The sequence below is a fragment of the Aquila chrysaetos genome, chromosome 7 (genome assembly GCF_900496995.4).
Source record: "Aquila chrysaetos chrysaetos chromosome 7, bAquChr1.4, whole genome shotgun sequence".
NCBI classification, from domain to species: Eukaryota; Metazoa; Chordata; class Aves; order Accipitriformes; family Accipitridae; genus Aquila; species Aquila chrysaetos.
In genome coordinates, this window is record NC_044010.1 from 44,695,234 (window position 1) to 44,817,129 (window position 121,896).

The 121,896-nt window shown below is 41.3% G+C and overlaps 3 protein-coding genes and 1 long non-coding RNA gene across 10 annotated transcripts in view; 1 reads left to right on the forward strand and 3 right to left on the reverse strand.

Annotated features, from left to right (window-relative positions):
* The window catches only part of POLA1 (DNA polymerase alpha 1, catalytic subunit), a 204,317-nt gene extending 196,279 nt beyond the window's left edge, over positions 1 to 8,038 (reverse strand). For both annotated transcript variants that reach the window (XM_030020516.2, XM_030020515.2), the window contains exons 1-8: positions 7,933 to 8,038; positions 6,439 to 6,563; positions 5,356 to 5,452; positions 4,793 to 4,873; positions 3,901 to 4,016; positions 3,570 to 3,632; positions 1,980 to 2,078; positions 1 to 61 (exon numbers count right to left, since the gene is read on the reverse strand). The exon at positions 1 to 61 is cut by the window's left edge and continues 135 nt beyond it. In XM_030020516.2, the coding sequence (XP_029876376.1) occupies positions 1 to 61; positions 1,980 to 2,078; positions 3,570 to 3,632; positions 3,901 to 4,016; positions 4,793 to 4,873; positions 5,356 to 5,452; positions 6,439 to 6,563; positions 7,933 to 7,963 (673 nt within the window). In that variant the 5' untranslated portion in view covers positions 7,964 to 8,038. The remainder of the gene's footprint in view (positions 62 to 1,979; positions 2,079 to 3,569; positions 3,633 to 3,900; positions 4,017 to 4,792; positions 4,874 to 5,355; positions 5,453 to 6,438; positions 6,564 to 7,932) is intronic.
* Positions 8,039 to 10,637: 2,599 nt separating this feature from the next.
* PCYT1B (phosphate cytidylyltransferase 1B, choline) lies at positions 10,638 to 54,837 on the forward strand. 5 transcript variants are annotated; one of them, XM_030019532.1, is made up of 8 exons: positions 10,638 to 10,843; positions 33,588 to 33,687; positions 35,109 to 35,225; positions 38,434 to 38,585; positions 39,534 to 39,612; positions 43,878 to 44,086; positions 46,290 to 46,478; positions 52,142 to 54,837. In XM_030019532.1, exons 1-8 carry the CDS (start codon positions 10,778 to 10,780, stop codon positions 52,346 to 52,348), a joined length of 1,119 nt encoding a protein of 372 aa, XP_029875392.1. In that variant the 5' UTR covers positions 10,638 to 10,777; the 3' UTR covers positions 52,349 to 54,837. The 5 variants fall into 5 exon arrangements, with proteins under 5 accessions (XP_029875392.1, XP_029875391.1, XP_029875394.1 ...); XM_030019531.2 differs by lacking the exons at positions 10,638 to 10,843; positions 52,142 to 54,837 and adding exons at positions 20,850 to 21,225; positions 51,232 to 51,553; XM_030019534.2 differs by lacking the exons at positions 10,638 to 10,843; positions 52,142 to 54,837 and adding exons at positions 20,858 to 21,225; positions 51,232 to 51,553 and having other exon boundaries at positions 43,944 to 44,086.
* On the reverse strand, positions 27,456 to 35,087 carry LOC121233414. The gene is made up of 2 exons (XR_005932761.1): positions 34,288 to 35,087; positions 27,456 to 33,863 (listed from the first exon to the last, which is right to left on the reverse strand). It is a non-coding gene; the product is annotated as an uncharacterized LOC121233414 (long non-coding RNA).
* Positions 54,838 to 62,604: 7,767 nt separating the features above from the next.
* PDK3 (pyruvate dehydrogenase kinase 3) lies at positions 62,605 to 121,627 on the reverse strand. Of its 2 annotated transcripts, XM_041124706.1 has the most exons (12): positions 121,299 to 121,627; positions 100,921 to 100,957; positions 99,238 to 99,379; positions 92,826 to 92,897; positions 84,269 to 84,453; positions 82,054 to 82,143; positions 78,342 to 78,419; positions 76,157 to 76,233; positions 74,836 to 74,937; positions 74,113 to 74,223; positions 69,109 to 69,222; positions 62,605 to 68,005 (listed from the first exon to the last, which is right to left on the reverse strand). In XM_041124706.1, the coding sequence occupies exons 3-12, from the start codon at positions 99,345 to 99,347 to the stop codon at positions 67,862 to 67,864; spliced, it is 1,083 nt and encodes a 360-aa protein (XP_040980640.1). In that variant the 5' UTR covers positions 99,348 to 99,379; positions 100,921 to 100,957; positions 121,299 to 121,627; the 3' UTR covers positions 62,605 to 67,861. The 2 variants fall into 2 exon arrangements, with proteins under 2 accessions (XP_040980640.1, XP_029875389.1); XM_030019529.2 differs by lacking the exon at positions 100,921 to 100,957.
* Positions 121,628 to 121,896: the final 269 nt, after the last annotated feature.

Sequence of the window (121,896 nt, forward strand, 5' to 3'; positions counted from 1 at the left end):
CTGGAGGAAAAGCTTCCTTTCTGAGATGAGCAGGAGCTTTCTTTGATATAGGGGTGATTACCTGAAAGACATTTTAGCCATGAGTTTAAAAAAATTCTCTTAAGAGCAAAAAAGGAAAAAAAAAAAAAATCTAGCACTTGCTATTTGCAGAACTAGTAACCTGGGATAGAGGAAAAGCTCCACATATTTTGCATGATAGCTAAAACTCCTTAAAAGTAAACTTTAAATTCTTATGTTTTTCTACTATAATTTTAAAAAGCAGTTTACAACAGGCCATGGTTGTCATTTAATTAAGTTTGTGGTTACTTTCACTATTTTCCCCACATAGCACTACTCCATTCCTAAATTAAAACCTCTGTGTCACCTGCGTATGTGACAATATACGTCAGGCAGGGACAGAGCCTGGAACAACCGCAGAAGGCCAATCTGGCAGTTTACACCTGTTCATATCAGCAATGAGTTCAGGACATCTAGAAGACACCATGGATCTAGAAAACAGAGTGCTTCTCCATTGGATTTCTTCATGCTACAGACATGGCAGGGAGAGTGAAGAAAACAAAGAAACCGCATTTCAGCATGCTCTGCAAGTCTAAAATCTGAAGCAATAAGCACATAGTTTGTTTTTCAGACAAGATACCGCTACGGCAGCAGCTACAGAACCTCTTTTTATGGAAGATGTGTATGAAGTACCCTCCGCCATGACCAACAACAGGTCTCTCCATCTACTGGCCCTTGACCTGCGGCAAGGTCCAAAACTTCTATCTTGGGGAAAGCTGTTATCTACCGACATAGAATTTAGAGTGGCACACAATCGTCTCTAGGGTTCTAATCTCAGTACAGCTACTTCTACTGTGGCAAACGCCAAACTCAGCCCTTCACTCACCTTAAACAGAAAGCAAACATTACTTAATCTACCTTCACCAACAATTTTTTGCCAGCTCAGCCAAATGCATTTATTCATACTTATATTCCTGCTCATCTCCTGAAGTAGAAAGCATCACTGCCATCTTGCTTTTTATGCCCATTTATTTTCTAAGGCTGGACTCTTCATCCTCTTCATCTGTTTCATTGTCTAAAATCTCCTAGGATCACAGAAGCTATCATCTGAACAGACTGTCTGGGAATTAATTCCCTTCTCAATGTTTCCTACTAAAAGTGACCACTGTTTTGCACTGAAAGACAAAGATCCTCCTTACTGTATCTCCCCCTTTTTTTCTTTTTCAATTACTTCTAGGCTCCAACACAACTGCTGAAATGAGTGCCACTCGCAATTATTATCTGCATAAGAGCTGATGTCACTAATACACAAGGTTTCACAAATCGGATTTATCTACTCTACTCCATTTGCCCTCTACAGACTCTTACCAAATATCTCATTGTATTTCCAGCTATAACAACCTTCTCATTTACCAGAACTCTTAACAAAATGCTAGCCTTCCACCCTTGGCAGCCCATCCCTCCTTTCACTCCAAAATCTTCCACTAGGGTCAACTTCTATCCATAGCTTCAATTTTCCATTTGCTTTTCATTTCTGCAGAAGAGGAGTTTCTTATCCTTTTCCACACCCACAAATAGAGTTTCTTAGCCTTTTCCACACCCACAAATAGAGTCTCTTATGCTTATTTCACTTCCCATCATCCTTTCCTTGCCACAAGGGTCTTTGTCTCTTTTTTCCTAAGAGTAGAAAAGCAGAAGCTCACCTTCATGTGATGCACTGGACATTATAAAGACAGTTTCACCTGTCAAATGTAACAGCTATATACTACTACTATACTAAAGATACAGATGAAGTTGTATTCTGTTTAAGTATTAACATGGAAAGGGAAGACAAAAAAATGCATGAAGTTACACAGTAACATTGCTAAGGAAGCTAATGAGAAAGGTAATCTAGAAGCAGAAATAAAAGACAACAGCATTCAAATCAACCAAAATACAGATTAATACTTATTAATGAGAACTTTTTTGATTTTTTCCATTACCTTAGGAGTTTGGGACTGCACAGAGAAAGGATTCAGTGGTACTCCAGCAGATCTTTTCCTTTTCAGCATTATAATTGGTTGTGGGCTTATTTGAACAGTCTGAATATTAAAAGAAAAGAGAAAGTGACAAAATGAAGGTGTTGTTCAGTGTTTTCTTTTGCCTTGGTTAGTAACATTTTCCACCAAAAGACAAAGAAAGCCACCAGTATTTCTCATTTGCCAAGAAAACACACCTCCTGATATACAGCTCAGCCACGTAAAAAGAAAAAGTTATCTGAGCAATCAGCCCATGAAGACCGACGCTAGATTTTTTTGGTAAACAGTTTGAGAGAAAAACTGTCATCAATAAGTGAAACACTTTTCAAACAGCAGGCATTTCAATAGCTAACTGTGCCTTTAATGCACAAATATCAGAATAACTGGTGGGATGTTCCTCATGTCTGCTGAAACAGTAGTATTGAGCACACATGCCTTAAGAAAGGCAGAAGTGCTCTTTCAGCGCTGTCACACTAGAGGAAAACCCGTTTTAATTTATTTACATGCACAGATATTTTATACTCATCAACAGCTAGTAACAAAAGAAAATTTTAGAGAACAAACAACAAAGCCAAAAAAACAATAGCTAACTACTAGTTAAGTAAATAGAAGCCATAGTGTAATTATTAGCATTATTTCCCCTAATCAACGCTCCACAAAATTTGACAGCATTACAACGTATTTGCTTAATGATTTGAGAGTTTTTGATAGCCTAAGGTATTATAACTCTCAATCAGATATCACAGGGAGAAGTAAAATAATAAGCATACAAAACCAAGACAACAACTTTACATTGGAACATCTATACCCCTCTTACTGCTCTGTAAAAACACATTATGCTTATTATGATACAACATATTTCAATTCAGTATCTCACCACTACAGCAGTTTCACGGTTTACATGTAAGCAATCCTTTCCATTTTACGGAATCCTGCTAAGGGGCATTAACTCATTGAAAAGTCATTAATGACAAGAACAGCCTCACTTGAGACAGTCCAAGCCTGCTACAGCAGCCATCCTGCACTCCTAACTCAGAGAAGTGTTAATCTGGTTCTCTCTAGCAAACTGTGGAAAGCAGGAGGAGGCAGACAGAAGTTCAGGCTACATCATCTGCTGAAACAGTCCTCCTTCAGGTCCCCTCATGAACCCAAACACACCAGATGGAAATATGCTACAGTATACTGGCTGGAGCATGGTGATACACATACATGGTATATGCGATTCAGATGCAGGTTAAGTCCCGTTTCACTCCAAGCTGACTAAAACCTAGAAGGGTGCATTAGCACAGGCTCTACATCACATTAATATAAACCACATCTAATCAGGACATAGTAGTTTTGGCTTATCAAACCAATACAGTCACGCAACTTCTGCATGGTGGAGATGACAGGTAGGCTGCATGCATACATGGAATATACCAAGCAGATGTGCTATGGAAGAAATCAATCTTATATCGTCTAGTTTTAGGAAGAACTGTATTTTCTTGAGATGTTCCACGGCAAAAAAAAAGAATGCATTAAGGTGTTTCAAACAGATTTTATTAACATACTTACTTCAGCATTAAGATCTTGAAGAATATCCCCTAGTAAATCATCCTTTGACAGGTCCACAGTTTTCTGCAAAATAACAGATTAGCCAAACAGTTCTTAGTTATATGTGCAAACCCAACCAGGAGACCAGCAGGAAACGACTAAAGGGTTTCCACAAAACACACATGTTTTCAGGAATGCTCCATATCTAAGAGATTGTAACAGGAGTTTATGTCTTGCTAGACATGAGAAACTGAAATGAGCCCTTGCTTTATTCCACTCCCACTAAACCACTGCAAACAAGTTAGAAATCTTTCAATTCAAAAACAAAAACAAACAAACAAAAAAAACTTACATCTGTGTTTTTCTTCCCAGCACTGGCTATAAACATAGACTTAATTGTGTTTGGCTTTGACACCACCGATTTTTTCAGGTTCTTTTTATCAACCGTAGATGTTTTGCCACCTTTTCCTACAGAAAAATATAAAATGTGAATTCTGCATCAGCAAAGCTCAGTGTTTAAGGGTCCAGGAATAGATAGCTGAAGTAGTATATTTTTTTCCACCTTCGCACTGCTGGCTGAGATGAGGCTTAATCATCTTTCATTTGCTGTCAGCTTTGTAATGGCTGTCATGCACACACAAAAAAGCGCAAAACCTTATCAGCACCCTATCTTTCCTAGTCACATCAGAGATGATCTCTGCATACCCAAGTTCATACTCCAGAAAAAGGACCAAGATACTTTACATGGAAACATCTCCTGAAAAAAACACAAGCATCCAGGAGTTTGGCACTAGGTTTGGATTCTCAACACCAGACTCAATTTCTCAGTTTGCCAGCAACTTCATAAAAGTTGGCAAAATCATTTGATCCCAGATGCTTAAAAGCATGCAGGTATTTTAGTGGCAAAAGAGACCAAGTATCCTTTAGACACTGGCTTTGGAAACCAAGATCATTCCTAGATGCATTTGTTCTAGAAGTGAATATATATCCCACAGAGGACCGTAAGCAAAATTGCCCCAGTAGTGCTGAAGTAGTTAGCAGTGATTTGACCTCAATTTGTGGACCTCTACCTTCCGTATCACAGGGGCTAAACAAAATCCACAGTCACAGGTATAGAACTATAGTGCTTCAAGTAACATGTTATTTGGCCACATTCACCACATACTGATGCCAAGAAGCTGCCCGTTTTAGGTACCTTTTAAAAGCCACTGGAAGCCATTCTACAGCGGTCATGTTCAACCTACCTTTCTTATTGGAACCAAGAGCGTCATCATCCAGATCTTCATCAAAGATTTCCCTTCCATCTTCTACATAACCTATCCCATCTGCAGAAAAACAAATTGTTAAAGATTTACATTTTAAATTCTAAATAAATTCTAAATGATATTTCTAAATAAATTCATAATCAAAAGTTTTACATATTTAAACTTTTCTCCTTTAATATAGAGCAAAAGTTATAAATGCAGAAGTATTAAAAACTACAGCACTCCCAGTTGTACCTTCTATTAGACTAAATACACTTATTATGTGTTTAATTAGAAATTATCAATTACAGTACTTCTTTTTAAAGTTATGTCACTGATAACTGGAAATAAAATTTCAAAAACTTCTTAATGGAAAAATATTTTCATTACCATCCCAATACACTACTATGAGAACAATGCAAAAGATTCATTTCCATATAAAAGCTTATCTCTTTCTTGCCTCCTAAAACAATTTGTAATAACATACTAACTATAACATTATGAAGCCTAATTGAGTTATAACACTATAATCAAAATAATTCTCCAAATGAATCTTAACTTACCATCATCAACAATCCAGTCATCATCCTGACGTTCTCTGACCATCTTGGAGTATTCTTCCTCATCTATTTCATCATAAACACCTGTGAACTCCTCAACCTACAGTTAAAAGTATACTAAGGATTAATAATTCCCATCCCATTACTTGTTAATATAGGTCATCAGTATGAACGTAAAAGTTCCCAAGAAATGCATGGTTCCCTACACTGCTACATTGTTCACAACTAGTAAGCACACATTCAGTTTAAGCTTCTTTTTTGGCAGTGACGAATTTTTTAAATTATCACAGTATGCTGAAAATCAAAATCTACTGAAGTACTGGTAGAGATTTCATTTCAGACTGACTTGCTTTATTGCTCGTTTCACACTACAAAAAAACCCCACCAAAACCCCAAAAAATCCTAGCAATGGAGACTTCTGACCTTTGGCTCTATTTCAAACACCAAGATGACCTCAATGAAAAGGAAGGTGATTTGATGTGCCCAAGCGTAATGCTGAAAACGCTCTTTTGTGCCTCAGAGTAAAATTGCACGTTAATGATCTACGCACGCCAGGCTTCTTCAGATTTATCCACCTCAACGTGCAAATCACTTCCTATTGGCATTACAATTAATTGGCCGGTATCAAAGTTACACTGCCAGATTTCAGTTCTATCAGTTAAATACTTAAATTTTGGGGTTTTTGTGGAAACATAGCATATCAATATTAATGGATTTCGGTCACATAAAGCTTTGAAATTCATTTAAAGTTTAAAATCATTTGAAGTTTAAAAAAAAAAAGTACTTCCTATCATAACATTAATGACACAAATTTTAAAATTTATCCCTGTGGGATAGTTATCAAGCAGTAACAAGCATGTCTGACTTGCAGTTAATAAAACGGGTTTAGTTTTGAAAACAGAAAGCAGCAAATAAATGATACCAGAAAGCAGCAAAACAATTACATTCTGAAAAACATACACCGTTAAAGAAAAAAAGCTGATCCAAAGGCAGATTTTGTTTCCTGTAACTTTTAGATACGTATTAAAGGGTAGTTAAGCATCTCAGCTCCCATTCACTTTCTAATAAAAGAGAAGGAATTTTCACCTCATATTTTATTTTTTCACCGGCTTTGGCTTTTTTCAGACGTTCCAGTGCTTCTTGCTGGCCTCTTCTAGACTTATTCTCACGTCTAGAACGTGATGCTGCAAAACTTCCAGACTCATGCATAGCTGCAATTAATTAAATACAAGAGAAATAAGTTTAGTAATGAGCTGCTGTTACCTTTGGTACTTAGTGTTCAGTGATGTATTAATAGATGGCTGCAGTTTTGCTTAAAATGAACATAGAGACCTACTTGGCTAAAGGCACACAGACGGCTCCTGATGAGCCAATTCTGGAATTATACCGGAGGCATGGTCTCAGACAGACACAGAGATCAAACAGAGTTCGTGCCAGTTCATATTCAGCAATACGCTATCACCTAGATTTCCAAAGCATCTCTCAAATCTCATCAACCCTTATCTGAAAAGGATCCCCCCACTCTTTCTTTGGGAATTTCCAGCTCCTTTTATTTTGCATGTCTCCATGACAACTCGGGAACAGACAGACTTAGAAAAGGCCTATATTGCTACAAAGCAGTAATGGTTTTTTGGGTGGTTTCACAACGTTTAAGAGTGCAGCTAGATTGAGACGAACGAGTAATCTGTTGGCAGCAGAAAACTGCTGCCCCCCTTCCTCTTACACCTTCTTCCCTTCACAGTGCTCTCCCCAGCAAGGTGCTCTCCGCTTCTCTTGACCTTCCCCTCCCTCTTGATTTTGATGGGGGGACACACATTTATCTGACCACAGAGAATGAATGGTCCCAATCCAACGTATGAAAGCTGACAACCAGCCCAGGAACAAGCCTATAGGTTTTGTGTGAGGAGCTGAACCCCCCAGCTGCAGGCAGAGGAGACCCAGGGCTAGCGCAAGCGGCCAGGCCAGGCAGCCAGAGAAGAAGGCCAGTCCCTTCCTGGTGACAGCAGGAGGCCAAACGGTTAATGGAGCTGCACCTAGGCAGTGTGGCCGAGACGAGTAAGTAAGGATTTGTATCGCCAAGGGGCACTTACGCTGCCTGGCACCAGACGTGGAAGAACTGCAAAGATGCAAACACTTGGGGTGTATTTCTACCGAGATTTTTCTGTCAATTCTTTGCGCTCACCGTAAGCAAGCGCCTAAGGCAACGTGCTCCTGAGGAAAACGTTACTTTCAATCCCACCTGAGACCACCCACTGCCCAGCAGCGAAATGCCGGCGCGTCCCCAGCCTGGCAGCCCGTGAGGGGCCGGAGGGGGAAGGTAACCCTCCGGCCTTCCCGCCCGGGATAACCCGGCCTCACCGCTGTGAGGAAACCGACCCTCTCAGAGCTGCAGCCCGCCCGCCCGCCGCGCACGCGCGCTCTCCTCCTCCCCCCCCCTCAGCGCCGCTGCCCCGTTGCTCCCCCCCCCCCCGGGCCTAAACCCGAGAACGATGGCAGCCACCTCCCCGCCGCGGAGAAGGAGGCTGCCACCCCGGACTCGCCCCGGTTCCCCTCCCAGCGAGCTCCCCGCCGGTCTCTCACCGTCCCGGCTCCGAACGCCGCTCTCGGCCATGGCGCCCGCGGCCCCCCCTCCGCTGGCGCCAAGGCTCCCGAAAGTGGCGCGAGACGGGAGCCCCGCGAGGCGCCGCCGGGGGAGGACAGAAGCAGCCAGGCGGAGGATTCGGGCCGCACGCGAGAGCGGGGCGGGGGGCGGAGCGGGGCTGTGGGAGAGCGCGACTCACAGGCGGGCGCGGGGCTGAGGGAGCCGCCGCCCGCCTCTCTCCTCACGGCCGAACGCGGGAGGGAGGCCCCCGGCGAGGCGGAGCCGCTTCTTCGGGCGAGGCCCGGGCTCCGGCCGAGGCCTGGGCTGGCGCTGGAGGCTGCAGCCGCCGGTTTGCAGTCGCTGGTTCACCCCGAGAGGGGTGTGAGGGGCGGCAGCAAACGGATCGGGGCCGTCCCGCCAGTTGCGCCTGAGGAGCGTCCGGCGGGGCTCCCGCTGCTGCGAGGATGTGGGGGCCCATAAACCCTAGTGGTGCGGTGCCTTAATTGGGGCAGAATAACGTAAATGCACGCACCTGAATTGGGAGAGGGGGGTGGTTGATGTCGGTCGCCTACAAGCTGCAGCGTGAGGGTCAAGGACAGCCTGCAACAACGTTGTCGGCAGTGGATCGGTTCCCTGCCGGGAGAAACGCGCATTTACCACACGGTTTTAAACAAATATAACCACTGAAGCTAGAAGAGTGATCGTGACAGGCTATGGCTAACATCTGTAGGAGCCATGGCTTGCTTTATGCATGTTTAAAGCAGGCGTTCTGCTCTGTCACAAGTTTTAGGAACTCCTTCAGTAAATCACTCCCTAGCCTCTTCAAAGGCAGGTAGTGGCTGGCCAGTTTAGTGACAATATAGCTAACATGACGGATGCCCTCCCATTTCCCAAATGCCTTTACCTTTTTTTTTTTTTAAAAAACTTCCTTGCTAGACACACACAAAAAAAAGGATTCAGACTGGATTTCTTCAGAGGCCAAGTGCATGGAGGGCTCAGAGAAAAGACCGGTTAGAGCTTTTTCCTTGCATACACCTGACTTTGGCAGGGTGGGGAGGTGAAGTATGTTCTGCTCATCTTGATGCTAGAGAGATACCTTCACTCGCATGGGTCAGGAGTATTACACACCAGCCTTCAGCTGAGGAGCAAGAACTGTGTCTGGAAAAGGATATATTTCAGTTTCAAACATAGTTGGAAGTGTTTTTAAAAGCCTCAGTTATGACAACTAAAGCTTTACAAGTCCTCTCTAAAACGTCTGAGATCTATTTGCCTGTGCCTTCATTAAGAAACCCAGGGAAACTGGTGGGGTTTGTGCTGTTTCACCACAGACTAACCTTGACCTTTTTTCCAAAAACATCGGTGTTGGCTAGTCACTGCCCAAAGAACTTTCCACCTTCATTTGCAGAAAATTCCGGAGGACCATTTGCTGCTCGTGAAAATACGTAAGCACTGACTACAGCTTCTTAGAGAGGCAAGTAGCACCAACACTTCAGAGCCATTTGAGAGCAAATAGGACTCTGTCCTTACAGCCGATACGCTGCTGCAGGAGCATTAACTAGTATTATTTGGCCTGGATATACTGACTATTTTCAACTATCTAGAAGAGAGAATTTTTATGGTTCTGAAACTGAAAATTATTTTCCTTCTCCACATGGACTCCTTTGCATTGGTAAGAGAGAATTAAAAAAAAACCTACCACACTTTGATCCTTCTAACTTACCTACCCAGTTCCTAGTACAACACTACCTCTCACTGCTGGACCTAGTCTTAGATGGAAGCAGAGGAACCACCCTAACCACCTGTAGCAGCTCCCTGGTGCCAAAAAAGACTAGCCACCCCAACAGCCAGAATGCCCATTCCCAGGCACTGGAGAGAATGAGACCACCCCTCTCGGCGGTAGCTAGTTATTAGATCAGCTTAGCTGTAGCAAACCCGCATCCTTGGAAACACAGACAGCTATAGGAAGAATGCCTGTCTGATCTGCAGACGGCCTTTCATCTGGTGCAGTGTATCCACCGTTTGGCTTATTTCTGTTTTTAAACGCATGCACAAAACAAGATCACATCACCAAATGTGGGGTTTAAACTCAGAAGTTACTCAAGTTTTTAATCTATGGTAGAGAAACATTTATGAAATAACAATGTCAAGAAATTCTTCAGTTTGAGTAAAAACAGAGTGATGCTGCATTTCATATATATATCTAGCTTTCACATGCTTTGGAATTTTGAATTGATTGGATTTAAATGCTTTTGATTAAAATAAAACAATACTCTTTGTCAGCTGTCATACAAACAGTGGCATGTTTGTCATTCAGGTGATGCCATGATTTGAGCCGGTACACAGTGATACAGTTAATTTACCAAACCAAAGTTGTTGCCATAGCTCCACTGTGGGACAGCACGGATCAAACAAAAGACTTTTTCATGAACACTAGTTCAATCCTGACATTCATCTCTGACCATAACAAGAATGCATCTGTTTCCTGCAGCACAGCACAACAAGCATATTTAAATGCTGCAGGGGGAAAAAAAAAAAAAAAAAAAAAAAAAAAAAAAAAAAGAAAGGGGGGGTGAGCAGGCATGCACTTTGCTTTGGAAAAGAAAAATAACCCAGCAGGATTTGGGACTTTCTCTGCTAAATGGCTTTATCACAGCAGATTACTCTGAGCTGATCTTTAACCTCCCTTGGGACAGTCATACAAGAGCAACTTGGCATGACCTTCGCTCAATTTCTTTTAAATACAAGAAGTGGGAATTCTGCTGTGCAGTTCAGAGCCACCCAACGTTCTCTCAAGGAAAGTGTGATAGCTGCAGAGAAAAGTGAAAGAGAAGCACAGCAACGAAAATGGTAGGCAGCCAAAAACGTGGTGCAGAAGAGGAAGCTCAGGAAACTCCCAGATTTCAACAAAAGGTGACAAAGATGTATTTTCCATATTGTTTTCTTAGAGCTTTAATTTAAATACAGAAGTTATGAAGAGAAAATATTGTAAACTCGTTGCAAGAGCTCCAAGATAATATAAACTAGTATATATTAACATATGAAAGTACACATAGAGTATAGTATCAAACCTATGTTAAATGGACAAAATAATTACTGTATTGAGGATTATTCTCATCTTTCTTTTTATGTCTAGGGCATGCTTGATCTGTCTCAAAGCCAGTAGGACAAAAAAGTTAAAACTCTCAGATTCAGACTTACACATTAAGCTTACAGTTGGTAATTTTTTTGATGATAGAAAAAATATCTTGAAAATAAGAGGGGTGGTATAAAAAACAGAATGCGAGTAAACCCTGGATTATAGCAAGGTAGCAAATTCACCTGTACTATGTCTAAGTCAAAATGCCTAAACATTGTTATGTCGTTGTTAAGTATGGACTGTCTTTGTGGAGAATTGTGTGTGTGTGCATGCTAGTGCTCAGGATATGAGTGTATATGTGTACATTTCCTACAAACATGGAGTATTTTACTCTCTTTTAATCCTTACATTGGTCTGAATTAATTCATGTTATCACTCAGTTAACTTAAAGTTTTTACATCTGTTATGATCCAGCTCTACTTCATTTCAGCAGCTGCTTACTAAACTATGCTATTCACATGACATTTCAACATGAATTACTCAACTGTATGGGGGACTAAACTCCCAAAGGAGCACAGGTTATGTAAATTAAAAATTCATAATCTCAGATTATTAATTACCAAGAGGTCTTTGTTTTCAAAACTCTTCATGGGTAGTTAACTGATAGAAATGTGAAGAAATAGATGCTTCTCCATTTGTTTATCAATAAGGATAATGCAGACATCTATGTTCAAAGGGTAGGTTCCTTGCTTACTGGGCCTGTAAATGCTCTTTCTCCTACCCAAGTTACCTGCTAACATGAGGATGAAGAGGATAAAGTTGCTATTAGGATGTAAAGGCTCTGAAATACAAACATGAAATAGAAACTAGAACACCACATTAATTTCCATTCTGACAGAAAAAAAGGTCTATGGAATGAACATCCAGAGATACTTTTTTTTTTTTTTTTTTTTTTAAAACAAACACATTAAATTCTGATTGCAGTTAAATTACAGCAAATCCTAGTAACTCAACCAGAATTGGTGGAATTATGCTAACCGGAACAAACAGAGAGCAGAATCTCATCACCTGCTTGCCTAATAGAATATTCCTATTCAAGCCTAGAAGAAAAGTACAAAATATTATAGTGTGAATTAAATAAGGAAGACAAGCGAGAGCAAACTCACAGAGAATGAGTCCTCACATAATTATAATGTCTAAGAATTAAGTCTGATGCCAATGGTATTCAAGAGCGTACAGTTATTGCCACAGCATGAAAGTCTCTGTTTTAACCACTTTCAGTGCTCTCTCTTTACAACTGCACAAAAATGAACAATTTGTGTATAAGCAGAACATTATTGCAGAGAGGCTGTTACATTTCAAGACCTGGCTGAAGATCAAAAGCGCTGCCACGGGTGAATAGTCTCGGCGTTCACCGTTTCACCTCTCTTCTGCAGAAGGGAGGACAGCATCACGAGATGCTGCAAAGTCTACTTGTAATCCTGACAGCTCTCTGTTGCTGGACTGGTGCTGGCAAAGGCTGTGCTCACAGTGTGGAGAAGCAGCAAGGGACAACTTCTGCTCCCTGGGGGCAGGGAGCCCAGCACGGCAAGGCTGGCAGGACAGTTGGGGCCTCGTCCCCCAGCCCCTGAGGACCGTGAGCAGGACAGCCCCAGGGACGGGAGCCAGAGTCAGCCCAGAACCCAGAGCAGACAAGTCTGTGGTGATCAGGCAGGTTTGAGGTCAAATGAGAAACGTGACTCGGGGTCAGGTCCAGTGATGGTAACCTGGGTCAGACACAGCCCGGTGATCACCAAATGAGTCCATAATGACAAGGCAGGTCCAACGTCGGGCTGGGAAGCCAGAGGCATGTGTCCAGAGACAAACAGCTCAAGATAACAATTCAGTCTCTCACAGCATGGCTGTGGCTGAGCCGGAGACCAGCACTCCTACAGCCCAGCTCTGGCATGGACTGATGGCAGGCCAGAACTCAAACAGAGCGCCCAAGCAGAGAGCAGGGGACCCAGGTGAGGCTGGCTGGGGCTGTCAGTGCCCTGGCAGCAGCTCCCCCCCAACCCCGACCCCGCACAAGGTGTGTCCTCACACCTTAGAGATCTGGCTTCAGAAGAGGTTTGCCGTGGAGTGGGCAGGGGGCCAGCACGGTGGGGACACCAAAGCCCAGGGTCAGGCTGATGACTCAGGAGGAATCACCAGAGAAGACCCCACACAGCCATGGGCCAGGCCCCACCGTGCTCGATTCCAGGCTTAGGAAGGCCTGAGCCCACTGTCAGGGTGCAGCGAAGGTCAGCTGCTCCCTAAGGACCAGGAGACGATGACAACATGATAGAGCTGGTGGGGTAGGGACCTTGCCACCCAGGGTCTCCTCCCACAGCCCCGAGCAAGGAGAGCTGGGCAGGCCCAGCCGAGAGTCCAGGTCATCCTTATGCCTTCTATCTTGGGAGGAGTTGGTGCTTCTTTATTTAAAAACCTTATCACTATAGTGTACAAATGCCTCAGAAACAGTGTGACAGTTACCATGATAAAGGTGGGCTTGAGATTATCTTTTCTGACAGGGAAATGAGAATAGAAAGTTTTTAGAAGTGGTAGCTGACAAATTTGGGTTGTCTGTGTCTGATCTACCAAATAGTTAGCATTCTGTGGTGCTTCTCAGGTGTCTCCCTGTGTGTCCCTGTTCCACTGGCATCTGATCCTGCTTTCCAACATTATTAAGTCATAAGTTTTTCCTTCCTTTCAAATCCAACTAAGATGCTTTTGGTTCTTCCTTGTGGACACTAGCAGGAAAGTAACTGTGAACCTGAGAGAAAAAGTCCTTCCAATCAGTTTTGGTACCTTGATCTGCCTTAGTTTAGGCAAAAATAGAAGAAGCTGTTACAGGAAGAGGCCTGCAGAGTCTCCAAGTCCCAAGACTGAACATAGGCCATTGTTCTGCAAAACTAAACAAGTTTGTGGGATTGTGGTCTCCACCCACCCCACCCCAGTAACAAATGGGATTTCCCAATACTTTGGTAGCTAAAACCAAGAAAATGCTCAGCATAGCAATACCATATGCACTGCCAGGGAGCTGCTCCTTAAGGAAAAGCAAACCAAGACCCAAGGAGGAAATCACACAGCCAGCAGGTCAGAATCCTCCCCAGCCAGGACCCAGTTCCACAGTACCTGAGCCAGGCGAGTAGGACAGGACAGGAGAGGGTGTCCCAGTCCAACCATGAGTCCAGATCATAAGGCAATATCATGGCAATGAAGCAGGTCCAAGACCAAGCCATTTAGTCAATCCACAGGTCAGGGTTAGGATCAGATCCAGGAATCACCAGGCAGGTCCACAGAAATGAGGCAGGGCTGAGGTCAAGGCAGGAAACCAGTCTACAACATAGATCCAGGGAAGAGGCCTTCAGGAAGAAGGTATAGGCATGTGAAGCTTAAATAGGCCCCCTAAGCCCATGGGCAGAGGGTGTGGGGTGGAGGCCCCAGGTGAGGCTTGTCAGGGCCATCAAGGTCTTTTAGTGCCCTCAGGGTCCTGACACACATGAAGTGACTTATATCCAAGACCAAATGTGCCCAATTTTCATTAAAATAGAAAACGGCACACCACCATCACGAGTGCCAAACCTCCAAACAAATATCAAATCTCTCCTCCCAAACATGGAAGCTCTTGAATATTTCAGAGGAAAAGCCCCCAAAATATCTGCAGGGTATTCTCAATCTCTTTTCCAGAAACAGCTGCATTATACTGGTAGAAGTCATCCATAACTGCTCAGTGGGCAGAAGATGCCCAGCCAGTAACATGTCAGATCAAAAGTTTCAAAGGTGGCAAAGTTATAAGCAACTGAAATAAGATCTTAGGGTCAAACACTCTTAATAACTAGTAAAAGCTAAACTAGCTAGCAGGTGATCATTTTAGAGTGCATAAGTACATGTTTTGTCTTAAATAATGTGGGTATCTCTACCCAGATTATGAAAACCGCCAGTTATTACATTTTTGGTACCCAAAATATTAAACGTGACACCTCAACAATCACTTGAATACAGTTTACAGCATGATTGTTTGATCTTTTACTTGGCAGGTTTGCATTTGAAATGGTATGGGAGAAGACCTGTGAAGGCATTTGCATGAAAAATTGACAAATGGGAAGATAAAGGTTGACAAGAACAGTGGAGGGTAAAAAAAGTATTGGAGACTTGGAATACTGGAAAAGATAGTGTGACAGAATACTGACGGTCAGTCCGAGAATTTTGAAATTGAGCTGGGGGAGAAGGAAGGCACCAGATAGATTGAAAATGGGTAGAAGTGAGTGCAATACAAATATGTGCAGGAAAGGCAGTCTTAGCTTTATGTGGATTTAAGGGGATCGCAGTGAGTATCTAGAAAGCCAGAAGAGGGAAAAAAGAGAAAGGAGAGATAACAACATAGTTTAAATGTAAATAGGAAAGAGATTTTTCTTAAATTGTATTTTATCTGTAACAATAAGAAGCAGAACAGAGAATATGAATAATTTAGGCAAAGTTTACACTGAGATATATAAAGTAGAGAGATCTGTAATATCCAGCATTATATGTCTTGATAGCAGTAAAGTTGCAGCTGAAGTACTGTGCTTGCACCACTCTGCAAGAAATCTATAGAGAACCCAAAATAGAACAGGGAGGATAATGAGAAGATCTGTAAAATATGACCTATGAGAAACTACTGCAACAACTGGGGCAGTTTAGTCAAGTCATGAGAGACGTGACAAAAATACCAACCTACTGCTGAATGTCAGCTCTCTACTCCCAATCCTCAAACTATTGTTTCAAAATCTTAACCATATGAGTCATACAAAAAGCTAAAGAGAATAAATCTGGTCTCTGTGTCCAGTAGAAAAAATGAGCGAGGGCAACAGATTGCAGCGATGGAGGTCCAGGTTAGACCTGAAGAAAAACTTTCTAATAAGAATGAACAAACAGTGCTTCCCAACCTCTGTGCATCCCACAGGATTGTCCCACTGCCAGAAATCCCTCATCCTCCCCTGACAACCCAATAATTAAAAGCTTGATTGTTAAAATTGGCAAGGACAACAGAACAATCTAATAACAGGACAGACAGACCTAACATTTCCCACACTAAGTGACCGTCTCTCTGACAGCAGAAAAATAAAATGAAGACAGATATCCTCTTGGTCAAAAAACAACCATAATTTCTCACCATTTTCTTCAAAAGTGCTTGTAAAAGCAGTTCATGAAGGAGCAAGAACACAAAGAACCTGCCCCAAAGTGGGTAGCCTCACTTATTCAAAGCAGTGCCGTAAAGCATGGACGAATGGCATTATCAAAAGCCACTATTTTCAAGAATTTATGGATTTCAGATGATTTATATATGAACTGCAATTAACATGGCATTTTTACTTAAACTCTTATGTGAAGACTGACTGATTTGATTCTGTACAAGTATCCTGAGAATATAGCATTTATTAAAAATCACATCTCCACTATGGAACTATGGCAAGAACCGGGTTTAAGATTATGTTATACTAAATCCTATGGTTTTACTCTTCATAATTTACGGACTGTCATTGCATATAAAAAAACCCTTATGGATTTAATCCCTATACAATCCTATAAGACTCTTTCATAAACAGGAAATATTTTGGATTTATTCTAACAAAAAGGTGGTAGTTTGTAAGCATTGTGTGTTCTACTGGAATGATGAACTACAACTTAAAAAGGAATTAAAGCTACAGTATCAGACAACATGACATGGAAGCAGCAAAGTAATGGTGTTGGAGGCAGTGAAAACCAGTGGGGTGTATTTTAATTCATACCTTTCATTCTCTCCCTTTTTTTCCCCATCTATGCAGGTGCGAAAAAAACCCCTACCGTTGTGGGGTTTTAATCTCAGTCTAAAAATATGTGATTTAGCTAACTGATCACCTCAGCAATAAGGTATCTTTTTCTGCTGTTTTTTGACTACTAATTGTAGCATGTCTAGAACTAGTATGACATAGATAGATAGATAGATACATATGTAGAAACATAGTATTTTAACTAATCTGCTCCAGACATAAGCCATTCCTCCATCTTACAAAGTCTCGCAGTTAACAGTCATTAAAACCTTCAAGATCCAAAATATATACATTGAAGTAAAATTCAGCTCATCTGTTAAATATTCAATAATTTATTCTATGATGTTTTCTGTAGATGTTTGGCATTGAAGTCAAACACTATTTAACCATACCAGTCCCTGGTTTTCTGTAGTTTCCTGCTGGTATTTGAACAGAAATTACTTCAGGGTCTATTTCTCTTCATTACGATTCAGTTTTAAGTCAGAAGACTCTTGCAGCCTCTCTCATGTGAAGACCATTTTAAATACAACTTCTGCTGTGCTAACTGGTGCTTGAGGTTCACCGAGGCACTTCAGACACTTGGTGATGTTCTCCAAGGACTGCAATGCATTCCAGTGCCCACTTTTACAAAGGACATCAGAATAACGGTTTTATTTCAGCAAATGTCACAGTCCTTAGCCTGGAGAGTTTGCTGAGTATTTACAGACTTCTCTGTAGTAGTAAGATCTCTGGACAACTGTGAGGAACTAAGCCAAAATACTGTGTTAGCAAGTGGCTTGTGTGTAAGTTGTTATACTCTGCTGCAGATAGCAGGCTATAGCACTGCCTTACCGTTGGAAGGAGCAGAAAGCACTCCTTGGTACGTAGTTGTGAAATGCCTATCATTTCCCTGCTCAAGCAGTTTGAGGCCTTTAATGGGTTTATTCACAATTTCCAAGTACAGGTTGCTCCTTCTAGGGATTTTGCCTTAAGATAAGGATGCAGTTAGTGTACACTAAACAGCATAGCTATGAACCCGGATGTACTACGTTTGACGAAGTAAGCCTCTTGCTTATCCTAATCCATCAAGTATAGAGAAAAGAACCCCTCTGAGGGAAGTGGACACATTAATTCATGTTCAGATTTCAGCCATGTTGGCCTACCAGTGCTAGTCTGCTAGAATCAGTTTAACACGTGTAATATGGTAAAAAGCATGGCAGAAGTTTTATAGGTGCTGGTGCCTACGAGGAATAGAAGTTTGTTTCGTTACGGCTGTGAGCACTGATCAATGCTCCACTAAAAGATTTAAAAAATATGAATGGCTAAATAGAAACAAACAAACAAAAAAAAGCAAGGAGATATTTAAAAATTAGGGCTTGAAGATATAGAAGAATCTACTCAGAATATTTGTCTCTATAATCTTCAGCTGCCCATGAAGCTTAGAGAGGGATAATACTTTCAGTCTCAGAAAGGAGAGGATTTAAATGTAACACCTAAACCTATTTTTTTTTAATTTTTTGTACTTTGAGAATTAATTGTTCCAGTTTGCAAGCTGAAATTCCATATAGAAAAAGCCACACCACATATCAGACAGAACCTTCCTAACGGCTAAGATTTTTCCCTGTTTGCTGTCTATTCAATTCAGACCTTGGAATTAACATTAAGAGGATTGGGATCATGGTTTCCCAGCTTGTTTGCGTGTAACGTTAATTTATGCACCCTGGGACAGGATTTTTATGCATCAGATGTCTATTCAAGCCCAAGCAGCTGTTGCCAAGAGCTCAGTCCTTAACGGCAGTGGCTATACGTCCCTGTTATTTCTGAAGGAATGGCAGGAGGGTGCCCAAGAGACTGTACTCAGCCTGATGCAGGATATTTGGTTACATAAAAGCAATTAGATGCATGAACCTTCCCACCCGTCACTCTTGCTCCACTGTTCTTTTAAAAGTTGGCTGACTTGTAAGGATTTACAGAAGGCCATCTGCTGAGCTTCTCCAGTCAAACCTAATTTTTATTTATTTACTTTAGAGAGTAAAGAAGACACACTCCAGCCTTTTGAAAGCCCATTTTGCCCCCACAGCTAGAAGAAGATGCAATTTAGGATATCTTATTCAAGGTATCCAATGCATTGACTAAGATCATCAGAGCCAAGATGGCCTGTGAGAAATTCCATTTGGATAGACGTGACAGACCCCACAACCTTCCCTCTGCCATTATTTCAACTCTCTCTCCCTCTCTTAATGAGGTACACAACACTTCTTAATCATGCTGTTCAAACAGGAGGAAAAAAAAGAATTATAAAGTATTTCCCAGAGGTGGAAATTAAATAAGCAGCAAGAAAAGTATTCCACTTCCACTTTGAAATTCTGGCACAACTTGGATAGGTGGTAACACTACTGCAAGAGACACATCGTTCTTTAATGCTACATGTATATGGAAAAACTTATTTCTATAAACATCGAATTAAAATTCAGCCGAAGTCAATACCAAACTCTCAGCATGAAAGCAAAGATGAAATTCCCCCTTTCATGGTCACAATAAATAAAAGGCAAGGGATTTTACATTTCCAGTTTATAGGCAATCATCCAGCTGCAAGAAGGTCCGTTTCCCTCTCACCTCTTTTCCCACACAGCCTCGTGGTCAGGGAGGGCTGGACACTGACCCCGGACACGTCCCCCAGACACCCGGTGCTACTCCTTCAGCACACCGGCACCGGTCCCTGGGGAGCTGGCCTGTGCGGTTGGGTTTATCAAAGGGCTGCCTGCTACCTCTGGCTGCTCTAGTCCTAACACTGCTTAGCCATGCTGTCCAAATGTTGTTCTGATGCTGTAACACTCCTGCAAATATTTTTCCTAAGAAAATGAGCTACACAGTTCAGGCAGAGTGCTGTATTAATCATGGTTTAATCATTTCTCTTGAGTATGCTTTCCGTAATGTGTGAGCAGTCCTCACAGAATAACTGATAAAGGAACTCAGTTATGCGAAAGGGATTCAGCTGTGAGGTTTAGTTAGTCTGGCTACCTGTTTTCCTTGCTCAGTCACCTCTTTTGGCATGTATTTTCCTTTTTTCTCCACTGCTGTCTCATTCTTTCTTTCCACATTCTCTTTTCTTTCTACTTTCTTTCTCATCTCCTCTTCTTCACATACCTACCCCTTTCCCTTTCATGTAGCTCATATATTTTTTTGTATTGCACTTGGCCTCCTTTGAAGATGTGTAAAAGATAAGACATTTGAAATTAAGCTCTCGAGTCCTAGAGAGTGACCCTGAGGCACAAGTCTCTTGTAACTCCTCACGGCTTTGGATGGCCTTAAATGTTTGTGTCCCTTGATGAAGTCTGGTTTTTAAGAAACAACGCTCACGGCGCCCACCGCAGCTAAGTACTGCTGGAATCCACTGTAACGAATCTATCGAGGTTAACAATAGCCAATGGAATCTCTGTGTTCTAAAGTGCGTTGGCTTTATATTACCTTGATCGTATTCTCATGCTATTGAAGAGCATGGAGGCCGGGTGTTTGGCTTCGGCAGCGTAGCAGCCACAGCTGCCTGCGGTGAAGCAGCCGCCCGGTGCGACCGCAGATGTAGTTGTGACTCCTGGGCAGGCATTAGCCAGGTTCCTCGCTAAGGGCCTGGGAACTCTGTCACGTATTTGGCTGTGACGGAAAGGTTTCGCTGCGTTTAGACAGAGCCGCTACCGTTATGATGATGTCCTGTTACCCATCTCTTGCCAGAAGAGAATGGCGTTTTTACCGAACCTGTTTTGTATTATCGTTCCTTTCGCTGAGAAGCAACTCGGTTTCTTCCGCGCCACGAATTTGCAAAAGCATTGCTGAGCAACTCAACCCAAGTCGACGTGACGATGTATTTCTGAAAGAAACGCACCCCCTTCCCCCTCCGAACTCCTTTGACGTCACTAACAGAACCCCCCCCTCTAACCACTCGACGACACCCAGACGTGCCAGCCCTACTCCCAACCGGCGCTCCCAGCACCTTTTCCCTCCCCAGGGAGGAGAAGCGGGCGGCCGTTCCCCTTTCTTCCCCTTCCCCTTCCCGCCCCGGGAGCCGGCCCCGGGGACCCCACGCTGGCGCTGTCCGTTCAGCACCGCGCCGCTGAGGGAAGCGGGGCGGGGGGGGGGGGGGTAACCCCGGTTGCCGCGGCAACCAACGGCGGCCGTGCCGGGGAGACACCCCCCCCCCCCCCCCTTTTCCCCTCACGGTGGGGCGGGCCCACGCGTGACGGCGAAGCCCCGCGCCGGGCGGGCTCGGGCGGCGGCGGCGGCGGCGGCGGGCGAGGCTGCCGCCGGCCATGCCAGTGCTGGCGCCCGATGCTGAGTCAGAAAGAGGTATCCCGAGATCCCCCTCTGAGGCGCGGCGCTCGGAGGAGGCCATGGAGGAGCTGGAGCACACCTGCCCTCAGCCTCGCCTGGTGAGTCGGGTCCGGCCCCACCTCGGACCTCCCGCCCGAGCCTTCCCCGGGCGCTGCGGGGCCGGTGAGGGGATGGGGGGGCGGGGGGGACACAGGGCCGTGCCGCCCGCCGGCGGGTCCCTTTGTGTGGCGCGGCGACTCCGCGGGGAGAGGGTAAAGCGAAGGCTGCTGCGGGGGTGCGGGACCCCTCCCGCCCGCCCTTGTCGGCTGGGGACTCCGGGGAGTACGGTGAGAGCCGGGCAGAACTGCTGCTCCCTTCTTCAAAAAAAAACCAAACCAAACCAAAAACCCCAAAACCCGCCGAATAAGGGCGCCTCGGGGCAATGATGTGGCAAGGTCCGCCGCGTTTGGTTAAGGGGCTGGCGTGGGAGAGCCGCGGTTTCGGCTGAGGGAGCGGGCGGCGTGTGAGTCGGTACAGCCGCACCGCGGTGAGAGAAGCCGCGCGGCTTGGGGAGCGACCGCCCAGCACGGAACCGGGGCGGGCGGGCGAGGGCCGCTCCCGGCCTCTCCGCGAGCCGCGGCCCCGGCAGCCTCCTCCTCCTCGGTGGGCCCGGCAGGCCAGCCCCTCGGCCGGGAGCGGGAAAGGCGGCTTCGCTCAACTTCAGAGCCCGGGGAAGAGGTTCTAGTTCCATACGTGAGGAAGGGAGGCTTGGAGAGCTGCGGGGTTTTTGCGGGCTGGATGAGGGAGAGCCGGGAGAGCGGCGGTAAAAATAAACTCCTTCGGTGGCCTTCGGTTAAAGGTGAGGGAAGGCTCCCTCAGACAACTTCACGAGGCCCATGTACCCTGAGAGTCAAGGTTCCGAGAGCTGCCCTTTTCTGATGGGCTCATTGAAAATAACTGGAATGCTTCCTTGCTGCTTATTTAAACCTTTTACTATTCCCATCAGGAACAACCACTCCTTTCCCCGCCATGGTGTGCACCATTGGCAAGGCGTTAGAAAAAAGAATAACAACAATACCTATACGCACACATACAGAAATGCAGAGACAGCATCAAGGTGTGAAAGTGCACGAAGGGTGCAACAGTTTAGTACCGGAAATTAGATCTTTCAACACCAGAATTCAGTCACAGTCCTAATTGAAAACATATTTAAACATCCAACTTCAGTAATTAAATTCAACACTATAGTTGAGACGTTCCGATATGACAAGAAATAGCAACAGTCGTTGGAGCTGACCTAAATTAATGTTTTCTGCTTGCTAGTGTTATAATTAGAATCAACTTTAAAGAAGACTCTTAATTTGTTCGTGGAAGGTTTTTGGAGCTGTTTTAATGGGGAAAGTTAGCTCACGTGTTGTTACTGCAGTGTGTTCGTACAGGCTGTCTAAGATTTCTCTGTCAAAAGCTCAGATATAACAACCCGTTTGAATATATTACTCCATGTAGTCTGACATTTTAAAAGATTTTAAAGAAAGAAGTGACAACATGATGCCAGTATTTACAGTATCATGCATTCCAGTATAATTTCTGTGGAAATTAAGGTGACAGCTAGAGTACACGAATAAAACAGGAATTCATTATGATGTTTTAGATCTTCCCAAGTACCAATAATGGACAATGGAGACATCTTGAATAAAGATTTATGGAAAGTGTGTTGTTATAAAGTGATATTTTGTCAGTCAGCAGATCTACGTTACCTTCAGGCAAAAAAAAAAAAATAAAAAAAAAAATTGCCTGGAGAAGTATAATGCAAGACACCGTACTTGTTAGGGCATAAGGAGTGATGCAAGCAAGTGTAGTCAAGTTATGGCTTAAGTGAGAAGAATTCAGAGCCGGTGTCCTGAAGAGTTAAAGTGAATCACCCCTTGACAGATGATCTAATAACATGGATATCAAGTTCCTATCAGGTTTTTTTTAAGATCTTCAGTACTTTCTCTGATCCCACTCCTTTGAAGGCAGCACGTACAGTGGTGGGCCAGTAGTAACCAAGTCACTTACTTCATTAACGTAAATGAAAGAGGGTGTCTCAGTTAACATTTTAGTATGGTTTTATTATCCTGGACCTCAGGATGGTACCTCAGGATGGCCTTGGTACTTCAGAATGGCTTTGGTACCTCAGAATGATATAACTGGTGGCTGTAAAAGTAAAGTCTGTGATATTTACAGATGACTTTTTAATGCTGTTCATTGGTTATAACGCATCTCTAAAATTAATTGTCTTTTGGGCTTTCAAGTTCTTAATATAGGCTCATTTTTAGGAAGCAATTTTTGTTAAGAAATATAACTTCAGAATTGGCTCAAATTTTAGAAGATGAAAAGGGGGTTAGTTCTTCTCTGAAACAGTTGTCGTCCTTTTCATTAAAACAGGAATTACTTATTTAAAGCCTTAAAACTGCGAATATTTTTAATGGATGTCTGCCACCAGGTCCTCTGATTTTAGGCTATGGAGTCTGCTAGCTTGGCAGGAAGTGTCACAGTAGGACTAAAGAAAACCCCTGTATCCTTCAAAGAGCAGGAAAACAGGGGACATTGAAGGCAATTCTCAGGTAAGTTTCAATGTGTATTGAAACCTGATGTTTTCCAGTGCCTAGTACTGTTGTGATATAAATTGCCATTAATTTTTTCCCAAGACACTCTTTGGGTTTTCTTAACCAACTAGAGCATTAATGAGCATTCGTGCTTCAGTCAATTCCCCTGGTCCATCTCTCACTTAATCTTTGCCTTCTTTACGTTCTCAAATTCCACGTGTCTGAATGCCAGGAAAATCTCTCCCTGAGTGATATGCGTACCTTAGTCTCAATGCACAATGGAGAAACAAACCAATTAGAGTCGCAGGCTTGTTCCGCAGCTGTGATTTTAGCAGTTCTGTAGTCAAGAAAAAAAATCCCACAAACAGCGTTTCTCCAACCCTGGTTTGTATAGTTTTGCATTTATCTGTTTGTTGTCTGGACCAAACTGCTGGGTTAGGCCACTTTCTCATCTACCACTGTCCCGTCCATTTTTTTTAAGTGAGCATTGCTTCTCCTACTTAAACCCTAGGATACCTGTGGTTTGGTTATGGGGGCATTCATTGTTTTAAATGGGATAAACATCGCTGCCAGTCACATCATGCCGCACATTCCAGGTATGGCAGTTGTCCCCAGATAACTTTAGACAAGCTGCAGAGCACTGCAGGGCTGTGGATCTCAGCCTGGGAATCCCAGCGTTAGGGTGTGCCTGTGTGCGTCTGTACTAAAAAGGGCCATAAGTGAGGCAAGCTCTTAGTTTAACTAGGTGGCAGAGATACCGTAGGAGGAAATACCAAAGAGTAAGTACGGAGCCTTGTGAAATGATTTGCTTATTTTTTTATAGTTCATTTATGTCTCTTGGGACCAAGAGTTTGACTTTGGTCCCACATGTGGGCAGCTCCTTGAAGGATTGGTGTGCACCTCGAGAATTACCAATCCTCACCCTGCAAGAAACAAACAGGCATTTCAACACACCTTGTTCAGGAAGACAATTCCAGATAGTGTCTTTCATAAAAGGAAACAATGGCAATTTATAAGGACAGTGCTGCAGATAAAGCAAAACCGAATACACATCGAAGCTTACTTGATAACAAATTTCAAAACCTCCTGCTTGGTCTCACCTTTCCTTCCCTTGAACATGCCGAGAGCTTCTTGTCCTCGTATGGAAAAGACGTTGGATGACGTCTCTGTCATCCAACACAGGCCTCAGTGGGAACATCTGGGAGAGTACTCTTGGGACCTGGGAACCGATGTCTTATTTTCAAAACTGGCTGAAGTCCTTAGGGTTAGGTCAGCTAAGGGAATGCAGGGCAATGAAACGTACGTTTCCATCACAGTACCTACCTCATTGTGCTTTGAGTCTAATGTGAGTTTGAGCCCGAATCAGGAATACAGGCTCTTCTGCAACACACAGGGAAAGTCAGGCACAACTTAAGGAACCTTAAGAAACCAGATGAGCAGAAAACCACCTGAATTAGCCAAGGTGAACTACAGGGGAGGAGAGGGAGTAGACCAGTAGGCGGTTGGTTTGGCCTGTGCTTGCGGGGACGTTGGTGGGTAGAGGGCCAGGCAGGAATTAAGCAGCAGTTTTCATGAATTTAAAGTGAATCTATCTTCAAGATGATGTAAAGAAGCAGATAGGTCCTTTCGCTGTGTCTGCTCTGTCCTTGGCAATGCGATTCCAGGAATACCAGGCTGTTCCCGAGATCATGGTTACGTTACATCCGTGCTACCGTCAGACACCTGTTCTCAGGCAGTTTGAGCTGTGGCTAGATCCCATTTGCCTGTGCAGGAGATGGCATCGGGGCCTTGTGTGGAAGTATCCAACTAGTTTTTTCTGCTTAGTGTCACCACTGCAAGGACAGACTAGCTGGAGACTTAGGGCCTATCCATATGGCAGATAAAACATGTTCTGCCAAGGCACTGTAAGGATCAGGGCCATTTGAGGTTCACTCTGGCAATCCCAGTGCCTGCTCCCAAGGCCAGATTTACTTCTACTGCCACGTCTTCAGATTCAGAGGCTATGGACTTTTACAGTTCAATAGGAATTAGGTATCAAATATCTTGGGGCCGCTGAATCTACAATACTTTGCAGAATGAGACTCGGGTACAATTGAAGATCACAGCTCTCACATCATTTTAGGTATCAGCTGCTTTAGCTATTTTGCTTATTTCATTGATTTTTTAGAAGACATGAGTACATGAATTCATTTTTTCAAATTATTCAAGTACATTTGGAAAACACTGTTTTTCTTTTTTATTTTATTGAAGGGTAGAAGAGAACGTTTTAGTACTTTCACTCGAGCTGTATAATGGTTTAAAGGGGCACTAGACTCCTTTAGACAATTTCGTTGTTGCTGCTGTTAAGCAATGAAACGTTAAGTGCAAAATTTGAAATAATTGCAAGAAAAGCATGCATGCCTTGGATTCCTATATTTGCATCCCTAGATGCCTCACTCCCTTCATATTTGCAAACAGTGTTTTGAGAGGGTCTGATGCAACCTCTAGAATTATTTCAGATATTTTCTTTCCATGAGCTTCCATAGATCTTCATCTTTATGTTTCCTGTATCGCTGAAAGGTATATGCAATTTTAATCAGGGGAGCTAATGATGAATTTAGGGGGTTTCATTGTGGTTAAAAAGTGTCCCACGCATCTGTTTCTCTCTCACGTGATGTTATGACTGTAGGGGGTCTGCCATCTGTTTACTTCAATGTGGAACTAAGCATAAATATATATGGAAATAGCCTTACATTTAAGGAACCCAAAATTACTTTATTTGACCAAATATGGTTTTGGTCCTTTACAAGTTTGGGTTTTGCTCTGGATTAATTTTTCATTTTCATAAATGTTGACTACTACATAAAAGCACAAACCCATAAAAACATGCCAAATGTGGTTTGCGCTTGAGGGCATGTAGCAATCTCTGCTGCACTTAAAAAAAAAAAACCAAACAAAAACTGCCTGTAGACACCAAAAATCTGCTGTGATTTCCCTTTACCACATCAAAGGACATGCAATTGGTATAGGTTCTGGAATGCCATAGTCTCTGCAAAAGCATGTTGTAATACGTGTTCATCAGACATACAGAACTACAAGTGTTTTTGCGGGATTCACAAACGACACACAAAGACAGGGAGAAAACATTACATTCTATGTATTGCATTCTTTGCTTGCGAATGCATATATGCAATGCTACTTTAGAAGCAGCTTTTATTAGGAGAATATTACTGATTCCTTAAACTGTGCTGTTGTCGTTACTATGAAGGTTTGTATCATATCTTTAAAAAGGAGTAGAAAAGCATTGTAAATAGATTCTCTCTGCTTCCTCCTCAAAAACATAAACAACATTATAACATAACATGTAAAATGTAAAAAGAAACCCAACACACATACGTGGATGTGGAGCAGAAGAAATACAGAATTAGGAGCCAAATACTAACTACATGGGCAAGAAGTACGTGTAGTGTATAACCACACTCCCAGGATCGTGCACAGACACTCAATGCAGCCAGAACTGTCTATCCCAATATGTGCTTACACCTTTGTTTCCACATAATCTGCTTTCCTTTCCTATACACACGCAGACAGACGGCATAAGGTGAAAAGCTCTTGTGAAAGGCACTGGATGAACTGGGGATCTGGTAGAGAAGCCCAGTGCACTCCCTATGGGAAAACAGCTCTTCCCAGGGTGCTTCTGCCTGCCGGCTGTGGAACCGCAGAGAGTACGTGCCTCCCGTGCGGGAGGAAAAATGGGGTTTGTTGGTTTTTTTCTTCTTTTGCTTCAACGTGGCTCTACTTTGAGTAACAGTTTATGCAGAATGCTGTCCTACATCTGACATGAAATAATTGATAGACGTTAAGTATCTCTATGTAGAAGCACAAGGAGAGTTTGAATACTGGGCCAAATTCACCCAATAGCTTAGCTATAACTCAGTTGATTTCAGTAGATTAACCCTTGCCTACGTTAAAGCTGAAGTTTGGTCCTTTTAGCCATAAATCGGTGTGTACAGTAATGTAGAAGTAAAAAGAAACGTGTATTAGAAATCCAAAACATACAAACTGACCTTATCTCCAGTTTCTGGATTGATCAATAAAAGACAGAGTGGCATTAGAACAGTGGTTACACATTTTTGGTCTGTTGACCATGGCCAACCCTCAGCGTTACTCGTGGGCCAGCAAGCACCTGGTATTCAGCTTTGGATCGCAAATGCACCATGGCCAGTTTGGTTCTGCAGTCCCGTTGCAACGTCCTCATTTTGCGACGGTGTCTGCAGGCTGCCGCTTGGTAACCAGCGCCCTGTTGAAGGAGCCGCATACTTCTTTATCCTGAAATACCGCATATCCCTCCTCAGTGCCAGGACATCTGACAGCTTGGCTATGTCTCCAGCCATGAGGACAGGAGGACAGCTAGGCTCACAGGCTGCACAGTTTGTTCTTTCAATGGGTCCCACCTGGGTCGCTTGTACACAGCGCACTCCTTCCAGCTGTGCCAGCGGAGGGGGCTCAGGTGGGGAAGCTGCCCAAGGTCGCATTTCTTTTCCAGCTGGTGTTCATGGAGATTGAGGTGCTTCATCGGCAGTTCTTTTGCTTGAGCTCTGCTTGACTTGGGGCCTGTGCTACCTCTAAGATGGATCTTATCTTCTAAATAATGTGTTCCAGTTCAGTCAAAAGTCATGGCTGTCACGCAGGAATCTTGTCACGAAATTCTTTGGCTTTTTGCAAATATTAGACTAGATTATGTAATAGTTGTTCTACTTTCAGAATCTACGAATCTGTACGTATATACATCATTGTGCTTCTTGAGAAGGCGGTGGAAGCTGCTTTTCTTCTATTATATCTTCAGTTTGTACTTGCATCTTGCATTAATTGTTACTGACTTAATACTAATGACAAGCAAAGTATATTTGATTGAAGATAAAGCCCAGAAAAAGCAACTGAGAATAAGGCAATTTGGAATGCTTGCACACAGATTATTATTTTTTTTAAGTTATTGTTCTTATTGGGTTAGTTTGCTCCTTTTTTAGTTTACATCTACCTCCCCGAGTCAGCAGAACTGTGGAAGAACAGGCTAGATTTTCTTCTGGTACAGGCATTAATATTGGAACTGTTTGTGAAAAGTTTACCTGGAGGCACCCACCAGTAACGTTCAATTACAACTTAATTGCTCATAAATTTTCCTGTATGGGTAAAGGTTACTAAAAGCAATACATGAGACAACGTGCTTTTCATTTTTCACAATGTTCACTCCCTGAACCTCTGAGAGACAACCTTGGTAGTCCTTAACGTGGTCTTTCCACTTGCAAAGGGTATTCATACTTTTAGAAACTCAGCACGTATTTTTAGTTTCTTCTCAAGAGTTTTGATAGTGTTTTTCTCTTAAATGTTCCTTAAAACTGATGTCAGTGTTTCCTGCTCTGTAATTATTGTTTGCCAACATCAGGAGCAGGTTCCCAAAATAATCTTTCCTCACATGAGTAGATCTTACCCACATGATTTGTTCCAGTGAAATCAGTTATCTGTTTTAAATACTGCCTCTGAGATTACAGCATCAGACCTCCCACAGAATTTGCCTGCCAGCTTAATTGTTTTATAAGCACGGGCGCAGCCTGCTCTACCAAGTTTTGCCTGTGTAGCTGTACTAGTTCAAGAGCTGAAATTTTCTTAGGCCTTTGTTGATGGCAAAATCTTAGATGACAATACAACTGTTCTCTCTACCAAGAGGACAACATTTTTGTCTCTGTCATGTGGTAAGGGAGGTAGTGTAGCTGTGCAAATCAAAAAAAAAAGAAAAAAGAAAAAGAAAAGAGTAGCTCCTTCCATTAGCACATGTTGCATGCAGTCACCCTGCAGGCAGAATTATAATGGCAGATGCACTATGGCATAGATGGATCTACATTTGCCCATTTAAAAAAATACTTCTATCTTCCTTGCTGCTGTGTAAAAAAACCAACCTAACAACCAAACATATGGAAAACAAGCAAACAATAACACAGTTAATTACTTCCTATTACGGGCTATAAACAAAAGAGAGGGTGTGGAGGTGCTCATGCTTTTGACCTGTTATTTCAGTGGTACGACTGCTGTTCCTCTGCAAATCACTGACTACTTTCCTTTTAATCCATTGGAAACATAAGCTATGAATGTTTATCTGCTGACTAGCAGCTAAGTTAAATGGCTACAGTAGCCTAAGAGACTATGAAGAGAGATAGTAAAAAGGCAGCATCAAGATACACCTGAAAATAAGCTGCTTTTAGCTGTCAGGCAGGGTTTCTTCATAAACCAGCTCAGGGCTGCCTACCACCCTGTACTCTCCTCTCTGGGCTACTGTCTCGTTAAATATAGTTGGGAGCTGCAGAGACATTACTGGGTGCAAATGGAGCTGTGAGGCATTTGCCAGGAAGCTCTCTTTACCTACCTTCCATCTCTTAATGTCCCAAAGTTTATTGAGCATCATTCAGTTATTCTGCAAATTTGTGAGAATGCAAGTAAGACGCTATTTAAACTTGTCATAGAATGAATGGCTTCTGATATGCAAGGGTTATTGGATATGATGTTTTCACATACGTTCATTTTTAGGAAGTGAATTTAATTATAATTGAATGCAGTGTCTTCATTCCCAGGAAATAGGACTTGCAGTGCAAGAGCTTTTTAACATCTTCTGAAGTAAATATCACTAACGAGTCCTAATATTACAATGACTTCTCCATTTATGGCATGCAATAGGCTTTCTCTAGACACCATGTATTAATAACACAGTAACGACGTGGCATTTGGACTGCTTAAATGAAAGTAAGGTCTCCCTGCTGACACGAGGTGTAAGGTGCTTACGTCATCAAAGGTAACCGCAAAGCGTGAGCACCATGTAAATAATTTTCTATTCCTATCTATTAAAGCTCTAGAAACTGGAAGAGTTATCAGTTTGAACACTGTGTAAACCACCTTGCGGTTAACAGAGAAGGGCAACAAAAATAATCGAAAGTTGTGGACCAGCTTCCATACAAGGAACAAATAAATGAGGTAAAGCTCTTCAGCCTGGAAAACGTGACTGAGGGGAGAAAAGAGAGAGAGGCAGGGAAGAGGTGACTACAGATAAATTTACTGAAGCTTCCAGTACAAGAATATCAAATAATACAAGGAGGAGGCAGGTGCTGAACAAACAAAATGAGGTAATTCATCACCGAACTCACACAGGCTATAGAGCACCCTGCTACAGGATGATGCAGATCTCAGAAGCTTACCTTGGTCCAAAATACAAGGCTAATTTGACTTGCTTGACTAATTGCAAAATGTAAATGCCTAGAAAATAATGAAGGCACAGATGAAGAGAAAAATCTGTCAGAGAAAGACAGACATACTTTTCCATAAGTCTTTGCCTAACCATCTGATTACTGGCAAAACTAGAGCAAACTTCTAAAAGTACTTTAACAAATTAACCAAAATGAAAAAGCTGCTATATAAATTACTTGCTGTCTTCTCCCAATTCTAGTTATTACTGACAAGAAACTGGATAGAATACCAGTAATTATATACAAACTGAAAGAGGTTTGATAAATTATTTCTGGTTTTTAATAATTTCTTGAAATATTTTATCTTATGCTCTTATATGCAAACTAAATGGTCTCATCTTATAAGATGTTTTTGTTAAGCTCAGTGACATTTTTTCTAGGCCAAACAAAATAGTATTGGATACTCATTGGGAAGCTATTGCTGTATTTCCCTTGATCTGTCAGCACATGGTATTGATGCATTTCTCTATGTGGCTTTGATAGAATATTGCTGATTTTAATCTATTGTATTTAATGTATTTGCATACCCAGTGACTGAGAGGTCACAGAGTAATGGGAATATTGACAGGTCTGGTTCTTAGCCCTCGGTCGTAAGGTGAGCTTTAATGATGAGCATTTGCAAAAGCTGGACTGATGGGAAGCTAATAGAGGTTGTTCTCCATTGAGCAGAGACCGAAAGAAAAATCTTGGCATTGCAAAGGCGTTTACATGGATAAAAAGCACCACTGTGCTTGCTGGGGCGGGGTGGGGGGGGAGATATCTTCCTGCAAACCAGGCCTATTTTCTTCAAGTAATCTCCAAGGAAACAGCCTCTGCCAAGCTAGGATCTGATTACCAGTTGCAGGCCTCAGACCATAGCCATTATTGTTTTAACATTTCTGCCTTCCTCTTTATCCCAGCGGGAACCAGGCCGTATGGGCTGCCATGTAACTTGACCTTGCTTGGAGATAAAAAGACAGGTTAGCACACAGCAATCACAAAGCCAGAAGCAAAAAGACAGTATTTAGAAAGTAAAGGAAGGAGCTGGCACGGTATGATTATGTGTAATGTTCTACACTGTGCGGCATGGGTGGCCCGATGAACAGTTCCCGTCTACGAAACCCAGGCAGAAACTTGCGACTTGGCCATAGTTTCTTCATTTTTAACTTTGTCTGTGCAAAGATGATGTGATTTTCATCACTAAGATACTAATGATGATGATTTCCTGCAACATTTGAGATTATGAAAAAAGGAAGGAAAAAAAAAGAAATCTACATAAAATTTTAGTGCTTTCAGTAAACAAAATGAATAGTAAATCAGCAGAAAGAGCTGCATATGAATCTTTAAATCTTTGTTGCTGTTTTACTGCTGTCCTCTGAGCTTCCCAGGCAACAAGCCAGTGAGCCCAGAGGTCAGCAGCAATTAGGCATGACATGTCTTAAAGTGTCTCAGGGATGCTAAGGAAAATAAATGCTTGGTGATTAAGCATTCAGCATCTAAAAGCTGAAAAAAAGTATAAAGGGGAAGAGAGATTCTGTTATGATCAACCATGGGTGCTCAAACTGGTATGACAACTGTACATCACGCAAGCGGTCACTGTCAAAACCCAACCAAGCCACAGCTGCAAGGCCACAAGGTCCCAGCTAAATCATGGTGCAGGCAAAGTAAGCGACAGATTTCCTTCGGCTTGTCTCAACCACCACCTCATCTCACAGAAACAAAGCAAACCAAAACTCAGCTATGATTTCGTAAAGATTTCAAGCCAAGAGCAGTAGAAGTGCGTTTTTTCATATCAGACCATATGGCAGATAATAAATTTCTGCAGTTCTGATCGCTGATAACTTCCTACATAGGCATGGGCAGAAAATACAATTTCTATAATCAAGTTTCCTGACAGATAATGCCACATCATTCTTCATGCGTCCTCACTCTCTCTCTTATATCTTTAGGTTATAAGCTCTTCAGAGCAAGTGCCCTTGTGGTGCTCAGATCACAGTTAGAGCATTTTAGTGCTATTACAGTATGTGTCAGACCGGAGAAAGGAGCTGCAGTTCAGTTAGCTGTAGTTAGGTGGGACTTCTGGTTGCATTCTTGCCTTTATTTTGAATGGCTCCTCAAAATTATACAAGATTCTGATTAAAACCACAACAAAACAATCTGTAGTCCCAGTTACCTGTACTGATATCAGTGGAAGGAACTGGTGCTTGTGAAGAGGTGGCTCATTTGCAGCTTTCTGAATCCCAATTAGTTTTTCCAGCTATTACTTGCAGGTAGCAGAATACATTTTGCATCTTGGACCTTTGGCGTCGTTGAGACCAAACCAAGGATTAAGCTGCTTGGGCCATCAAACCCGACTTTGTTCTGCAAACAGAAAAATTATGTACCTGTAGCCACCTCAAAAATGCTTAAGCTTCTCAACAGAAACAAAGAATTAGGGTGCATGATGTGTTTGGAAAGCTTTATTTTCCTCATCATTTTACCTTGTGCGAATTGTGTGTGCTCAGGGGTGACCAAAAAGCAAAAATCCCCAGAGAACAAACCAGCATTAGGCCTGGTTACAGCATCCTGCCACAGTTAAGTGGTTCTTTTTTAACTGCTTGATGGAGAAAATAAATTTACTTCCTTTGTGTTTTTTCCTCCTTCCAGACTCTGACGGCACCTGCTCCATTTGCAGACGAAACAAGCTGTCAGTGCCAAGCCCCCCATGAGAAGCTAACCATTGCACAAGCCCGCCTGGGAACACCAGGTATGTGTAGAGAGCTACATCAGCAGGACCACGGGTGCTCCCAAAGCACAGGCTCTCCCTTGCAAACATCTGTCAATGCTCACTTGTGCCTTCCACTTGGAACCAGAAGGGTCACCCTGGTATCTGGTGCTAGCGGGTAGTGGGGAAGAAACCAGCAACTACAGGACTGTTATCTTCTGTTAGAGAAACAACAAGAGAAAACATTTCAAGTTAGAGTTTGATGTTTACGTGGATGTCTGCATGTTGGTCGGAAGGAAGGCTTGCCAGCCTACTCCAGCCAGCCTGAAAATTGTGTTGTGTAGTGGCTACCTCCTGGATTCTCTTCCTGTACCGCCTCTGTATGCTGGAAAAACTCTTCTTTCACTGATGGTCTTGTCGATCACATCAGACTTTAAGCAGCCTTAAAGGCCATTTGCCCTTTGCAAACAAACTATGCCCAATTTCTTTATCTGGACATTTGTAATTGGGCTGGGGAAACGGGATGATTTCACATAAAGTCTGAAAGACATACCTCAGCCCCCCTAAATTCCAAGAGATTATTTTTAAAAAGCCTTTGTTTACTTATTTTACTAATTTAAAATAAGCTTTTGAAGTACGTACACTGTATAGGGGTAAGCCGCAGCTTTCCAGTCAGCTCTGCAAGGAACAATGTTTTCCCATGGAGCCTTGGATGTCCTGACAGCAGAGACATCTCTCTGTAGCCCTGAAGCACAGTCCATGGAGGCTGGAGCTCTGTTGCGCTCATCTCCACTGTCCTTTTGCTCCGGGGTGGCACAGCTGTCAGGCATGTCATTTGGTAAAGCAAGTCCTTTTTCTATCCAGAGGCTGCTGCTGCAGATATCGTACAGAAAGCAAGAGTTACAAGGGTGGTAGCAGGAGGATGGTGAGAAAAAGAAACGCTAGGCTCGTTAGAGAGAAGAGAAGAGTTTGGGGGAAGTATGAAAAAAGGGAAATGAAAGGTTTTTGTGGAAGAGGTAAGCAGTACATTTTTACAGTGGTAAGCTATGGAAAAAAGAAAGTCACAGAAAAGAGGGGAGGAAAAGGGAGATGATGGGAAAAAATAAGGAAAAAAACCCCCAAAAATCCAGAAGGCAGAACTGACTAGTAATGCAGAGAGAAAAGAACAAGACATATGGTGGAACTCCGAATGAGGCAGGGAGATGACATTTTTGCTAAATTAGAATACGGGGATGATGGATGATAATAAATAGGCTAAGTCTGAGAGAAAACAGCAGAGAGTACAGAGAAGAACAAGTAACAAACAGGATAAAACACTGCAAGTTAACCCATGGTGCTTTTGAACATCAGAACTGGGGTAAATTACCACAACCATCTGATCTGGGAACAAAAACCTGTCCAGTAGAATTAAGTGCAACTTGTTTTGGGTCTGAAAAATCACTGTTGTGTTTCTTTCTCCACAGTTGACAGACCTGTCAGAGTGTATGCAGATGGGATATTCGACCTCTTCCACTCTGGCCATGCTAGAGCTCTTATGCAAGCCAAAACTCTATTCCCAAATAGCTACTTACTAGTAGGAGGTAAGATCAGTTATTTATTGCGCTGGATTTTTGCTTCGGTGCTTCAGTATCAGAGAGTTATTGCTGTGCTTGCACCCCCAGCTGTTTATACGCTATGACTTTGAATGCTACTTTCACTCTGGAGGCTTTCTATAGGCGATTTGCCTTGAATTACATCTTACAATTGCATCAATTAAAGTAAAAGTCACATTCTGCCCTCGGCAGCACAGGCACAATTCCCATTCTAGTTAAAGCAGGTGCCTGCATGACTCTGAGCTTAGAATAGCTCCATATGAATAATTTACCTTTTTGAGTTATTCGCTCAAAATTGTTCAGAGATGGAGATGAGTGAATGAGATCAACCGCTCATTTATTTCTGGCTCCTCGGTCCCTCTGCCAGCCAGGCACAGCCCACGGCCCCTGGCTGCCAGGTTTGTACTGTGTGTGCAGACCCAGCCTTCAACATCAGCAGAGAAGCTAAATCCGGCCCGTTATCAATGAAGACCCAAATGTAGGTCATGATTTGAACGTAGTTTTCAGCTCACAAGCGTCCCCGGGCAGGTTACTTTCTTATCAGTTTTTTTGCTGTGAATATCTTCTGGTTTTTGCTGTGTGGCTGGCTAACAGCTGTTCAGCAGTTGGTACGTGCCGGAGGAGTCACCGGAGGGTGGATCTTTCCTGCCTAGCTGGATGTGCCAGCCCTGCTCTCGTGAGGCCTCATAAAACATGCATTTCAGTTCCAGTTTCCCTGCCCCTTTGGGGCTGAGATATACCTCGCATAAACATTTCACAGCGACATTCAGCCGCTCAAATGTTTACAGCAGTGGTGATAAAGCAAATGCGAATGCAGCCTTTGGACACTTTGTAAGATGCATTATTTTGCCTCTTTGTCCCAAATCAGTTGAAAGGGGGGGGGGAAAGACCAAACAAGAAAGAAAAGCAAAATCGCCTTATAAACACACTTTTTGGTTTTACTCTTATCAATTGTGGCAATTCCCATGGAGCTTCCTAGGAGGGAAAGGAGACATCCCTTTGTTATGAAGGAAACATTTAGGACTCTCTTGTCTTCCTGCTGAGCCAGATAGCTTGCAGAAGAAGCAAGTGGAGGTGCAAGACTGTGAGGTTTTAAAAAAAAATGCAAGTTACATAGGTTTCGTTGTTGCTTTTAAAGGAGTAGGGGGTGTCCCAGATCAGGAAAGGAGCTCTGGGGCTCCTTTGAAATTCATGGCATAGCTTCACTTTGCCCTTATATTTAGAGTGAAGGACAAAGCAGCCAGCACTCATCAGCACCTTTTCCCAGCAAGGCACTGTGTCTTAGCATGTTTAAAAAATGGGCACTTTTCCACACCCACATACAATTTGTGCTGCAAAAGCACTGGTGTCATGTGTCTTTGTGGGCACCACAACCAACCCCTTTTATTTCTCATTATGAAGACAATTATTTGGAGCTAAGATTTTTTTTTTTTTAAAAAGGCCATTTACACCTTCCCAAATCAGTCATTAAAGCAGAATGATGGAATCAAAAGAAAATACAGAGATATTGTGTCTGTACTGTACACGAACAAACAGTAATCAAAAAATAAAATCAAACCTTTCTACAGAATTCAAGCAAAAATTACTGTTTTCCAATAATTTTAGTAGACCCTTTCTTCCAGGAGAGGGTAGCTTTAAGATGACATAAAGGCTGTAAAAAAAAAAATATAACTACAATCTCAGAAGGGATCTTTCTACTGAAAATGCTTTGATCTCCATTAAATTTCTTGTCAGCAGGCATCAAAAATGACATAATAAGATAGAGCACCATTTTGCTAGCTGAAATTCATATGTATATTATTATCTGGCTTTGAATTTTGCATGAACTCCAAGGCTATCTAAGCCTTCCTACATTTTTCCTACTTTAAAGGTCCTTAACGACCATCACAGCAAGACCATCCATTTTAGATCTCAAAAAAAGACTGCATCTTTGCCAGCACCTTGCCTGATAGGTTGATGTTTTCAAATTAGAAAGCAGCAGCAGCTGTAGGCCTGCTCTCACACTTCCCTGCAGCACTAATAATGTTGCATTTATCATTTGTCAAGTACATTTACTATTTGTCCTGGTGTCACTGACAAGTGAGAACCAAAGGCACAGGTTTGACCTGTGCTGAGGGACAACCACTGTCAACCCAGCTGTAAATGGGTATCAAATTATTCCACGTGGGATGTCAAATGACTATCATAGCTATAATATTGGACAGAGTTACAGTTGTGGGGACAGGTCACAGGGTTTTACACAATGTTACATGGCTAGAAAGATAATACCTAACTTTTATAGTCCTCTGGTAACATGGGTGTTGCTTCCCCTCATTTTAAAAGCAATGTGACAAAGTATCGGCACATCCAGAGTTAAAGATGCAGGATTTCTGGACTTTTAACTCTGCTCATTCCACTAGAGCATACGGCTTCTCCCAGTCCTTTCCACAGGGCTTCCTTCTGCAATTTCCCATTTCAACATGGCACAAGCCTTACTTCTCTTTCTATGAAATCTGCTGAACTCAAAGCTAAACTCAGAGACAGATTCCTATAAAATCTGCCGTGACTTGTTTGCCATCAGTGTTTAGTTAGTGAGAAACTGTTCTGCTGTGATTGAGAGCTTTGTTGGCAAATTCATCATTTAAAGCGTTGTTTACATAAGACCAAAAAGCAGGAACAGGAGGCCCAGAGAGGCTGAGGGATCTCCATCTTTGGAAATTCAACTGGACATGGCCCTGAGCAACCTGCTGTAGTTGAGCCTGCTGTGAGGAGGGGGACTGGATTAGGTGATGTCCAGTGGTGCCTTCCGTCCCGCCTTGACCATTTTGTGATACATGAAGTTTGCGAGCGCTCTGTGATTGTCGACACTGCACTTTTTGATTGTTTATAAAGCATTGGCCATCGACCCCGAAATTTCACAGCCTGTGAAATCCCCACTTATTGTGGGATTGAGTTGCCTCAACATGTGCATACTGTACAACCTGAGATGTCCTACAGTATCTCACTTGGGCTCTGGCTGCAGGTTCAGAAAGGGAAGGATCTCTCAGAAGTCTATGGTTCTACTGGCCAGCCCTGAGCAGAACTCTAAGATGCCCTGAAGCACCCCAAAATTAGCTAGTAACTAAGTGCTTAATGGAATTATCAGGAAATAATCAACTGCTGGTCATGCTAATGCTACTAATTGTGGAGCCATTTTGTTGATACTTCCATATTTTAGTTTGCAGTGATGATTTAACTCATAAATTCAAAGGCTTCACTGTGATGAATGAAACTGAGCGATATGAAGCCCTCAGACACTGTCGTTATGTGGATGAGGTCATCAGAGATGCACCCTGGACACTGACACCCGAGTTCCTTGAAAAACATAAGGTACGTTTCTTCCCTTATCCCTCCCTTCCCCTTTGTAGACTGACAGTTGAGAATAAACAGCAAGTCTGTGAAATTCTATTAGCTGGAGCAAATTATTTAATTCAGTTAATTCCAGTCACTGAAATTAGGTACGTGGCATTGCTTGCCTCCATCTTTGTCAGAAAATGTTGTATTTGTCTTGCCTTTTTTTCTCAATATGCTGGGATGATTTCTGTAGTGGGATTTTTGAATGACAAAATAACACTGAAGAATTCTTCACAAATTAACTTTCAGGAAAGGAGATCATGAACCAGGAAAGTTATCACACAGTGACTAAAGTCCTGTTAAAGTCCTGAATTAAAGGCATGTTTCTTATTAACATCAACAGGTGCAATAATTGGCCAGAAATACATAAAAATGTCATGCGTGCTCTAAAAGGCAGGACAGAATTTCTTACATGCTATTGACTTGCAATCTGTATGAATCTTAACAAAAGCATAATTAACTAGGATGTATTTTAGTGTCCACATCACTGGGTGATGAAAGGAGAGCTTGACAGTACTAGGTATGCAGGTATATATATGCACAGCCCCAAGGAGGCAGAATCAGTAATCTTGCCTCCATGGTTTTGAAAGGCAAGGCTTTGCCACTTGACTTAGCTCTTCCAGTAGCAATAAAAGCAGGAACGGGTGTCTTAAGTTTTCTGCAGAATATCACACAGAGCCAGCCAGAGTGATGTGTTAACGGCAGTGCTTCTGGAGACAAGCTTTCTGTTCTTTCGTAATCGATCTTGCAACATAGCAGTTGTAGGCCTAAATCTAGTGCAATATTCTAGGTGATGACTTTAGGATGAGAATGTCAAAAGCAATTCAGCTGAAGTTGAGAAAAGAGATGATCCTCCACAATGACCCCCCACTGAACCAAAATTCAGTGATGGTGGCATGTCATTCTTCTTCTGTTCACTGGCAGATTGACTTTGTAGCCCACGATGACATCCCGTACTCCTCCGCTGGCTCGGATGATGTATACAAACACATAAAGGAGGCAGGTAAGGGCAGCTTTACCTTTTTAGCACCTTTTCAGCCTCAGCTCAAATTCTTTTCCTGCCTTTTGACCACAGCTGCTGGGAGAGAAGCAGTAGAGGTAATATCATGTTGTCTTACACCCTGTGGTGGGTTGACCCTGGCTGGACACCAGGTGCCCACCAAAGCTGCTCTATCACTCCCCTCCTCAGCTGGACAGGGGAGAGAAAATAGAATGAAAGGCTCATGGGTTGAGATAAGGGAGAGATCACTCACCTATTACTGTCATGGGCAAACCAGACTTGACTTGGGGAAATTAGTTTCATTTATTACCAATCAAATCAGAGTAGGATAAGGAGAAATAAAACCTAACTCTTAAAAACACCTTTCCCCCACCCCTCCCTTCTTCCCAGGCTCAACTCCACTCTGAATTTCCTCTACCTCCTCCCCCCAAGCAGCGCAGGGGGACGGGGAATGGGGGTTGGGGTCAGTTCATCACATGTTGTCTCTGCCGCTCCTTCCTCCTCAGGGACAGGACTCCTCACACTTCCCCTGCTCCAGCGTGGGGTCCCTCCCACAGGAGACAGTCCTTCACAAGCTTCTCCAACGTGGGTCCTTCCCACAGGCTGCAGTTCTTCACGAACTGCTCCAGCGTGGGTCCCTTCCCCGGGCTGCAGTCCTTCAGGCACAGCCTGCTCCAGCGTGGGTCCCCCACGGGGTCACAAGTCCTGCCAGAAAACCTGCTCCAGCGCGGGCTTCCCACGGGGTCACAGCCTCCTTCAGGCATCCCCCTGCTCTGGCGTGGGGTCCTCCCCGGGCTGCAGGTGGAGATCTGCTCCCCCGTGGACCTCCCTGGGCTGCAGGGGGACAGCCTGCCTCACCATGGTCTTCATCACCATGGGCTGCAGGGGAATCTCTGCTCCGGCGCCTGGAGCATCTCCTCCCCTCCTTCTGCACTGACCTGGGGGTCTGCAGGGTTGTTTTCTCTTACATGTTCTCACTCCTCTCTCCAGCTTCAGTTTTTTGTTGTGCAGCAACTTTTCCCTCTCCCTAAATGTGTTCTCCCAGAGATGCTACCACCATCGCTGATGGGCTTGGCCTTGGCCAGCAGTGGGTCCGTGTTGGAGCCGGCTGGCATTGGCTCTGTCGGACATGGGGGAAGCTTCTAGCAGCTTCTCACAGAAGCCACCCCTGTAGCCCCCCCACTACCAAAACCTTGCCACACAAACCCGATACACACCCTAATGGTAGATACTGCTGACTTCAGCAGAAAGATTAACTTTGTAAAACCACAACGGATGTCCTTGGCTGAATTCCTGCCATAACCCTCAGGAAACCATTCAGATCTGTCACGAAAGAGTCCCATCTGGGTTCTTAAAATAATTTTAGGGTGCTTGACTAAGAGCTTTGAAGGGATGAAAATGAGTTTAGTTCCGACAGCAGCCCAGCCAACTTCAGTTGTTTGTTGATAACCACGAACTGAGGACTCCTTGACTCAGCCCAGTCCTGAACACAGGCAAGCACAGGCAGCCTTCAGGAGTCATTAGGATCCACTTCTGATTTGCACCAAGGATTTCATTGCATTTCACTACACTGGCAGAGGGTTTAAGTCGGCATCAGAGTAATTCATTTGCCATGACTATTTAGCAATTGGGTTGACTACCATATTACATTGAACACGAACATGCTGAAGTCACCAGGAGTTTGTATCTCTTCAGTTGAAGGAAGCTGAATTAAATCTGAGGAGATAATGTTAAACCGCTGTTTGCCAGCAGCAGCTATCCTAATGCAGTGAACAATGCGGGAGGAGGAACTGATCACACCTCTCTTCTCCTGCTCCCTGGAGGTACTGCTTTGAAGCCTGGTGAATCCATCCTCTTCCTGGTCTACATAAACATGCTTATTAGAGGCTTAAAAAAATTCCAGAACAAATCTACTTGATGGTAATTTGTCACGCAAATTGACCTTCTCAAGCTATACAATGACAGCAGACAACCAGGTATTGACCTGATCTGAAAGAATAAGCTTTTTATAGCAGCGGTTCTTAATCTTTTTCCACTGGCAAACCTCACTGTGGTGTCAGACTCAAAACCCTCCTTTGGGAACTGCTGTTCTACAGTTTCAGAGCCAGCACCAGCTTACTTCACTAGGCAAAGGAGCAAAAACATACCTCTGGTAAGGACGGGTCACCGAGGGACATCCAGCGTATGTGCTGGACAGGCAGCTATTTTGCTTTTCTTCTGTAAGGTGGGGAGTGCACAGGACAACGTGACAGCAGCCCTTGGCGTCACTGCATCGTTAGCAGACTGAGCTGGAGAGCGCCCAAACCTGGCACATCCTTCTCTGCTGTTGTTGGGCACGGGTCAGCGCGCACGTGTCCTGATGACAAATTCAAATGTTGCACAAGAGTATGGATTTACAGCTTCAGGGACTTGTGGTCTGTCCTGTGTCTATCACTGCTGGAGAAGTGACTTTAGTCTTTTATGGTTGAATTTTGTTACGTATAAACCAGGAATAATGTTACCTTATTTTTGAGATCTAGTGCTGTAATAGTCCTAACGCTCCAGACCAACATTATTACAATAGCGATTTCCCCCTTTCTCCTAGGGGTTTTTGTTTTAAATAGACCAATGCTGTGGATGCATTGGTGCATTTTCCTTAGTTCCAGTACTCCCATTTTCCCACATCAGGTTGTTGTGAAGCAGAGAAGCAGACTGGAATTGTGGAGCTCCTTGTGTAGATTCCCATGGGCTCCCATTTCCCCGCTCCCTTCAGTAGGTGGGAGGACGTAGGGATAATGGTGAGCTGGGTAAGGGTGTGCTGACTAAACCTCTGCACATCTGTGAACAGTAGCTTGGAAAACATGAATCGGTCTAACACATGAAGCATACGAAAGCAAAATCAGTGACTAAGGGTAATGTTCTCATTCGTGGGTTTGTGCATCTACTTGAAAACAATTCCGCTTTTGGCTTGGCAAGGGTAGGGTTTGGATTTTGTTCATGTATTCTTGTAGCTCCTATCTATAAAGGTTTCTGGCTCAAAGTGGGTTTCATTGCTTCCAAAAATAGTTTTCTGAGTGACTGCTGCAAGCCTGAAAAGCACAATCAGGGAAACCTCTCTGCTCATGATTAAAATAATCTATTTTTTAGCAGAATATTAATTAGAGATCAGAAAGAAAAAAATATCAAATAGCATTTAGTCACAAGAGTCTGCTAAGCTTCTTAATTCCTTCCCCAGATCTTTTTCTAACCCTGTGAAATTAGCTAGCAATGCCTGCCTACTTCAAGCGATCGCGTGAGGATTAATTTGCCAGCAGCTATAGCACCCTTTTAAGACAAAGCACTACTTTTTCCACAAAACCACTTCCAGTCTTATCTCGCAGCTCGCTCTCATCAGCAGCTTGATGTTGCAATTATGTATATCTGATAGTAGTAATTTTTTGTAGCCCTGAATATCTACTAAACCAAGGTGTGCTAGCACTCTGCTATTATTGCCTTTGTGACTTGCATTAGCAGTTCAGATGACCCTGTCTTGATGAGGAGCAATTAAAAAAGCAATCTATACCTCAGCTGTGTTGAGGAAAAATACAAGCAGTCTTAATAAATGGCCAGTTTTCTTAGGGACGGATCTGTCGGGGCAGGGAGAGTGGTGATGCAGCCACTGACGTGGCCAGGCGGACATGAAATGAGGTCTATGGAGACTGATACCCTCAGTCCCCACGGTACAGCCGTGTTTATTCACGCTACCATTACACTTCGCCTTCTTGTTACAAGCTACTGGCACCTCCAGGGTGTTTTCCAGTTATTGTAACGCATCTTTTACCTGAAGGCGCTTCCTGGCTTTGGCCAAGGCCAGAGGCTGCTCTGTTTTACTCAGCAGAGCAAAGACCGTCCGATGGTGCAGCACAGGAGGGGAGGGGAGGGTGGAAACACGCAGGAGAGCAGCAAACGGCCTTTCAATAGCAGGAGTGGAAGCCAACCCCCCTGCTCTTTCATACGACATTAAATAAGGGCTACGCGCATGGAAAGACCTGCTCAGTGAATTGCCACAACTGCGAGGTTTAGCCTTCCCGGCTCGGGAGCCCCTGCCAGTCTAATAACTTCCACATCACGGCCTGACACTGTGAACAGGGCAAGTTACAGCCTTTCTGAAGACTTGAGGAAAAATGAACGGTATAGCAACCTAGCACCTTCCCTAAGCTCACACAGGGACATCAGGAAGAACTAGGAATAAGACAGGCAGAATTGCAAGTCTCTTACCATTGGTCAGGCATTTTTGTGTTCATCCTCAGCTACCTGCCGCAGCGCCTGGTCCTGCCGTGCTTTCTCAGAGGGCTTTCTTTTCCCACTTTGCTCAGGAATGTTCGTACCAACGCAGAGAACCGAAGGTATCTCCACATCGGATATCATCACAAGGATCGTCCGGGACTACGACGTGTACGCCCGGCGCAACCTCCAACGAGGATACACCGCCAAAGAGCTGAATGTTAGTTTTATAAATGTAAGTATACCGACCTGCATTTGCTTCCAAAACACTCTTCTCCTAGGACCCTGAATGTAGAGTAAAGGTTAAAGGAGATCTTCCTCCTGCTGCTTTTAAAATAGCTGGGAAGAACTTAAGGTAAAAGAAACTGGAAAGCTGAGGGTAGTTTTAATTGCTCCTATTAATTAGCAGCTTCGTTTCCATCTTATGTTTTCATGTTTCTAACAAAGCTGCTGCTCCTCCTTCTTCCTTGAGTTGTAGGTGACTTGATGACACACTAAGAAGGAGCCCCCGCCCCCCCCCCCCCCCGCAGGCTTCTCAGCCACTCACCCAAGACATGATTTCTTTATTCCCATTGTGAGAAGGCAGCACAGAGAGCAAAGATTTTGATAGCCAAACTGTCCATACAATGCGACAGGATAAAAACAACAACAACAAAAAAACCCCCCAACCGCTGAGCAGCGAGATTACTAGAGAAAGCTAAAATGGTTTTTAAAAGACAAGGAAGTGCTTTAGGAAGCTGGTATGGAAATGATGCTGAAGAGCTCAGAAGCCACAATAGGTAGGGCAAAAGCACCATTTGAAAGGATGGCTCAAATTATTCAGCTTCCACATACAGAACTGCACCTTATCCTCCAGCGAGTAAACACTTAACAGAAACAAAAGTTTATTTTCCTTCACTATTTCAAGTCTTAAGGCCTCGAGATAACCCACACAACTGAAACCTCTCTTGTGACTGGGCTGGCTCACAGCAGGACTTGCCACCTCCCTCCCTGGAGCTGGGACACCCCCTTGTAAAGGACTCAGTTGTGGCATTTCATGAGGGTTTTGTTTGCTTGTTTCTTATTTTGAAGTCTGGCAGATAAATCACAGATCATAGGGCATAAATATTTACGTCACTGTGCCTTTTTTTTTTTTTCCCCAGTCTTCTACACCTCTAAAAAATCCTGCTCATAAGTACTCCACCCAGAAGGATCACTATTGCAAATACCCGTTAAATTAAGGCATGCTGGATGCCTTGGGTGTTCTCAAATTTATCCTTTAGCAGCTCTGACGTTAAGATACTGTTGCATAAGGTATGCTCCCCCCAGTCTCAGACAGTGATGTATCCTGAAGTCCCTCCTGGCGTCTGGTTATTTAGCTTATAGTAATTTAAATGCAGAAATACTAATTTGCACCAGAGACTGCTTGTGTTTCAAAATTAAAAACACAGGATTTCACCAAGGATTTCACCAAAGCACAGGTTTCCTCGTTAAAGGAAGTGTTGATCACCTGTTAGGTGCAAAGTGAGTTCAGTTTCTTTGGACACTGAGGATTTTGTTTGGCCTTGCGGCTGACAAAGACAGTTCTTCTAGTGATTCACGAGCTACAATAAAACCCACCTTAGCACTAAACAATATTTGCTTTAAAAGTAAATTCAAGTGCCCATTAAATGAAGTTCACAGGAAATTAAAAGCCGATAGTGGTCTGTGCTTCTACAGAGACCATGACACTTTCAAGGGCGCAGCGTTAGTTAGCTGGGTGTACCGTACGTTTGCAGAGCACAGACACGTTTCGGGACAAAAGCCCTTTAACCCTGGAGTATTTTAGAAGCTTGGCCCAACGAGAGCTCCCTAACATTATCTTTTCTGTCCCTCTCTTTTTCTGTGTGACTTAGCAATTAGGAGTTTGCTCTCTTTCCTATGAAGTTTGCTGGCCCCAAGCCACTGGCCTACACACATCTTTGTGGCAGCCCGAAGCTCCTGTATTAGCCAGGCTTGGAGGTGAAGAGAGTTTTCCTTCTGCTCTGCAGAAATCCAACCAAAGAGGCATTTTGGTCCCCATTAAAATCCAGGCTGGGAAGTCAGCAGTGGGCTGCGTTTGCTAGGAAACCCAGGGAGATTCGCCTTTTGCTTACTGCTAAGTTTGAGCTGTTAATTTCTCACTTGTATCCTTCATAAGACTCATATAATTTTCAAAGTGCATTCAGCTTGAAAATATGGAAAGATTCATGTACTGGATTAAACACAGTAATCACACAAGACAGTCTTTTCAATATGTACCTTCTGCACTTCGTTCCACAAATGTTAAATTTGCATTTATAAAAATAACGTGGGAATAGTTAACCAAGGCCATATGTATTAGGGTACATTAATGCAATTTTTTTTCTTCTTCTCAACTGTCATTGGCTGATTATTTCCAAGTCCCTATATATTAATCTCTGTCCACACTTTTAAAACAGGAGAAGAAATACCGCTTTCAAAACCAAGTGGATAAAATGAAAGAAAAAGTCAAGAATGTGGAGGAAAAATCAAAAGAATTTGTTTACAAGGTGGAAGAGAAGAGCCATGACCTCATTCAGAAATGGGAAGAAAAGTCCAGGGAATTTATTGGCAACTTTTTAGAGCTGTTTGGACCCGATGGAGCCTGGGTAGGTATTCTGCCATCCCAGGAAGTCTGAGCAGTTTTTATTTCTCCTCTGTAACACAGATCAAGAGCAGATTCTTTTGCTGCAGTCTTTGTTTTGAAAGCCAGCACAGTAGGATAACAACAAACCTGCTTGCTAAATCCGATAACGCATGCCAATACTGCAGCAGGAGGATTTGCCACTTCTGGCTGTTGCTTCTTTGGGATAATTTGTGTCTTTTGTGAAGGTGCAATGCTGAGTGTGATACTGCATTCAGTAGAGCTGCATAACAGGAACACATGAGCAAAAAGGCTAATACAGTCTGTTCTCCCCATTAGCACTAAATGGGGTGCCACACAGACATCAGGGAGGAATTATACACTGGAGGTGGTGAGGGAAACAGGACCATTGAAAAGTTTTCAATAGTTCTCTTCATGCTCTGTACTCAGCAGTAGAAGATGACAATTTTCTAACTTTAAATCAGTAGTTTTTAAAGTTCCAAGAAATGAATTTACATGTCAAGTGGCCAGGCTCACCTGACTGCAGGGGAAGCTCAGGTGAAACAGAAGCACTTTCAAAGCTCTCCTCAGTACGTGCTGGCTCCACAGAGCCCATTTACCAAAGGTCCCCAGGTGCCTTAGAAAGGCAGTTGAGAGTCTGCAACAGCATCCTTCTGGGGAGAAACCCCAGGGCCGTACCCACTCAAACCAAAGTCATGCACTGAGCTACTGGTGAGTTGGTGACACTTCAGAGCCCCAAAAGAGTCCCAGCCCCCATCTTTGAGTTCTGATAGCTTACCGAACCTTGAGAGGCTTTGTTTTCTGGTACAGCTTCCCTTTGCTACATTGAAAGCAGTAGCAAAGCTTAATTTGAATGTAGGATTTATCATCTGTTTGAACAGACCTTCTTAGACCTTCCCTGTCTAGTCCTTTTCCAACAAGCTCCCCGCGCAGCTGAGTTCTGGTGAAAGCCCAGGCACCAGCCAGACCCTCCAGTACAGGCACCAGCTTGGACGTGCTGCTCTCGTCACAAGCTCCCAGTGAGGCTTTTGCTCGGTTCGAAACGTGAGCAAGCACAGAGGAGAGCAGCAAGCAGCGCAGGGTGAACTGAGGGGAGCAGAGTAAGAGCTAGAGAAATAATCCCGCAGAAGAGCGGGATGCTTCAGAGGAATGTTTTCAGACCGTGGCGCGCAGACAGTCGGGCAGCTCCTTCCTTGCTTGAAAGCAGACCCTTTGCGAGAGGTTTGTGCAAAGCTTTAACTGCTTGTGGATTACAGTTTGAGGCAAAATGTCAACAGAGGCAGCAAGCCAGAAAAAACAGTTTAGGACTAGCATGAAGCAGACACTACTGGAATATTTTTAAGGAGCCAACACACACGTAATGTTCTCTCGGGTTACTCTTACCAGTTCATACCTGAACAACTTCCCGTCACAAAATGTAGCTTCTCTTGATCTCAGCAGAGGTTTTGTTTATAAACAAGCCCTTGGGAAGAGTCACAGACCCCGGGTGAATTAAGTAGCCCACATCACAGCCATGTCACAACTCAGGGCCACCAAAGCACATGGTACCTGCCTCTTACTGGAGTTCTCATCTTTTCTCAGCCATGACTTGCCGTGTTGATTACCACCCAGTTGAGAAAAGCCTAAAATTAGGCTGTGAAGGCTTCAGAACAGAGACTGCATCTTTATAATCCCCTTATAGCTGCACCTGTCCCATACAAAGCTCTCCGAGTAACACCCATCCCAGCCACAATCAACAAATAGTTTATTTAGCAATTTGTTCATCGACAGTATCATTTTCCTTGGAGAGGGGAAGAGGGTAACTCTTCTGATGAGAAGCCCAGGTTTACCTGCATTGACCACATCCACACGAAGCTTCCTCTGTAAGTTATTCTCCATAGAGCTTGGCGAGCGTTTCCCATCTGGGATGGTCCTGTGGCCATAGGTGCTGAATAAATAAAACTAATGCTAACAGAGCACGTGAAACCCCCAGGAGGTGAGATGAGCTTGGCTGTGCCGAGAGAGGAAAAAAATTTAAAAGCCTTGATCCCATTCCCTCGCTCTACCCACTCAACACTGCACACCGATGGCATTTTTAAAAACCCTTTGCTGATAAACATTTTACCAAATTCGATTAGGGAAAAGCTGCTCTGCAAAGGTCTTTTAGGAACTGGGGGTGCCCTCCTGCTTCCTAAGTTAGTGTTGGACCACAGAGTAGGAACTCTGCTGCAATCACAGAGACCTTTGCTAGGAACAAGAGGAGTGAAATCTCCTCACAGTGTTGTAGGCAAAGCATCAGTGACAGCAAGCCGAGAAGCGGTATGGCTTTTTTAAAATCAGTTTGAGCCTTGGCAACAGGAAAGACTTTTAAAATAATGATAACTTGCTATTAGTGTCAAAACTGTTATTAACACTAATTTACCTTATCACTGTTAGTTAGATATTGCTTTTAATGTTGACATTAAAAGTACAGGAATCGTTATGGGCATGCTGGATTCCTCAATCAGTAATTTGCATACCATTAAAATGCTATTATTATTTCACAAATAATTATTATAATACACTTTATGCTAGCATCAATTTTCTAAAAGTAAGGGCCACGTAACCCACAAAAAACCTGCCCGTTTGTGAAAAAGGTCAAAATGTCACTTTTCAAATGTCAAGATGTCTGTAATTCCTTGGCAATTTTGCCCACCTGTGCAATCCCCTGCCTGGACTTTCTCTGTGAGAGTATCATAGAAGGGTCAGAAACAACCATTAACCTGGCATGAAACTTTTGTTCCGGCGTGAGAGAGGACCACCGCGCAGCCCGGCGCCGAGGCCGCAATGGCAGAGAGAACCTCTCAGAGATGTACGAGCAGGCAGCTGCGCTTCAGGTCAGCGGAGAGCAACCAAGGCTCGCAGGGCAGGGTTTCCGTGCCAGTCTCCCTCAGAAGTGTCCCTCCAGACGAGGTGTCCCTTCAAAGGGACGCCTTCCCTCTGCTCGGCGTGCAGAGTCGGGGATGGTCGCACTGGGAAAGGGCTGCATCACCTCAGACATCAGCGGGCGCTCAGATAAATCTTGCAGGTTGCAACTAGAACCCAGGGAGGGTGTTTAGACCACGCCGTGCGTCCACAGCCTAGATCTGAGCACGGCCTTGAAAGAATCGGCAGCTCAAAAGCAGCCATCCTTCGTAATGCCCAACTGGCGCTTGTTTTGTAAAGCAAAGGAGTATCAACGTCTAGGCAATAAAATTCAGAAACGGGCAGAACGGTTTTGCCCAGTAGCAAGTTTGCCAAAAGGAAAGCGTTATCTTCCTAAACTGGTTAGGGGTACCTGAACTTGCTTGAACCAAGGCTTTGAAATTATTTTCCCACCTCTGGTAAAGGTCCAGAGCACACCCAGCCTTGTCTAACCCTCCGGCACTTCAAGGAAGCCATTAACACTTATTCTACTTCTTCAGCACCCAACGGCCCGAGGAGCAGTCCCCGTTAGGAAGACTTTGCCTGCAAAGGGCATGACTTACCAACCCTACTAGAGCACAGCTGGAAGGGAAGAGTCATTCTGGAGGCAGGTGACTTAAACCACCTCCTCCTCCTGCAGCAGCGTGGGTTTTAGCCAGCGACCTGGTGCTTACAGCACTGATGCAGGAGGCAATTCGGACCGGCCAGGCGCTTACCCTGCTGAAGCCGTGAGTGCAGCAGCTTGCTCAAGCAACAAACTCTTTGCTGAAGGAAAAGCAGGTGTCCTACAGCCTGGCTGAGGGCCTTAGCAAGAAGGTGGGATTCTCCTTTCCATCCCTGGCCCGTGCGGCCCAAGGTACAGACAAGTACCCCCTGCCACGTGGGTTACCAGCCAAGCTGGGCCACTTCGATCTCCCCCGTGAAGCCCCACAACATCACTGAGCTTTCTGAAGCGGCTGGTAAGGTGCCAGGGGCAGGAGGGAGTCAAAGTGTTTTGCTTGGCCAGGAAAAAGAGATTTCATATCAAACATCATTTTTTTTGTTGGGGGTTATCTTCAGCAAGAGGATGAAACAGACTAAGTCAAGCCAACAAAACCTCAATTCCTGTGATCGAAAGAGAAATTTTGCACTCCTACCACAATTTCAGCAGGCTCCGGGGCTCTGCCAGCCCTGGTGACATCCTCACGGCTCTCCGCAGCAGAAACCTTCCCCCATCCAAATACTGCCTGGCACCATTTATCAGGAGCAACCACCATCTGCTAACTGTTGAGATTTGCGGAAGCCTTGACTATTTTGGACCTAGCAGTAGTGCAGGGTAGGTTACGTGCCGTGGGTCTTTACGCATGAGAGCGTTGCTGAGTGTGGCTCCAGGCAGGAACTGTTCTGTCATTCCGCACTGCAGCGACATCCAGGCTCTAAAACTAAGTTAATAAAGGCCAACGTGATAAAGATATAAGTTGGGTGAGGGAGCTGACAGGGTAACAGTTAAATTTGGTATTTATGCTCAATCGTTAACCCCCAGGATTAGCAAACACCAGAAACCTGATGGGAAAACCTAGTATCTGCCCCTCCACTGGCAGGGAATACTGAGTTTCAAAGAGGGGGAGGAAGAGCAAGATGGGCAGCCACACGCTCCTTGGCTGGGAGGAAGGTCATCACAGAGCAGAGTTGCTGCAGGGGGAAGGGGAGGAGGAAAACAAAAACTCAAGCTGAGAAACTCTGTGGACTGCAGCTGCCCAAGCAAGCAAACCCAGAATATGTTCTGAAAAATTGCATTTTGCTCTCAGACCCGAGCAGCAAACTTAACTTTGTCTGGGCTGGCTCTTCCATTCCAGCCGAGCATCACCTACGATCCGACTCCCGGTGCTCCAGCCAAGGTTGAGACTTCTTGTTCCCCATCCCCAGGAGGAGCAGCGAGGCACTCGCATTTGGCATTTTCCACAGGAAGCCCGCAGCAGCTACGCAGCACGTGCCAGATCTCCCGTAACGCAGCCCGGCAGCCTAACGCAAGGCCACGCAGGCGCTAACAAGTTGCAGCATTTGCCTTAGCGTAGCAGATTGCTTGACCGAAAAGGTGGTCTCTTCCACCCCAGCAGCTCTGGCAGGCCTCCGCTCAGCTTTACAAAGCAAAAAATGACAATAAAGCCCAAAGCAGAACGTAGAGCCTGCACGTGTTTCTCTTATCAACACAGACACCCAAATTCTGACATTCCCATCCTCAGTTTAAGGGTTTGGGTGGTGCCTGCTTCAGGTAGCTGGGGAAGCGGCTACATCCCTCCAGAAGGGAAGGAGGGAAAAAAGTCTGGGCCAGCCAGGAAGCTCAGGAGGAGACGGGTGGTCTGTCCCAGCACACTAAAAGGAAAAGGTCCTGGGAACAAGGAACATTGGGAATTCAGGCAGAAAACTGACTTTTTGAGACAGAGTGTAACCAACACATACAAGAAATCCCAAGGGAGTTCTGCCTAGCTGGCATAGGACAACACACATGGTAATCTCACACTAGGGGTATCCCACCTAAGAAAAAAGCCTTGTCATGTAAAAAAACGGGTTATTACGCGTGCAGCAGAAGAGGCAAAGGCTAAGTGTGGGCTGAACTGGCCGTGCTTCAGAGCAGAAGTCTATCCTCTGTCTCCCTGCTCTCTCCCAGGCGAGAGGCACAGCACAGCACAGCCCCTGCCTGCCCACAGACGTACCTTCCCCCTCTGTGCGTTACTCAAAGAGCACCTTTTCACTTTGCTTTTGCAGAAGCAGATGTTCCAGGAACGAAGTGGCCGAATGCTCCAGGCTTTTTCTCCCCGGCAGAGCCCCAACAGCAGTCCTACGCGAGGCCGTTCTCCGTCCCGTTCTCCATCTCCGCCCTGGGTCTTCAATAAAGCCTCCCCTCCCTCTTCTCCAAAAGCTGCCTCTGCCTCCCTCAGCAGCATGAGCGAGGGAGACGAGGATGAAAAGTAAAATATATATTTTTTTAACCATGAGACAGAAGAACAAGCTGTGAACTCAACCGCTGGATGGGGAGAAGCGTGAGGAACAGCTGGGCTATCTCTGACAGCAGGGAACGTGCTCTGGGAGAAGATGCTGAAACCAGACTGGAGCACAGCAAGGGAGATCTCAGGAAGAGCTTATCCCATCCCCGCTCCCTCGCGGTGCCCGGAGGCCCTGCCGGCGGCGCTTGCCAGATGCGGTAGCGGGGACCGACAGAAAAACATACACCTTTGTGCAAGTTCCTCTCCATGTCTTGCTGCTTACAGCTGCTGGGGCCAGGCCGGCTCGGCGGGGAACTCTGCACCGAGCGGGACCAGCGGGAGAAGCCCCGTCGGCTCCTGATCCGGACCCGGCACACAGGCAACGCGACGGCCGCGGCCCGTGGATGGAGAAGATGCAGTTGTACCGGACCCTGCTAACCTTGAGCTCTTCTGGCACGTGAAGAAATGGCATTGCTGCAGCAAATACATTCAGAAACGGGAAATAAAATTTTACTTTTTTTCTTTTTGAATGAAATCTGCCCCAGACCCCAAACCATGCCAGTGAAATGGAGAGCTCTCCAGCTGAGTTGGTGGAAATCCATTTAATATATTCAAGCTGTTGAATGCTGCTTGTTGACCAAGCCTCTCTACAGGGTGTATGTAAAGAGTCAGGCTGCATTTGCTTTATCAAATCGCTCTCCGTGTTCCTAGTGCCTGAACAGCTACCCCATAACTTCTGTTTTGCTCCCTGGCTTTGCACTTTGGAGGAAAGAAGGTAAATGAAAAGACAGCCCTAGCTGGAATGTGGTGTTATAGGAAAGAGATAGTTTTAAGACATTGGTGATTTTTACTGGTGAATTCTAAAAACCCAAGGCCTGGGGACCTGGCCTCCTAGGAAACCCTGCTGCTCCCAGCTACGTCTCCCCAGATGACGAGCACAACAGTGCTGCTGCCCTCACATGCTACTCAACCAGTTAAACAAATTCCTCATCAAGCTCTAACCAAGACGTGTTCACAGACACCCTGCTGCTGCAGGAGTCCCGAGGCCATTCCTCCACCCTAACGTGGAGAAAAAGTTGGAAAAAACAATGGAAACCTTTTAAACAGTATTAGGCATGGGGATTTTTCTTCTCCGTCCATGACACCCGTACAGCCCCAAGCAGAAAGGGTAGCACGAGTGAAGCTTTCCCCTCCCCTCGATGCCCTAGCTGATCTCCTTCCAGCTTGGCAAAAGTAAAGACAAAGACCGCGGGCAGGGGGTTGCAGCAGCGAAATCGCTGCCGTGCCCCGCTGCCTGGAGTTGCAAACCCATCAGGACACGCAGGCTGCTGCGGGCTGGTTCCCTGCACAGGCAGCCCAGGAAACGCTGGGAGAGGGAGGGCTCCGAGCGGCTCTTGGAAAAGAACCGAAGGAAGAAGATGCCCGAGTGCCTGAGCACACGGGACGGTGTGCTGGCAGCGGTCCCCCCCCACGCTACCGTCCTCACCTTGCCGAGTGACCTAGTAGGTCAACTCCTTTCACCCCTTCCAGATCCCTTTGCAGGCAGGTAAATTACAGACCCTTGTACCAGGCACCACATTAGCCCCGCACTCTGTTCATTCCCTACAGCTTTCGTCCCTCCCCTGCTACGGGGTAACCGATTTTTCTTTGGCAACATTTTGCCAGACACTTCTCGGACTACCGCAGGACCGAGTACACTTTGCTTTGTCCTCTGGAGTCAAGCTAGTTCCTTCTTCACAGAGCTGCAAAAAGAGGAGCAGGGAATAGGGTGGAAAGCGCAAAGGGAGAGCCACAGCTAGTTCAGCTGCCACCAGCTGTGCGCCCGACGGGATGATGCAATTAAGACCTTTCTCAGCCTTAGGCAACCTGTTACTGTAATTTCATACCTGGGATGCACTTGTTAGTTTTTCTGAACCTCTGCAAGTCTTAAGTCTTCCCATCACAAACCACTCCTCCACCACAGGAACTGTCTGCTCTCTACTGGTGCTGTTTCTATGACGAGCCATGTCCAAATGCAATGGAGGTGGGCAGGGTTTTGTTGTTCTGGGCTTTTACCGTTTGTTTTTTTGTTTTAATTTCATAGCGCTTACTGTTCAGCAGCCCTTGTTCAGTGGTTTGAGTGGAAGACAGCACCACGACTTGTAAATAGGAACTGGAGAAAAACTCACCAGTGACCTCTTCTTAACAGAAGCTGTTTTCTCAGTCACAGGTGGCTACCCAGCGACAAAGCCATATACTGTACCAGGCATCCGTTTGCATTTAGGATATCGATAAGCTGAAGCCTTTGCCCTGCTGGTACAGACAGTAATATCCATGTGCTGTCTCCAGCAAACCAGAACCTCATCGTCTCTGGACGCGTGGAGGGCAATTTTGCACTTCTGAGTCATGGTTGGGTTTTATTTTTCATGAGTGTTGCTTTAATTCAGTCCTATTTATCAGCCAAGCTCCACATGAAAAATAAACAGTGTACAACACATACTGCTGCCTCTCACCTTCATTTTATAGCACCTTTGGACACAAAAACACAACCCCCTCCGTAAGCCCCACTGATAGCACAGTGCTCGTTATCCCCACCCTTTGTACCCCAGGGCTTTACACCCCCCTCAAACGCCAGCAGAGCAGCTTTGCCAAAACCTGCCCCCAATCCTGCTGCTGGAGTTGGTACTGCTGCTCTCCGCCCTGACGGATCACCCCTCTCCTCGCCTTCACCCGCATTTTTCTGGCTGCAAGGTAAAGGTGGGGAAATGCTGCCTCTTAGGCACCAGCACGTCCGAGACCTCCCTCACCCTCCGCCCCAGCGCAGTGGGATCCGGAGCCGCTATTTTAACTCTTACTTCTAAGTGGAAGAAAGAGGCAGTGCTTTCGCAGCCATCCCGGTTCTGCTTCTGAAAACCATCCCCAGCAGCAGCTATGACGCTCTTGTGTGTGCCAAGGCGGTGAGCAGCTGTGCCAGATTTATGCGAAACTGCAGCAGCAAACCTGAGCCGCAGGGGCAAATCCTGACACTGGCCTTTCGACTTGACTCTTCCTCCAGCTAAGTCAGTCTGATGCCTGAATGTTCCCGCTTCGCTCTTCCCCTTTTGTCCTTTCTGTAAGAAAGAAGTTGTTACTGCGGCAGCTGTAGGAAAGATTATTTATTGAACAGTCCTGCCTCAGGCAGGGAGAAGCTGAACCAGCAGACGGGGGCTTAGGACTTCCCAGCTAAGATATTTTTAATTAGGGAATAAGCAAATTTCAAAGTCGTTCAGTGCGGCAGAGAAACTAAAAGCACAGAGTCTACACCAAGACGCTCCCTGGTCTAATACAAGCTTTATTACTCAAGATGGATTTGGGGCTGTTTTGAGCAGTGCCTTGCATCACTCGGGAGACAGACGAGACATCCTCGTACGCTCCCAGGAGCGGGGAAAGTCAGCCCGGCTGCAGTCCCGCTTCTCTTCCGCCACCGAGCCGCCTCCGCGGCCCCACGGAGAGGGACCGGCTCCGACCGACGCCTGCCCCACCGTCTCACTGCCGCCTGGGTGCCAGTTCCGCGCCGGCGTGCGCCCGCGCTGCCGACAGCGCTCTGGGAAGGGGCGACGGGGACCCTTGTTCACAGGGACCTGATCGAGACCCAGGGACGACGCCAGCCATCGCCGAGTCGGGCCTTCCCAGGCAAGGCGACACAAAGGAAGAGCTGCAGCACCCTGCGGCAGCTTCTCCCTCTCTACTGCAAACAAGCACCGTGTTAGATTCGGAACAAACTTTAAATCCAGCGGTACGAACTGCGAAGCATTTTCAATTTTGTAACTGGTGTTTCATTGCACCGTAGGAACCCTGAAAACACTAGCGAAGAGCATGACTGGAGGTGGTCGGAGAGTCCCTGCTGTGAATTGATATGAGCTTATACAAAACAGGTAGGAAAACATTTGAAATACAACTGAAGAAGCAGAGATGATTTTATGCAGTACAAGGCAGAGTTCTTGTGCCAGCGCTTGCGAGACATCTACAGTAGTTCCTTAAATTCTTCCATCAGTTAGGCATGAAATATAACATTGTGTAAGCTCGCTCACAGAGACGATTGAGCTCAAAAGGCTCAAGAAAGATAAGTCACATTTAAAAAAACAGATTATAATTTTGTGTGTATATTAAAAATTATTCCCAAATACTGTAGGGACGTAATTCTCAAGAGAAAGAAAATATTTAGAATAGCACAAAGCAGTACTGACAGCTGGAAGCTGGACAAAGTTAACAGCAGGAAACGGGCATTTCAAATAAAGCTACAGGAAAACTGCAGAGGAATCCTGACTTCCTAAGAGGACCGGCTCAGAGCTGGGACCATTTATCAAGGATACGGCTGTAATAAATCCCTAGTGTTGCCCATTCTGCTTTCTCCCGAACGCTGCTGCGCTCCTTGTCCACATCGCTTTCCCTTTTACATCTGCAAGTCATCCCTCTGGAAATTATACTATTCACTTCCACCTTCTCTGCCCCTGAAAAGGCAGAGGTGATTTTGGCCTGGAGGCAGGACAGGCTTCACGCCTTGCTCAGCTAGCGGCCACCGACGTTGGCTACAAGAGTGACTACGAGACCACTGTAAAACAGCTCGAGTCCAGCATCGGTGCCAGATCCTTGACCTCCTTCCCCACGCCAAAGCCTTCGCTAAAACAAGGTGAAGCTGTTTGAATTCCCCTCGGCACGCGATGTTGGGGGCTTTGCTTCCTCGACCCCGATTCCTTGCTTTTCCACTCTGAAGTCTCGGGAAGAATGACTTCTGCCAACAGAAGCCATCTGGTGGGTCCCCAGTGCCACGTCCCCGTGGTCAGACCAGCCCGAGGTCAGAGGACATTCTGGTTTCGGCAAACCCCCTCGGGAACAAGAAGGTCCCCTGCATCAACACCAGGCCCATCAACTCAGCTCAGCAGGACAAAAGGGTTTGACACTACATCAATTTGCTTGTAGAAACAAAAAAAGTGTAATAATAAACCACCATGGGAAAAGTCCTATATGATAGCACATAATTAAGCAGCAGTTTCACTCGCGCCTGGTGCGGAAGACCTCCAACCTCCTAAAACAGAGCTGAAATCAGACCTAGGGCTTTGCCTCTTGCGTGGAGACCCTTTCAGGCAGCAGGCTGTCTTAAGAACTCCTCTTCTGATCTTATTTTGAAGAGAGATTTTTTTTTTTCCCCCTCTCAAAATACAATGCGTGTTCCCCAAGCACGCACACACAGATATTTTCTGCCCTTCTCTTTCCGAAGGGAAGGCCCTTTCCTGGCGTGTGCAAGGAAGGGCTGTATTAGCATTTCTAATCCAAACGGAAATCAAGGCCACTGCCTCCCAGCTCCACCTGAGGGAGAGGAGACAGATGCAGAACAAAATAAAAATAGCTGAAAGCCTTTGGAAATGCATCTTTGCCGTGCTAACTGGGGAACGTGGGACCGAGACTCCAGCAACAGCTGAGGCTCTTCCTATGACAAGTCACTCTGCCATATCTCCCAGCCGCATGCAGCAGCTCCCGTGTTAAAACCAGTTCCTCAAATAAGAGGCTTGAATTCCCCTTGCCCCAGCAGTTATTCATGGCCAGTTTATGGTTGGGCCAGTACCTTTCTTCAGTTCAAAGAGTTCTTTCACACTTGGTATCTCCATCCCTTTCTAGATATTCTCTCCAAGAGCATCAATCCTTCCTTCAATGAGAAACAGTGAACTGCAAGTTCATAAGCTAGGTAAGGCAGGTTTGCCTTTCACACAAACACAAGAGCCTGCTCTGTACAGTGGAGTACGGCAAAATAAAATCTGAAAACAAACAGGCAAAACAAATTTAAGGGGAAATTCTGCCTTGCGCGTTTTAATTTTATCCACCACACCACCCCCAAGTACCTTCTATTCAACCCCCCCCAGCACATATGTGTATCATAGACACACAGGACACACAGAGAACACAGAGAACCATCAGAAAACACCAGCAAGATCACAGTCTGTATCCTTTAGAGAAATGCACAAAAAAATAATGCCATGAGGTCAAGCACCTCTATTCTGACACCTTTCAACTTCCAGTTTCTGGAATTCAAGTCAAGTTCTCATTAAGAACATAAACTACATAGAAGCTAATTAAAACGCAGTTAGTCATTATACAAAGACTGGCAGTACTACCGTGCCATCCACAGAATTGACTTCACCCGCTAAATTAATGAAATTATATCTACAGGGAAGTGCCCAAGGTGATCTTTTTGCATGTTTTACCCAACTGTTCAACTCTTTACCGAGAAACAAAAAGTTAGAGACTGATTATATATTTGAACACTGACAGTTGTGTCTCAAGCACCTTGATAAAATACTTTCCTATGCCATTCAAAATCTAGAAACTTCAGCTCTCTTTCTGTAAAACACAATGTTTAGCAAGCCGGCATTCTCCATCATTAAGTGCACAGAATAACAGCAAGACAAAATGTATTTAAATATACCGGAATAAAGCATAACGGCAACCTTCTCATCCATCACAAAGGGCTATTTGCAAAATATTTTTGTAAAGGTGGTAGACTCATACATTATAACGTACAGGACCTGGCCAGTTTACGTGGTGCATAACGTAGCAGGCAGTTTTCAAGCACACTGCATCGTACTGACAACGGACCCACGTATCTGAAAATAAGGACAGAAGGAATACTGCTTCCCTGGTGTTTGTAAAACTTAACCTTTAGTCCAGCGATGTCTAAAGACACAGAAACCGCCACACAGCCATGACTCGCAGGCACACACAAAAACCCACGTTCCTTTACCTGAATGCAAACCGAACCATGCTTAAGTGTTGGTCCTCCACAGCCCCAAGGATTGTTTCAAGTGTTCTTATGTCTAAGAAGAGATTTATTAACATCAGAACAAAGCAAAACAGGCAAGGGAGGTGCTCACAGAAAGCGCAGGGGAAGCCACACGCACCACTGGCAACCTCAAGTCTGCTAGGATGGCTCCTACGTTTTAACAACCGACATCGGTTTCCATAACCACAAGAAAATTTTAACGAAGCTGTCCTTTGAAAGCTTTCTAATACCAAAACACAGGCAACATGCGACCTTGAAAACTGGCAGAACTGAAGCTTTCTTCTGAAAAACGCCTTTTAAATCAGCTTACTTACAGGCGCCTGCTCATTTATGACTTTCAAGAAAAGAATCCACAGTGGCAGATCAAGAAGGAAAATCATCTTACAACTTCCAAATCACGTCTCCTAGTTGCACACTAGTAGCAGCAAAGCGACACGCCTGTTGCCTTTGGACTAGGAGACACAAAGGGGGACAGTTTGGGCCAAAGACATAAAAAACTATCCAAGTCACTAGATGGAGAAGGGTTTTCAGACTGCTGTAACAAGTCTCATGAATGACTGATGCTCTTAGACAAAATACAGCAGACATTATTTACTACACTCAATTTTACTTTTACTACTAGAGGAGATGGTGCAAAAGCTTAAAGTAAAAACAGCCTCTGACTTAGATGATGAACATAAACTAATCTGACAAAAAGAAGGTTTAGTTTTTCCTATTAGGCATGCCTGACATGTTTCGTATGTCTGACTTCATTTAAAAACTGTCTACTGCAAGACTTCTCTTTCCACTGAAAGTAACAAATTTAAATACTGAATGAGTCCACGGCAGTCTAAAAAAGGCATGAGTTGTATAATGGGAAACTGATCCCTCATTACAAGTTGTTCTCCCACATAAGCCTGTGTCCTAGAGCCATAAATCTTCATTATATTGCTGCTGCAACTAGTTGTTTCATATTCTACAGACGGCTACTGTCAAATATTACGCGGTACATGCCAACAGATTTTGCAATTTTGAGCTACTTAATTAACCACTCAGCTCCTGTGAATATCCTATCATGGCAAATGGTAAGCAGCGAGAAAGTACAACACACAGATTTCTTCTCATCTGAAGTTTTAAAATAAATTCTTCATCTGAAAGGAAGTTATCTCAGTTCTAGCAAAATTCTGACCATCTGGAGCCTCATTTATTACTTAATAAGAAAGTTGAGTCAAGCAAGCTGGGTCTCCAGGCATTTTCCTGCTCTGGAATTGCTTGATAAGAAACTTTTGGTTTTTCATTTTCTTGAATAAGTTATGAACACATATAAAACTTTATGGAAAGCTGAAGAAATTTCAAGGTAGAAGCCTTGGGTGTTATTTTATAACAGATATTTCAGATGTCAAGAATAATCAAAGAAACTTTAGCTTTAGGGAGATTTATGTAGCAGAAAAAACACAAACCCCAAAGGTGCTCATACGCTTCGAAGAAAACAACGTGTGGTGACAAACCATGCTGACTTACCCAGAACAAGCGTTTCAGAAACCCCCAATAACTCGCTTTTGGTTCTAAACCACTGTAGGACCTTCTGCTGCTTCCATATCAGGAAATCAAAAACTCCAAGCAGCAAGAACGAATTGGAGGCAATCCTTAATAATACTGAACATTAAGGGAAACGTCACACTCCACAGAAATATTAGGAAGTGGCTAAAACTGTAGGCTTCATCTCTACTCACTTCAGAGGAAGCGTCAGCACGGCCAAAGTCGGTAGCTCACTGCCCACCTTCAGCATCTCACTGGATGTGGTCCCTCTAAACCCCGTAGTTCTGCAAACCGGCTCTGCTGCTGCTACCACAGTAACAATGACGATTCAAGGGGTTAAATACTCCCTTCTGTTACTTGCATTGATATATTAAACCAATGAATTATTAAATCAATAAATTAAGTCTTGGTCAACAGTAAGGGCTATAAAACCAAAGGGAAAAAAACCCATACACTTCTAGAACAAAATGGTAAGCGAAACCGCAGTAGTCTAGCTGAATTTTAGCAAAGTTTAAAACATACATAGCGTATAGATGGCACCAAAACTCTGTAATTTTGCTCAGTGTTTTGCCAATGCTAACACCTTTTCTGCTTATAAACCTGTGTGTTCCTGCAATACCAGGAATTTGGAGAATATGAAACAAAGTTCATATTTTAAAATATTACTTCATAATTTCAAATGGCCAAGCTCCCAGTCACCAAATAAGTTTAATTTATAATTGTTTCAACTTAATGCTCTTTAACTGTTTCTGGATTCCGCTATGAAAGTGAAAAAAGGAGAATTTGGGGTTCTTGCCAGAGACTTTCTATTTTAGACAGTTATTCAGAAACAGCAGTTTCTAGATAAGAGGCCTGAACTTTTCTTACCTCGATGTTCTGAGAAAGGAGCCATGAATACTAGTTAAAAAGAGAGAGTAAACCAAGAGTTAACCCAATTTTCTCAGACTACAAAAGAGAAAATTAAGTTTTATCCCAAAATACTTCAGGGTACACATTTCCACATGCACCCCCTCGCTCCCACCCTAACCCACCTCAAGCTACAAACCTATAGAACCCAGGGAGCTTATCTATATACGGCAAGAAATAACACAGAAAAAATATTTGCAGAAGTTATGGACCTAGAGTAATTTCTGTAGTGACTAGTTTTTCAAGAAAGCACTCCCCACAAATGCTTTTGCAGCTCCATTATTTTGCAGGAAGAGACATCTTCAGATGTACAATCAGCAAAAAAATTCTTACATTTCAATTTTTCCACTCAAATCAAGTACAATTTTGATTTTCTATACAACTGCTGTCTTTGCAAATACTTTGGTATCAGGTCCTTGGCGTAACAGCAAAATCAAGAATTGTGAATTTCAGTTATGTTAGCACGCGATTATATCTTTTTTAAAAACAAATCAAGTCTTGTGCCACAAGAATCACTGAAAGGTAACTTCAGAATGAAAACTAGAGTTTCTTGTGAAAATAAGCACTTCATAAAGACTCACATCTGACAGGAATAAGACATATTTATGAAAGACTTTTAAAGGTTTTCAAGTCTTAAAATCTACCTGGAAATCCAATACAAACCAGAGCAGATTAAACGTACCTGAAAATTCAAAGTAATACAACAGGGAAGCAATTGCATTTATATATAGCTCTAGAACCAACTTCACAAAAAATAAATTATGCTTGAGATTTTAACAATAAATCTCAGGGCAGGGGGAGGGAAATGGACATGGAAACACTCAAAGGTGTGTATCCACAGATTTCAAACTGCTTTGTGACAAAACAGGCAAGAAAAACACTTCTATAAAATTATTCTGAGCTCCCAACTGCAGCTCGCTGAGGGTGTCCTTCTGTAGGCATGTGTGAAGTTGACCTTGGGCTGCCAAATCACAAACTAAGCTCCACAGTGTGTGGAACCGAATCAGTCCCTTGGAAATGTCATCACATGGTTTTTACATATTTTTATTTGTCAGCAAGGGGAAAAAAAAGGAAAATGAGTATACACAAATTATATACATGGGTATTGGACTAGAAACAATTCCAACACAAGTTACAGAAGACTCAAAACATCACCAAGTAACCTCATGAAAAATTAGCTTCCCACTCCTCCATTATAGGTTCAGTTGGTTCAAAGGATGCCAGCTCAGAGGAAAGGCAACACGAGACCCCTTTCCCTCTTGGACGCCAGGCCAGCTCACCAGTAAGAGTTCTGTCCCAAAACCGACGGTGGGAACAAATTGACTTGACTTCCACTCACATCAGAAACTCACATCATAAAACCCAGTACAAAGTTTAGCACACTGCTAACAGTTCATCAGAGATGGCAAGCGTGGAACAGCTAGCAGGTCCCTCGCATAAGGACAGAGCTCGCTGAAGAGCGGAGAGCGTGCCACTTGGAAACGTGCCCTGCCACCGCCTGATACGATCTACAGAGGGTATGAATTTCAAAGGACTGTCAATCTGGCACCTCTCGGCAGTACTCAAGTCAAAGGAATAATTTTAATAAAGCAATTAATACTAGTCTGACAATGTCAGAATTAATGACAAACACATCAATCCTACTGATACGACATAAAAAAACCCTCTAGATTTAAGAAACAAGTTCTCTATGCCAATTTCTGAGATCTTTTAAGGCAACATAATACTGCAATTAAAGCACGTGAACTTTAAATTTTCTTATTTATTTTTAATTAGAAAGCCACTTCAGTTACACCAATCTTCATTGTTTCAAATTAATGTCAACAGCTTAAGTGTTGATCCTGAGAACAGATTCATTTAAGTGGGATTACTCTCATACCCTGTCTACTTGTGCAACTATTTGCAAGATTCAGCCCTGAAGTCGCTACACAATTTATTAGTATGCTCCTCATTTGTGAATAAACTCACCTTTGAACTCAATAGTACATCATTCTGTCATGTGCCATCATATTCTCTTAAGTTCTGCAAAACCACATTTATATCTATTAATTCATAGGCAGGTGAGTATATCAGGAAGAAGAGATTAAGAGCTATTAGAAACCAGAGCATCTATATGGCAGCCGAGGAAACATGCAAGGAAACTGAATACCACACAATCGGACAGGGTTATCCTCAAGAGATAAAATACTAACAATAAACATTTAGGCTGTTTTCTACAAAATTACTTATATCAGTCAAGACCACTTTGAAGCACCTAACACAAAGATCTAGAAGTGTTTATTAAAGCGGGGGCAGGGGGAAATGTCTTCCATGTCAATGAGGTCAATATTTCACCCTAAATACTAAGTTTGGGTGGAAGTGAATAGGAGATTGCACTACACTGAAAGATCACTCCTGCTCACTGTTTGGAGAAAGTGAACAGCTGTTTCAAAGCAAATTCTACATGCCACTGAGGACGAAGAAGAGTATGTTATCCAGCTGGAGCAGCAAGTGTAGTTTACATAGCCAAAAAGTAGCTTGAGTTTTCCAAGAACACTAGAATTAATATCCATTTTCTTTAAGCATGTGTCAGGGAACCTGCTTTAAACACTACCCAAGAGCTAGCACAAACTGCAGCAGGACAAAGACTTTCTCAGTACTATCCTAGGTCATCACAGTCAAGTACAGAGGCAAAGACTGTGCATTTGAGTTGTAAAAGAAGCATTTCAGTAGCTTCTGAATATTTTTCAAGTGCTGACTCTGAAAAACCCCTTGTTAGCCTCAAAACAAAGCCTAGAAAAGCAGGGAGCACAAATAGGTATATGATTTGGAGAGACTTCAGTATCTATTAATATTAAACTAGGCAGGGGATTAATAGATTACGTTCACACCACAAAAACGCAAAATGGACAAAAAAGTTAAACTATCTGTTACGCTATGACATTCAGAAGTTGTTTGTAATTTCTCAGGAAGAATCGACGAGCAAACATCTCTTGCTCAGTTTGTTTCTGTTGGTCACTAAATACAACAGATACGCAGCATTTTCACTGAAAACATTTTTTTCTATTTATGTGTCCTGTAACTCAAGACAAGCAGGTTGCAATAACGTTAGCAGGCCATACATCTGAAATCCATAAAAGAAATATACTTTTATATCATCAGAAAGTTTGGAATTAACAGCCCCAAGATACTGAAACAAATAGTTATAATAGACTCCAGTTGAAGGTAGAAGTAACTGAAAAAAGATCATCAGTATCTGTAGTTGAACTAGCCATGTTAAAAACCCATCCACCCTCATTTTTCAGGCATACCCACTGAAAAAATTCTCTTCTAATCAGAAGTCTGCTGCTGCTGCTTCCTAAGACAGTTTTCAGACTAATACCCCTATGCAGAAACACGGCATGAAGACAGATGAAAAACAATTTATGGCATACCTGGGATCTCCACTAAAGCACAGACTGCCTAGACAAGGTTGGAGGAGAAAAGTTGCTTCTTGCTCATATTCACTGTAATGCCCAGAAATAGGCATTGGAAAATGGAAAAGAAAATGCATTCCTTGTGCTCTGCCCTCCTGCTTTGAGCTGTTTGTACAGGCTCAGGGTTCTTGGAAATAGGTGCCCTTTAAGGGGACTTCAGTTTTCAAGTACTAGAGTACTTCAGTCCTGAAAGCCAGCCAGTTGTTTTTGTGAGTAAAGAAGTGAAATGACTAATACACCATAACATCCTCCACGGTATCTTCAGCTTTCCTTCATTGGCTTCCACGGTGTATATTCACTTCAAGAAAAAAGTTCAATATGCCTGCATCCTTTCTTTTCTTTCTGTTCCCTCTCCTCTTCACATGTAAGGAGACAGCCAAAAAGAAGCACTAGGTCAGGATTTACTACTTCAAAATATGACTTCTAACAAAAGCTGAAACTCAGCTTCTTACACAAACTATCTTACTCCTCGGAATGATTTAGGTAATGTTCTAGGAGAAACTGACCACAGGCAACGGGGAAAATATTAGTTTCACGACAGGTTTCTATTTTTAAGCAAGCCCTCCTCTGCGATTACTAGAAAACACATACAACTTGAAATGAATTTGAAAAACAGTAAGAAGTTACGGGTGAGGGCAAAAGTTAAGTGACTAAATTTTAGTAGATGTGACTTCCAACTGGTGTTTCAGTCAAACTATTACTCTGATTTCACCCCAGCAGCATAGCTGTATCACTTAAACAGCAATTTGCCTTCTCTGCAGCAGTGCCTGCAGTCGTGGGAAATTATTGCTCTGGAGGCCACAGGCATTACACCCTCACCGTGCCGTGTAAAGATCCCCCAGCCAGGGTCAAACAAGTCTGGTTTGGGAACAGAAGAGGACAGCCCCACCACCACGCTCCCTCTTCCTACCTGCTGGCAGAGAGGGCTCAGAAGGGCAGCGCTTACCAGCTAACGAGTCAGGCAGCCTTCAGCAGCCATCCTGGTATCTCCACCTCTGAACAGCACGGCAGCACTCGCAGAGACGTGTACGAGAGAGCGTTAAAACAACCTGGCGCTCCAGCGTGACTTATCTGTACAGTGTAGCGAAGCCCACAGAACCTCAAGCCCTGCAAACTCGTGAACTACTCGCATACAAATTCTTGAACTGACTGCAACAGATAAGAGTAAGGGTTTGCAAGGTAAGGACTCTGACTCTTCAGAAATGGGGCTATATGAAGTTTATTGCTCAAAGCACTTTGTAATCCTTCGATGAAATGTGCTATGTAAGTGCAAAGTACTATCGTTAAGTCAAACTAAGATTATTTTTTTTTTTTTAAAATACCTAGGAATTTCTCAGCATTTCCCTGTTTACCTAATAGATCAATTCTTTATAAAAATAAACATTGGGAGGACAAAAGGGACAGTTCCCCCACAATTTTAGTAAACAAGTTTCATTATTCCATGCTAAAATCTGCAACATCTTTCAAAAAAATATCAAAACACCTAAGAGAAACTGAGGGTGCATCAGAGTTGCTTACGACTCATCTACTTCATTCCCACAGCTAGGATATCACTAGAACTTCCAAGTTTCACAAATTTTTCTAAAGGCCATAGTATCAGAAACAGTAACTGGCAAAGAGTTGGTGAAGAACAGTTTCCTAGTAGTCAGCAATAACCCTTACAATAAGTTTAAGGGGAAAATACTTAGGTTTTTTCTCTTTGATCTTTTTTTTTTTTTTTTTTTCATAAATCAGGTACCAGCTATGTTTTGTCCCTCCCATTTCTACAGTATTTCCAGTTTCATGTATTTAGACCAATGACACTTTCCAAAAGCTGGTGTACAACATCTTTATATACACTACAAATTGAGATTACCAGACTATAGTCAGACATTGAATATATAAATAACTTTGCAAACTATTTACAGGTTTTAAACTAATCAGGTTCCAAGCAACCAACACTCTTAAGGCAATTTCATTTGTATGACTGGCTCTCTGGCCTTTCAGCATTTCTCTTCCCTTCCCAGCCCCCCCAAAATGATAGGCAATAAACATGAAATTGAATTACCCCCCTGCCCCTGTACTGACAGAATTTCTTGTATGGAGAGATGATCTAACTACTTATGATCTTTCCTCAAAACAAGGAAAAATGTATAGAAATGCATTTCTGTGTTTGCATGTCAAAAAAATCATTAAGGTGCATACCAAGAAGTGGAAGTCCCAAGGTCTTATAACAACATAATTTTTGTATGCACTTGACAAATGGATTTGGGAATTTGGGGAAAGCATCAGTTTAAAGCTGCCCAACCCTTTTTAGACCTATGCATTTATAAGCTCGTTAGATATAAGATCTGAAGAGCTCAAAGGGATTTTCTGTAACAGGTGACACTGTGTGATATAAAATGCAGCCAAGAGTGGATTTTCAAAGCGTATGTTTAACTACATCAGAATTTTTCTTATACCATATTGCTGTGCAAGATACTATTCACCATTTAAAGGGATTCTGCACATCTTGACAATCCTTATATTGGAATAAGAATTGGCCATTTCAAATAGTATCTTTTTGTACAACGTTGTATTCTTAAGTGCAATCACAGTGCAATCCCTTTTGTCAATGCATGACTGAAGCAACCAAGCATATTCTGGTGAAGTAGACAGGATTCACATACCAAATGTGCTTAGTGCCTTCCTTTAAGTCCCAATCATCACTTTGTTCTTAGTATTTTTCAATGCCCTGATTAGGTCTTTGTTTGGAAGTAATTAGCTATTGTGGTTTGAAGGATTTTGGAACAAAGCAGAGACTTTATACTGAATGCAGAGGTCACCTCCAACAGAGACAAAAGGTGGCAAATTATCGATTAGCTTTATATTTAGAAGCATCCCTCGGTTCACTGCTAGGATTGCTCCAGTCATCTGCTTCAGGTGTGGTCTTGTAGTGTCGCCATGCTGACTTATTAAAAACAGGAAGTCTTTCAAATGATTCACTTGAAAGGGCCTAAGGAAAAACAAAAGCAATGGTAAGCTACCATTAGAGATACCAACAGCGAGATGATACTCTGGGGAGTTCTACAGTTACAACTTCTGTATCGAACAAGCGTCTCAATTATCCAAGTGTTACATGTCACAACACTACTTTGAAAATACTTTAGCTGTGACTAATCGCTCTAGTCATAGTAAAAGTTAAAATAAAATAATAACACTAAGATATTTCCCTTCTTTCCAGACAGTGGTGTCTACAAAGACAGCATGAAAAATAAGTTTTGGTCAAAAACATTTTAGGGAGATTTGTCATTGACAGGGGGCAGACAGCTACTTGACTTAAACGTTTCACTTCTCCAGCAAACTCTGACTGTCAGCACACTGATCTGTCAGGACTGATCTAGTTCAGTCCATTAGCATGCCTTTTTCCTCTGAGAAGGACCATACCTTTTTCCTCCACACATACATGCACAGCATTAAACCCATCAGAAACTAAAGTTAGCAGAGGATTCCACAACTCACTCACTACATACAGGCAGGCACAGTGACAACGCTAAGTCAACGACCTGCACATGAGCTATATGCTGTATTCTTTTAAATTCCCTGATGAAATTCAAGCAGTGAGTTTCAACCTTAAGCCCCTGAATAGCCTGGGATCTCCCCCAAAAATAACAGGATCAATACAGTCTATTGCACAAAGGTAAAGAACTGCATAGAAAAAAAAAAGGTACTAGTCAGGAGTTAGTCAATAGTCTTCTCAGTTTTACTGTGGTCAAAACTTTTAGAATCAGAGTATTAACCAAAATCATCTCTCATCACACAGTTCTTTGGAAGTTCAGCACTTATGACGAATTAACAAAATGCAAAGATCCAACGAGGGGGACTGGGGGGGGGGGGGGGGCAGGAATCAAACCAAACTAACCAGTATTAGTGCTGGGTTAATATTTATTACCTCGGTTTTTAGGATTCTGCGTAACTGATTTAGATAAAATATAACGAAGATAGCAATTACAAATTTGAAAACAAGTTGAAGAGTGAAAAGAGAGAAAGTTCATTTATTCAGCCTGCTATAAACAAATTGCACTGCTTTACTAGCTTGTAAAAGGGTCAAATTCATACCTTCAAATAAATTACAGCATCTGAACCAACGCCTTCCATTGAGTAGAGTTTAAGGTCACCTTGAAAGTACCTAGCATACAGACGAGAAATTGGCAAGCCATAGCCAAACCCAGCCTACAAAGACAAGAAAACAAAAGGAAAAACATGATGGAAAGTTAGGAAAATGCAACAGATCACTGCAATCGTTTATAAAACAGAAGATACCCAAATATTAGATTTGCATCAAATTACTTTTCAAGCTTTCTTTTATTACTCAGCCTACACTATAAGTTGGTATTCAGCCTTTTCAGCAATCTCCTTTTTTCCCGGCATAATTTTTTATTTTAAGTACAGAAAAGGAAAAAACATCAGAGGCCTTTGTTAGGACTGCCTTGTCCATTTTGCATTTTCTCAAGAGGCAGGTAGGTGTAACATACAGTACGAGCTGCCTCCAATCATCAAAGCAAACCGATACTCTCTACTGCTTCCTCACTATGATTACCATTCCTATGATATTCCATTCTTTGGTAAAAATCAGATTTTTGACAGCATATTTTTCTACCCCAAGCCTGGGATTATTATTCCCAAATGTCTCCACACTTAGGAGACTACACAAGGAAGCCAGAGACAACTGTTTACTTCATCTAGGTCGCACCATTAAGTGATTTCTGATGCCAAACTGCAATGGAAATCAGAAGACTACATACAAAGCAATACAAGGCAAATAATCCTCGCTGCTGTTTACCCACCTAACAAAAGATCAGGATTCCACAGCACTGAATGATCTACTGAGGACTGAGCAGACCATACAATTTTCAAAGCATAATAGAACTGACAGGTACAAATTTTAGATTTTAAATTTACAACACTAATATTCATAACCATAGCTGCAACAAGGTCAACACCTGGCACCTTTTCCAACCCACTCTTGTCAGAAAAAGCTGTAAAAAAACCTGAGCCTCTCTCACTCCAGCCAAGGAGTAAGATTTTGGTCTACACATCAACTCTTTCAGATGACTGGGTATGTGCTGAGAATCACAGTGGTTGATTAGTCACCTGAACTCGCCCTGAATTTTCCAGGACTACCCAGAGCAATAAAGGAAGGATTCCAGACATACAAGCATTTGCAAAGAAGGATATACAAGGCAATGGAGTAATACAACTTTTCCATAAGGGTGGCTTACAAGAATTAGACACCTAAACTTTTCAGAAAACCAATAAATTCATTCCACTATAGTATTTCTACAAACACGATCTGACAGATAACAGAATCATGCCCTAAATCTTAAAAACAAAGCCCCAGAATGATACAAAAAAGAAAAGGCTAAGAAGAAGGACTTGCGAGCATTATACACAGCTAAAACGTGGTATCACTGTATAGGAAATCCCTTGAGGAAGGGGTGAACATTGAAGAACTTCGTCCTACAGTATCCATCAGAAATTCTCTTGTTGTCATCTACTATCTGTACAGTATCTTTTGACCTCTTCGCCTTTTTTTTGCAGAAGCCTAAATTTAGTGATCTTAAATTGGTTAGAGGTGCTCACTCAGTTCTTCTGAGCAAAATGAGAAACAGAAATGCCAAAGATGCCATTTGCTACTTGCACTGCTTGTCATAGTTACTAGTGTCCATTTCCACAGTTAAAACAGTTGCTTAGCTGCACTTTTTCAAACAACAGTATGCTTTAAAAACATAATTCTCAAAGACTCCCATTAGAGACACATGCATCACTTTCAAACATCTGGTCTTGAAACTAGATGCATTTCTTTCTTAACCTCTAAAAAAAAGGAAGTTATTTGACTGTCTTAGAAAGAACTAAAAAAAATTCCAAAAGCTGACTTGCATATTTTCTGGGGACCAGACAATAAATACATTACAGAAATTAAAAAGCACAGCAACTGAAAGGCAAATTGTAGATAGTACATACCCCCAGGAACAGCTCAAGTAAAGGGCAGTATCAAGCAATCCTGGAAACACATTATACTTCCCTCTCTCCAGAATTATACCTCCTTAAAACCCATGCCCATCTTGTGTTTGCCTCCTGCTCCTTCCAGGAAAATATTTTTATGCTCTGTGCTAGCCCACATAATTATTTCGTACTGTCTTCTTCCAAAAATTTCCTGTCAGTCTCTTCTCTACATTGTCTCCATGGTATTTTCCAAAACAGATAACTTATAAGAAATATGAAGACAACAGATCCCAGATGAGTACCTTGTTAATGCAAGACCTTACAAAAGGTTTATTTTGCAAAAGACAATTAACAAGAAGTGATTTCTACATAGGTCTGTGCTTGACCTAGAGGACAAAATATAGTCAATGGTGGCACATCTGCCGTGAGGAGGAAAAGCTTTTTAGAGCCAATTTCTCATTAAATATTACAGTATGCATTATACAGATAGAAAATTATTAAATTTGTGTTACTAGTATCTACAGGTTTAATTAAACCTGATTTAAGCCACATTTCTCCCATTATAAACAAATGCTGCCAGAGAGAGAATCATCACATTCTCTGAGAAAACCTAATTATCATTAAACATCACCATGTGTTTCTAACATTTCCACTATGTGTATGGCAGTACAGATGCACACAAGACCTACTAGAATCTGAATGCTGCCATGGTAACAAGGTTTCTCAGCAGTTTTTAAACAACATTTGCAATGACACTGAGAAAGAATTTCACCAATCAACAAAAAGATCCCTCTCTTCCCCTCCCAAAGGCCATGAATATTTCATAAACTAGACAGGGGATCATATAACAAGGGGAGGGAGTGTTAGAACAGAAGAATATGTCTATTTACACTGCACTGCAATTTAGTTTAGAATATTATCTAGGTCAAGAATGACAAGCACAGACAGACCTACCTACCTTCTGGAGCAATTCTTAAGTGGTTTGGTCTTCAGCACTACGCAATAAAGAAAATCTCCTTCTGTATGGACTTTGAAGAGGATTTACGAGGAACCTTACTGCTGAAGGATTTTTGTTTCTAGACTGACAAAGTATAGCATAATTGTTTTTGTAACGGAATCTGGGCCATAATACAGAACGTGTCACGCTTCACTGCTAAGTCCTTTTTCCTCTTAGTGGCAAGATATGCCACAGACTCCCAGTTCTTGACTTGTTTCTTTCTGCACACACATGTACGTAACGGAGCTTAACAACTCTTCTCAACATTGTCATGTACAGGCATCAGTCAGCCTCACAGGGCAAAAGCTGCCAGGTTCACAAGAGAGGGGGATACTTTGCAGGTCTGACTTACAGTGACATACAGACCAAAGAGAAAAACGAGTCCTGAAAATGGAATACAGTAGAAGAATACCAAGTATAAATGCCACAGAATCAAAGTATCAAAGTAAGCGGTCTTGAAGATGAGGAAATATACACAGGAATACATTGCTAAAGATGCATGGGGAAAAAATAGTGTCAATCCTAAGATGAACACATTTTACAATCAGAGCGCCACAAAGGAAGAGACATTTTAATAGTGAATACAACTGGTAATCAAGGTATAAGTTTATAGTGGGAACAAGTTACAGGAAATCCTTGTAGGCTGATATAGTAAATTGCTGATCAAAAGTGAGACAGAACAAAGGCAGATTATGAATCAAGAAAGATTCTACCATTCCTGACAAAGAAAAAAGTTTATATTTGAATTAAGGCCTGTTCCCTATCACTCATCCCATTCAAGAAGATTTTCTATGGAAAAGCAAAAGTTTGAAACATATTACTAAGATGTGTTGTAGAGGTAGGAGCTGTGAAGGATTAATATGAAGTCAATGCAGGTATGGAACTGGGTTTCACACTTACCACGGTGGCATCAAACAGTGGAGAAAACAACGCAATACACTTACGTGCCACGTTGTTATGAACTGTGGACTAAGACAGTACCATAAAGACTTTCTGCTAAAAATCTAAAATGAAATTTATTATCTCTGAACCACTCTGAACTGGTTTCACCCTCAGTTCACTGTTAATTATTTTATACCAAAAATAGTCACATACTCTGCGCCACATTTTATTAGCTGCCTGAAGGCACTTCAAGCACAGAAGTATCAGCAGAAAAAAAAAAAAAACAAAATAAAAATCCCTTAAGAACATGCTAGATGAGTGTTCCTGAATAGGGAAAGGAAATTTCTCAAAGAATCAACTTTTTCTTGACATGGTTGAAGATAAAGGGTTGCATCAGAAGCAATAGAGAACAAAGATGGAAGAGGCAAGAATACAGTAGCAGTATTAATCCACTTATTGAAAGCCAGTCAAATGGAACAGTAGCCATATAATTTTTATCACAATGAGCCAATATGTAACTTAATGAAATTAAAAATAATGATTTCATTTTAATAATAATTTTAAAAATCATGCTTGCTAAAAGAATTCAACACTGAAATAATTCCCTGCTTAGAAGAAACTATGGGGAAATTTTGTTTGTTTGAAATCTGACCCCGCTATATCTCAGAAGGGAGTATCACATGAGATACTTCCAACTGAACAGGAACATACCCAAAGTGTTCCTAATACATGGAGGTTTGGGAATTTATTTTTTTAAATGTGTTTTTACAGTCCGTAACTTACATAAAAATAGTTTTCAAAGTTCAGTATAAGCTTGTGCATTACCAGGAGGTGCTTCTCAAGTTCTGTAATTCTGACAGCGTGGCTCACCTTTACATTTATTATAGGAAACTTAGATAAACAGTAATTTACACACCAAAGAGGAGCTCATTAGGTTATCCACCTTCTCAGTAATACAGCACTAAAAATCCTGTCCATTAACCCATGAAAATATTGTGCTTATGCAGAAATGGTTGCTTCTAAGAATATAATGTCAAGACAAAGAAAAGCAATTTTCTATTCCAAAGACTAAATGATGATAACAGAATCCATTTTTTCCTGACATGTTTTACCTGCATAGAGTTGCTAATGATAAACAATTCTTCAGTGGAAAACCCGATCCAGTAGATCGCAGTGAAAGGAAGCGCACAACCAGAGTAGTGCAAAGGGACATTTATATACATATTGCAATCGCTTACCAAAGGCACAGCTCTTGAGGGCTCCAAACTAGGCCTGGGTGCTGTTGAGTACATGTAGTTAAACAATCTGTCTATTTTTCTTAAAGGTACACCTCCACCTTGATCACTTATCTAAGGAATGAAAAGTTAAGAGTTTTAAACATTATGTTCTGAAAAAAAAAACCCTGCAAAACTCAAGCAGCATTACCTAAACAACTTTAGAAATGTTAAAGGAGCAGCCAAGGGCTTTGGGTTTGTTTAGTTTGGAAAAAAGGAGGCTGAGGGTTGACCTCATTGCTCTCTACAGCTTCCTGAGGAGGGGATGTGGAGAGGGAGGTGCTGAGCTCTTCTCCCTGGGATCCAGTGACAGGATGCGAGGGAACGGTTCAAAGCCGCGCCAGGGGAGGTTCAGACTGGACATGAGGAAGCATTTCTTTACCGAGAGGGTGGTCAGACACTGGAACAGGCTTCCTGGAGATGTGGTCAGCGCCCCAAGCCTGTCAGTGTTTAAGAGGCATTTGGACAGTGCCCTTAACAACATGCATTAACTTTTGGTCAGCCCTGAAGTGGTCAGGCAGTTGGACTAGATGGTCATTGTAGGTCCCTTCCAACTGAAAATATTCTATTCTAATGAAATTGAAGCAAGTGTCAGAAGTGATAGAGTAATTTGCCTTTTCAAATTACAAGTCATACTATTCTAAACCTAGCAGGTTTGTAAGCTGCATATTATTTTCAGGCATTTACCTTAATAGACAGATCTTCTTTCCCCAAAGTGACTAAGGTTTTGATCGATGGATAGCCTTCTCTCTTACCTTCATGCAATTCTACCGTAGCTCTCATTGAATTCTGAAGATAAAGGAAAAAACAGTGTCTTTGATTCTAACTTTACCATATAGGCTTTTTGTGACAACTTAGAACTTGCATTTATGTTGTTGAATCTGGATACTCTGTGCTACATTTCTATACAAGACAGAAAAGGCCATATTTAAAACAAATTCAAGAAGTGCTTTCAAGTCAATGAACTGTCCAGTTAAACTTTTTCATCAGAAGTCCATTATACATACTTTTATCTATTTGTCAGAGAACATAAAGCAAGATTTTTTTTTTCCTGTGTGAAATCATGTAATTATATATATAAGGGATGACAATATCCTTAACCTCCACTTTGCAGAACAGCAATAGTGATGTTCGCCACAGAGAACAAGCTTTGATTTTCTCAGCCTGGGTCACGTAGTTGTTAAGTTACCATCTATCAATCTGACTTTACCATATCTATTAACAGAGTTTCCACTGCCAGTCTGTCACAGGTTCCCATTACTTAGATACAACTTACTAGTTTCATACTGTTTCATGACTTGTACCAAAACATACCTACAAGTAGCATACAAATTCTCACTTGTTCTACCCTAGAATTAATGTTACAAATGGCAAAATTGGGGAAGATTTAAATGAACGTACTTGACAAGTGTCAGAAATCAAACCCAAAATACCATTATTTTGGAAAAGTTTCTCTCTGACCAAATGCTTTCTTCCACCGAATTTCTAGTGTTCAATTGCACCACCTAGAGACCACCTATCTTACTCAAACGCATACAATAGCTCTCACTTTCATTTTCACTTTTGTTTCAATTATTCAGAAAACACAAATAAAACCAAAACAAAGCATGTCATTTACACTACTCAAAAACCTATGGGTTGTTTTCACAATAAACAAAAGACACTGATTCCAACCAGTCCTCAAATATGCAATAAAGAAGCAAGCTTATGAAAATCGCAAGGTAATGAATATATCATCATTGCAAAATTAGACTATCATGAGTGTTTTAAGTTCACCAGCTGCAAAAGCACAAAAAGAGAAGTAGGAAAACACAGAAATTTTTTTACGTACACAAGGGCTTGAGAGGGCTGCAAGCCTAGCTTTTAACAGTTTCAAACCCTTGTTTAAGAATAAGCTTAAGAAAGGAAAACTGAAATAACATTTAAGAGCTGTAACTGAAAAGAATCTCAATTTCAACACTAATTTAAGTTCACAAAACCCTTCCAAATATTAACAAGTGCAACCCACCTTGAATAATTCAAATAACATATGAAACAAATGAGAAGGTACATAGACTACTTGAATAGGCTTGTTTGGAGCTTTAGCTGAAAAAATAAAAACAAAAAAGACAAATTTTTTTCAAAACAGCATTTTGTAGCATTTCTATTAACAGGAATAACATGAAACTGTAGGCAAAGACAAGTATGTAAGCATGTTCTAATTTTCCAAGTGCAAGATTAGTTCCATGAAGTAAAAACATAAATTTCAGTTACTGCTGTCACCTGAAGTAAAACATTCTAATGATTTTCAAACATCTATGTCAGCAGACTTTGTTTAGATATGAAACTTCACTAAGCAGTGGTTGGTTTCATACTGACAATGTATGTTAACTAAGAGAACTTTCCCACTTAAGTGGGACAATATTTAAGCATAATATTTGCTGCACAACAAGAATATTTACTTTAAGAGATTCACTGTTTAAATATTCTAAAAACAACTACATTTTACATTAAAACCTATAAAATGTAAACTATTCATAAAAACTTTCAAAATATACTTCAAACAATATCACAGTTTTCTTATTCCAAATCATAACTGAATTGTTTGTTCACTGTTGTCCTGGTTTTAGTGTTTCGGCAGAGGTGTACAGCTTGGCACAGCTCAGAATGCTAGAGTGCCAATTGATATTGCAGGAAAATACAGCTGCACTTAATACATTCCAAGACAGTTTTGGTGCTGAGGATGCAGTCATCCCTGAACATTCAAATATCTACTGGCATTAAATTATACAGTCACAGCTTGTCAGACCCAGCAGCAGTTCAGATTGAAGAAAAGTCTCTAAATGTCTGCTTCATAAATCACAGGAACATACAAACATGCACACAGAACATCACTAGAGTCAACTTCATCCTTTTTGGCACTGAGGGCTGATAATACCAGTTACTACTTTAAGAGACACAGTAGTGAAAACTCCTAGGAAAAGGAGAAGACCAAGACAATGCTCTGCATAATTAGTTGCAAGGCAACTTGCTGTTTTATTATTTTAATTTTGTCAGAGTCCATCCTCCAATTCTCTTACACATCACCAAAACCAAGGCAGCTGATTTGTACTCGTTTGAGGCACAGAGTACACATAGAAAACACGTTATTGTTGCTCTTGTGAGGTAATTTGCAAAGTCACTTTCCTCATGTTAATAAGCTAGTTTAAAGGATTCAAATTCTCTCCTCACTTTTTTAATGAGATCCAGCAATTTGTTTTCTCTACTGTTGGATCTTTTTACTTAGGCCTTCAAATTGATTTTGCATTGATTACTCTGCTGCAGTAGTCAGTACTTTTAGCTCCAAAATCACTCCATTTTGGAGGGTGGAAGGTTGGGTCCTTTGGTTTTCGGAGGGTGGGCTGGTAGTAATGCATCAGTGTTGACAATATCACTTTGCATAGAGAAGTATTTCTACAATATTAAATACTACTTTGAGCAACTTATATGTTCCCATATATCACACTCTCCATTTTGAGTGTTACCTATTCTGAGACTTTTGCAATTCTTCTGCTGAAGTTTAGAAACATCTTAGTCTTACGTTTGGACAGCTGTCCAAAATTTGAGAGGATCACTCAAGAAAATTTATATTTTTAACTTAAAATAATCTACCTTTTTTCAGTAGAAATGATGAACAAAAATCAGTCAATACACTGACAAGGACTCTCTCATCAGTTTTGTAGCATCCAATTTTCATCTTTGCAATCAACTTGAAACAGATTTTCATGTGAGAAGTTATCGTAGGACTTAAAGCAAGACTATGAAAAAAAATTCCTAATTTTGCCATCTTACACAGAAGAGCTCACCACTGGTAGAGAGACTGACAGTGGAATTTATAAGCATACTTCAAAATGAAACAAATTTCAGCTCTATTAAAAGATTAGTTAGAAGGCAGGTGTGTCTCCTTCCCAGTTATGAGGGTTCTTGACCACTTTATTTTCCTAAAGTGACAGCGAATTCAGCAGATAGCACTCTGCATTCAGCATCAAGAAGTGGTCTTGATGATAAACTCTCATTCAGGTGCCCATGGCTGTCTACATCAGAAGAAGAAAAGTAACTCTGCATACAGAACTGCAGAGCTCAAATTATAACTTACAAATAATTAACAGAACTAGAAATCACAGATATTAGAAATGCTTTCTTACATACATCACCTAAATTAATTTCACAATTACCATTGAATTCTTCAACTTCCAGATCCGGTGCCACCATATAGTACTGTTCACATAACATCTTAGCTGTTTCATAGGCATCTACAAAACAACAGAACAGAACACTGATTTATCAAAGTCATCTAGAGACGACTGGCAAAGTTCACCCTGTATGTAAAAGACTACAAGCAGAACACTCATTTTCATAACTAGTTTACAAGTGTGAAACTGGTATCCATTCTAATTCCCTTTTCTCTGTGTGCTCATAGCCTATTTGTCAAGAAAGGGCAAATTCTATTTGAAGCTCTACAAACAAAAGCGGATTACTAGAGACAAAGCTATTTTTCATCTTTATTCAGGGCTTGAAAACCAGAAGGGTATAATCTTAGGCTGACCATAATATCTACTTATTTGTCAAGTCTTGATCACAATTCAATGCTTGTTCTTTCCATCTCAAAAAAGGATGACATTGCAACCATAAATTAAGTTTTTCCAAACACAATACTGTTTACAATACTTGATTTTCAAGGTCTTTCGGGGGGAAAGCTGGAATCTTTAAGATTCTTCATTCTTTCTCACTGAACCAAAAAAAAAAGCCTCCCCATAATCCAAATCAGGCTTTATGCACTGTCAAAATACAGCAAGAAAGTTTAAGTCATCTTGTGTTTGAAAGATTTCTTAGTGGTTCTAAATATTCACTGGTACCTCGCTTGCAAAAATATTTTAGAAACAAGCAGCAAGTGTTAGCTTAAAGAGAAACCACAAACTCAAAGATGTTCTAACTACATTGCTTAAGGTACCTTAACGAAAGTGGCTTCCTTGTAATAAGTGTGGGCTAAAAGCAAGCACATAAATAGATGGGCAGTTCTGCAGACAGAGAGCAATTTGCTAAGATATCATAACAATTGCATTTGACTTCACCCTGCATGTACCTTCTTCCTCCTGTCCAAAGTGACACTACAAAAGAAAACAGTCACTGCCAAGACTCAGAGCTATGTGACAAGCACAAAGAAAGTAAAACCACTAGTCCTCAGAAAGGGCTGGTTACCTGTAATTGTCCTCCTTCAAGATGTCTACAGAAATAATCTATAACGTGCTCTGTCATCTGAAAAAAGTTTCTATCAGTTGTTCGACATCCGCAAGGCTAGACATATCACACAAGGCTGACACAAATGGTACTTGAGGTCTAGCAAAATGGAGCTAATCAACACTGGAAGTGTTCTTGATCTAGTCCCAGGAACGTCTCACAAAATCAGCTATCCAGTAAGAATCTTATGTCAAGACGGTCAGCTCCAAAGACTTTCTAAAAGGGTCCTGTCATTAACACAATAAAAGGTGTCCTAGTAAAAAGATCAAAATCCCATTTAATATCCAAGCTGTACAGAGAACCTCAGCCTGGGATACACATAATTTAGGGGAAAAAAAAAAGATGCAGGATACCTACACGTACACAATATTCTAAAATCATCTCAGAACTTCTGATGGCCTTGGGAGTAATCCTGTGCTTTAGAAAAAAGGGGCATAAGAAGCACAGCCACAATCTTGACTCAGTCATCAAAAGCTGAAGATAGCAATATAGGTACTATGACCATAAGGCCATCTACATGGAGAAAGGAATACGTTACCATATTTCAAAGTGTTTCCACATCATAGAAGTGAAAATTAGATATGGATCCAGGGGGCAGGAGTTGGATTCTTATTGCGGAGAAAAACCTCAAGGCCTCTAAAAAGCAAATCAATAACTGTGTGGGAATAAACCAAAAGCCCTCTCAATACACGGATGTGGAGCAGACACAGCCACTATACAAACCTTGAGAGAACAAAGAAGCTCTGAATAAATCCATTTAGCCTCCCTAAATTTAATGTAGAACTCTCATCCATTTTTAAGAAGTAGATACCTTACCACCCTTCAGATGAACGGAAGGCACTATCACTTCACGATCCAGTGAAATATCCAGTCCCTAGCAAAACCATGTGAAAGTCTGAGTGCAGTCTTACCTTTTACCCTCCTCTAAAAGCCAACTCTTTGGCAGAGTCTTAAGACTGTAAAAGAGACTGCAAAGTTCAAAGCACGCTTCACGTTGTGGCTGGAGGTAAGTAGCAGCAAGAATGAGGGATCTATCAGTACGTCTAAAATCCCAGCTCCAGGAACAAGCTTGGATTTGCTGTCAGCTCAAAAATCTTATTATAGGACAGTCAGTGAGATACAGACCCCCACCTCAGCCAGTTACAGACACAATACTTGGTGGGGCTGCTTGAAGTAAGAAGTGGTTGTTTAAATCACTTCTTCAATGTTTGAAGGGCATACAGAGCTTGTAGCTGCCACATACAGTGCCAAAATCAACATCTCAGCTTTGACAAATTGCTCAGAATGCTGCCTGTGAACTAGAATATTTTGGAGCTAGCACAGGATACAGAATGTAAATTAATCCCTCCACCAATTCTACAAGGAAGTAGCCTCAATCACCTTGACTTTAGACAGCATCTGTCTTTAAGGACATTTTGTTTCTTTGAAAGACAACACTGGATACTGTTTACAATGCCCTCCTCTTGTTCGTGATTATTTCTTCAGATATTTCTTCTTTAGCTACTGGCTTGAAAACTGGACTGAGCACCTTCTGACACTATGCACTCCTCTGTCCAAGGCAGCAACCATGAATTTGATGATCAAAATAGATTCAAACACTGCTATTGGAAGGAATATCTAAATAAACAACACAACTAACATATACAATGCTAAGGTCAAAGGGGAGTAAGATCAATCAAAAGAAAAGAAAGCTGCTGAAAAAAGGCCACCTTAGAGCCAAAAAGAACTAGAAGCCAAGAAGCCTTCATAACAGTAAAAAGCATCTACATTACAAAGCAAGCTCTCATGCAGGTCAAAGTCTGACATAAGAAAGGTTTCCCCTCTTACTTCACCGAAGGCTGATAGAAAGTGAAGGGGAGAAACATATTCTTTCCCTCTTACAGCTGCACAAACAGCAGTGAAGGACAGAGGGTGGATTTCACTCCTACAGCAAGACCTGTATTTGTAAATACATACACCCAGAGCATGAATCTTCAATAAACAAGTTCTTAAGCAGACAGCATAGCCTCATGCCTACTTACTAACATTCTGAAAGCATATGAACATTACAAACATTAAGCAAACAGGATTTCTAATGCGACTGTGCCAGATCATTCAGGTACAACCATCACATACACACCTTCTGTATAAGAGAGAACAGGCTGTGATATGGTCAGATGCACGTAGTAATGGGGAGTTTCACTGGAACATCTGTACTACTGAGCACATTTTACCGAAAGGCCTAACTAAACAAATTGGAAAATTTCGCTTACTCTCATTTTTCTTTAGGACCAGCATCAGATAAAAAAAGCAGTACATGAGAACCTGCTTCTAGTATTTTAGGGAAGAAAACATCTAAAGTTTAACAAAACGTTTAGATACTTAATTTGATATTTAAAAGGACAGATTAAAGTTATTAAAAAATTCAATTGTTTTCTTAGTTCTGTTAACATACCAAAAGTTTCTCCATTCTTAATAATGGAGACAATTAGAAAGTCTCAATAAGCCCATGGCTTTATTGTGAGCAACTGCAGAACTTCCGTTTCTTCTTTTTTTATTTTATTAAATGAATTAAAATCACCTTCAGTCTCTTGTTTCTCAATAACATATTTATGCGTATTCTAAGTTGTGTGGTTTTTTAAATCAACAAAAATATTAACTTCATCTTACCTTTAACCACCTCTGCCACATTACAGTTAGGATCAATACTTCCAATATGTTTTGGATGAGCAGGATTAATATCTCCACCAAAAAGAAGTGCTGAAAGGAAAAAGAAATGGCAGTAAATTATCTATTACACTTGAAGCAGCCTGGAAAGTTTAAATTTGATGGTATTTGAAACTTACTGGCTAGTGCATCATTTAGTAAAAAGATACTCTAGCAAATTGCCAGAATCCTTGTTTAGGAAGACTACTTGCCTCCCTCCTCCTCTTTTTTTTTTTTTTCCCCCTTTTTCATTTTTTATAGCTAAGGCTAGTTAAAACAGAAATAGTGATGTGGGAGGATTAAGGTGAAAACCTACATTTCAAAGTGGACTATCAAAAATTAGATAAAACTAAAACGTAAAATGTTTCATTCATAGCATTATGTCAGAACAGAAGCACTCACAACAGTGAAAATGTTATAGTAAAAAGGACTGAGGAACTGTAAGACAGCATTAAGCATGCCTTTTACACTCACCTAAGCTGCAATTTCACAGCTGGCACAGAGGTCTCACCCAACTTTGTCCCTGACTCTCAGCAGTATGCTCCCCACTCCCTCCTTTGCACAAGGGTCTGGCACTCACCAGATCCTTCACCAAGAGTTTAGCTCTCAAGGAAGTAGAAAAGTTTTACACTTTTTTGCAGAAGTGATTTTCTGCTATTTTAGCAAGCTAGTCAGCTCTAATATGAAACAGATGCAGTATGAGGTGAGCAAAAGACAAGATCTGAAAGCTTCTCCTATTCCGGTCATGGTGAGCTAATACACTGGCAGACTGCACCTTGCAGAACTGCATTGTAAGGAAGTCTGTCAATAACATATGAAACAGAAATGCAACCTACATAAAACCCTGTTTCTGCATTCTGCTTTCCAATTGTCTTTTTCATCAGTGCTTCAAGATTAATATTTGCCATCATGGATGGATCATTAACATTGCTTCACATAGAGAAATTGCACGAGGCTAACTAAACTTTAAGCATCTATAAGTGGTTTTAAGTTTCAACCAGTTCAATAAGAGTGTTCATAGGAAAAGCCGTTTCAGTTCAATGAAATAAGTTTAATAATTTAGAACTACTGCAAATTATGCTAGCACTCAGCCCAAGAATTCTATTAGGACAACTTTTTTACTTGTTGCTAGAAGTCTTTCGTGAGAGCCTTTTAACTTGGTTTTACATCTGTCATTTGTCTGCCCAGGTGCAAGTAAAGAATAAGCTGCAGATTTATCTCATTTTGTATGCTTTGCTACATTAAAGTTATTTGTACACACACAAGGCATTTGTTAGTCACATAAAAGGTTACTGGAAAGACACACAACTTGTAGTAAAATACCTTACAATACAGTACTCTAGCATCCGCATTATCTGTAGCGTACTACAATTTCTAAGAGCTCATAAAAGCAGAATACTGGGCAGAGAATGAAGCTCTAGAGCTAAGAGGCACAAGATACACTACAAGAGATCACAAGACTGTCCTTAACTTCATACAGATCACTTTCTGCATAGTTGCACATACGGGTTAATAGGAGCTGTGCAAGTAACTCCTTTCACTCTGTAATACGAATATAAAAAAGTAAGTTTGTTAGTAAAAACAAATGAAACCAAACCTAATGACAAAGGATGACTAATTCTAACATTTATTCATAAATAGGGAATAGGAAGTAGAAGGACATAAGGGATATAATTTAAAACTTAAGTTAGAAATATTCAACCTCTTCAGAAGGCAAGAAAGTCTAGATAACTTGCTGAAAAAACAATAAAAATACACATAGTGCATAACCTACTCAAAATTTATGGCATCCTTGCATTTCATTATGAAATAAACGTCAGCACTACAAACAATGTTGAGAGATTTGTGAGCAGAAAGACACAACTACTCTACTACTATCTAAAAATACTTCATGTATCACTATGCAAGCTGCCTCTGCCGACAAGATTAAAAAGTGACAGCCACACTGACAAAGCCTGACAATTCTAAAAGAAAGCATACTGGTGTTTTGGATTCATTTCTGATAACCACAAAGTACCAAATCAACCAGTTGCCAGTATATCTTTTACCGTAATTAGCACAGAATATTAAGAATTAGTCATGAGTATGAAAAAAAAAAAAAAACCAAAGCAAAGCTATGGCTTCAGGTTTACAAGCAATAACTAATGAGTTCTCGACGATGAAAAAAGCAATTACTTACTGTGTTGGTTAATAAGCATACGGAAAGAGATGCGGTTGGTGTAGAATCTATCTAGAAAATACTGGATGTTACTGCTAACAAATGGATCAAAGCCATATTTTTCCTTGTATTCAATCACCCCTTGCGCCATGGTTGGAACCACATCATTGTGTCTGTTCCTGACTTTAATTAAAACATCTAAAAAGCTAGAGGAAACAAAATTAGAAACAGATTGTTAAAAGTATAATTAAATTCAATCTCTCACTTGTTTTCAACTCCCCACAGCATAACCATTTTATCTGTTTACCATCCCTCCTAGTCAACAAAAAAATTATCAGAGGTAGAAGATAAAAATATAGCAGTACCTAAATAAACAAATTAAAGAGAAATATTTGGTCAACTTCTCACGAGATCTGTGAAATATTTAGGGCCTCAAATTAAGTTATTCCTCCCCGAAACTTTCCTTTAAATTAAATCTCTCTTCACTGGTAACAGAGAACAAAAGATTTTCTTTTATTGCAGTCATATGCACCATGGTAACTCTCATTCTCTGCAACCAACAGTAGCTGGGAGATTGGAAAGGAAACTCAGGAAAAACAACCTGACTGCCCTTCATAATTTCCTGAAAGTTTTTACACTTCATACCTTCTTCCCAACACCTCAACCCGTGCAGTGTAACTTTTGAATGCATTTCGTTTACCTGGTATCTATTCTGGGAAGTTTGATTATCAGAATAGGTAATTATCATCAGTGTGACTTCTGTTCAGTTTCCTTTTACACCGCTGGATGGCAGAGCGCATACAACGGTGCTCTGACAGGCTCTTCTCTGTGCTAGCTCAGAAGTTTTAGGATATCACTTCCATTGCTTTTAACAAGCACCTGTTAACAAGCACTTAACTTTGAAACAGCTTGGAGGATTTCTGCTTCTCCTGCCAAGGCAGTTCAACACCTATGATCTTCAAAGTGCTCATCCTTTTTTTTCCCCGACATGCAAACTTGAAATACATACTTCAAATATTAATTATTAATAGCTTTCTAAAGCCTAGCCATGGAAAATTAGTACTACTCAACTCTGCTACATTCTCTAATATTAAATGAATATTAACACCACAATGATTACATGATCTTGTTTAAAAGAAAGCACACAGTGAAATGCAGCTTTCAAAAGAAAGCACAGCTGGGAGACTTGTTCAGGTATATCTGCAATTCTACAGATCCTTCTTAAAACAACATCAACAGCAAAATTTTCTCAGTAGGTTTATAATGAACACTGAAAAGAAATGTATTAATTATTTTTATCAAAAGTAGAATATATACCAGCTAAGGAAGGAATTCTAGAAGAGTTTGGGTTGGAAGGGACTTTTAAAGGTCATCTACTCCAATCCCCCTGCAACAAGCAGGGGAAAGAACATTAAGACCACCAAAAGTAAAAAAGACTACCAATTAGTCACCGTATTTAAAGCAGATGCTTCCTTCCTTTTCATAACCACTTAGCCAAGACAATCATTTGATAGTACACAAATACCATTCTTAACAAGTGATACACTTCTAAAATTATTTCTCCCATTCTATACTGCCAGCTCCAAAGGAATGTAGGATTCATTTTTAGTAGTTTTTTTTCCATCATGCTCAGTCTAACCACCAGTTTTTTGCCTGTGTGTTAACAGTTCAGTAGTCTTTCAACACTATTTTGTTGCATAGAAAAGGGGAAGTTTTAGCTGCCTAATTCCCCAATCTAAATATTATCACAGTACAGAATGACTGTTCTCTTACTGACCAATCTTGCTGACTGGACAGCTTAATATATTTTAATGCTTAAAAGGTTTGTAGACTCTTTTTATGTTTATTAAGTCTTGATTCTGTGTGAGCTGTAGCCACTGAGATCTGATGTTAGTTTGAGACAAGACTAGTGCCTGGCTGTACTCATGCTGCTTCTCTGTTTCAGAGCAACAAGACACTAGCTAAAAACAGAGCTGAGAAGCAACACTTACAATCACATCTGAAAGACAACTGACAACACTCTCTACTAACTGCTATTTGCTGACAGCTTTGCTATTTGTTTTTAAATACCTCCACTATCCACAATATATACATGATGCCTACATGCTCCACAAGGGCAAACTGTTCACTGACATCCCACTACCAAAGTGCTTAAATGCACAGAGCATGCTGAAGGGCAAACAAAGGGCTAGGAGGTTTATCTGCTACAGACCAGCAAATCATAGCTGAAGCTTAGTGTGCAAATACACACAATAAAGGAATTCTTCATTACTGCAGTGATACGACAAACCTCCCGCTCCATCTTCAAAGATAACTGAGTCAAGCAGATACTTTTAAAGGACCAAACACATGAAATGTACAGGCACATTTCAAAGCAGCAGGGCAGAAATCGAAACACATTTCCTTAATCTTACCACTCATTCCTTACCACCCCACACACCCCTGAAAGACACAAAGCTTTTACTGTACTCTAACTGTGGGAGACTGTATCAAGGAATTTTTAAAATGCTTATAGGATTAGTTGGGGGGCAGGCGGGAAATACTCCAGAATAGCTCTGAAAATTTTATTTACCAATTATTGTTTTTTCAAAATTCAGTGTATCATATTTTCAAAACCACAATGAATAAATAATGCAGTTGTAGTCATATGTTTGAGTTATGGCCTAACTGTGGTGATACTGCTTAATTTAGGGTTAAGCACGATGCATTGTCCTTTAAGGAGGACCATTACTCAATAGTTTCACTCTGTAGGCCCCCTTACTTCGTATGAACCATGCAGGCTTTGCCAGCTATACCCTTGAAAAAGGAACTAAAGACTGATCAAAAGGAAACATCCTGCTCCAGAAGGCACCAGCTGATTGCCAAAGAAACATGAACTAGGGGAAAAGTAAAGGCAGCAGGGGAGATCGTGACCACTGACTCAATTCAAGACCTAAACAACTTACCCCCCACACGGTCCTTGAGCATGCACTGTAGAATAAAAGAACACTGCACTTCTAACTCAAAGCAGAGAAAACCTTAGCCCAGTAGAAGTGGTGGCAGATAAGCAACTACCAATAAAGATTTTGGGGAAGGACTCTGGAAACTAAGTAGGTGAATCTAAAACTGTATAAATTGCTTGCTTGCTTAACTGCAGGGTGTGCTAGCTTTGTGGAATTACCACCTAGCACCCATCTTTGCACAAATATGAAATAAATAATGTCTCTCCTGAGTGTGTGATTACCTGGTGTGCAATGAGCCAATAATGAATCCGCTTTTCGGACAACACAGTTGGTTTGACAGATGATAAAAATTATTAATATGAAACTATTTTAGTCAAGCAAGCTTCTGTGTATTAACAAAAGACTATTTAAGGTGTTACCATTGCTGTTAAATAAATTAAGCCTATAGACTTACGCAAAGCAATTAATGAATGTCACAACACAAGTTATTTAACTCCCAAATGACTGTATATACTATTCTGTTTTGATCTATCATCACAGTGCAAGAAAAGAAGTCATAAGAAAGTAAATATAGAGACAAAGGGCGTTTTCGCTATGTGTCTTTTATGGATAATATTATCTGAAAGATTAAAGACAAGAAAGTGATGAGTAGACTGAAGCTAAAAAATCCTTTAAAATGGAACAGACATGCAGTGGGTTTTTTTCGATTGGCTGCTCTTTTTTAAAGAGGTGCTAGCTGGTAGCTGAGAATCACCAGAAAGACAGGTGCAAGTTCACACTCTGAAAGATTTCTCTACTAGAAAGTGTAGCTGCTTTTGAAGTGCAAAACTAACTGAAGTAGCATTTCACATTACTTGCAAACAACAAAGTGGCACCTTCTTAATAAAATCTACTCCAATATTTACTTATTTCAAATTGCTAACAATCACTATTTTAATCTGCAGAAAGAAGTTCTCGTTCACCAAGTTTCTTGTGTGCGTGTTACCTCTAGACGTGGCAACTTACTACTGCAGTTGCTCTCAGTTCCAGGACACTCCCCCACACACCCTCCCACAAGAGCACCACAAAGAAAAATCAGCAAAGAAACTCACAGGTATAGCAGGTGGAACAAGTGTTCTTTGAAAGTACACGTGAACAGCACATTTTACAAACCCTTCAATCTTTGAAAAACAACTTCTGCCTCTGTGTGTTTATCTGGATGCATATTGACACCATGGGAAATTTCCAACACTTCTGCCAGCTTACACCTTCTACTAAGCGAGGACGCCTTATCGTAACGCTCCTGCTATCATACTGTTTGACAGAGCTATGGAAACACTTCCACCTGACCACTCTGCAGCTTGAGGAAAGATACTTGTGTTATCAAAAATGCAAAAGTAACCTGACCTTTTGGCGTATGCCTATACTACTGACAGTGACAGTAATGTGGCGACATTGTATTAAGTCTTCATAAGGTCTGCTAACCAACAGAACATAATAAAGAAACTGAAGCAACTCTGAACCTCTTCATCACGGAAATGCTGAGACAATCCCTTTAAAGGATTTTGTCCAACATTCATAACAAGGTAACACTCATGCACATACATCAGCCCTCAAATTCATACACTAAGAGCAGAGATAAGTTGGCCCATTCTGAAAAACATCAGCTTTAGTTTAGTCTCCGCACTTACTCCCAACCACTCACCCTCTCTATTGTGTTGGCACTGCTGTCTTTGTAGGCCACGCAGTGTAACAGTTTAGGGACCATAGGGCTGAAAGTGGGCTATTTTTTCCACTAGATCAATTTCCCAATTCACTTCACTGCATGGCTTCATAGACAGCTATGCCAGTACATGGATAACATCTATAAGCCTGTAACACTGATACATAAAATGGTTTACTCAGAAAGAGAGCCCAAATTCTGAGAATACCAGAGCAGGCTCCCCAGACAAGCAGAGATATAACACAAATAGTCAGGGGACAGTTTTATGTTCAACTGATCAAATCACTCCGACATTTTAAAAGCATTAATTGAAGAACTATTGCCAACAGTGATATAGGACATCTGTGGATATTGAACCTCTTTAAAAGATCAGTTTAGCTCCTCTTCTCTCCTGCGCTAGTTACCTTGATTAGCCACAACAGAAAGTGAAGTCTGCCTCAGCTGACAAAAAGACCACCAAGGCAGTCATTCAATTTCCAAAAATCAGCTGCTCTGTAAGTCTTAATGGGTTTTGGATGATTGAGGTGGACACCACATTCAGCTCCAAACAAAAGCTGGTGGGGTGGTACTGGGGCAGAAGTACTTCTCCATCCAGGCAAGTCTCACATTTTGTGATACTAATTAAGCTAAAGGAAGAAGAGATGGGGGCCATCATGAAACGTGTAAGCCGCATGATACCACACAGGGCACTAATAAGGATGGGCACTACAATGACCAAAGGATGCAAGACTGGGTCTTCTGTAAGACCAAGTATATAATATGTAATATTAATACGCATGCTTCTACAGCATGCTCGATGCACGAACAAGACAGCTGAGAGGAACAGAGATGAAGCATGCTCCAGCCCCTCTTCATATGCTACTACATGCAAGGTACTCAAAGAGATACACCACAGATACTTCTAGGACAAGAAGGGCTCTCGTTCAAAGGACTGGGCATACCTTATAGAGGGAACTTCCACAGGTCCCTCTCTAAGCAAACCAATCTGGTTGAAGAAAAGTACTATTCCTATTCATGCATCCCTAAAGGCACTACCCACAGTGTCCCAGATAATGGCTCAAATTCTGTATTAAATTATACATGCAATTACAGAAGAATAGAAAACCCATGTAAACATAAATGAACTCAGATATGGGATTTCTTCCCACTGAAAAGTAGTTCACTAACTACTAGAGTTCCCCATATGTCTCCTCTGACCACAATGCATAAAAGGATAGGACTAGACAGCAGCAACATGGAATACTGGTACAGGGATTGAGAAATTTGTTAGATTTATCTGTGGGCTATTAGAAGACAAATATGATGTAGTTAAAGAGTATTTTTGAAAGACATAGTTTGCAAAAAATATTAAAATAATAGCTAATTACAGCTCAATATCCAGTTAAATGGCATAGCCTTCAGAAAGTTAAGAACAGAGGACATGCAAAGTGCAGGAGAGTAAATCTGACTTTCTCATCTTAGGTAGCCTATCCAATACTGTCAAGAAGAATAAATTTGCTCTTTAATCATAACACATCTTTCATCTCTTTTCACAGGCCAAACTCAGTATAAAAGATGACTCTTACTGTCAAAGTCCCTAGCTGGACTTCACCTCAGCAGGTAGCAAAAAAATTCCCAACATCCTTATTATATGTATTTAATTACATATAATACAATAATTGCAAGATTTCAAAGATTTTTTTAACAGTTATACTAAATGAGTAAATATTTGGTTCATCATCAAATATTTGGTATATCATACTAATATAGAGCATCTCAAACAATATTTCCAATTGTCATGAAACAATATCAAGAATGTGTGTTATCCATATGGCAGAATCAGATAATTCATTTGATAATTATGAACAGACTCTGAAAACAGATCTCCAAGAAAACTGTTCATCAATCTTTTTAAAGATATATATAGTGATCTACCTTGAACCTCTGAAGTCCATAAAAAGCTGAAATTCAGTTACCTAAATACAGAACATCTAAGATGGTACTAGAAACTACATAACCACCTTGTCTCCACCTGCACATCCTGGACGTTATAGGCTTAACAGGACCTCTGTTACACTTGCCAGGCTTGCTTAGATGTCTAGGACAGCTTACACCATCTCAAAAGGCAACAGACACCTAAGTTTTGGTAACTTAATCCCACTCAAAATGTTCTTATAAATCAAGCAGTAGGAAAACTTACTGCTAAACTAGTCACAAACAGAAATTCTTGTCCCAGCAGCAAACAGGCTGTAAATACAGAAACACAAAATGTAACAGCTAGAGGTAGTCAAAAAGCTCATCTAATTTCTCCACTACAGAATAAGCACGCCTAGAACATCACTGAAAGCTATCTAATCTATTCTCAAAAGCTTTTAAAATGGGATGCTGTACAGCCTTCTGAAATGTTCTTTTTCAGTCTGTTCTCACTAATATTAGAATTTGTACTTTTTGCCCTGTGTACAGTCTCAACTTTAATAAAAAAAAAACCAGCCTTTTTTTAGTTCTCCACTTCTTCACTTAAAGGAACCAACCATCCTTTATTACAGTGACTTTTTTTTTTGGCACATTCAGACTTCCAGTGTCTCACACTTCAATCTCTCTTTTGCCAGTCTAAACAAACGCCTTCAACATTATTCAGAGGTAGAACTATCCAAGTCTCTAATTCTTGTTCCTTTCACATCAATACTGTCCACGTGTGTTTTAATTTCTTAATAGGTAGTACCCAGAACTGAATACAGTATTCCAGCTTAGGACTCGCACTGAGAAAATAGTTACTTTCAATAGCACTACAATTCACTCACTCAGTCTGTAATGCTTATGGCTTCTTCTACAGTTCTGTCACACAGGGAATTTGGTACTCATGCACTTCAGTTTCTCCTGCCACGTATTGCTTGATACTTAAAAAATAAAGTGTAAAGACCTCAGATAACATGCTCAAAACCAAAAGAGCATAACATCTAAAATGCATTACCTAATAAAACCCTTAATTAACCTAACAGTTTCAGATACATTAACTGCTACAACTGAAGACAAAACACCATTTTTGCACAGGCCACATCTTGCACAAACAGAACATTTGTTGGACTGCAAGATGTTTTATGAAACACTTCGTATAAAACAGTACTTGATCAGGCAAGATTTCCAGAGCTTAAAAAGAATTTCAAGTTTAAAAGACAAGCTACCCTAAGAAAACCAATCAATGGAACAAAAAACCTGCAAGAAGGAATCTCCTGAAGCAAAGTTGACTGCTATACAGTACAGGATAACCACAGACCTTAGTGCTGGGGGGTGTTTTGGTTTGGTTTTACGTCTGATACATGTGTTGAACCTGTTGTTCTCACATGGGGGGGGGTGGGGGGGGGTCCTGTTTCATGCATACAGATTTCAAGGAAACATTGTAATGACAATTTTAATATGATTTTGTTGAACATCGGCTAATCTTTCCTTTCCTTTCAAAACATAAGTAATAATATTCAATGAGGTAGGTGAACACCAATAATTGAAGTCCATTAAAAAAAAGCTTTAGATAAAAACGACTGACACAGTGAAAGTTTTCAAAATATTCAAAGTATTAATTATTAAATAAATTGGTAAATAAAATAAATTAATACACATTATATACAACGCAGTACTAAGCTCAATGTATACTAAAATGACATTTTAAATCACAAGTGTTTGATACACAAGTATATTCTCACAGGCATGTTGTCTTCTCGATATAGCCTTGGAGGAAGCATTTCATGCCGTTTCTTAAACTATCAGACTGTATAAATGCAGAATATATTGTTCAAAAGCACTTGGATACCTATATTCTGCTCCAGCTTACAATTTTGGCCTTTGCTGCACAAATTCTATCTTACAAATAAGATCACTGTTATCCTTTAGTACAAAAACACTTGGTTTTTTGAGACAGATGATTTTAAAATGAACCATCACAAGAGAACAAATTACTCACTCATCCAGAACATGCGGATCCTCAGGACTTTTATTTTCGTATTCTAAAAGCTCAAGGAAACTCTGCATGTACCTGAAATAAGCAAAAATGATAAAGGAGGAGTTAAAATACTTAAACCTAGATTACTTCTGAATTTTTTTTAATCTTAAGACTACAACCTCATCTGAAACAATGGAAGCATAGTACACAGTTCTCTGCAAAGGCTAAAATAAAGTGAGATTCTGCAACAAACAGAAAGAAAGCAAATATATTGAGTTTAAAAGTATTGGTTATGACCCTACAGTCCACAATTCAGGAAAACTGCTATATAAATCAAGCAGGTCTGTAATTTCATGCAACTTAGTTCATCCCTGGATCTTGATTTCCTGGTCATCCACTTTGTACTTTGTTAGTCTGCTCCCACATTCCTCAGAGCGATCCAAACTTCCTTCCAAAATAAAGCTCCAGGGAACACTCCCCAAAAGCCATGCTAACAAGACTGCACCAAGCTGGTCCCACCACAGTACTCCAGAAGAGTACGCACCTTCACACACTCCCACATCTCCTCATACTGTACCCCCGCCCACCCAAGCCTTTTCTTCAGGTTGAACAGTCCAGACGGCTTGCTGAATATCTCTAAGGAGATTCTCAGCTTCTTCCCATATGAAAGATGCTTCAATAAATCTGTGTCATGAAAGAAGTGACAGCTTCTCTTGTGGCAAAGTCAGTCAGAAGAGGTTATTAGAAAGCTGCTCACCCCCACTTGTCATCATATAATATTATGCAAGTCCTGTTTCTGAAGATCCAGGACAACCACCACGCTTGAGAAGCAACACAGCAGGTGCTTTTTACTACAGACCTCCTACCAGAAATCTCAAACAAACATCAGCAACCCTGCGCTGATGCTGAGGCTAAAACAGCAATGAGTATTTCTGGTACTGAAGGCAGCCGATACCTGATTTTTGTGCTGTGTGGATTTGATTTGCTGTCTACTATTACTGCTATGCTGTATTGAGATTCGTACTCCAGAATAATCAAACATTGCTACTCCTGTGTTGAAGGATCAACAGTTCTACTAGAGCATCAGGCAGGGGCAAGCCAAGTGTTTCTCTCATCTAATGCAGGAAGTAATTGTGCAGAAAACTCAGTCAGAAAAAGACTAAAGCAGGTCTCAACCAGAAAAAAGCTGCCAAACATGGTCACCAGTCTTCAGCACAACCAGCAGGCGGAACAGCTTCTGAGGTCATTACACTGCAACTGTGAACTTAGCACCAATGAGGAACTGTGAGTTTCTGAAACAAAGCAAGATTACACAAACTAAATGCTCTAAGGAAATTTATAAATGTGCTAAAGTGATTTCTCTTCAACCTCTGTGGTGATGGAGAAACTATGGAAACAGGTAATGCTTTTCCTTTAGACAGAGTTATCAACAATATTTAGATGTCTCTTTCTGAATCTAAAGTAAATTGATGTTACTTTAGAAGTCAAGATCATTAGCACAAGCACTGTATCCAGCAAGTTAGAGGGACCAGCTCAGAGAAAAGGTTAACTTAGATTTGAAGTTACTCAAATTTCTTCCATCACTTTTACTACTTCTTCCAATCCCTTGACTAAATGAAGCTAGAAAAAAGTAATCTTACATCAAACAAATCTAACCCACTGTCCAATGCCTACCACTATATGTCATCCAACCCGGGATGTTGTAATACCCTGTATATTATCCCAAGTCTCTAAATAAACTCAGAGATGCAAATGCTGTACATTTTTCTTTTATCCGGTTGTAATTTCCAGCTTTTTCACAAAATTCATCCCCCCCCGCTCCCTCCCAAACAGTTCAAAATTAAAGAAATTAAGTAAAAGCTTATTTAAAAGGAAATTTATAACTCTGGTTAGCTGTAATAAATAATTCACAACATTGTCTTCACCACCACCACCATTACAATCTGCCTAACAGTGAGCAGTCAGCAATGCAGTTCACTCCTGTAATAGCTAGTGTGTGTAAAAAAGGTCATTCCCCTTTCATAAAATTCATCTATTTCCTTGAATTGTCTTTTCATTTGAACTGTGAGTGCAGATATGGATAAATGATGGTGGTAACTACAGGATTTATTAAGCACTGAAAAGCAAGACCTTGTGGTGTTTTAAACACACTTCACACACAATTACCAGCCAGCTAGAATAAAGGAGAAAAGTACCAGAATAATGGATGACTTGCTATACTATTAGTAAATGGATACAACTATACAGGACACAAATCTACAACCCCCCCCCCCCACAGATGAAAAAAAGAGAATGTCAGTTATATTTTGCTATCTTTGGTGAGTCACCAAAAGCAGAAATCAAAGCCTATGCCCTTCAAATCTGTTGTCTTTCCTGTGTTTACTTTTTTGTCACAATAGAGTACAACTCATTGGGCAAGCTCTTTGGTTTCAAGCACCCTTTAGCCTTGTTCTTTTGTTAATTACTGCCAGGTAGATTGAATTCTTGTTAGTCTGCCAAATGTAATAATTCTGGAATGGCACATTTCATACATGAAATCACTGTAAATGCCCATAATGTCAACTCCAGATTTTCTTTTCTTTTTTAATTAATGCAAAATACCTTTGCTTTTTCCCTGTGTGTATTTCACTAAGATTTGCTTTTTCCCTGTGTGTATTTCACTAAGATTTTCCCTTAGAATCTCTCTAACACTAAAGCACTGAAAAGATAAAACGTATCTCCATGGTAACACAATCTTGTTAGCATAGTCTGAATGTAAAAAATAGACAAAAAACAATTATTAATCCCCAAACTGTACTGATTTCTCTAATGGCTCTTTCCAAGGAGATAAATGGAAATTTATAGCCTTTTCCAGACAAAAGTACTAAAGATGACAAATTTGGTGAGGGTTAATCAAAATGTGAATTTTAGATATGACTGAGTAGCATATTGTGCAAACCTCACACTCACTTTAGATATTTTACAAGCTCTGACCTCATCCATTACAAGGTTTTATTGTAACCATTTTCCCTCATCACATCAAATTAGTGATGATATCCTTTATTATGTAATTCTGCCATGCGTTCAATATCCTACCTGCAGTGCACTTTAGCTAGAATGCCCTCTTAAAGCTGGCCTAAAAAAGGCCCACTTCTTTGGAACTAGGAAGTTGCCCATTAATTTTGAAAAACTGAAAATAAATTGCTGATCCCTAGCACACTGGCTGTTGATCTGTCTGTTATTTGGAATCACATGAGTTCACTGCCAGAACATACTAACTGTGTCGTTATTTTGATTCAATTTATTCTTTCCCTTGCTACTCCATGCAAAACATACATATAAACTAAGTTACAAACTCGAACTGGGACAGAGGTAATGTTTTACCTGCACAGACTGAAATGCAACACTTTTTTGTTGTTGTTGTTCATAGTTGACTTTGTGGGTAATGCCAGCTCTATTCAGAAAAGCACAGCTGAGTAGCACAAAGGAAGGACACCTGTCCTGCCTATCCTCATTGCTGCACACATCAGACTAAGAAACCCAGAAAAGAAGGAGGAAAAAAAAAAATGCACCTTTCCTGAGAGCAATCAAGCAATCAGTTGTAAAATCTGTTAGGCAGTACAGTGCAGTCAAGGAGCGTGGTACGGGAAGCAAAATGCCTACAGCATGACCATAAAGATGGATTGATTAGAGAACCGAGAAGAGAATAGGGCTTGCCTGCAGCACGAGCATATTCTCAGAAATGACAAGATGAGTTTGCTTTCCCAGGGACCTTAAAGGGACTAGGAAATTTGTGCAATACAGAACGTCACTGCCTGGCTGGACAGAGGACTGATGGGAAAGGATCCATGCTATGCAGTAGGCAGGGTTAATTTGTTTTCTTACTCCACCAAACCTAAGTTCCAGCTGTTTACAGAGCCACCTTAATCTAATTTAAAAGTTTAATAAAACCTACTTTAGGAGCTTTTTGCATTTTTTGGCATGCTGACATTAAGGAATAGACTGGGAACTCAAATTTTAAAGCTCCAGCTAATCTGGAGTCTCACCAAAAGCACATAAAAACATAGGCTTCTAGTGCACAGTGGTAGCGTAAATAAATCAAATATGCTGGTGGCTACATAAATTAGTGACAATTAGCAAACAAACAGATTAAGGTGAATAATGCATTGAATTGTGTCTTTGCTCACTTGTGGCAAATGTACGTCAGATTTTTTTGTTTGCATGTTAATAAATTCTCAAGTTTCCTCAACCTATGGCATAGTAAAAATAAAGGATCATGAAATCTGATCTGAAAAAAATTCCTTCTTGAAGTATCAAACAAGTGCATCAAGAAGAGGTTTCTTCATTTTACAAGTTCACAAAACAGCTGAATAGCTAAATTTATATTTATTTATTCTACTTCATAAAATTCAGGAATCTCTTTCTAGATATGCCTAAACTTCAGATTTATAACTATGTTTCAAAACCTGCTATCAGCATAGCTGCATAATACTCAAGGTCATTCCCACTGAAGTTAATAAAACTGTTCTGTTTCGGTCTTTCACTGATACAGTAAATTTTGCCCAAGGTTCAGCACCAGTATATCACTAGGACTTATGATCTACAGGTAAATGTTTAAACAAGCAATAAAAACCTCTAAACAGAAGTATAAGAAAAACTTTTCAAAGCCCATATCTATAACCAGAAAAACAAGTCAGAAGTAACAAAAGTAACTAGCATGTTAAGATCACAAAAATATTCTTGCGTAATCTCAGTGAAGATATTCCTTGCTACAAAAACTGTTAGTTAACTGAGGATCAAAGTTAGAAGAAAACTACAACAAACGTTTTGATTTCACACTTCCATCTCTGAGTCGGATGTCCACTTAAACTTCATCACAGTACAGTCTGATATTTTGGCACATTTAACAGAAAACTATCAGTCTATAGGTGTGATAGTGCAAATCACATGATCATATAAAATACATGACTTGGACAACAGTCTTACAGTCGCTATATATTCTAAGACACTCGAGACTGATTTTTTTTTTTTTTTTTTCCCTCTCAAATCAGTAGTATCTATTGCAGTGATAAAAGTCATACCATGAGTCCTCAAAACTCTAAGCAAAAATTCTGAAGCGGGCATCCACTCTAAACACCCATTCAGTTCCTTTGCCAGAAGTGATCCAGATGTTGCTCAACTCTGTATTTGCAGGGCAGAAGCATATGCCACAGAACATATATTTGGACTACAAGAATTATGCTGTAGAACCACTTCATTCACCTATCTGTCCACTTTTCACTGAAGACAGCTTCACAAGTTATCTAGATTAGAAAAGCCTAAAAGGCTTGCATATTATCCACTCTTTCGTATTTGGCATAACAGCTTCCAGTAACATGAGACAGATGATACAAGCCTTTAAACCTTACAAGCTGCCACTTAACCACAAAGTAATTGTTACTGTGTGGCTCCATGGCATTTACATTTATTTGAAGCACTTAATCATTATGTTTGAAATGGTCATCAAGACAGCTAGTGTTACCTTTCATAAACAAACATATTTAAACCAAAGTACGCAGTATCACATACCCTAATTTATATTTTCTAAGTCTGAAGCTTGACAAATATGAGACCAAACCCAGCAGTCAATGTCCAGTCAACGTGGAATTTTCTTGGCTCAAGGGCTATGACTGAACTTAACAGAAGCCTACATTAGTTGCTGTTTAGTTAGACAAGCTGTTACTCAAAGGGAAGTCTGTTGTATACTGCAAAGATATTTTCACATCAATTCTTTGTGTCAAGTATTTGCAGATAGAGAGACAATAAATACCCCACAAACAACGATTTTTTTAGAGCTTAATACATACAAGGCAGTAGTCTCCAAATCTCACTGAACATGTAAGCAGGCTAGAAATAATTAATGTGGAAAAGATGACAGGATTTTGAAGCACTTCGGATATACACTAGTTATTACAATGGAGAATGTTACTTACTGGACAACACCAGATTTCTGACCTGTTCTGTAACTTCCACTGAATACCAGGTTATGATTTTAAAGATATAGCAATAAGAAGAACAGATGGTTTAAATTTTCTTTCCATATTTTTGACAAAGGAATAATAAGGCAAAAGAACAGCTATTTCAAGAACTCATGTGTGCAATACAGTAAGGAATATTTTAAAAGCTTGCTCTTAGAAGTTATTGACCGATTCTAATTATCTGGGAGACAACAGTACGCTTTTACTAACTTAGAAGACTAACTTACAAATTCTTATCTCTAAGATCCATATTAGAGTATTTACTTAATATGAGACAGAAGAAAAGGAAACTTCATTTGACAAGAAACATGCATTATAAACAATTCAAGGCAGAAAACAGACTTCAGTTCAAGACAATTCAAGCTGAGTTGCAAGTAAAGCAACAAATATAGTGTTAGTTTTACACTCATTTTTCAATCCAATATTTTTAAACTTACCAACTCTGTACTAGCCCAACTGAAGGCCTGTTAAGTAAGTTATCAGGCAACAAATTGACTTCTCTCATTGTGTTAGCTAGTCGCACAGGAAGTTCTTTCCGCAGAAACATATAGGAAGTCTTCTCACATGCATTGTCACGACCTGTTAGAAGGAAGGAAAAAAAACAGATGTCCATTACAGCAGATCAAATTTTAGACTTCCCAGTGCTAGAATATAAAAAAAAAAAAAAATCCACTCATGGAAATAAAAACAGTTTAAAAATAATTTCTTTCAGTACCCACCTTCACTTCCCTCTCACTCCCAAGACATATTATATACTTTTATCTTCCTAGAGCTTAACTCCTTTTTTCTGACATTCTTCCTAATTTCACATAATCTCATCCTCTCTCCTATAAATAAAAATCTCTTATCCTGTAAATAAAAATCATCAAATACCAAAGACTTGATATTAGCTCGAAATAAGACCCCAAAACACTAGCTTTTATCAGTATGACTGTTCTACTAAAGTGAGCTTTTAAAAAGTACATGCTGCACACGTAACAGAGGGTAAGGAGTGAAAACAAAGGGACAAAAAAGAATGGCAACAGCTGGCTGATGTTTCATGTCACAAGGTTTTCAAACCTACTAAGTACTTAAACATTTCGGCAGCACCTGGAAAGACCAGCCAAAGGTCATCATCCCTCCTAGGACTAGCCTTCAAGATGCTCACTAGCTACCTGGAAGGAAAGTCCAGTGCTCATCACCACACTGCCATTTGGAAAAGCTGCAGCTGAGATTATCTTGGACTTTCACTTTTAAAATAGAGTTTTATCCAGCACAGTACTTTGAAAATAAAATAATAAAAAAACCCAAACAGTCAGCAAGCAAATAAAAGGGATCCAGCAAAATAACAATGCTTTGCTGCGGACCTAGTTGGAACAGTGATAATTCTCTGGAGCCACCCTACACGAACCAGAAGACTGATAGGACCAATAGCATTAAACTAAACTAGTTACTGGAGATACCTATAAAACTTTAACTACAAATATTTGAAAGTTTAAGATGTTAAGACTCTTGCGCAAGTAATTCAGATGGAAGATCAGACCTGACTTGACATACTTTTCGGTATTTTGCAGCATTTCACAAGTGGGAGAACTCCCCACCATAACTAATTTCTAAAGAGTCCAGGTAAATTAAAATAATAAAAAAAATAATCCATGTTTTACTTGTAATGAACAGTCAGTATTCTGCTTTTGTCTAGAAAGACAGTAAATGTCTTTTGTGATGATAACCAGTACAACCGCCTGCAAAATTTGTGAGCGAAGGCATAATACAAGCGCTATAAATTATGTTCAAGCAAACCAGAAAGCGTTAAAAGCACTGCTAGGCACACAATCACTGAGATTTGCAATTTGAAAGACTCAAGTACAAAGCAACCAGCACAATCAAGGTGATACTTTTTAAGACAGTCCCATTATAATCAGCTGAACAGCAGAGTTTTCACCTTCTTTGCATAGGTAACATGCATTGATGGATTAGCTCCCAAACCATAACACAGGCTTGGGGGAATATGCAGGGAGGATTAGGGTTTCCCTTTTTTCTTGCTCATTTAGGTATCATCAACCAGTGGATCATTAAATTCTATTGGTGTCAGCAATTCTATTATTGTTCTTCCAGCAAATATTTGGACCTATTTTACTTACTTGCATTTCCACATCTTCAATTACAAATACACACATCCTGTCAAAATTAGACAGAGGAAACAAGACATTACACTGTTGTTTTCTGTGAAGCACAGTAATGATTTCAGAGTTCAACCCTACAATTAAGTGAGATACCAATTCACCTGCAATAGAGGATTGACACTTGTTTGTTCACAAGTCATTGTATATAGTAGTTCTTTAGGAAGACTGTGGCTGGACAGCAGGAAAGACTCTGACTAGCTCACCATACACCTTCTGGGCTGGAAAAACCCTCAGGAACCAAGGCGATGACCGCTTCTTCCCAAGACTGACTGAGAGCAAGTTTAGTTATTTTCTAGGCAATAAGCAGCAAAAGGAATGAGTAACAGTCCAGACAATGAGGAAATGTTGACCCACAGCCTGCGGGAGTCTGGGAAAGGGCATGGGGGCCCTTCACGGACACAGTCCCTGGGTTTGTGCAAGGCAGACAACAAAAGCTGCTAGACTGGAAAGCAGGACTGGCTGAAGAGACCCACCTCCTCTCGTCCCACGAGCAAGGGCACATCTCTAACCTGTCTCACGCCAGCAGTTCTAAACTGTTTCTTTTTAAGGAGTTGCCTTGCTCTAACGTACAGCTATGTTTTAGGTACAGAGCCCTTTGGGGTCCCTTTGAATGCTCAGTGCAGGAAAAGGAAAGGAAGTTCTGTTTCAAGCCTGCTAACTTGAAGGCTTGCTTCACCATAACTTCAGTATATCTTTTTGGTTTGGGGCACGCCGTCAGAGTATCAGCTGCTTAGCTGCATGCAATTTATCTGAGCCTCCACAGAGTTGCTTCAGCTTCTAGAATAAGGTCAGTTTTCTGCTTGCCAAACAGCGCATGCACGGGATGAGAGGATGGCTATTCACTAGAATCAGCAATAATTAGATATCCTCCAGCTTTTGAAGCAAAAAGCATACTGTGTCCTAACAGTTGCTCCGTGGCTGCTCGTCGTCACAGCCCGTACAACTACATTCATCAAAATAAGGAACATCCTACTAATTACAAAAAATAAAACCTGAGTCTGTAAGTTAGGTATTTTCTGAATATAATTTATCATACACAAGTAAGTCTAAGTTCTAAAGATCTTTCCAGAAACAGCATTCTAGTAAGCTGTAACACCACTTTTGCAGGTTTAGCCTATAGTCAGATATAGGTTTTTTTATAGGTTGGCTTTATTTTTGCTTGTTACATTTTTTTCAAAATATACAGCAGTCTTTCTTGATTTTGTTATCACTCCAGCTGGGTCAATATACATTCCCAGAATCAGGCTTTTGTCTTAAGCACCGTAGGCTAAAGGCAGTTTAAATCCATCAGTTTCCGTTCAAGAGAATTTGAAGTCTCTCCCATGGTTAAAGTGAAAGTGAAACTTGTGAATAATCTCTCCTTGATTTACACTGCAGCCCCCAAGCAGTTACTCAGTAATACATATGTATAAAACAATGACCTGCTTACCTTTGCGTGAATTCAAATGGAACAAAGAATGCAGTATGCCCTAGTGCAGACTACGCTGCACTAGGCATCAAGGATTATATTTAGCTTAATTTCCAAAAATAGTGGGTGTTGTGTCAGAGAGTTGATTAATTATGGTGCACTGAAGCCCAACAGTAGCAGCAGACTTCAAGGCAAAATGTAATGACATGGAAGTATAACGCTAGCATGGCATTATAATATACTAGGAGTACAGTTTTTGTTATGAATTACTAATAGAAGGCCCACTGCTTTTATATTTTAAGCAATGCATTGCAAATACAGCTTTATGCCATCTTAAGTTATATGAAATTAGCATTCATTTTTAACTCTGAGGAGTCATGAATTTTCACCTATAAGTCACTGAATCAACCGTAGGAATACTGCAGAAGAGTCTGGTCAGAAGATGCAAGGATCACTGGCATAAAGAAAAAGCTTCACATACATATTTTATTTGTAATTTTACTGTCTTGAGTAGTCCTACAGACATCAGTGCAACTACTGGTTAAATACTGTACCAGAGACAGGATATAAATAGGAAAAGCATTCAAGACTTAAGAATAAAGAAAAAGCTGTGGGTCCACCTCAGAACAGCCATCCTGCTATCAATGGCCAGCAACAAACTCTGAGCTCCAAGGCGGGGAAGTGGGACCTCACTGTTCAACTAATGACAAAACAGAACCTACACTGCTAGGGACAGAAAAGTTTCTAATAAAGTTATCCATTCAGCATTCCCACCCTGATATTAAACCTACAGCAAGGCCTTTGCCTTCACTTTTACAGTCCACTACTCATTATTTAACTATTAGTGATTATTAAGGGTTCTTTTTTGTCTTGCCTTCTTTACCAGTGCTTTCCATCTACATTTTTTTTTTAAATAAAATGAGTATGTTCAAATTAAAAACAGCTAACCCACCACCAAAGACTTTTTCAAAGTTTTAGATTCAACTTTCTCTGAACATTGGATGTGCTTCCATTAAAATATTACACCTTTTATAACTAAGGATTTCTGTGCAACTTTTATATTCCTGCTGACTTTGAATAAAGGCTAGGTTAACATTTCATCCTATATAGTGCTTCAATACAAATATATATTCATTTTCTTTAAGTGAAGACTGATCTGCTGAGGTAGCATAGCAGTTTCTTTCTACAGACTCAGTAATGATATACAATATACCTCTGCTTAGCTGTCAAATACTTTAACTTAGATTTCAAGCACTTGTAACAAATGAGCACAACAAAAAGTTGTTAGTTCAACTTGTGCTTTTAATACTTAAATACTCAAAGCATTTGAGAAGATTTTAAAGCATTTTGTTTGGTTTTTTAAAATATTTTAAAGCAGATTAGAAGTTTTGGAGTGAGATTTCAAGATACTGAAAATTTTCTGCACGTCAGAAGTTAGGGAAGATTTTCATTTCAAGAAAAACAGCTAAAAAAATTATTTCCTTAAACTGGCAGCTGCATAGGTTTCCAGTATCAGCACCTCATTTGTGGATCTGCCCACATGCTACACTATACCCATGAAAGAAACATCAACTCAAGCAAGAGTTTGAAGGTCCCAATGCCATGTATGAGAGATTAGAAATACTAGAAAGGAGAGAATGCCCAAGAAACCAGAGCACCTGGAAGCCTTGGACCCTCTACAGCTTACTAAAAAGTCTGAATCCTGTTTCTTGAATTGACTGTTTCTAGGTACGTATCTATTGGAAATGTTGCAGTAAGCTGTGTTAACAGATTACCTACCCTCCAATATCTTGCTACCTGTGAGAACACAGAAAAACAGTCCAAGTCTTCAGATCCTTTCAAAAGCCAACAGAATTTCATTGCATAGTTTAGCTAGTCCTGAACATGTTAATGGAAAAAATAAAGGAAAAAAAACCCTACTTTTGGAGGTATGCAAATAATAACTGTTCTCATGTCAAACAGTTGAGTTGTTAAAGATTTTAAATACCATTTCTGAGGTACGTAAGCTGTTAGACACCTAAGATTCCGCATTAGGAAAAGAAAACTCTTTCAGAACAGTACATCAGAAATGCAATTATTTCAGTTTTCACAAGTTCTGCATTGATTTTTGTGACAAGAGTTCCACAGAAGAATTAAGCAATATTCTGCTTTAACAACCTCGTGAAGAATGGACAGATATATTACCGACATTGCAAATTTGACCCTTTCATTAAGTATGCAAGTTATCTCTAGAATTGAATTATACTTCATTAAAACTCCTGTGCAATTTGATAATCAATGTTTAATGCAGGCAGAACAGCCAAAAAAGGACATTCTAGTGGACAGCATCCATTTTATTTCATACATACACACTTATATACACAGAAACACACAAAGCAAATAGATCTCTAAAAGCATGCTTCTAAAAAAAACAGAAAATGGAAATACTAGAAGACTCAAAGTGAAACACTTCTTATCGACAAAGCCAAGAAGAAAGCAAAGACATCACATGATATACGGGGTTCAGAATTTTACACACATCAACTTTTATTTCCCAGTGTCTGTAATACAGCAATACTTGATTTCAATTGAACAATGATTCAGTTTTCTTGCTTTAAGTGGAAGAATTGTGAAACAGGATTCCTTCAATGAGGAGTATCACGTTAAGGCAACATAAAGAACAAACCATACAGCATACTACCTCTTTGCTATAGATCTACTCTGCTGCAGGGAACAAAGCAGCCCTGTACACTCTGCATGGTAGAAAATAACCCTATAAAGTAATTCTGTCTTCTAAGGGACTAGATTTTAATTCAGGGTCAAGATGCCAGATTATCTTTAGATTTTTACTCTTCTTAATGAAAGTTATACTTTCAAGCTGATTAAGAAACTCCCAGATCATACCTATGGTGCTTGTAACTTAACCCAGAATTTGACCAAAGAGGATGAAGGAAAAGCACATGTAAGAGAACACACTCCACTCAACACTGGTAAATTACATCAGTTTCTGAGCATCTTCTAAAAGGGTAGATGGACCAAGCAGAAATCCAGATGACCACAACAGTAAAACAGGTGGTGACAAAGGAATGAATGAAACTGACTGGATTTACTTAAGAAGAAACAGATAAAGAATACAGCAACACTCTTCAAAGCCTTACAGTTCACTACAGAAGAGGCAGCAGTAACCTAGTTCATCAAGGACCAAACAAGCATTAGACTCAAACTGCAGAAGACTCAAGTCATAATTTGACAGAAACTTCCTGATGGCAAAACACTGTAAAAGACAGCAACCTGCTCTGTCTTTTTGCCATCTCTTCTACTTGTGAAGTTAGACACCTGCCCCAAATCACATCAAGCTAGTTGATAGAGTCTCTGAACTGGAGATTAGACCGAACACTGCCTAACATTCTTTGTAGCCCTAATTCTCTCATGACCCAAGAGGAAGAAAGCCATCACCACGTATCTTGTCAATCACCTGCAAAAAGAAAGCAGTGCAATTTCACACAGGGAGAGAAACAAGAAAAATGGGAGAACTCTGAAGAAGTCAGAGTTAGTAAAAACGCAGCACGGATTGCATAAATTAAGTTATACAATAGAAGTTACTTTGACAGAAAAATGGCAATAAAAAGCAAGATATTTGTGAAGGAAGTAATCTTCAAATTATTTCAAATGATTACTACTGCATGCATACCTAGTGCAAAAACTGAAACAAATGTCAAGTGTCACCACAGCAGGTCTTTACAAAGGTTTAAAAAAAAAAAAAAAAGAGGTTGTTTAATAAATGCTCTACCATCTTCAATCTTCTGAACAATCTTACCTGTCTGGGTTAGTAAGTCACCCTATACAAAAGTCATGTAGAAAAGTATATTCATGGCCTCCTCTCTGCCCCCATCAAATCTTCAAAACTAGCACCAAAGAGAGATTGTGATGCCAATCTTGAGACTCTTTTGTTCAAGTACAAGTCAGTGTAACAGATTGACAACAGATACACCCTTCAACATACAGAAAATGAGAAGATACATTAGTCGAACAAGGATCTAAGCAGTGATCTCCCGGACTTTACATCAAACTAAGGTCAGTGGAGAATATTCTATGGACAACCACCTTCCATATAAGTCTTACATGACAGAAACAAGCCAGGGTTTTTAACAACACAGTGGGAATGGTACCTACACAAACATTGCTGCATTTGGAATGGTGACCATCCACGAGAGACAGTGTCTCTAAATGATAGTGGATTTGCTTATGCAGTGAAGTATGACACACCTGAAGAACTGATTTGACTGTTCTTGCTCAAGTTTAAGTTGAAAATATAGGTAAACTTATTTAAATGAGACAGTAAGACATTAAGATTTCATAAAAAGTTCACCCAGGTGGCATTTAATATTAAAATCAATTTTCTTAGATGTGAAAAGGTGTTTTTTCCACCAAAAATAAATCATGCCATTTATTCAATTAGACAAGTATCAGAGGGGGGGGAATAAGGTAAGAAAACATAAATAAAACATGATCCAGAAGGTTCGAGGTAACACAGGTCACAAAAGCAGGCTTGAACACATTAGGTCTTCTAAATGTATACATCATCAGATGGGAAAAGATTAAAAGTGGGATGTTTTGGGGTTACATATCAGTATTATCACTGGTGGACCTTGAATCCAAAGGAAATTCAGGAAGCAGAGACCTACTTCCAGACAGTTTTCTCTACTAATCTATTTTCCCTGCTTTGGGATTCAACTCTTGTCTGAACATTCACTCCTCTTTTCCCTGTTTTTCTCTTTCACCTTTTATCCCATAGTGCTAAGAAATGGAAAACAAATGTAACATTGATAACAAGGCCCACTCAGGCTCTAGGCATCATATGCCCATAGCATGTTGGAGGGAAAAAAAAAAAGTATTTTTCAATTGGAAGGAATGAACATTTATCACAGTGCTCCCTCTGAACCAGTATCTTTTCAGTTCCTTCCATTGCAGTGATGGAATTAGACTTCTGTTGCAAAGCTGGACCTAAAGAAAACTTTTGTTCTGCGTCCTACAACAAGAGGCACAAACAACGTAGAAGCAATTCACACACATGCAGCAGACCCTGATTCAATTCTGGCAAATGCTACAAATTGCCAGTGCAATACTACGCTGTCCAAGATTCAGATTACAAAAGGATTAGTTCCATACAGAAGGCTGTACACAAACCTTGATTTTGCTGCAGAAGAGGGCAGAAACTCAGCATGATACCATGAACTCCGGTTCCTCCAGAACATTATCAAATGCTCTCAGTTCAGCTGCCAGATTCCCACATTCATTAAATACCCATTTGAGAACAGACTACAGTAGTAGTCCTTCACAGTTGATGATCAAAGTCACCTGCTTTGAAAACCTAATATGGCTGTCACATCCCTAGCAGGTACTGGACTGTTGGGGTCACATCAAAAAAGCATCTGTAGTTTGAGTATTAACACTTATCTGTCAGAGGAGACAGGAAAAGAAGAAACTAAGTGCTCTTGTTAGTCTTTTCACCGCACCCTGAGGTCTAGTTCTCTCCATTAACTACATATCTAACACCAAGCTGAGACAGTAGATACCACACTACTTTAACACCCGTAAGTCCCACCTGTTGTATGTCTGAAAGGAGGGACTCCATTCAGAGTCCATAAAAACAAGATCAGAAGCCATTCACCTCCTCTCCCTGTGAAACTACTACTATTGAAACTACTACTATTGCTTTTATCTAGGGCAAAATAACGGAAGGAAGACAGGAAGGCAGGAGTGATCATATCTACTGTCTTCTCCTGAGCTTCCAGAGTACTTTTTAGCTCCTGTACAGACAAACAAAACAAACAAACAAGTGAAGCAGAGGGATGGAGAAATCTTTGAATGAATACGCAAGAAGATCAAGGCATCAGAGCAGACTGAGCAAAGGCTAAAACTAATAACTTGCTGCTGAAGCTAGGAAAACAGAACTAAAGAAGGATCGATGAATTCCACTGATTATACACCATTTCTGGAGCATGAGCTATACATTAAAAGGCAAACAAACCATGCTTGCACAGCACCAATAAATGTGGCTACAAAACAAAACAAAAAAAACCACCACAAAATCAAAACAACCCCAACTCCAAAAGCATTCCTAATCCCCAATAGAAATAAAGACATTTTCAGCATACTCTCTAGGTATTTATCTCACCAACCACTAAAAATACCAATCCCACAAAACACATACAGGGTTTGTTTGTTTGGTAAAAGACAGGGCTTTGTAAAACCCAGTGAAGATGACGAAGCAAAGGGAAAAAGAACACACACAACATAACTGGAGACACTGACTCTTGCTGACCCTCCCTCTCTACCACAGGCTGCCTTTGGGAAAGCTGCAGGTTGAAACTGGATTCCCTTTTCCGACCTACCACGTTGAGCTACAGGATAGCAACCACAGCCTGTACAGCTGTTCCAACACAGGTAGCCAGCAGATGGCCAAATTTAAGAATCTGGCCCAGACTAACCTTAGGTATTCAGCCTGGTTTTAGACATCTCAGACCTAAGCTTCAGCCCAAGCTCCATCACTGCTCTCTAAGGCTACTTCCACCAACACCTATAATTTTTTCATTACAGTAGCCTGGTTCAAGGACATGCTTTCACTTGGCACATATGAGCAGCATTAAGAGATTGATTCTATGTCACTAAAGAAACTGGAGTAACTCTGAAGTTTCAAAAATGAAACCTGAAGAATTAAGGACAGGAAAATTATTATAGTTCAGTAAGATCTAAAAATAACATATCACTTTTATGAAGTCTGAACAATTAAGTTTTGTTAAACAGCTACTGCAAGAAAACCGGCTAAAGCCAGAGGAATTAAAGTCTGCAAGTAAGCTTTCCCACATAGTTTGTTTCTGTTCTTCAGTCCAATTCCCACTACTAGTTGCACCTTTGCAGTCTAAAGGAAAGCACACTGATAGAGGTGCTTGAGTCTTCTCAGTCTAAATTATTCATGTTCACAGATGAAAGTTTAGTTAACACTGTATGACCACTGATTCCACTCTGTGCCATTTCATTAGTAGGTACAATCCAAACTAGCAAGCTCACATGCTAGTTGACTTTCCAGTTAAACTTTCCAACAGTCATGTGACAGCATACAGATAAATGACCAGAGCTGAACTACAGAAACAGTTGAGCTTAATAAACCATTTCTGATTTATGCAATTCAACAACAGATTGAAGCACTCTTTGACTGCCAGGCCAACTGCAGCACTTACTTTCTATTCCAAAGGAAAATTTCAGGATACCATTCACTAATGAGAATACATTAGCCTACATTCTGTTGTCTAAATGACCAGTCCAAATCCCATTCACAATCAAAGGTCTAGACTTTAATTTAAGAAGTGTTAAATTAAGCAAGTATAACTACTCTTCAATTTGTATACAGAAGATATATACTTACCTCCACTTATTTCCAAAATCTCTGAAAGAGTCAGCTTGTTTATGTCTTATGTGTATTAGTTACTACAGCCGTATAGATGAATACCACTGATGCCAAGAGAAAGTCAGTTCACATTTTCATGTAAATGCAGGTTAAGGACAAACTGTCAGACAGCTGTCATTAGCACAACTGGACAGCTCACCATGGACGAAATCACTACATTTATTATTAAATTAGCTATACACTGATGTAATAATAAATAACATAGTAGTAATAATAATATAAGAAGTTACAATATATAACTTGTGAACTCGAGTAAGCCTGTTTCAGTAAACGGTCCTCCAAATGAAACCAACTGCGCCAGCAAAGCAGCTTAACTTACTACTGAACTGGAACAGATAAACAGAAGGAATTAACAGATGCACAACACACTGCATATCTATCAAAGTCTTAGTCAAACTGCAACCATTAATTTTAACTCTTAAAGCCACAGCCTTCCCTTCATAGAAAAGACTCAAGGGAAGATGTATGTCTCTCAAGAGGAATCGATTATCAGGCAAACACTTGTAAAAGCTGTAAACCAGTACCACGTATTATACAGAGTAACCCAGATTAAAATAAAAGCATGAATTTTTAAAATAAGCTTCCCTGACCTAAAACTAAACTGCTTACCACTGAATTCTAATGAAGTAACTTTTTGAATATTTTAAAGCATTTGCCAAGAGAAAACACAGTAATCAAAAGGATCTATGACGTCTGATGCAGCAGCGCTCAATTACCCACAGGCTGTATTGTTTTTTTTAGACACATAGGCCCAAGGTTGTCTTTCCTTGGGGCAACTCTCAAGTAGGCTGAAAGTCAGATGAATCATTTTAGCAGCTAAGCTTCATCTTGCCCATATCACAGGCACTCCCCACAGCACATGGCAGGTAAAGAGCCAAAATGTTCTTAGGAGAAACCATGGCCCAGGTCAGGTTCCTGATCCTAGAGCGATCCATGCAACCCAAAGACTCCCTCCCTAACCAAGCGCAAAGAGCCTCTAAAAAACAAAAGTGGCTCTTCAAACTACACCAGCTCCTCTTCCACTAACACTCCTGAGACCCAAGCAGGGAAGAGTCTGAGAACAGGAAAGAGGTGGCATACTGTGCAGCACATCAGCCCTGGCCTACACTGCAAAAGGGCTCTACGGCTTTCAAAAAGGAGATCCTGGACAAAACAAATTTAGTGTTTTGTTCTAGTGACACCCAAAATTTTAAAACAAATTTAAAACTTTTTTTTTAAATGTAGATGAGGCTTGAAACACCAAGCCAAAGAAACTTTATTCCCCATTTGTTGCTCTCTGATCAGATTCTGTTACAATAAACTAACCAGAAAAGACTGAATTTTGCTCCTTTGAGCTTATAATCACCTTTTCTGCCCATAAAAGGTGAAGATCTATTTCACACTGAAGGTTACAATTAGATTTTCCAAATTTTTAACACTCTCCCTAAGCTCTCACAGCTTTGACAACTTCCTCCCTAACCTTTGTGGAAGACTTCCATAATTCCCCCTAACTGTTCCAGAAAAATACAAATCTCTGCTTTATCCTTCAGTCCCTGTCAACATGCCAAATTCCAAATCTCCAGCATAAATAAAATTAACATTTATGAACAAAGACTCACACAGTTAATACCAATTACATAAAAATACTGCAAATACCATATGGTCCAGTTTCCCTTCAGTCTCAGTGAGGTGAAATGTATTAGACTGTTAAACATCTTGCTAGAAAATGCTTCTGATTATTAACAAACCACATTGTAAAAAAGAAGATTAGAGGATTCCTCTATGCCACTGCTAGTCACCAGGGATCAAATGTATTTACCCAGTCTATAAAATCTTTAAGAAAAGCAATAAAGAAGGATGTAGCAGTTAAAAATGTATTTTTTATTTTTTTTTAGCAAAAAGCAGTTTTGTAACTTTTTAACTTTGCCTCTTTCTCTGTTTACACAGTCTTAAACACAATTTTGAAAAAATCAACGAAAATTTGCACAAGTGTATTATTTTAAGGAATTAAGTTGGTTAAAGTATTTATAATACTGTGTTACTTATTTTACACTGACTACAAACTAATGTGCCAGGTTTTTTATGTATATACAGAGTAAAAGTAGCCTCTTCCCAGGCAAAGAAAATAATTTAACTAACAAGACAAAGAAACATGTAAGAGAGAATGTCACATTTACATAGAAAGATTCAGAGCAAAAAAGGGTAATAGTCTTACTTGCTTACACACAAAGCATCAGAAAAAGAATTGTGTATTTCACAGTCACAGTTCAGTGCTCTAATCCATCCTTTCAACCTACTATCCCAAGACGAAAAATTACATTTAACTGACTCCAAGAACACACACAAAATCATAAACATATTTTAAAAGGGCTAAGTAGCAGCCTGTAAAATATCTTTACCAATTTTGGGGAAAAGGTGGCTTTTAAAAACTACTAATATATAGTAAGGATAACTGGCATCTAGAAGAGCTGCTTTAGTATAGTTACTATGGAATTAGATAAAACAATTCCTGAATTTATGCCTAATTCTATTACAGATTATATTGGTTTGGGCCATGGGGAACTAGAGAAATACTACTCACTCTCCACAGAACAGTACTGTGAAGATCAATGACTGCTAGTGAAACATAAGAGTGTATACGAAGTGTTATTCATAAATGTGTACTGAGTCTGGCTGGGATGGAGTCAGCTTTCCCCACAGCAACCCATAAGGTGCTGTGCTTTGGATTTGTGACAAAGTGTTGATGACACACCTGTGTTTTGGCTATTGCCGAACAGTACTTGCACAGGATGAAGGCTTTCTCTCTTTCTCCTGCATCCAGCCCCTACCCCAGCAAGTGGGTTTGGGGGTGGGTAAGAGGCTGGAAAGGGACAGAGCCGGCACAGGTGACCTAAGCTGGACAAAGGGATGTTCCATATTACATGATGTCGTGCCCAGCAATGAAAAACTGGGTGGCTCTGTCTCCCAAGACAGCCATTACACCAAGACCAGCTGGGCATCAGTCTGCTCACGAGAGGTGGCAAGTGACTGCCTTTGCATGACTTGTTTCTCTTCCGCTTTCCTTCCTTATTAAACTGTCTTTATCTTGACCCACAAGTTTTCTCACTTTTACCCTTCCTATTCTCTCCCCCAAGCTAATAGCAAGCACCTGCAGGGGTGCTCAGCTCCTGGACGGGGTCATCCCACCAGAATGCTGCACATCTATATTAGCAATCTCATCTTAATGTTATTCCATAGTGTTTTTTTTTTTTTTTTTTTTTTAATTAAGAATTTCACATGGTACTGTGCCAAAACTTCATAAAAAGCCAGATATAGCATCTGCTGCTGCTGCCTTAGCAAACATCAAATTAACTGGGAAATCAGACTGCCTCAACACAATTTATTGTCTCTTTACCACCTTATTATCTCTTGGTGCTTATCTATGTATTACTTCAGCATTAGCTCTATCATTTTTTCAGCTACTTCAGTCCACCTGACTTACTCTAATGTCCTCTTCCTTTTCTTTGAAAGACAAGTAGAAGTAGTGTGTTTTCCCATTTCTACAACCCTGGGGCCATCACCATCAGTTATTTCCATGAAGCCTGTAAGCAACAGCTGTGCTGCACCAGGCCGCTCACATTTGCAGAGGAAAGTGTTCAGCTACTCACAAAACACAGCATTGGCTTACTTCTACTGGCACCCACTAAGCCAAGAGGATCTAGACTTATTTCAGCTTATCTAAAATTTGTATCAGGGACAGGGGGGAGAGTTGTGATTTCCTTTCAGTTTCTGGATACAATATATCTTTTTCTAAAGATCAAAGCAAAGATGAATTCAGCAGTCTTTATCATCAAGTACTTACTTTAGTCAAGTAAACATTACACTTCAGCATTCTCCCCAATTACTATAAGTTATCTCAGCATCTTTTTTCCTCTGTTTTTCTATCCCATGACTTTTCACCTTAGCTGTTATTTGTACTGCAACCTGAGATACATGTCCTTGCTTCCAGTTTTCATATGATTCTTTTTTAATGAACAGTATTTCTGGAATTCCTAACACTGCTCTGCTGCTCTTATATCTTTTACCTGCATCAGAATTTCTCTTTCTGAAATCAACAGATCATCTTATATTCCTTATGTCTTCGGAGAGACCCTTTCTATTGATTTCCTTAGCTTATAAAAGTTATGCTACTTTAAAATCACGAGCTGTCATTTCTCCCATTCCCAAGGGGAAGGAATGCTATCAATTCATGATCATTTTCACAAAAATTTAATTAAGGTCTGGATCTTCAAGCACCTCCTTATTAGTCCAAATCTAGTCTAAAGCAGGCACTTCAAAAATTTCTACCCATTTCTGGAAGAAAAAAGTGTCCCAAACATTCTTAGATCTTCAAGAACTACAGATCCTATCTTTTTGTCCTTCCAGAAAGTAGTTTTGCCAAGCCCTCAACTTTTGTCATGCTGTATTCTCTATCATTTCTGTTACTTGCTAAAAAGAAAAAAAAGAAACCTAGGATTGTTTACTGCTTCATGCAGATTAGGCGTTCTTGTCCTCTTTCTTTCACCAAAAGACATTCAACTGTCTGCTTCAACACCATATCGGCTTCAGCAAAAAAGTGCGTGAGTATGCACACATGTACGTACGCAGTGTAACATCACCTCCCTTTCCAAGCACCTTTGGGCGAGGACTGCAGCAGCAACTTTAGTCAGTCCAAAGACACACAGAACACAGACCAAGAAATCTTCTGCTGTGTAGGGAAAACAAAACACAATCAATTCCATCAGCTGGAAGATGGTCACTTGCAGACTACTAGCCCATACTTAAAGGCAAGAAGTGGCCAGTCAAATCACCTACTGAAGGCAGAATTTCCAATGCTTACCTTTGCGAGAGCCAAAAAAAAAAAAATCCACTGCCTTGGCGATCCAGTTTAGAATTTGTACTATAGCTACACTAAAATACCGAATTCAGAAGCTAACATTTTTCTTGAGAACTTTGAGGAACTGCACTAATGAAGATTTAACTAGCAGTATAAAATTTGAAAACAAACTTTTTCGGGGGGGGGGGGGGGGGGGGGGAAGGTGACTATCAAACAAGCACACTTAATCCCTGAAACAGCCTCCAGAAGTGACTGATACAGATAATTATGTAAATGAAATGCACCATGATCTAAGATTACATAGTACTCCCACATGCACAAATACCTCTATCATATCACAGTTCAATAGTGACTGCTGAACAAAGTTATCTAACTGCAATGACTCTTCCAGGCCTTCACAACAATCAATATTAGGCCCTACAAAAACCTTCGATATTATATATAGTATTGAAATATCACTGTCTGCCAGAGACTGGCAGAGCTGTAAATAGTAACAGGTTATAAATAACAACAGTTGCATCAAAGGTTTCCAGCTACTTGCTGTGCTACAGCCCATTCAAAGAAAACCCTTTTTTATATTATATGCAAACTTCATCCATGCTCATATCTAGAGAATGAAGGACTGAATACAGAAAAACAATAACCCCAAAATAATTCAAGAACAAAAGCAGACAGACAATCCAGCTTGCACACCCAGCTTTCACTGTGACAAAAGGATAGCCTTTCAAGGTAAAAGCAAAACAGCAGTAAAATTATTCTATTCCAATGTTAGGCAAAACTCCTATCAGGATTCTATTTAAAGCTCTAACAGACATATTTGAAGAATAATATTGAAAATCCTGGAAAAGCCAAAAAAAATAATTCCATGGTGTTTTCATAAGGCTTGAAATAACTCATTTAACACATGTATTTAGCTTTACAAAATCAAGACAAAATATTCCATCACAATGTACAAATACCTCATAGTGAAAAAATTCCAGGCATCAAAGGATCCCAACCTACCAACAAAAGCTGTAACAAAATTGCTGGTTGGAAGCTGAAACCAGTCAGATGAAAATAAAAGACAGTAATGCCTGACTAGCACTCATCTTTCTGATCCGATTCAGTGGTTAGCACACCAGTGGTTAACATTCATGGTAAGAGGAAATTTTTTTTGAAGATGCATTTAAATCAAGTGTGAGATTTTAAGGTCAATGCACAGACAGCAGTAGAAAAAACACAGCTGCAGGCAATAAATGGCAGGTAATTTTTTAATAGTATCTTTTAGCCCTAAACTTTGCCAGTGTCTTAGATGCAGTCTCCCCACTAACACTGTGAAAAACAAACAAACAAACAAAAAAAAAAAACCAAAGAACAAAAAACCAACCACAAAACTTCTAATACCTTTGTGTGTAAAAAATCTTCTAATAGTCATCTTCCATCAGAACATTAATAATTATGTTTGGAGACATAAGGCTGCTTTTGATCTCTACTTTCCCACCCCCACATCTTGTTGTTCAAATTGTATCTGCTAGCTACCTTTTCAATGGCACGTTTTCAGTTCCAGAGCTGATGCATGCCTGCTGCCAACAAGACAACAAGCAGAGGAAACACTCTTGCAGAAACCTGATCTAATACTGCAGGTGCAACTGACAGCAATCACCAGCAATGCCAATACCTGGTTTACTCTTTATATCAGTTTTGGAAGAGGCCTACAAGCTTCCTCAAGACAGGTAAGTTTGATAAGTACCCCACAAACTAAATTTCATACCAAAAATTATATTTAAAATGGGGAGGATCCATTGCTCATCTTTTCCTCCAGATATGCCCCAGGACACACCAGTTCCCAAACTGCATACACTCACTGTGATTATCTGCTGCATGCTCAGCTGTTCACAGTACAGTAAAATTACTAAATTACAACCTTCACAATATTTTTCAATGCCAGTAGCTGTAGCAGTTGCCACAAATATTTTGATTATAACCTACAAAATCAGGATCTCCTAAGCTACATTCCACAACAAGAAATCACTATGATTCACTATCTTCTATCTTAAGTATATACATGACTTTTTTGTCCAAACTCATTAGTAACTATGTGGTACATGAACACTAACACATGACAAATAAGGAAGGGTAAGTGGCATTTTGTTAAGTTTTACCTATATGTTCAAAGAGCTAACAAAAAAGCAAAGTTTAACCCCACAGGCACAAAATTCATCCTAAACATGTGGTTTGAGACTTAAACGAGAAAGGGCTAGAATATAGCTAAGTACAACTGGCCAAGATACCTTCAGTAGTAAACAAGCTCCAGAAGCACACAGCACATGCTTTTCACAAAACAAACCTCAGACTCACAGAAGTCTCAGGCATTGCATCAGCTGAGCAGTAGCAATGAGTATTACACAAATACAGTATACTGGCATACATTCAGAATATAGCACTTGCACAACTTCAAATGACTCTTTCATGCATGATCAAAGGATTAGACAATTTATATTTCACCCGTGTCTTCATTTGTGCTTAATTACTTCATATGTAACCTTTTCAGTACAACCATTTGTTTCATGAAACGTTCATTAATATCTTTACTGTCAGCTGAGGTACCCCAACATGACCCAAACCAAGCAGTTGCATGGAGCTTGCTAGCTCGGGCACAGATCAGCATTACTACAGCTGTAAGGGTTTTGTCTCACACCTAGCCCTTATCAAGCCAGGTTGTACTGCAGGCAGAACAAGCTCAAGTCTCTTTGTGTGTTTTTTTAAATGCCAGGACACTCCTAGACATAGAAACTCTACTTTCCTCATATAGACCTGTCTGATGGGTTATTTACTTCTCCCAGGCATACATGACCGATTGGTTACCCACGTATGTAGGTGCTGATGCAGATTATTGGTATTTTGGATTAACCTGTCATCCTCTAAGGCCTACCTTACACTCTGAAGCAAATCTAAATTGAGATGCTCTATCAACATGGATCTCCAGTATGGACATTTTTTTTCTGAAACAGTCTAGCCCCCAAAACGTAAAGATTCATGTACCTGAATGTTAAACTACATCTCTACTTACAAGTTCATTTCAGAAAAGATATTTTAGTAATTACATCAAACTGGGTCATTTAGAAATGCCCACACTTGGAAATCTACCAAAATAACTTCCAGAGTAACTAGTCTGGAAGTACACAGCTGAATCCAGTTGGTTAGTTTTGGTTTTTTCCAGACCAGAATAATTATGGATGCCTGGATAAACCTGGAGTGACATGCTAACATTAAACAAGGTCAAAACTTGTTTTAATATAAACACACTTACAGAAGGTCATTCTTTTGCAAGGGAATAAGATTGCACAAGAATCTTGGGAAATGCACTTTGTAGGAAAGAAACTGAATGAACAGTATTCAAGAAGAGTATGCAAACAGAAAATGAACACACATAAAGAAAAAAGCAGCACAGACAATCTGAGCCCTCATACTTTGTGACATGGAGGTCCCAAGCCCATGACACAGTAACCTCTTGCATAGTTGCGGCAGCTACAAAGATAGCTGCAAGCTCAACAGCAAGTAAATCACATATGGCAGAACATGGTATGTAGACACACACAGGACTCAGCTATAAAAACCAACTGAGAATCACTGCTTTAAGTATTGCTTTCTGTTTTGTTTCACAGGTTTTTAGTACTAGTGAGTTAGCTTAAACAGCCAAACTGTCCTTTAGAGTGGTTTAATTAACGGATTTAAGCTACCTGAGAAGGTTTTAAAATAAACATCATTAATTTCTATCATTGGAAAGGAATAGAGACTCTACAGCCCTACTAGGCACACAACAGTATTCCATACAACCCACACTTACACTTATAAAAGTCTAAGCTGTATGTCAATATACATTGCCACCAACTGTGTTTGAAGAGACTCTTCAGCCCACAAGAAATGTAAAGTTTCTCTCCCCCTGCTCACCAGGATTTTGCAGAGATAAATTTAGAAGGCAGTTTAGCCTAAAACAATGCAACCAATCAAAAAAAGACATAAAGACCATATTGTAGTTTAAATATCATCAGAAATTAAGTCAAAAATCCTTCTCCAAATAAATTTGAATTACAGTAAGTGCAAATTCTTTTTTTTTTTTTTTTTAAATACAAGAAACACACGTACATCAGACCACAAAATCACAGACTGCCATGAGAGGGTTATTCACACATTTCTTTTGGGCTTATTCAGCATTTGTTGAAAATTTAGCCATGTTCTTGTAACACAAGCACTACATTTACATAGCTCAACACAAACACCATTCCTTTTAAAGCCAGACATTAGGTAGCCTCTGTGAGCTGACCACAGAACAGAGTGTCTTCTTCCCATCAAACATTCAGGCTGGGTAAACACAACTGAACTGCACCTCGAGTATCATGCTCCTTACGCTTGGCCTATTTGCTCTCTTGAATACTCGTGTCCTGTGCCACCAGCAAATTCTTTTTGGGGTAATTCGTGTATAAGTAACACAGCTCCCTGATACAGTGCATATTGTCCAGGGCTTCCATGCCTCGAGTGGTAAAACTCTTGCACCAACATCTTACGTTTTGTTGCCAATTTCTCCTCTAGGCCTCTGAAGTCTCCAACAGAACTTGAAACTACCCAAAGCTGTCAACACCTAGGATCACACAAGTTAAGTACATTGTTTTTAATCTATTTGATTAAACTGCTGTAATCTTCCTACTCGAGGTTTCCTAAGTAAATACAGGCACTAAAGAGAAAGTAAGTGGAGACGTTAAGTGGCCCATAAGGCTTATTAACATCAAGCTGATAGTTTTAGCAAGGCTGATGCGACATAAGACTACTAATCTTAGAAACTCCTGGTGACCTTAGAAGCCTAAACCATAGGCATTTTTTTTCTTCAAAGGTTTTAAATGTCAATGACTATATAGTTTCCTATCAGTCTTAAGACATGAATACACTTAAAATACATAGCCTACGCACACACAAGATTCCACAGACACATCCAGTGACAACAGACTGGAGCACATCCAAAGAACAGAGCTGGCCAGGCTGTAACATACCATTCTTACTCTGTTCATTTCCACTAACATAAACCAGTCTTAAAATCATAAAGTAAGACTACTTTTTCCTGGAGAATCATGAGACGCTTTTCAAACCATAAAGTAATACAGATACTACAATGTTAAAAAAAAAATAGCATTATTAAAAGGCCACCACACAAGAAATGTCCAAAAGCAAGTAGTAATGCAGGGGCAACTTAGAACGGTAGAAATCCTTACCAAAAAGCAAAGTTTTGCTGGAACACCCAAGTCATTAAAGCAAAAACTGAAATCTTTACACTTCTCTAGCCACAACTGAAAAGCCTCATGAACGTTAATACTTCCCCAGCAACAATTTACAAACCCAGCTTTCAAACAGACAATGGTGAAATGATTTGTTTAGTGCCAGGGCTAAAATAAAGATATTCTAAGTTTTAGGCCATTGCTCTTGCCAGTACAGAAAGACATGGCATAAGGAGCACAAATGCCAGAGCAGGGGAGGCACAGCAGCAAAGGAAGGGGTGGGGAAGCGAGAACAACTGCACACGAGTGGAGACCAGAGAAGGAAAGCACGGGTTCTAGTCAGGCTCTCCTTTTACTGTGACACAGGACAAGGTGTGATTTTTTTTTAAAATGGCAGAAGACACTGTCTCACTGAGATGTGGTAACAAGCCCAGCCCTGGCTCTTTATACTCACAGCATTCTTTCACTAACAGCATTGCCAAAAACGTGCAATTGTTTCCACTTTTAATAACTTTCTGGCTTAACACCACTGGCTCACTTTTGCCTCCCCTTACCTTTAGCGTAACAGTAGAATGAAGGAACACCATAAAGCTTCATGGTGTTACACACGGTCTTTGTATTTACTCTACCACGAACATTCATAGGACAATAAAATCTAAACAACTCTTGTGTCAGAGAGCAAGAGCCAAACAACCTCTGACACAGATATGAGAAGTTTATTGTTATCTAGATCGAGACGTCAGTTTTCTAACAGCGACACGAGTCATTCCTGGGTTTCAGTCCAGCACTGCTGAAAAGAAAAATGCTATTTATTCATCAGCAACGCTTCCTAAAGCGCATGAATCTTCCACAAACAGGTGCCCTGCGCAAGTCCTGTCAGAGTTTACACCTCAGGTTTACTTAAACCAATCTCTGCACGGCACATTAAAACGTTCGCATTCAAGACCAGCAACTTACTCTCTCCTTCGGTCGCTAAGCTCGCGAAATTTCAGGTCAGAAGCCCTTATTTTTTTGACCCTCCTTCCCCACGCCTGGGAACAACGCAAGGACAGAGGGGCAAGCCTGCCTCTCCAGCCTCCGGGCACCTCACCTCAGGACGCCGAGGCAGAGCAGCGGCGGTGTTTACGGCCGGCTGTCACCACAGGAGCCCGCCTCCCACACACGACGGTGCCCACCGGCCTGCGGGGCTCTCCCGGACCCCCCCCCCCCCCCCCCCACACACACACACCGTGACTGCGCACCCCGCGTTCCCCAGGCCCCGCCGCCCAGACGCCGGGTGAGGAGACGAGGCCTAGGCGCCGGCCTCCGCCGCCGCTCACCCCCCTCCCCGGGTGGGCCCTCGCCGCTCCTGCGCGGAGGAAAAGCCGCCGTGACATTCCCCCCCCGGGCCCCGCCACTCACCGAAGTCGAGGAACTGCTTGATGGAGAGGGGCGAGGGGGAGAAGCGGGAGTAGTACTCGATCTGCTTGGGGATGGGGCTCTTCAGCAGCGCCCCGCACAGCCGCATGGCGCGGCGAGGCCCGCCCGGCTCCCCCCCCCTTCTTCTTCTTCTCCTCCTCCGCCGCTCCGCTCCTCTCTCCCTCCCCGGCAGCGGCGCTAGGGCGCTGGGGCGGCGGCGCTCATGCCAGGGGAGCGGAGAGCCCGCCGGCGCCCGTCAGCCTCTGCAGCCCAGCCCGGCCCGGCCTGGCCCGGCCCGGCGGGAGGGGCGAGCGCAGGGAGCCGCCCCGCCGCTGACCCTCCCGCCTTCCCTCCCGCCCATGGCCTGGCGCATGCGCACAGCCGCCCGCGGAGGGAGGAGCGAGCCGGCGGGAGCTGCCTCGTCCCGCCGCCGTCCTTCCCCAGCGGCCGCGGCGCTCTAACGCGCAGGCGCGTCGCCGCCAGGGGAGGGGCGTGGCCCGGCCTGAGGCGGCCGGCTGAGGGGGAGAGCGGGCTCCCGGTGAGGAGGAGGGAGAGGCCGGCTCTTTCACGGACACACACGAATCGCGTAGGTTTCTTTTCC

What these genes read in the sequence shown, in the direction of transcription:
- PCYT1B (XM_030019530.2), top strand. Translation starts at nt 21,106, where the DNA reads ATGCCAGTGCTGGCGCCCGATGCTGAGTCAGAAAGAGGTATCCCGAGA. An exon ending in AGCCCGCCTGGGAACACCAG is followed by an intron (nt 33,688 to 35,108) that starts GTATGTGTAGAG and finishes CTTTCTCCACAG; the next exon opens with TTGACAGACCTGTCAGAGTG. An exon ending in TTGGACCCGATGGAGCCTGG is followed by an intron (nt 46,479 to 52,141) that starts GTAGGTATTCTG and finishes TTGCTTTTGCAG; the next exon opens with AAGCAGATGTTCCAGGAACG.
- PDK3 (XM_030019529.2), bottom strand. Translation starts at nt 121,404, where the DNA reads ATGCGGCTGTGCGGGGCGCTGCTGAAGAGCCCCATCCCCAAGCAGATC. An exon ending in GTTGGGCTAGTACAGAGTTG is followed by an intron (nt 92,898 to 99,237) that starts GTAAGTTTAAAA and finishes TGCTTATTTCAG; the next exon opens with GTACATGCAGAGTTTCCTTG. An exon ending in AAGAAGATCTGTCTATTAAG is followed by an intron (nt 74,224 to 74,835) that starts GTAAATGCCTGA and finishes TTCATTCCTTAG; the next exon opens with ATAAGTGATCAAGGTGGAGG.